This window comes from Artibeus jamaicensis, unplaced genomic scaffold (genome assembly GCF_021234435.1).
Source record: "Artibeus jamaicensis isolate MK-2021 breed Jamaican fruit bat unplaced genomic scaffold, CSHL_Jam_final contig_851, whole genome shotgun sequence".
Lineage (NCBI taxonomy): Eukaryota > Metazoa > Chordata > Mammalia > Chiroptera > Phyllostomidae > Artibeus > Artibeus jamaicensis.
The window spans coordinates 9,949,669-10,082,322 of NW_026521986.1; the positions used below are offsets into that span (position 1 = coordinate 9,949,669).

General features: G+C 48.0%; 1 protein-coding gene and 1 pseudogene across 4 annotated transcripts; one reads left to right on the forward strand and one right to left on the reverse strand.

The window, feature by feature from the left end:
* Positions 1-15,638: 15,638 nt before the first annotated feature.
* Positions 15,639-108,153, forward strand: SUSD6 (sushi domain containing 6). Of its 4 annotated transcripts, none has more exons than XM_037127161.2 (7): positions 15,639-15,927; positions 58,617-58,817; positions 90,138-90,203; positions 98,235-98,432; positions 99,377-99,515; positions 101,806-102,233; positions 104,086-108,153. In XM_037127161.2, the coding sequence occupies exons 2-7, from the start codon at positions 58,697-58,699 to the stop codon at positions 104,109-104,111; spliced, it is 978 nt and encodes a 325-aa protein (XP_036983056.2). In that variant the 5' UTR covers positions 15,639-15,927; positions 58,617-58,696; the 3' UTR covers positions 104,112-108,153. The 4 variants fall into 4 exon arrangements, with proteins under 4 accessions (XP_036983056.2, XP_053529212.1, XP_053529213.1 ...); XM_053673236.1 differs by lacking the exon at positions 15,639-15,927 and adding an exon at positions 16,006-16,299; XM_053673238.1 differs by lacking the exon at positions 90,138-90,203 and having other exon boundaries at positions 15,641-15,927.
* LOC119036617 (uncharacterized) lies at positions 26,390-26,479 on the reverse strand (annotated as a pseudogene).
* Positions 108,154-132,654: the final 24,501 nt, after the last annotated feature.

Consider the following 132,654-nt stretch of genomic DNA (forward strand, 5'->3'; position numbering starts at 1 on the left):
CAGCTAGCATGTGGTGAGATGGGCATGGAAAACCATCTGAAGCTGTTCACCAGCACTGGCAAACTCCATCCATTTGTTCACTCCCTCATTCATTCACTCACTCACTCATTCATTCACTTACTCCCTCATTCATTCATTCCCTTATTCATTCACTTGCTCCCTTATTCACTCATTCATTCACTCCCTTATTCATCCATTTATTCACTCCTTCATTCATGCATTCCCATATTCATTCATTCACTCCCATATTCATTCATTCATTCACCCCTCATTCATTCATTCATTCATTCATTCAGTGGATAATTTAGTGAGGTCCTTCCACATTCCAGGCAATGTTTGAAGTAGGGCAGATGAGATCCTGCTCTTATGGAATTTACATCCTAGTGAAGGAGAAAACAAATTGAAAGGATAATTTAATGGGAGTGAAAATAATCCTTTAATTTTTAATAAAATTTTTTTATATTTCATTTTTATATTTTATTTCATTTTATTCTTATTTTTATAAAAAACAAAGTGGGATCATAACATCAGGCCATTTTTGCCTGAATGGTCAGGGGAGGTGGTTCTGAGGAAGTGACATCTGTGCAACCAGGAGTCACAGTGGGGGACTGAGGGGAGGCCCTTGGGCAGAAGTGGGCTTGGCACCCTTGAGAAACAGTGCTGGCCTTCAATGGACTCTAAGTGAGCCGCGATGCTAGACTGAGTTCGAGAGCTTCACTGGGATAGGTGTGAAGTCTCATACTCCGGCTGAGAATAGCAACTGCCCAAACAGGGACACGATGGACTCGCTTAAATTGGGCCCCAGGGGGAGAGAAGCCGAGTCTCAGTTGACCTGGTAGTTAACTTGATCTTTAGCTGCTCTGACAGAAGTCAGGTCGGGTGGAGAAGGGGAGGACGCCGTCCTCTCTGAGCAGGTCAGACCCCACCTGCGGGTTTGTGTGTGTCCTGGGCCCTGTGCTTTAAGACGTCAATAGAGGAATTAGATTGTTGCCCTAGGAGACCACCAGCCCAGCATGGTGAGCAGGACGGGTCAGAGAAGTCATTAGGGAAGGTCTTAGGCAGAGGAGATTGAGGGAGGCGTGCATGCTGTCTCCAGGAAAACCTAGGATCGATCGGAAGGAGTTTTAAGGAATCAGATTTTTTCCCCTGCTGATAAAATGAATATGTGCAGACATTTTTCTAAAGTAGAAAAAAGTCAAGAAGGAAAGTCAATCACTTTTAATCCTGTTAGCCAGAGGCAACCACCGATGACATTTGGCCATTTCTAAGTTGGGGGCTGCCTCTGGGAAGAGACACAGGAGGGGCAGTGCGCTTGCCTTCGGGAAGAACTGGTGGAAAACTGGTTTCACCTCTCACGTGGGTACACAGTGAATTTCATGCCATGTACATGTAAGGGAAAAGGGTAATTTTACATAAACAATGGTAAAGAGTAGGCTCCTTGGACTATGTAAGAAATAAATGGCTCTAGTCATTTGGACTGTTGTGAATATGTGACATGCAGTTTCTTTACAAATCAAGTTTATCCATGTGCAGGTAAAACACATTTATAAAACTTGCCTGAATCCTCTCCCTGGAGCAGGCCTCTGTGTTGTTTCAGGGGGGCTCCGGGCACTGTCAGAGCAAAAGACCCGCCCCCCCCCCCGCCCCACCCACAGCCTCTTTTTCTCCACACTTGCTCTGGAGTCAAAAATGCATATTCCGGTGTTGGCTCCACCGCTTACAGCTGCAGACTGTGAGTGAGTTACCTCACTCCCATAAGGAAGAAGAACCTTGCTTCTCCCTAAGTAAAATGAGGACACGGAGTCACGATGCCTTAGTCATAACTGGAAATCCCAGAAGTTCTAAAAACTGAGGGTTTTTTTCCCTTCTAAGGTTGGCAAAAAATTAGTTCTGACCTGAACTAATATAAAGTCACTTACAGTTTTATGTATTGCATGTAATGAGACAGTTCAAACATTTCACCACTGAACAGTGAACGTGTGAGCTACACAGTGCCTGCACCAGACCCCATGGGGTGTCACATGATATGCAACAGAAGCTCCATATCTCCTTCATCAAATCTGAGGAATTCCGACTTCCAAAACATATCTTGCCCAAAGTGAAGTGACACACTCTCTCTCTCCATATATATACATATACATATAATTAAAAGTAGTGTGGCAGAGATTGCTCATTGCTTACTTAATATCTGTTCTTACCATCTTGCTTTAATACAGAATCCAGATTGATTTTATTGGGACTAGAAATGTGCCCAGCTAAAATATTTCACTTCCTAGCAAATAAGGGTCACCAATAAGATGTAATTTGAAGTGGTTGGGTGGGGCTTCCAGGAAAGCACCCCATCCCCTTCTTACTGCTGGAATGTGGATGCTATGGCTGGAATAGTGGCAGCTATCTTAAGTCGGTTTAAGCCACAGTAGTTACATCTTTTTTAAAGATGTCACTGACTCAAGCAGTGGTCTAGTAAATTGCCTGAAGACTCAAAAGTGTCATAAAAGCCCGTAAGAGCACACAAAAAGATGTGGTACTCATGGAGATGTTCTGATGATGTTATAGAAATGCCCAACAGGAAGGAGTGAGCTGACATTCCCTCAGCTTCCATTAGAGCTTGAGTCCTTGCCATGGGAAAGAAGTGCTCAGGAGTCTTACTGGTGGTGCTCAGCTTTCTAACCAATAATGCCAGTCTCAGGGAGAGAGGGATAAGGCCTCTAGGGTGTGGGTATAAGAACCCAGGAGGGTCCTTGGCTCCCTGGAAAATGTGCAGAGAATGACCAGTCAGTGGTGATGGGCTTTCACCTAATCCTACAGGTCCTGAGAGAGCCAGTCCTATAAGGCTTGGGATGCGATGAGTTGTGGTGGTGGTGGTGGCGGGGCCGTGGTTAATGAGAGCCTTGGCTCTGAGGAATGCCAGGATAGACCAGACTAGACATCTGGAGAGCTAGAGTGAGAGGGCTGAGTCTGAGGCAGGCCACAGAACCGCATGTGGTGGGGGGACGCCTGGGAGATCCTAGGATGGTTTCCCAAAGCGAACATTTAGTGCTTCTAGAAAGGCTGCAGAGGACCCACTGGGAAAGGACAGGAGGGCTCTTGGGGACTGGAACTCGGGCAGAGGGGCCTGGAAGACTTGATGCAGAGACCGTGGACAACTGTGGCTCCTGAGTTAAATTGTTTGTTGCAAGTCACTGGATTCTTAATTAAGTATATTAGGTTTTCCCTGCAACATTGCTGTGACCTCCATCAAGTTACTAGTTGTGTTTTGGCCATCTGTGGCATCACTTGTCACAAAAGCCTTGTCCTCTTCTGAGGCATATCACAGAGCGATATTTTGAATAATCGGTAAAGCTGGGGAACCCAGGGAGCAGTGCTGTGGGAAGAGTGTCTGTTAATATGATCACAAAATATTTGAATGTTCCATAACCAGATGAAAAGGTGCATTTTTAGACACCCCTCTTCACTCCAAATTCCACAGTATGACACTAGCACTGACAACTATTTCTGCCTGAGGGTTGGCATCAAAACTGAATGTTAAATGTGTCAGTCACACCTGTACGCAGCCTCCAAGCGCTGGGTGGAAGGTCCGGAGCGGGAGCAAGTGTGTGCAGGCGCTCCTTTCTTCTCATCGCCGTGCCTCCTTCCTCCATCCCCAGTGCTTCCAGGCTCCGCGGAGATCAAAGCTGCTCCCTAGACCATACAAAGCCATTGCCGGAAAAGCCACATAAACGCAGCAGCTCTCTGCTGACTGGGGCTGGGAGTGGTGCCAAGGGCAGCGATTTGGGGAGGGAAACCTTCCAAATGCTCGATTAAGCCTCTGGAGCAGATGTTGCCTGTGAGTCACCAGCATTCAGGGCTCTGTGCAGGCAGCAGCCGTGGACTGGGATTTGGGTAGCTCACAAAACTGGCGAACAAAGACCTGCAGATGTAAAGGCCCAGGAAGGGTCAGCTGTCAGGAGTCCCTGGGGGAGCCCGCTCAGTGCCCAAGAGACTGGAATGGCAGTGAGCCATTTCAGATGAGAAGAAAGAATACAAGTGTCCCTGCAGACACCTCCCTGACACCTCCTCCACACAGTACTCAATGGATATTCTTCCCTCTCCCACCTTGACACTCAGCCTCCCCATTTTAAGAATAGAAACAACGTAATTCCTGAAACTTGCAAAGAAGCTAAGCTTTGAGAAAGGATAGAAATAATGTAGGCACCATATCTGCAAACCACATTTTTGCACGGAAGCCAGGGGCTCAGACAGAACTGGTCTTACTGCCTTCGAGAAGAGGTGATTTGAGGGACCAGACAGGTATGCTGGCTGGAGGACCTCTCCCTTCGTTGCTCTCTCCCAGGGACTCCTGTCCCTGCCGGGATGCAGAGCTGCCTGCCCCCAAGGACCTGTGCAGGGGACGCCTCTGTGTTGATTCTAAAATCAGTGCTGTGTTTACCATGGAGTTTTCTGGCTCCTGTTCCTGTATGCCTTCCAGCTGCGTACGAGAGACCCACAGATTCTTTACTGAGCCCATTTAATGCACTGCCTTTCACTACCCGGTGCAGGGCGGGCTTCCTGGCTGTGCCACCTGTGTAATTGATTGCACAGGGTTTGGCAATCAGAAAGACCCTGCCTCAGTTTCAGGCTCTTGTTCTGTCATCATCTTGAAATTCTTAATAATTTTAATTTTGAGCCCTGGCTGGTGTGGCTCAGTGGATTGAGCACTGGCCTGTGAACCAAAGCCTTGCCAGTTCAATTCCCAGTCAGGGTATGTACCTATCATACGTCCGGTAGGGGATGCATGAGAGGTAAGTAACCACACATTGATGTTTCTCTCCCTCTCTTTCTCCCTCCTTTCCCATCTCTCTAAAAATAAATAAATAAAATCTTTAAAAAATAATTTTAATTTTTAAATAGATAAGTGTTTTCTAAGTGGAAGTCAATGGATCCATGGGACACACATGAGATAAGACATCTGGCGACAGCACCTGCAGGGCAGGTGGCAGGGACACAATACAGTGACCCAGTGGCCCTGCGCTACAGGCACTACAGGCTTCCCCCCACCACATGCGGTCCTGCGGCCTGTCTCTGGGGCAGCTGGGACTCTACCGGGCCCCACTGTGTCTGGGCCAGACCTGGGCCCCAATTGGTGGCAGCAGCAGCCACAGGAGCATGGAAAAGCTCTGCAGGAAGGGTGGGGGACCACCTGTGCCCCTGGAGCCCATCCTCGAAACGTCTGTACAGTAACCCCTGGACTGAGCTGCTGCACAGGAATTGCTGGCTGCAGGCAGTAAGCTTTGTCAGTAATTATTACAACATAAAAGCATGTAAATAGACACCGCAGGAGAGCATATTAGGGAATTATTCGAATTCTCCAAGGTGGCTTGGCCTGTGTGGCTCAGTTGGTTCAGTGTCATCCCGCAAACCGAAAGGTCACTGGTTCCATTCCCGGTCAGGGCACATGCCTGGCCTGCAGTTTGGTCCCTGAGAGGGCGTGTATGGAAGGCAGACAATCAATGTTTATCTCCCTCTCTTTCTTCCTCCATTCTCCTGTCTCTCAAATAAAAAATACAAGTAAAATTTTAAAAATGTTTAGAATCTTCAGTTTTAAAAACCACTGCGAAATTGCAAAGCAAATATTTACAGGCTTAGAAAGAGAAATTAGATTTGAAGCTCACTGCATTCAATGGAAAAGAACACTATATTCATATGAAGCATTGGATAAACCAATTAACAAGCAAAACAACTTCAAAATTATTTTTTCTTATAATTGAAGATACAAGGAAATAACGTGTGAATAGGTACTTGAAATTATACTCAAACGATGAAAGAAAGCACTTTTCTTTTGTATGATTCTCCACAAGGGGGTGCCAGAGGAAACATTAAAGGTCTATTGCGTAAACTCACATTTAAAATCAAATTCGGACTTTTGTGTGGAACTGGCGTGTATGAAGACTTAACTCCGCTGAGCTAGATTGTTCCACGAGACTCGACAGGTCTAAATGCACGAAAATTCGTATGTGAAGTAACTGGTCAGAAATATGTTCCAGCATTGGTGGTCACAGCCCGTCAAATAGCTTTAGTAACAGTTGTATCAGCAAAAAAACTCTTGAAAAAATTATTATTATTACTATTTTTTACAGTATTCTTTCCTTAAAGATTTTATTTACTTTTAGAGAAAGGGGAAGGGAGGGAAACCTGGATGTGAGAGAGAAACATTGATTGGTTGCCTCTTGTTCCCGCCCAAACTGGGGACTGAACCTGCAACCCAGGTATGTGCCCTGATCAGGAATTCTACTGGTGACCCTTTGCTTTGCTGGATGGTGCCCAACCAACTGAGCCACACTGGTCAGAGCCAAAATTTAAAATTATTGAAAATCATTTGCAATCTTGTATTTGCCAAAGAGCAGCTAACATCATTCTCAATTATACTGATTGAAAATAAAGTTGCTAAATATATAATTTTTTAAAATTATAAATTGTGATGACTTAATAAATGAATTTGCAGAAAAGCAAGCCAGAAAATTTTTATGATCAGTCAAGATCTAACATTAACAAAGTATTAACTATATCCATTTATAAAATATGACATCAAAATACTTTTTTACAATTTGCGAGTTTTTGTTACTCATGTATCACTATTACCCTTATAACCTTTTAAAGTAATAAAATATTTCTAAAGGCAAAAGCTTTGTCTTCTAGGACCTTGAGCGGTCCTTTTTGCTACTCCTTGAACAAGGGATTTTTATTCTGCACTGGGCCCCACAAATGATGTGCTCCGATCTGCCTCAGTTCCTTGAAGGCTCTCGAGATTCTAGCAAAGCCCAGGGACATATAAACTCACACTTTGAGTTCCTCTAGACGCCACAGCAGTGGTTCTCAACTAGGGTAATTTTGTCCTTCCTCCAGGAGACATGTGGCAGTATCTGTAGACATTGTTTGTTATCACAGCTGGGGGGCTGCTATTGGCACCCAGTGGGGAGAGGCCGAGACGTCCGACAGTGTACAATAGGGAATTATCTGGTTCAAAATACCAATAGTGCCGCAGTTGAAAAACGATGAGTTAGTCTCCGATTGTGGTTTTGGGCTAGCAGAGCAGCACCCCTGGTGTGAAATGCAAACTCTCATCTCCAGCCCAAACCCTCTAAATCAGGGTCTGCATTTCAATGACCTCCAGGTGATTCACACGGACATAAAAGTTCGAGGAGCGCTGAGCTAGATTTGAGTCTCTAATGGTATATTTCAGACACATGGGAGGGAGTCCTTCTCTGAGTCTTCAGTCATGCACACCATACAGGGACCCCAAGAACCACACCATTCCTGCCGCTTTTCTCAAGCTTCTCATTCATCTCCCAAACCTCCCCTGTCTCCAAACCACTCCCGACACCGCCTCCCTACCCCACCTTTGCCATGTGACAGGCAGGCCCAGTTGCAGGAACACTGTGAGTTGTCTCTGGTTTTGAACTTGTGAAGTAAGTATGCAGAGAAAAGACATCAGGCGGGTCTTGGGCCTGGAAATGTCAAAGCCCTGGTCTGGCTCCCAGCTGGTCCCAGGCTTCCCTCTGTTGTCCTGGGCCTGAGGACTCTGCACTGTGCCTCCACATATCAGGGCCTGATCCTCTGACATGCCACTGTGTTTGGAGCACAGCCTTTGAGGATGCTCTTTCTTCCCAGTGACCCTTCCCACTTTAGCTGCCTCTGGCTGAGCCTTCAGGACTTACTTTTCTGTCCTGTTGGAAGCTTTCAGTTCTCTTCAAGGCCCCCATGACTAACAGCAGACAGATCTGCGGCAGTGGCTGCAAATTCCAGGAGGGAAAGCAGATGAGGGTTGGGTGGGAGCTCTGGCAAATGCAGGGGTCCTGACCCTATAAACAAGTGCAGGCCCAGTGTTTACAAAGCTTTGGATTTTTATTTTTTATTTTTTGGCTTCATGTCTAATTTTTATTGTGAAACGTAAAGCTTTTTGTGAATTAAAGTACAGTTGACATACAATATTATATTAGTCTCAGGTATAGAAATAGTGAGATTTCGAGTTTATATACCTTAGAAAGTGATCACCATAAAAAGTCCACTATCCATCTGGCACTGTACAAAGTTATTGTGATAGCATTAAAACCCGCTCTGTGTCCTTTACATCCCCGTGACTTATTTATAAGTTTGTAGCTCCTAGTCCCCTTAACCATCTTGCCCATACTGCCACTGCCCAACCTTCTGGCAGTTATCCATTTTTCTGTGTCTGTGGGTTGGTTTGTTTTGTGTGTTCATTTCTTTAATTTTTTAGATTCCACGCCTAAGTTAAATGGCATAGTATTTGTCTTTTTCTTACTTAATTTCACTTAGCATAATTTGCTCTAGATCTATCCATGTTGTTGCAGGTGGCAAGAGCTATTTCTTTTTCATGGCTGTGTACTATTCCAGTGTGTGCGTTTGCATGCACACATCCAATTCTTTATCCATTCATCTCCTGATGAACACCTAGGTTGCTTCAGTAACTTGGCTATTGTAAATAATGCTGCAGTGAACATAGAGGTGCATATATCTTTTTGAATTGTTTCATTTTTTTCAGATAAGCCCCCCAAAGTGGAATTGCTGGGTCCTTCTTCGACTCTTGTTGTATAGCCTTTGTTTTAAAGTCTCTTTGTCTGATACAAGTATTGCTATCCCAGCTTCTCTCTTTTTTCATTTCTATTTTCACAAAATATCTTTTTTTATCCCTTTATTTTCCATCTCCATGTGTCTTTCAATCTGGAGTTTTATGTAGGCAGTATACTTAGGGTCTTTTTTTTTTTTTTAAATCCATTGGGTCACCCGATGTTTTTTTAATGTAACACTTAGTCAACTTCCATTTAAAGTGATTATTGATAGGTGTGTGCTTATTGCCATTTTAATTGTTTTTATACTAGATTTATAAAGGGTTGGTCTACTATCTTTACTATGTTTGCCTTTACCAATGAGATATTTTTTCACATATTTTCTTATTTCTAGTTTTGGCATTTTCTTTTCCACTTAAATAATTCCCTTTAACATTTCTCGTAATGCTGGTTTAGTGGTGATGAACTCCTTAAACTTCTGCTTGTCTGAGAAAATCTTGATCTCTCCTTCAGTGCTGAAGGATAACATTGCTGGGTAGAATTTCTTGGTTGTACTTCTTTTTTCTTCCATCGTATCAAATATATCATGGCACTCCCTTCTGGCCTGTTTCTGTTGAAAAGTCAGCTGATTGTCTGCTGGGCATACCCTAGTATGTAACTAGTTGTTTTTCTCTTTCTTCAAGAGCTGCTTTTAAGATGCTCTCTTTAACTTTTAACAACTTAATTATAACGTGTCTTCGTGTGGGTCTCTTTGGGTTCATCTTGTGTTGGGACTCTCTATGCTTCCTGGACTTGGATGTCTGTTTCCTTTGCCAAGTTAGGAAAGTTTTCAGCCATTATTTCTTCAATAGGTTTTCCATCCCTTTCTCTCTCTTTTCTCCTTGTGAGACCCCCTAGGATTCTAATGTTAGCATGCTTGATTCTGTATCAAAGGTCCCTTATGCTATCTTCATTCTTTTTAGCTCTTTTATGTTTTTGATCTTCCAGTTGGGTGACTTCCACTATCCTGCTTTCCCAATGGCTGATCCGTTCTTCTGTGTCATTGATTTGCTGTTGATTTCCTCCAGTGTGTTTTTCATTTCAGCTGCTATATTCTTCAATTCTGATAGGTCCTTTTTAAAGAATTTTTATGTCTTTGTTCAAGATGTTGAAGTTCTTGCTGAGCTTATTCATTTGCCTGGAGAATTCAATGAGCACCTTTATGACTGTTACTTTGAACTGTTCATCTAGTAGACAGCTTGCCTCAGTTTCCTTTAGTTCTTCTTTTGGGGGTTTGTCCTGTTTCTTGTTTGTTTGTTTTGAACATACTCTTTTCTATCTTCACTTTGCCTATTTGTTTCTATGTATTGTGTTAGGTAGGTAAGCGAAATCTCTTGGTCTTGAAAAAGTGGCCTTATTTTCCTGTGGGGCCCTTACTTGTAAGATGTCCCCCTTGTCACCAGAGCCAGGTGCTCTAGTGGGTGGACTAGTGCATCCTCCTGTTGTGGCTGGGCCACTATTTCTGTGGACACACTAGCAGGCAAGGCTGGTCTCTGGCCTGCTGGCTGTGAGGCCCGGCCACAACTGTTGCAGGATCACTGGTGGGCAAGGCAAGCCTTCGATGTGGCTGGCTGCAAAACCTGCCCCCGCTGTTGCAGACACAGTGCTGTCTGCTGATGCTGAGTGATGCTACCCACTGGGTGTGGCAGGGCAGGAGGTGCTTTGGAGGGGTACTACTGTGCGTAGGTCCTCAGGGAAATGCCAGGATGGGGTGAAGAGTGTTAGCAAAGTTAATGGACAGTGTCAGATATGGTGCCTGCTAGTGTCAGACCAGCTAGGTTAAAGAAAGGGGGAAAATGGTGCCCACTAGCCCCTGACACAGAGCAAGTTCCAACAGATCCTTGTCCCCCCAGCACACACCCTAAATTTAGTCAGTGTATCACCTTCACATTTGACCTGGGTGCTATTCAAACTGCTACCTCTGTGCCAGAACTCAGAAAGAGCACAACCCAGTTTCTCCACAGCCCTTCAGCTCTCCCAGACGTAAGCCTCTCTGGCTTTCAAAGCCAATATTATGAGAGCTCCACTTCCTGGTTCAAGTCAGTCAGGCTGGGGCTCAGACCCTTGGTTCCTCGGAGACAACCTCCAGGGCTGTGACAACCCTCCCACTGGTGAGTCAGTGCATGAGGAGTGGAGAGTAGGGGAGGTCCTGACCGGGCTTAGTCTCTACCCCTGCTACCCATTTCAATGTGGCTTTTACTTGATGTTTGCAGTTGTGGGGAATCTGTTCTGCTAGTCTTCAGGTGGTTCTCAGAGATAGTTGTTTGATATGTAGTGGTAGTTTTGGTGTCATTGACAGGAGATGAGCTCAGGATCTTCCTACTCCACCATCTGAACTTGAAGCTAAGAGCCTTGCTCTTGAATGCCAATTCAGCTTGTGAGTGAAGAGTTGTTCCCTGTGGTTGGTGCACTGCCCCTGCAAGAAAGGTGCCTCCAGACGGGATCACCCAAGTCACTGCCCTGACTCCTGTGCGTGGGCCTTGCTTCCGCCAAAGCTTTGGATTTTTAAAGAGAAGCAGAAAGCATGGGTTTTTTAACATGAAATTCTGCTTTTCAAATACTGGCAGGTAAATAGAAAATTAAAACAAACCAACCACAAGGGAGACTGAACCGCTGTGCAGATAGGGCTTCATATTCGTAGCTGCTGGGCTGGGTGAACGCATCATGTGGTATTGTCATTATCTGTGGATGTCTCTGTCTTCCCACTCAGCCTGGTGGCAACTTGAGGGTGGGGCCTAGGACAGAGCAGTCCTCAGCACATACCTCGTGAATGAATAAGTGAATGAGTGAATGAATGAGTTTATGATGCTACTACTTGTAAACTGTGGTTAACCAGTGGGTTTAAAGCCATGGTTTGTAATTGGCAGTGTCATCCTGTAGGGGTTGTTTGGACATTTGTAGGGGTGTTTTTGGTTGGTGATTGAAGGTACCCTTGGCATTTAGTGGGGGGGGGGTCAGGGTGAATAAAAATATCATCAAGCATCTATTTTGTGCTCATTGTGTTCCAAGTACTTAATTGAAATTAACTCATTTAATCTCTTTTTAAATTTTTTTCATTAATTGATTTTAGAGAGAGAGAGGAAGGGGGAGAGAGAGAAAGAAACACTGATTTGTTGTTCCACTTATTTATGCACTTCATTGGTTGATTTTTGAATGCGCCCTGACTGAGACTGAACTGGAAACCTTGGTGTATGAGGATGCCGTTCTAACCAACAAAGCTACCCAGCCAGGGCCATTAAATCCTTACAACAGCCTTATAAGGTAGATATTGCCATCATTCCCATTTCAGAGAAAGTGTTGTTGGGGTTGGGGGACGGTGCTATGGATGGAACAGCCCCACACGGCAAGGAACCGTCCTGTGATCTTGTGTTTCGCAGACTCCTGGGTGCCCTACTGGCTATTTACATAGAGGAAAAAACCCGTTGGTGGTGATCAGAAATACAACTATCATGTAAACTGCAGGAAGAGTGTGCTTTATTTTTCAGCACTTTTCCAAGAGCTCACCGTTTCAGAAAGAACACACAATAGATGGCAATGTTGCTCAGGGCATCTGAGGCATGACGGTCTCGCATGTACAGCTCTCTGCACTTATAGTTAGGGATTCTAAGTGCAGGCACTGGGTGGATTAACTTTTTCAAAGTAAACTCTTTACTGAATAACTACATACTTCAGAAAAGTGAGTCATGCCCTGGTCTGTGTGGCTCAGTTGGTTGGAGCCTCATCCTATGACCGGAAGATTGTGGCTTCTCTCACATCGAGGTCTCTCTCTCCCCCTTCCTCTTTCTCTAAAAAGCAATGAAAAAACATCCTCGGGTGAGGATAAAAAAATATTTTAGTGAGTCATAAGTATTGACCTCTATGAACTTCTGCAAAGTGAACACACCCCTGTGTAACCAGCACCCAGATCAAGGAACAGAACATTCTCAGCACTGGCCAGTCCCCTGATGTTCCCTTCTAGTCACAGTTCCCCCGAGAGGTGACTGCCACCCTTACTACCACTTCTTACATCACGTTACATCAACACCTTACATTAACTCTGCCTATGTGCTTGAATTTTACAGACATGGAATCACGTAGTATGTGTGTGTTTGTTTCTTGGTCCGGCTTCTTTCAGTCAGGATTATATAGTGAGATTCATCCATGTCATTGTGTGAACTGGCTGTGTCCTTGGACAAAGGGCAGGAGGAGAAGCAGGTAATCAGGCTGGAGGGGCACCTAGGCAGTTATAAAGACACAGTAGGTAGACACTCTTCTTTGTTACCGTGGCTTAGCCTTGAGAGTAAAATGGAGCTCATGCTTTTACTCAGCCTACCTGATCTGTGTCAGCAATAGACACGCCATCAAAACCTTGTCAGGACTTCAGAAAAAGCAGCAGGGGCTGGATTGCCTTCTTACACGCACATGCTGACTGGGCACCGTCTAGTGTACATCTTCCAGGGCTGGGCTCAGAATTGGGGTGCGCAGGGAATTGCCGTTGCTGCTCTGGTCAGCCCTACTCTGAGCTCTGATCTCTGAGTTCTGCAAAGCCCCCTCAGACCAGTGGCCAGTGGGGACAGGGCAGTCAAGCCTGGCTCCTCTCGTAGGCTCCTGACATGTCAGAGGAGGGATGCCCCAGGTGATGGCTCAGGCCACATATTCAGACAACTGCCTGAGCCCAGGCTCTTCCTCCCCAGCAGTGGGAACCGCCCCTCAGCTGTGCTGGCCCAGCCCTGCTGGTCCACTTGTCTTGGACTCTGACTTTCTGAGGTAACATGGCTTGAATACTCCCACCTCCCCCGGGGACAAGCAGGTTTACTCATTTACTTCCTTGGGACTTTGGAGGTTGCCCAAGGAATCTGGAATCAAAACAAGGGAAACTTCAATGCTAACTCCTGTCTGAGGTCAGACAAGCCAGTCATCTGCTTGGTGCCTCAACTTCCTTATAGGTAAAATTGGGGAATAATAATGTCTTATTTTATGGGGATGTTGTGCAGATAAAATGAGCTGGTGTGCAAGAAAGCACCTTTTAAAAGATCAAGCGATATGTGAAGACAATTTAGATCATTATTTGCTACTTTTATTGGAGGGAGGAGGGACAATATATTTATTTGAAAAAAATGTGACTTTTGGAACAAACAAGAATAAATTCTGGTTTTGCAAAAACATACATGCCATGCAGCTTTTGATGTCATAAAAGTCTCTCTGAGCCTGTGTCTTCATGTGTAAAATGGTGTCAATGATACTTAAGTTGGAGGATTGTTGTCAAAATAAGTTGTGAATAATAGAGTGAAGAAATAAAATGGAGTCACTACAGTCACTCTGCTAAGAATGCAGAACTGATTCTTCTCAAGAATGTACTTTTATCATAAGAACTCTTAGTTTGCCCTGCCCGGGCGGCTCTGTTGGTTGGAGCATGATCCCATACACAAAAAGTTTGTGGGTTCGATCCCCTGTTGGGGTGCGTATGGGAGGCAGCCAATGGATGTTTCTCTCTCACATCAAAGTTTCTCTCTCTCCCATCCCCTCTTCCTAAAATTGATACACATATCCTTTGGTGAAGATTAAAAAAGAAAAGAACTCTTAGCTTTTCTTTTGTCTTTGGAACACTCTGGATATGGCCTAATTGTGTTTCAGGTTTACAAACCCTAAGACTTTTGAATAAATACTTCTCATTTATTTCTAGCAGAAGCCTACAGACTCTTTCCGAGTTCGTTTGATAGTGGTTGCATGTATAAAAGTCCCTACCCAGTACCTGGCACACAGTAGGTACTTAATAATAGGTGCTGTCATCATTCCTGTTGTTAAAACTAATAATGATAGCAACAGAGGTACAATATACTAATTCTGAACCTTTTCTCTCCTTCACTTTCAGGGGGCCAAGCTCCTCTTTCCTGGCCTCTAAGTGGTACAGGCACAAGCTACTAGATAGACTCCTGGGAGAAAGAAGGAATATGGTGTCCTCTTATACACCACGTCAATGACCAACTTATCCCAATTTGCCCAGGACTGCCGTGGTTTCAGCACTGGAAGTCCTAGTCCCTTGAACTCCCTTAGTCCCAGGCAAACTGGGATGATTGGCTTCTCCACAAATTGTGGGTCTAAGTGCAGACTCTGGCACTGATTACCAAGTAGGAAGGTGTCAACATTGACTGAGCACCTGTGAGACAGGCACTGTTCAAGGCCCTGGGGCACAAAGATTTAAAAAAAAAATCACAATCATCACCATCAAGGAGCCACAAAGCCCTGTAAATCTATCAGGGGAAGAAATCTCCTAGGATCATGGTGCGTTCACCCATAACTGATGTAGCCACAGTGCACAAACTACTCACACAGCAGGTGCTGGAAAATAGCCGCGGGAGGCAAGACTCTGGATGGGAAATAAAGTTAGGAGCGGGATTCTAGCTAGGCCTCTGCCTGTCTTAGCTCTTAACTTCAGTTTTCTCAACCTTGAGATTCGTCGTGTGCTTTTAGTGTGCTGAGGAATCACTTCGGAATGTTCATTAAAACAGATTCCCAAATCTGGCCCTAGGTTTATGTAATCAAAAGGGGTTGGAGGTGAGACCCCCAAATCTGCAACTTTACACCCATCCCTTCCGAGCAATTTTGACGTTTGCAGTCTATGTGCCAGACTTTGGGAAGTACTGCTTAAATAATGATCTGCCTCAGCAGTAAGTCTGGCAGGTGATTTAAAAGTAAGGCAACAAGCAAGAAAGTACCTTGTGAGTCTGAGAGCAGACAATTCTTTGCAAATGATAGTAATCCAAGTAATCCAAATAATGTTCCCCCAAATTAGTAATAATAGTGAAAGAATTGGAGGACACACTGCAATTGCTTCAGACCGAGCCTATACCACCCAGTCCACTCCAGCGCAGTCGATGTGACTGTCTCTTTAAGGCCCTCCCATCACCCCAACCTTGCTCACCTTTTCCCGGGCCGGCCGCGCCTGCGTGCTGGCAGCTGTTGAACGTCGGAGCCTCCCAGAGGGGCGGGAAGGCGGTGCTTATGGCGTGCGCGCCTGGCCCCGCCCCTACCCATTTCCTCCCCCCGCCCTCCCGCCCCGGTTTTGCCCCCGCCCGCACGGTACAGCTGGGCCAGTGACGCGGGAGCTGCTGCTGCCGCCGCCGCCGCACTGTTCCTTTCTCTCCAGCCGGCGACAGCTTCGCGCCCTGCCTCGCGTCTTCTCCTCCCGCAACTCGGTCGAGCTCCAGCCGGACAAGGGCACGCGGGGCACGCGGGGTCTCGCCTACACTCGAGAGCTGCAGCCGCGCGCAGGCAGTGGAGCAGATCCCGGCGCCTTGGAAGCTGCGAGCGCCCCCCTGCAGGAGGTCCCTGCACCGTTCCTCTGGTAAGTTGTCACCGTGGCCGGGGAGCGGCGGGGTCCGGCATTGTATCACTGGTGCTTCCAGTCTGCTGTCAGCGGCCCGGGGTTGGCGCGCACCGCCTGGGAGGGCCTCTGGGGAGCCCGGGCCCGCCGCCCGGCGTCAGCTGCTCTGCGCTGTCTCGCTGTCACCCGGCGTGGGCCGGTCGGGCCCGGTGCCCGGAGAGCGGCCGGGGAGACTGCCGAGGCCGCGAGGAGGACCGGATGACCGGTTTGCGGCCGGGAGCGTAGTGGCCGGGATCGGGGCACGCTGCCCTGGCCTCGCCCGCCGTGCGGGGTCGCGCTCGCTGCCTGGGAGTTCAGGGTGGAGACCACAGTTGGCGGGTCGCCGAGAAGGAGGTAGGCTGAGGCCCTCTTTCTTTTATCACTATTATTTCCCCCGCCAGCAGACTAAACCTGCGGGTCCCGCGCGTGGGCAGGTTTTGTTTAGCGACGGTGGATTTCCTGAGCAAACCTTGTAGTTCGTGTGCGTGAGCCTCGGAGCTTTCTGCAGCCCCCGCGTCCCGTCTGGTCTTTAATCTCAAAAACTTCTTTTATTATCCCGGCTGAGACTCACCGAAACCATTTCCTGTTTACAAATGCAGACTTTCTTTTTTTACTCCTGCTTTTTAGAGACTCCAAATATTAGTGTAGGTCTAACCCTCCTGTAGGATTGTGGCTGTGGGGCTGCTGAACGAGGAAAAAGTTACCTGTGTGGAGGTGAGGGGGAGGTGGTTTGGGGGACCGTAAGACCCAGTAGAAAAGAGGCGTCAAAGTCAGGTCTGTGGACTAATGCTGTTGTTCCTATAGAATGTTCTCTTGGTGACAGGAGGCTCATTGGGCTTTGTTGCTCTTGCTAACTAGGCTTGCGTGTGCTTTTTACTAAGGTGCACACACAATTAAACCGTAGGTATTTAATCCATTTTTAGATCTACAGAGGTGGGAAATGGGTCTTTCCATCCTTCACAGTATAGTTCATTTCTTGATCTTTTCATTCCTCTGGTTTCAAATGTGTGTATGAATGATGTACACACACACACACACACACACACACACACACACACACTTTTTCTGTTTTGGGAATTCCACACCCAAATTGTCACCATCTAGTGGAGGCTAGTAGAGACATGTGCTTGGCGTGGAGTTCTGAATTTTATGGGCTTTGCATTTTTAGCTGGATGCGTAGTCAACCAGAAGTAAGACTTCCAGGGTTTGGGAGGGAGTGTCTACTTCCACCCCAGAAAAGGTGGTATTTAATAAAGCAACAATAATAGCAGTAATAGGTGAAAGTTCTTGAGGACTTACTGTGTATCAAGTCTTGTGCCAAGGACTTTACTTTTTTATTTCATTTAATCAACAATTTTTTGGTAGATATTGTTATTCCCATTTTTTTAAAAAATTGAGACCAAAGCCAAACAAACAACTTGCCCAAGGTCACAGAGATAGTTGGTGGTGGAGCCCACACTGTTAACTACTATGTTCTACTGTTTGTAGTTTGCTTATCTTTTGGGAAAAGTGGAGTCATGCAGGGGTGTCCAACCCACCGCCCATGAGCTGCATGAGGCTCAGGAGGGCTATGAATGAGGCCCAACACAAAATTGTAAATTTAGTTGAAACATTATGACATTTTTTTGTGATTACATGTCTCAGTATGTTTAATGTGTGGCCCAAGACAACCCTTCTTCTTCCATTGTGGCCCAGAGATGCCAAAAGGTTGGACACCCTTGCAAATCTAGAGTCTTTTCAAAAGCACTACTGAGCACCCTTACCTCTGCCTTCAAGATACACATTTCTGTGTGTTTGCACAACATTCATTTGTTCATTAATTCATTCTTTTTTTTTTTAAACATTTTAGTCTTTTTATTTATTTATTTATTTATTTTCGAGAGAGGGGAAGGGAAGGAGAAAGAATGGGAGAGAAATATCAATGTATGGTTGCCTCTCATGCGTCCTCTGTGGGGAACTGGCCTGCAACCCAGGCATGTGCCCTGACTGGGAATCGAACCGCGATACTCTGGTTCGCAGGCCCGCGCTCAATCCACTGAGCTACGCCAGCCAGGGCCCATTAATTCATTCTTTAAAAAATTTTTTTAATTTAACTTTTTTAGAGAGGGGGGAAGGAAAAAGGTAGAGAAACATCGATGTGAGAAACATCAGTTGGTTGCCTTCCATATGTGCCTGTAGCTGGGAGGACCTGGGACTGAACCCGCAACCCAGACATATGCTCTGACTGGGAATCAAACCCTTGACCTTTCAGTTTGCAGGACCTACGCCCAAACAGCTGAGCAACTGAGCCACACAGGCTGGGGCTCATTCTTTCTTTCATTCAGTACTCACAGATATTTATGTGATACAGAATGTATGTCAGGCACTGTGGTAGGTATTGGGGATACTGGATAAATAAGACAGAGTCCAGCCATGCCCTGGTAGAGTCCACAATATTTAAGTCAGTTTTGTTTCTGTTTATGTTGTTAATTATTATTGTTGGCCATTTGCTGCTTAAGGAACTTTAGCCCAGTGAATTAACTAGAGGCCTGGTAGGTAGGACTTCCTGTCTGCACAGCCACTTTTTGAATACTGTAGCAGAAATGGCATGTGAAACAAATCCTCACCTACAGCTGGCTAGATGGCGGCAGGTCCCCAGGTGCTCAGAGTAGGGCCTTACTGCCACCTCTGCTCTTCAGTGTTTGAATCCTGAGAGCAAACTCACTGTCAAATGGGAGTTCAGCTTATTTGCAGAGGTGTGCCTTTCCCAAGTCCAGAACTTGGGTTGACAGAAGAGGAGGGGTAGAATAAGGTGTGAAGGGCACAGGCTGGAAGATTGAAGAGACCTCAGCACTTTGGTTTCCTGGCAGGTCTCCATCTCGTGGTGATGAAACGTGCACTCTTATGTAATGGTGCATCTCCTGGCAGGGGTTTCCTTCTTTTCTGTTGCTGGGGCGGCAATTCCTGCAGCTGTCTTTCCCCTCCACACACATATATGGCTTCTTAAACGTAAGAACTTATTTCAGGTTTATCGCTACTACACACCATTTCACTCTCTCCATGCTTTTCTGTCCTCCAGATAAAAACTTGCCATATGTTTTAGATCTTTCCTTGTGCTCTTTTTCCATATTCTTAGCTCTTCTGACAACCAAGTGTCTACTGGTGTCTGTGGTCTCAGAGAATTACAGTATCTTCAAAAAAAAAATGACTGGACCATGTAATCTTCCTAATTTCCTTACCCAAACAAGTGAACTGGGGAGAACATCTTTAGCAGAGCCCCTTGCAGGTAGAGAAGGAAGGTCAGAGAGCACCTGTGCTTGTCTTTTTCTCTCTAGTTCCCTACGTACCAAGGGACCATTCACGGAGAGATGGCAGCAGAGTTACAATGCCCTCTTATAGGTCTGAAATGCCTACTTGGAAGCCTGAATTTCAGCAGCTCTATTGGTCCAGGTTGTGTAATTGCCGTGCATGAAGCATTTGACTGAGCTCCCGAACTGACAAGTGATCTGCAGTTGAAGCTGACAGGCAGCATTCATTTTCCCTATTCGATCTGCCTGGGCAGTAGGGAGGTCTTGTTTGGGGGGTATTCCATCAAGCACTAGGAGAAAGATGAGAAGGAACAAATAATAGAAGAAGCCAAGTGCCTTTTTTTTAAACTTTGAAAGCAAATATTTCTTTGGTACAGACTTGAATGGTGAGGGTTAAGATACTTGGATTAAGGGTAAGCATTGGGACAAATGCATATGTGATAATAGAGACTCTTTCCCCCAGTTTCTCCTCAAGATGGCTTTGGTCTAGGAGTCACCTACATATCCCACTGTAGTGAGATTTCATTTAATAGAATGTTTTTTTTTTTTAAATTAGTATTCTTAAGTTAGGTTGCCACGTTGCAGGGAACTGGGAAACTAGAGCAGTGAGAAATGATGCCTGTCACTAGGAGGGCTGTTTTCTTGTGGGTGGGAGTGAAGGATGTTGTCTGAGGTTGGGACTGGGGGATTTGCGATGTGGATTCGAAGCTGCTAACAGCTGTGAATCTGAGACCAGTGAAACAGTTTCAGGGCATCATTGGGGCAACTGTCTTTGAGCATCAGGGTTGTTCACTCCTACCCTGGGTCGGGTTCAAGGCAGCAAGAGCCTTTGCTCCCTAGGATGGTGGTAACTTTGTGTCTCTGTAAACATCTTTATCTGCAAAAGGAGAGGTGCTGGGGAAAGAGTTACCTCTTACGAGCCTTAAGTTTTTTGCACAGAGCCTGTGAGGCACCTGTGGATGTTTCCTTTTTCTTGTGTTAATACGTTTCTGTGATGGTGTCCTTTTTCCTTCCCTTTTAGCCCTTTGGCCTGGAAGCCAGCAGGGTTCCTCTGTTTGTTCGGTCTTCCTCTGGTTCCTAACCTGAATGTGGAAGTCTCCACTCTGCTGGTAGACCTTGTGGTGGCACCAGGCTGATTTGCTTCAGCCAGGAAAGGCCACCTGTCAGGGCTGGGGGACAGTTGAGTCCTTGTGAAGGTATTGGTATATCAACAGCAGAAAATGCAATGGCAGCGGAAACTAAATGAGTTTCACAGAGCCTGGTGTTGCCTGTGATGTATTCTCTCACCCTGGCTCTTAATCTCAAAAGAGGAAAATAGCTACCCTTGAAATCTGAAGGCTGCATGCCAAGAATTAGAAACAGGATATTATTGAAGCATTTTTCTCAAGCAGAAGCAGATGTACTTCCCTGTTACTGTCTCCAGCGTTAGCAGAGCCTTAAAATTACCTGATAGGGACGTGCCCTTCAATGTACCACCACCTCCCACACACATATACCAGTGTTGTACTTTTTTTTGGCAGGGCCTGTTTCCTTGATTTGAGGAAAGTTAGCCTGGGGTTCCTGATGACAGTAATAAGTTCTCAGTGTGTTTGCAGATGGTAGAGCTGGTGACTGGCAATTCTTTATTACTCAGAAGAGGATCTTCTGTGGTGAGGAGTGAAATGACTCAGGGTTCTTTTCTCCGGTAGTTGGAGATGGGACACAAAACCTCGTGAGAAGAGACACAAGCAGGGGCTCCTGCCCAGTCCTCCCTTTCTTACCATCCTTCCTCAGGAGAGGGGACGTCCAGTCTTTTCAGGTCCAGCCTCCTGCCAGAAGTGCCTTGCCTTCACCCGTAGAACTTGAAGATCTGAGCGTGGAATTGCTCAGTGTGTAGACTGTCCTTGTTCAAATTTTGGCTTCACAGGGTCTTGGCTTCCGACAAAGCCAGTAAAGCGAAACTGGCTTCTGGGAATGGGATAGCAGTGTTTATCCCACTTTCCCTGCTTTGGGCTGCTCTGAGTTGATCTCAGTGCACGGAGTGTGTGGAGGTTAAAAAGGGAACTTGAAAAAAGAGAACAAAGTGGTTTTGCTTATTTTGCATTTTAAATTGTAGCTAGACAAACTGTGAAGAAAGACTGAGGGGGATTTAAAAAAATCAGTACTCGGAGACAGTTGTACAGAAAGCTTGGTAAATAAAGGAGAAAAAGGCTCCCTGCTTCTACCATTTTACCACAAACATCATTTCCATGTATCCCCTTTTTTGTTTTAATTGGTAATACGATTATCCCAAAAACATTTTTAAAAAATTTTATTTATTTATTTTTAGAGAAAGGGGAAGGGAGGTAGAAAGAGAGGGGGAGAAACGTCAGTGTGTGGTTGCATCTCACACGTCCGCTATGGGGGACCTGGCATACAACCTGGGCATGTGCCCTCACTGGGAATAGAACCAGTGACCTTTTGGTTTGCAGGCCTGTGCTGAAGCCACTGATCTACACCAACCAGGGCCTGTAAACATTTTTCTTATCATGGCATATAACCTTTTGTAGTTAATTTTTAATGGCTTTGTAATATTCCATCAAATCATCTTTGGTTTAAATATCATCTCTTATACATCAAGATTATTTCTAAGTTTGCTCAAGGAGATTTTTTTCAGAGGGATGATTTTATTTTGTTTAATTAAAAAAACAGCTTTAAAGACTATACTTTCAGGGATTATTTTTATGGTTTATTAAAAAACAGCTTTATTGAGATAATTTATTATAAAATTCACCCATTTAAATTATACAAGTCAATGGATTTTAGTATATTTACAGAATTGTATAACCAGCATCACAATCTAACTTTAGAACATTTTCATCACCCCGGAAAGAAACCCCATTAGTAGTTTCTCCCTATACCTCTACGATGCTCCCAGCCCGTGGCCACCACTAACTAATCTATTCTCTTTATGGTTTTCCTGTTTGGACATTTCACATAAACAGAATCATACAGTATGTGGTCATTAGTAACTGACCTCTTTCACTTAGCACAGTGTTGTTGCAGTTTACCTATATTGTGGCAGAGTGGTATTCATCGCACTTTTTTGCTGAATAGTCTGTTTCATAGATATCCCACCTTTCGTTTATTCATCAGCTGATGGACATTTTGGTTATTTGTGTTTCCGTTATCAGGACTGCTGTTGCTATGAACATCCATACATGAAGTTTTTGTGGTGGGCATATATTTCCATTTCTCAGGGAGATATTTTAAGAGCTCTGTTCATATTTCGGTTTTGGAGTTACCATTATACTTGGTCATGTTGTTTGCTCGGGGAAGAACAGGGTTCTAGCAAAAACTCTTGGGGATAATGCCCTGAATTAAGAAAAGATGTCTCTCTCTCTCTCTCTCTCTCTCTCTTTCACACACACACACACACACACACAGAATCTTGCGTTCACGAAGTTTGAACTCTCCCGTAGCATTGTTTCCAAATCTTTGGCCCAGAACTTCAAACACTAGTGTGAGTCGACAGGTGCAGTAGTGCCTGGATTCAGTGCATGTGCACTGCTATTTTTTCTTTTAAATTTTAAAGAGCATTTTCAGCATGAAGCTTCAGTTCTAAATCCCATCATGTGCTTTACGGAGAGAATTTTACTGTGAACCCCACAGAGCCTTCCTTATCAAGTGTAATTTATGGTTCTCAGAAGCATGTCCTTTCCGTATGAAAAATCCCACGCCAGGGTTAGTGCACCTGCTCCAAGGCTTCTGCTCGGCTGGGGAGTGGAATGCTTACTGGACAGAGCGCCAGCCGTCCAGGGAGCGGGGAGGGCTCTTTGCTGGGGGACCTCAGTTGCACCAGAGGTTAAAAATACAGACCATGCGAGACACAAAGAGGAACAGATGGTGCTGCTGGGAGTGTCATTTCCTCTACAGGATCTGCCCTTGGATGGTTTTACATCATACCAGCCAAGTTGCTAAAATAGTCCAGTAGCTGGTCTTGCTTTCTCTGCTCCTAGATCAAGTGTGCATATGCTGGCCACCTACTTTTTTTTATTTTAATAGAGAATAAACTTTGCCCTGACCTGTGTGGCTCAGTTGGTTGGGAGTTGTCCTGCAAAGCAAAAGGTCACTGGTTCTGTTCCCAGTTAGGGCACACACCTGGGTTGCTGGTTCAGTCCTGGTTTAGGTGGGTAAGAGAGGCAACCAATCGATATTTCTCTCACTCTCTCTTCTTCCCTTCTCCTCTCTCTAAAAATAAGTAAAATCTTTAAAAAAAATAGAGAGTAAACTTTACGCTTGCTGTTTTTTTTTTAATTCTCACCCAAGGACATGCCTATTAATTTTACAGAGAGAGAAGGGAGGGAGAGGGCGAGAGAGAAATACCGATTAGTTGCTTCCTGTACACACTCTGACTGCGGATTGAACCCTCAGCCTTTTGGTGTACATGATGATACTCAACCATCTGAAGCACCCAGCCAGGGCAGGCCACCTTATTTTTTAGTAGAGGGTCAAGATGGTTCCACCCCAGAGAGATTTGTGGGACACAGGGCACATGCTCTTTGTCCAGCAAACTGAGCAGAAAGCAGGAACTTGAATTATTTTCTCCTACACCTGTATTAGGTTTCTGTACCTGGAGCCAAGTCCAAGGATCAGTCCTTCCAGAAAGTAAAGTAGTCGTGTGTGTGTGTGTGTGTGTGTGTGTGTGTGTAAATGTAAATGTGTGTGGATGCAGCCATAACTTTCCTGCCATAATTCATTGCCAAGAGTTTTGGATTTGGAGTAGGCTCTACCTGTTAATGCAGATTCTATTCCCAAGTCCTAGGAGTCTCAAAAGACTGAGTGAACTGACACAAGACTCTCCCCCGAAGATCCGAATTTGTGACTCTAGTATCCAGATGTTACTACTAAACTCCCCGCACAGCAGAGAGACTTTGTAGGCTCATGAGAGGCTGGAGTTGGAAGGATGGGACTTTGAAATCATCTCATTCTGCCTGCTCACTTTGCAGAACAGAAAAATGGAAAGTGTGTTCTCGGAGCTGACTTCCCCGTGTGGTGACAGGGTCAGGGGAGAAGCCAGGGCTCTGGATTCCTGGTCTAGTGTTCTTTCTACCCAAGTGAGTGCAGCTTCTCTTCTCTGGGCCTGTCCCAGGAAAGGGGACTGGGAGCAAAGCAGAGTGTGTGATTCATATTGTTAGGAACAAATTCGGGCCCCTCCTGTGGTTGTGGTTTTGCGTCTAATAGTGAAATTATTGATACAAAGGGGAGCGAGTCTTTAAGGGTAGAACTGTTCTTAAAATGGGCTCTGCTGTCTCTGTGCTGTGCTTCTTTGCAGTTTGAAAACCACACCTGCCTCCAGACCAATTTGTGTCCTCTGAGTCATTTTCCCCTTTGGGTGCCCCTTGCCCAGCCGTGACAGTGGCAGGAACTGGTGTCATCCTAGGGGTAGTAGAACTGCCCAGTGACTGGGAACATGCTGTCTGGCAGGGCGGATGCTCCCTGCCTCCCACCACAGTAGCAGACCAGAACCCTTCGTGGCTGTGGTTCTTATTTCCTTAGGTTTATTTTATGTGGGATCAGCTACCCATCCAAATGCAGTGTGAACAGCCATCTCTAACTGTGTCTCTGACCAGCCAGGAAGGAAATACGCTGCCTTTCCCTATTCGGAAAACCACTAAGCACTTTCATGTTCACTGGGTGCTGTTCTTTCAGCCTTTCATTGGGTGTCTTGGCATGCCCGAGACACTTCTGGAGGAGTAAGAAATGGTATGCTGGCTGGTCCACACCTCGATCAGTCCTTGATTCCCTCCCACCTCCAGGTAGAAACTCCGCCAGGGGAAGGCATCTCCCTCCTCGGCTCAGTCCTGTGGGGATTGTGCTTGTTACACAGCAGTATGACAAGAAAAACAGGCTCTGGGTTTCATAAGAGTTCATTGGTCCGTCTTTTCCCCCCTTCCTTGCACCTTGGAGTCATAATAATTTGTGAGTTGATAATCTTGTTGGCTCGTGACATCAGGCCTGTGGGAGGTGGGTACATGATTGCTGCAGAAACCAAAGGGAAGTGAATCTAATCACTCGTTAGGCAGGTGTTTAGTGAATACCTGTGCTCAGTGCTCGGTGTACATTGATGCTCGCCCTCATGGAGTTAACAATGTGGAGGAATAACCGCGGGTTATTTAATTTGAGAGTAGTGTTGGAGGAATCTGTTGTGTGCAGTCAATTTCCAGCGTGACCACTCTTGAAAAAGTCATTCTGACTTTTTCAGTGCCATCTGTGCCCCAAACCAGTAATCACCCTGAAAGGGAGGAGGGCTTGAAAAATATTCTTGGAGAATTGCTCTTGGTGTCCTGAGCAAGAAAGCAGATTGCTTTTCATTGCAGAGTGGGCTAGGTCTAGGAGTTTGGCTTGGTGCGAGGATTCCTGTTTTTTGGCTTTACTTAACCAATCAACTTTTATGTGGGAATGAAAACTTTTTTTTTCTTAAATTAAGACAGAAAAGTAGGTTTGGACTCACAGTGAGAAATTAGGAGAAGAAAAATAGGATCAATGGCATGAACTCCTTCGGGAATCATTTTTCTCCCATCTCCCCCACGCCTCAATTTTGGATATAAAGGCTGATTTATGATGTCCCTTTTCCTGATACATCTGTGGCTGTGTAATCTGCTGGAGGCAGTCAAGGACCTGATACAATACTGGCAAAAATAAGGCTCCCGATAAACGCACACGCCCATAGATAGATGTTACCTGTGTCTGTAGTCAGCTCAGTGTAGGCCCAGGTTCCAGGCTGAGACGGCAAGTCCCCTGAGGCTCAGACTGTCTCATCTGCTTCCTTGTTCAGCTTCCGGACTAATTTGTGAACTGATAAGTGATTGACCCAGGTGTAGAGGATTAAAGTAAAAAGTGAGGGAGCAAGATGATTTTGAGGACGTTTGCCTTGATGAGGAAGAATCAAAGAACAGTATTAATGAAAATCTGAAAAGAGACGTTTGGAAGGAGGCCTGGTTTGAGTGAAAGACGCATATAAACTAGGTGATAAAATGCTGTTATTTAACATTCACCAAGTTCACTGTGACTGGTGCCAGGAAAAGAAGGCAGCTCAGGAACCATGGAGGTGGAGGAGAGAGGGAGCATTGGAGGCTGTTTGGGAGCTTTCAGCAAGGGCAGTCAAAAACAAACCACAGGACCCCTTAAGAATTTCTCTTCATGATGTCATAACAAGGTTTGTGGGAGGCCCATGTCACACAAGAACGTGAACACCCAGTCATCACACCTGTGAACTACAAAAGCATCTAAGAACTCTGATCCAAGATCAGAGGACCCTTCCTGGTTTTCAGGTGCAGGTCTTTGTTTCCGGGACTGTGCCCTTTGAGATGCCTCAGGAGGTGTTAGTCACGACCTAAATTCAGTGTGCACATGTGTGTCTTAGTTTGGCCTTATCTACATAGATATGTAAATATATACATTTAGCATCCACTGTGAATTAGTTACGGGCAACAGAGTAATTAACCCAGTCTTGTTTCTGATTGTTCTCCAGCATCAAGCTCTTTCCTCTTTCGGGGGTGGTTCTATTACTTCTGCAATTACAAAATGTAGTTGTGTGTGTCATTTCCTTTGAAGGTCTGCGTATGCTTTTGAAAAATCACATCTTTGAAAGAAAGGCTGTTCTCTACAAATGCTGACTGCTTTTCTTGGGATATATGTGAGCAAAAGCAGAATAAACAGATTTCAGAACCTTTGGTGTTAGTAAAATTTTCTGTGAATAGCAACAAGGTAGGTATTTTTCAAGCAGTACCTCTGAACACGTTTAGTAATTGAACGAATGTTTATTGAATGCACTTTCCCATAAAGTCACCACCCACCCTCACAGGGGTTCTTTGCAGCACACAATCCAACAAATTTTTCAAATCATTCTCCAGTGTGTTGGTAAGTCTCTCTCACCCTCATAGGTTTGCAGCTCCTTAAGGATGGAAAGGGCTGGTTTAAGTTTCCTCTGCAGTCTGAGTATCCATATTAATAGCAGTAAAGATTTTTTCATTTTACAAAGCGCTTTCACACAAGGTGTCATACAATAGTGTGCGGAAGGTTTTCGTCCTGTTTTGTAAGTGGGAAAGCAAAGGCCTTTGGTGACCAGTAGATAGATACTCAGCAGCCACAGCCTATGCAAATAGTGACGCTGAGTCGGTTGGGGCTCAGGCTGGGTCAAACACTGGTGTCCCATTCAGGGAAATGGGAAACCCCCTGGAACCGAAGATGGATAAATTTTAACTTGCTCATGAAAAGCAGTGTGACAACCCCTTTCCTGTTCCCCCACCCCCACTAAGCATAGGCGCTCCCAGGGTGAGTGTGGCCGTGTGCTTTTCTGTACCCATGGGACAAAATGTGCACCCGATTGGAAAAGGGCAGCTTTCAACTCCTCTGGAAGAAGCATCTCCATGTAGTCTGGGGGGCTTTGATTTTTATTTTTTTGGAGGAAGGAGAGGCTATACAGACAAAACCCTGGTCTCCAGAAATCCATGCAGTTTTGGGGTTAGTAAAGGGTCCAGCTGGGGTGTGCCGGAGCCGAAATTCTGAGTTCCTTGGGTTCTAAGGGCCCTGTGATGGGGATTTGGAGCAGCTCTGCAAACTTACTCTGTTGTTGCAGTCTTCTTTCTGTTTTTCTGCAGGCGTGTTCTGGCTCCCGGGAGCAACAGTGTGTCCAGTGACTCCTTGAGATGCGCCCCCGACCCTCATGCTGTTTCCAAAGGGGATTGTCTTGTCTTGGGAACTCATGAGGGTTCCTGAAGGAGTGGCCTCCCCTTTTTTTTTGCTGCCCTGTCCTGTAGGCGAGGTTTGATCTCTTCCCCATTGCCTTGGTCTGGTTTTCCTAGGCAGGGGATAAGCCTGTGCGGACAGTGAGGAGGTGAGAGGTGAAGGGCCTGCCTCGCCTGGGACGGCTCAGATTTGTGGACCCATAAAGCAGTTCTCATGTTGCTGGGACAGGGTGTGCTTGGCCAGCTCCGTCTCTTTTTCCGTTTCGTTGGGAAAGTGGAGGAGTAAGGCTGGCTGCGGGCCAGGCAGAGTTTCCCCTTTTCCTCTGTTGAATGAAAATGGCCGACTGACTTAAGGAGTGGGGACTGAGTGGGAGGCGGTGGAGACTCGCCGGCTCTGGGATCAGACGGACCCTGCTTTTGGTGTCGGCTCAGCCACTTACAGTTTGGTTGTAAAGTGGAGATGGTAATGTCAGCATTACCTCTCTCTAGAAGGGCAGCTACCCAGGTATTAATGATTATGCCTGGGTAAGGGAATTCCAGGGCGAGGAAGGGTAACAGGAAACTTTAACTTCTCAAACTTTTTTTTGTGTCATGTGAATTTTCCACTGTTATGTCTAACTTAATTAAAGTACATTTCAAAGTAGTCCCTCCTGGGATTATTGTGAAAACTGAATAAAATGGGGGTATTTAAAACACTAGGTACAGTACCTGACAACCAAAAGATACTCAAATGGCAGTTTATTTGGGAAGAGTGGTATTAATTAGTCAGCCCTTGCTCTTGTAGTGCTAGGTTGTGTGTCTGGTTTGTGTGGCCTTTGGTAAAACCTCTTTGTTAAGACCCAGCTTCTTTACCTGGCAATTGGGGATAACAGTATGGGGGAGACGTGGAAAGCAGTTACCCTGGTATCTGGCACATAGTAATTGCTCAGTAAGTACGAACTGTTATCAGCACTGACCAGGGCCACAGATGTAAAAGGCACTGCTAATCTGGACAGAGGAGATTGGGGAGGGTCACCTTGGTGGGGCTGAGTGAGGTAGAGAGGCCAGCTTAGGACCTGGTCCTTTCTCTGCTTCCCAAGACAGATGGATCGCAGCCAGAAGGACGAAAGGGGGGACTTATTTCCTCTATCCATCCTTCTGACTTGGCAGGCAGTAGACTCCTCACCACTGCCCTCGTAAGTTCAGGAGTCTCGACTCCTTCAGGTCTGGTCTCTATTAAGCTGCTGCTGTAGTCTACACTGACACCGTATCAGCTCTGGTCCTGGAAGGGCTGCAGGAGGATGGGCTCACTTCCCTGAGGCAGGGTGTCTCTCCACACCACTTTGGTACTGCCCGTAATGTCCCCCCTGGCCCCTAACAATCCACCTGTTGGCAGGATTCAATGGTTGCGTTGAAGCCAGACGTGGTGGGACCTAGGTTTTGATACTTGCTGTGGGGTCCTGTTCTCTGTATTCACATTTTGAGAGAAAAACCCCTGAGTGATTTCTGCCCAATACTGTTTGCAGAGAGAGTGAGAGACTCCTGTCTCCACACCGGAGACTCCGTGGGGCCAGAGCTGATTGTGCCCCCAGTGTCTCACCGTGGGATTGTACAGTACGCTTCTCACCTTTGTCCTTTGGGTTCTCTCTGAATCAGACTTCGCCACATTTGCCTTGCGCCCTTCTTCCCAGGGGCCATGAAATACTCACCAGTTGGTAAACAACGTAGGCAGTGCAGTGTCGGAAGTTGTGCCAATCTAAAGTTTGCCGAGTGGACTGAACGAGGAGTGTGCAGTTTTTCAGACTCTCGTACTTGATCCTTTTTGTTTCAAATACACTTTTTCCAAATTTGCTGTTAGCGGTGGCCGGCAAACATTTAGTCCATGCTTCCTTGGACTCTGTGCTGGCTGTAGGTATTGAGTTCACATTTCACAATTCCCCATCAGTCTCTAAGAATGTGAGGGGCCTGCTGTTGAGGCACTCCCTTGTGATACTTAATACCAACCCAGTCACTGTACCTCTGGGTAAGTCAGCTGTGACTCCCAGCCTGGTTTCTTTTCCTTACTTATGGCATCAAAATGCTTCCTGGTAGCTTGGCAAAAGTAAGATTCCTGGGGAACCATAATGACCTTGTGGAAAGGACCCTCTTCCCCTTAACTAATTGCAAAGTAAGACTCCTCAGTAGAGAGGCCACTCTCCCAGCTGCTTTATAAAAACCTCTCGAAGACACAGGCTGCTCAGGCCATTTACCATGTTTCTGTAGTAACCTATCTGGGTTTCGAAGATAGACTTGCTTAAATTCATTCTGGTTATAAGGGTGGTTGCCTGGAGGTTTTAGAGGAGATACTGATAAAAGAACCAAGCCCTGGGTTTATTTTGGGCCTGATCATGAATTCGCAGGAGCATCTTCAGGGCACGGGGGAGAGGGGTGGCACACTGTCGTGGAGCTGTCACCCGGGAGGCCGCCTTTCGGGGCCGTCTCGCAGGCAGTGCCTGGCCTGTGTGAAGTCCTGCCCGGGCCTTATAAGGAAAGAACCAGACGGCGTGTCTAGTAACACTGGCAAATGTTCTTGTTGTCAGAATTAATTTAAACATTTTTACATGTAAATGTAGAATCTTTCTTTTGGGATTCTAGTGCTCCCTTTGCCTTTTCTCATCTCTTGCTTCTGGCCAGAAGGGACTCTCAACTCTGTGTCTTCCCATCCCCTCTGGTTGCTTTCCTACCCCAATGGGCCATTTGTGGTGGGCAGAGGGAAGGTGACCAGTCCTTTCTTCAGTGTAATTTGAAAGTTGCTGATGCGACCATCTGTCCAGAATGTACCTTCTAAACAAGTAACATTAGTGACAAAAATATTCATCTTCCCAGTTATTCCTGTGGATTAAGACATTTGGATGTAGCAGGTATGATAACCTAGAAAGAGGAACTGTATCAGGGTCACAGAGCCCAGAAAGGGAAAAAGAAAACCCTGTGGGGAGTGGGACAAGGCGGGAGTGTCTCGGGCACGTGCAGTGCCAGGCACTGGTCTGGGTGCTGTCCGAGGCGGGCTTGTCTTCACTGCACAGATCAGAACTCCAAGCTGGGAAAGGTAAGTGCTGCAATTTACTGGACTGGAGTGAAAAACCAAGGTTGGAGTGATTCTGTAGCCTGTGTTTTTTTTCAGAGCAGATAAAATATATGAGGATAAGGCAATTGGGGTAAAGAGTGAGGCGGTGAGGGAGACAGAAAACAAACGCCTGGAGGGAGGAGGGCGGGGCCGGGTTGGAGCGGCAGTGCTTGGGCAGAGGGGCGCTTGGGGGTGGATGGTCCCGGCTGCAGGGTGTGGAAGGGAGAGGGTTGTTAACAAAAATAAACTAAACTGGGAAAAAAAGGTTGGAGAGGGGTACACCAGGGGTATGACGGCAGCTCTTCCCTGGAGGAAGCTCTGCGGGGGTTTGTTTGTGGCCTGGAGGACCAGATAGTCTCTGTATTTAGGCAGGTGGCAGCTGGGCCCTGCAGAAAGCCTTTTAATCCCTGGTATTTATAGACTGGCCTGTACTCCATTGAAAGGCAGCTCCCACTTCAGTTAGCAAAGGCTGCATTATCCTCCTTTGAGACACCGCATTCATAGATCCTCATGTGGCCCAGCCGGAGAGGCCGGGTAATGCCGTTACATTATTGTGACTCCCTGCTGCCTGCCTCAGGTTGTGGAGGGACAGTCCGCTCTGAGTTACCCGCTGCTGCCGGTGTTCCCTTCCGTGTCAGGGGTGAGTTTCGGTCAGCACTGGGAAAGGTAGCCTCTTGTGTCTGTGTTCAAGGGAACCAGGAATTTCCTAGAATGGTGAGTCTGATTTCCTCCCAGTTCCTTGCCCCTACACACAGTGCAGTTCAACACTGATTTACTGACATGAGCTAGTCTGTGTGTGGGGGGATGGGATACAGAGATGGCTAAGGCAGGCCGCCGACCCAGTGAGAGGAGAGGGATGCTAAGTAAACAGCTCCAGTGGTCGGGCTGGTTCCTTTTTCTAACAGCAAGAAGTGTTCATAAACTCTCCGTCTTGTCTAATGTAAATGGTTATGGTAAGGAATGATTGCAGTAATAATAATGGGTTGAAGACTGCTTTGAAAAATATGAAGCTCTAGATTTATGCAAAACTTAATATTACAAGGTACACTCATAATAAAAGATAATACGTATTGAGTGCTTTCTGTGTGCTAGACACTGTTTTGAATGCTTTATGTGAATTAGTTTACTTAATCTCCACAGCAGTTTTGAAGTATAATGGGTTGCTTACATTACACTCATTTTACAGTTGTGAAAAATGTTGCCAAAAAAGGATAAGGAACACCTTTGTAGGCTGCACAGCTGGGAAGTAGCAGGGCCAGGCAGTCTGAACTCCTGCTGACACCATGTGGCCTCTGCAAAGAGGGCGAGGAAATCCGAGAATGGAGGAGGGATTCCACCTCAAGGAGAGGCAGCAGCCAGGACTTACCTTCAGAGGCCAGAAAGGAGCAGGGAAAGGTCAGGCTGGTACTTAAGAAAGCGTCAGTGTTTCTGCACAACTTAATTAAATTACCGAAACTGTTCCCAAACTTGACGCCATCTTTCTCGGGCAGTAATGCAACTGAAATGGGCAACTGAAGCCCAGGAGGAAGCACAGAGTTGGTGAACTCACGTATGTGTGTGTCAGACACTGACTGACTCTGACTGAAACAGAGGCAAGATTTTTACAGCAGGTACTTCTTTATTTAATTTACAAACCAGTACAAAGATCCCAGGCAATGCACTTTGTGTTGGGACTTTTAAAGAACACACATTAAGAAAAAGTAACTCTTCCTCTCTCAGACTGTTGCTGTTGAAGTTTCTGGTAAGGATATCTGCAGTGGACCGTTATTATGCAGTGTATTCATCTTTGGCACTTACTTTTCAGAGAAATCAAGCTCACCTTTTGAGACAGCTTCTAGCCAGGTCAGTGTGGAATATTAGGGGTGGAGGAGGCAGTCTCTATCTCTGCTGCATATCGGAAGGTAAAGAGAGCTCTGGGAGTTAAAGTCTCTGAATGTCTATTTCACCACGCTCCATTCTGTCAACAGCTTTTTCAGCCTGTGGTTCCCTCTGACCAAAAGTGATTATCTGTCTCATTAGCAGTTCAGGGGAATTAGCCATCAGCCTTTAATGACCTAGTTCCCAAATTTTGCAGCGGCTTTAGAAGTTTCTTAGAATACGCCAAAGCAGTGTTTCTGAAGTGTGCTTTAGAATCCCCACATCCCCTGCCTTGGGAATCAGCTTGCTTGTAGATGGAACTGTGGTGTGCAAACACACTCCTGGGTGCTCTGGTTCTGATACACAGCTGGGGAGCCACGCCCAGGGCCGCCTGCAGAGGGTGTGGAACTGCCAGGAGCCGTGTGAACACTATTCAAAGCTTCTGGTTTCTTTTTATAATGTATGGGAATTTTGCCTCCTGTTCCATAATATATCCAGGGTAGTTTTAACATTTAAAATGAATGATGGTGCTGTGACTGGTGTGGTTCAGTTGGTTGAGTGTTGAGACAAACCTTCACCCACAAGGTGAAGGTCACCGATTGATTTCCTGGTCAGGGCAAGGCACGGGTTGCAGGTCTGATCCTTGCTCAGGGCATTGTGTGAGAGGCAGTCACTTTCAGTTTGTCTCACATCAGTGTCTCTCTCCCTCTCTTTCTCCCTCCCTTCCCCTCTCTCTAAAAATAAATAAGTAAATTTTTTTTTAAAGTCTCTAAGCACTTACCAAATTTCAAAAATGAATGAATGAATTACATTGACATGGAATAAATTTGAACCTCTCCCAAGTTTGCATGCTTAGGTGTCAAACAGCTTAATTTGTCATCCTGGCCTCAGGAATGGCTGTGTGACCTTGGACAAATTTAACCTTTCTGCCTTGCCTAAAACAGAGATAGTAAGAGTACCTACCATTCAAGGTTGTGGTGAGGATTAAATCAGATATTAGAATGAAAATGCTTAAACCCAGGCACAATGATCAAGTAGTCAGTGGCCAGTGGATAATGATGCTATTGCTATTATTATCCTGAGGTTTCATGAGCATAACCACCTGCTGTAGAATTGAGTCCTGCAGGATGACCAAACATCCCAGTCCCCACAGACACAAGTTTATAAAGAAAAAACAACAACAAAAAACCGTTGCCATCCATAGGAAGCCTCAGCAGAGCACTGGCAGAATGCTTTCCGTAACAGACGATCTCAGTCACGTTCTAGCTTCAGTTCTCTGAGGACCCCGTGTGAAGGCTATGGCGGGACTGTTCTCAGGCAGTCAGAATCTGTCACAGGTGGGCGGGAAGTGCTTGTTTAGAAAATGTCAGATACTCCAAGTCGTTCTAACCAACTGCTTGTTTTTCATTCAATCTGCACTGCCCCCGCCCCCCATTCTTGTTCAGTGGTTAGGAAAGAGGGCTCATGGCCCTCTCCCTTTCTAAAGATACACATCTCACACTCGATTCCCTTCCAGAGATCACCACTGTTCTGCCCGTTCTTTTGCTGCTCCAGTCTGGGGTGGTCAGGGGTGCCAGAGTGGCCCACAGGTGTTACAGCCAAGGGCCATGTTTCTGGGAGCCAGTCCAGCCCTCTAGTGGCTTATAACTTTAGGCAGCCCACTCTGAGACACGCACTCAGCAACACCTTTGTCCCCGGTGGCCTCTCCCCTTCAGAACAGTTAGTGTGGAAAGCCAACTGCTGATTTTCAGAGATGCTGCGGACTCAAGCATTGGGCCTGGTTTATGCAGATTCTGCCTTCCTGGTTTTGTACTCACTTTGAAAAAAGCCAGTGAGGGACCTTGGGCCTCTTTTCCGCTCTAGGGGTATTGGCTCAGGGTTGGTGCTTTTCGATCTCATCCCTCACTAAATGCAGCTGGGAAGGCTCTTCTAGGAAGAAGGCTCAATCTGTAAGGAGAACAGTGACTCAAGGCTTTTTAAAAAAATCCTTTTTGAGTTTATTCTTGTGTTAAGGCTTTTTAAATGTAATGCTTCCTCCTTTTCTCTTCTTCCCAGAAGAAGAGCTGCCAGTAAAACTTGAGGACTGTTGAGACGTATTTATCTCCATTGCGATGGACAAAGGAATTGTCAGCTCTTCTGTGTAAATACCCTTTACCCCTTGCAGATGAGAATTACAGGAAATCACAACTAGCACAGAAAACCTTGGGCAGCTGGGAAGGATGGAGTGTGTAAACCCCATTTCCAGAAACAGGCAGAATGGCCAGGCCGAATGACCTGAGCATTTGCTGGTGAGGGAGCCAAAGCGCGGCTTGAAGATAATGTCACCATCTGGGAACTGGAACCCGAGTCTACCTGTTCTCTGACTTTTATGTCATCATCGCTGAGCCCTCCTTTCCAGTCATTAAGCAGCACCTGCCAATTCCTTCTTTGGTGGGTTTCACCACCCTGGTCAGACCTCATCGTCCGGTCTGGCCTCCCAGGCTGCTTCAGTCTCTCCTGCCAGGTGCATCTCCCGTGAACATGGGTTCTTGTCCCAGGTGAGACTAGGTAAGAGAATGAAGAAGCCTGTGTGTGTGGGAGGTAGCACTACCAGCTCTTCCTGTGGTGGCGGGGCCCTGAGGGTGAGGACCATGTATTCCAGTGCCTCTCACGTAGTCGGCCTTCAGTTGATGATTGTTGAATTGGATCAGGTTGAGTTTCCTGCTTGAGAATTTTCGTCGGCTCCCCACGATGTACTGAATCGGCTCAATTCCTCTGCCTGATTTTTCATGATACACACTGGCCTTACTGAAAGCATTCAGTTGAGCACTTATTTAGTACTTTGTGGTAGGGAAATAGTACTAGGGAAACAGTAAGAATTGTCACTTGCCCTGAAGGATCTCAAGAGGAATTTTTTTCCTGTTCTTCCCTTATTCTTGTCCTATTACCTCTTTCTTATTCAGCCCTTAAAACTGTCAGGTCACATCTCCCTTTCTTCTTTTTTAGGGCCCTCTCTGATCGTCTTGGTTCTGATATCTTTCTTTTTTTCCCCCTTCATTATTTTGTCCATACTCACAAGTAGCTGCTTGTTCTTTCTTATTTTCTAATTATTCTTACCTCACAGTTTAGCATTTTACTGCGCCCACACGGGATACTGAACTAGATACTCCTTCCTTATTGTTGCCTTGATCGTTTGCTGCCTGGGTGTGCAGCCCCCCAGCTCCATTGACAGTTCCTGGTGAGCTGCGGCCCAGGCCTTCTGTGCATCTTGTGAGCTGTCTGTAGAGACTGTCAGGAAATGGTGATGTGTGGGGTAGACAAAGGAACCCTTGGAGGTGGAAGGTGATCTGACACATGCTCTGGAGTGTGGATCCTAGCAGGGTTTGACGGCCCGAAGCAAGGCGGAGGCTGGGGGCTGGAAGACCATGCAGGAGTTTTAAAACTATGGAAACTAGGACCTGAGAGAACATGGAAAGGACAGAAAGGGTTGGGCTTGTCTCCCAAGAGTTCATTCTAAGGCTCTCTTAGAACTCTGGTGGGAAATGTGTGCATCCCAGAAGTTTGCCAGGGTCCTTGGGGAATTGTGGGAAGGCCAGATGCCTGTGTCCTAGATTCTCCCACAAGGAGGGAGTGAAAGGTCCCTGGCTGTGGGGAAGCTTGTGGCTGAAGGGAACAATAGTTAAGGGGCAACAGTGAGTAGACCTGTCAAGACTGAGAATTTGGTTTATTTGTAAGAACAGTATTTGTATAGATTCCTCTAGGGAGTGTGAGGATTTGGATGTATTCTGCAGATAGAAACATTTTCTTCACTTTGTCACTGATGAGGCTTATAGGCTTATATTGCATTTTATTTTGAATGATTGACTCTTGCGTGAAATTAAAAGCAGTGGCTAACTTTTCTGACTTGGCAGATGTTTAAGCATTATGCTGACTGCCCCTCACCCGCCACCCCAATCTCCTTTTTCTTTTTCAGACTCACCTAGTGCTATGAAACAGGTTAGTGACATCTGGGGTCCGGAACCAGTTTCAGTCAACCAAATTCTTTGTAATTCCGTTTAAATCCATGGGGTACATGTAAACTTACTGGAATTCTAGGTAGGAAGTATGATTGCAAAGGCAAAGCCATTTAATTGTAGCTTGTAGGAAAATAAAACCAGCTTGCATTTTCTTTTCACACAGACATTCTCTGAAACACCTCCTTAGCTTTTATTTTTGGCAACTAGGTATTGGGATGGCATCCTCCTTACTGGTGCTGGAGGGATATAGTAAACCAGAGGGTGATTTCCTAGAGTCCTGAGCCTTTGAAAAATGCTGTTCATTTTGGAAAACAATAAGTGCAGAAGCCAGACTGCCTGCCGCAGATTTGCACCCTCTTCCCATTCTCTTCTCAGCCAGGAAATACTGTGGCCTCACCTGCCTAGAACATGATGGATTAAGTTTGTGTTAATGTCTGTAGCAGTTTGGGAATGAAGTTTAGCCCTTTAAGGATGATGATGATGATGATTATGATAATATTGACATAAGAAAATGTCTGTAGAGCATTTTTATGTGTTTATTTGAGGCAAACTGATGACATATGCCGGGAAGCAAAATCTCAGTTGATTGAGAAACTACTCCTGAGGATGGCAGTTTTGCTTACTATTATACATTAGAATCAAAGGAGGAGATGTAAGGAGAGTTACGTGAAATTCACTGGTGGTCAGTTAGAGGTGGGAGAAAGGAGGGGTGGGGGAACTCTCTAGGATTGTTTAAAAGGCAAAACGGAGAAACACGTGGTTTTACATTGGTGGGGCCAGGATAGTTAATAATGAACATTTACAGCACATAGAGATGGTATTCGGGGAACAAGATAACAATGAAGGATTCTGTGGTCTCTTGTTCTGGTGCCAGCAGTTGTGCTTTCCAGGGGTAGGGAAAGAAAATTACTCTGCTGTTTTAAAGGTATGTTATCCTAGATGTGTAAGAACAATGGACAGCCCTCACTTTACGTAAATATTAGCCTTTGCTAAGCCTGGTAAGTGACTGCCTGCTATGACTTGCCTAAAGTTAGGGATCTGTGTGGTTACTTTACATCTCTGAGTTGGTCAGGCTGCCATGGGACCCTGCTTATTAGCCTGTCAGGTTTCTTGTGTAGCTCCCTTTTCGTTTGCAGTAATACTAGACACTCAGTAGCAGGTACATTGAGTTGTGAGCTACTCACAACTTGAGTTGAGAGTTTCTAAGACTCCCAGGGAGAAACTCACTTTACGTGGAAGGTCTTAATGTTGAGGAGAGGAGGAAACAGCCATGGAGTATAGAGAAGTCATTGGCCCAAAGATTACACTTTAGAGAAATACTTTGAGTGAAGTTGTGTGCTTTTTATTTGTAATGGGGTGTGTTGCTTCTTTTGAGAAGGCTTTTTACAGTAGTATAATGGTTCCCCTGGAACTCAAAGCAGGATTTGGTTTTGATTCCCTCCTGTATTTACAGCTGGCTTTTCCCCTAGGGAAGCATTCATCTATTTTAAAAAGCAGTGAGAGAAGACAAGTTTTCTCCAGCAGTGAGGTCTGGAAGTCAGACCCGCATTTGCCTTTCAGGAGGACAAGTTCTAAAGGGTTGTTTGGGTGAGAAAGAAGGAAGTCTGGCCACAGTGACACCCCCACATACACACCCTCCACACAGAGGTTCCTTTAGGCAGATGTGAAGGCGTTTAGGACAGAGGGTGCCCATTATGGCCCCATTGTTGTGCTAGACCTAACATTGCTTTTTAGTTGGTTTTTCTGGCAGGTCGCTCTCTTGCCCTGAGTGTCCATGGGTTGGTGTTGACCCTGAGGCCAGGACCAGCCTGTGGTGATTGCACTTGAGCGTGGGGTCGGAGGCAGCATCTGAGAACACTTAGGGCAGGAAGATTTCTGATCATTAGGATGTTTTCATCGTACCAGTGCTGCAAGGCCTTGGAGGTTCACCAGGCATCTGGATGAGGTTAGTGAATGGGCTTAACCCTAATGCTCCTTAGCCTCTTTCCACACCCTTTTAACCTGCTAGTTGGTTGTCGATGTGCATTTTTGTTTTGTTATGAGTAGGGGAGGAATTCTGCTTTGCAGTTGAGTAACTGTGCCTTCTATTCAGAGTTTACAGAGGCTACACTGGAAAAGCTAGTGAGCACTTTCTTCCCTTTTGTGCACACTCTGATCTAGAGGAGATGGCAGGATGTCCGGGGGATATGGAGGTGACGGTAAGGGCAGCTGTGCCCTGAAGCTCCAGTGGCTCGGCCCCCTGGCTAATGCTCCATCCCCTGAGGCTGGGCCAGCAGGGAGGCCTGCAGTTTCCCTGAAATGACCGCTTCTCCCAGCTAGGTTAGTGTGAGCAGCCAGGGAAGGGGAGGGGGAGTGCTTCCCAGGGAAGAGGGTGGAGGACTCTTAATTAAGCCCGCCTGGTTTGGCAGTGGTGGTTCAGACTCACCTCCTGTTTCTGCGTTGGCTGATAGTTCCCTTCAGTTCTCAGAATAACCCTTCTTCGTTTCCAAGGGGGAATGATTATTGCTAAAACAACCACTCCACCCCCGAACTTCACTCTACCTTGAATATTACTACATGTGCCTTTTGCCTCCTTTCCAGAAAAAGCAGGTAGCCACTCTTGATTTTTTGTGAGTGGCTCCTGCCTCATTGGAGTTCCTGGGGACTCATGCTGCTGGACTTTCTCATCCAGCAGGGTCTGGACGGGAGCCACACCTTGGGCGCTCAGAAGGGCTGGAGCACAACAGAGAACAGTGCTGGGCTGACTCTGTCTGAGAGGGCTCAGTGCTCAATTTCTTTCTTTTTTTTTTTAAACATTTTATTTACTTTTAGAGAGAGGGGAAGGGAGGGAGAAATAGAAGGAGAGAAGCATCAATGTGTGGTTGCCTCTCACGTGCCCCCTACTAGGGACCTGGCCTGCAACCCAGGCCTCTGCCCTGACTGGGAATCAGACCAGGGACCGTTTGGTTTGCAGGCTGGTGCTCAATCCACTGAGCCACACCAGCCAGGGCTCAGTGGTCAGTTTCTGACTGGGAGATATTTGAGTGAGCTTTGCTTATGAAAGAGTTAGGAGAACTAAGTTCTGGTTCAGTTATTAACAAGTGCTGTGTCCCTGGGCAGGTCATGGTCCATCTCTGGGTCTCAGTTCCACCATTAAAATGGAAGAATTGGACTCCACAAGACAGACCTATGAGTCTGCTCCTGGTAAGGGTAACCAGAAGCAGCACAGGATGGGACAGAACTTGCAGTTCCTAGTTCTCTGTTGCCTCCAGGATTTTGTGTGTGCTCTTTCCTCTCCTTGGAATATGTCTCATCCCCTCTTTACCCACCTCTTTCTGCTTTGCCTGGCAAACACCTTCCTAAAGTCAGTGTCAGCTTAGACTGCCATCCGCATTGGTAGGAGCGCTCCTCCTTTGTGCCGCCACATTGTCCCGTGCTCAGTACTTCCCCCTGTATTACTGTCTGTTTCCTTGTTTCTCTTGACCTTGTTGTGAGCTTCCAGAGGGCGGAGACTGTCTGCTCTCACCACTGGATCCCCAGTTGGATGGTGCGGTTTCTAGAATGTGGTAGGTGTTGAATGATTATGTGACCCTTCCTAAGCCAAACATCCCGTCCACTTCGGGAGCTGTTCTGGGTCTTCCCCTGTCCCCAGGTCACCAAGGCCCTTTTTCTTGTAAGCTGTGGGTGCTGGAGAACCTTGGACAATGCTGAGAATTGTTTTGGAGGTTCTTGCTGTGGCAAAGCATTAGGTGATATTGCCACTTACCCTAGGTGCTCTTTCAAGGTGTAGCTTCCAGCTGGGGTGGCCCTAGACTTTGTCCTGTGTCTCCCCATCTCCAGCCCTGGGGGAGGGTCAGACAGGCCAGCTGCTTAGAGCTGGACCATCTGTTGCTTGTGACAGCGGTGGGGTGAGAGGTGAGCAGCAGCCTGATCTTCACTGCCCTAGCAACGGGGCAGAGCCCAGCCTCCCTGGTTGCCATGTTCCGTCTTCTGTTCCAGGGCTCGGTTATGCTGCTCTTCATCGAGGTCTTGCCTTCGTTCCAGCTGCTGCCCCACACCACTCTGCCAGGAGAACCCTTGCTGCCGTCCTGTTTACTTCTGAGTGTGTGCTTTGCCCTTTAGCCCGTGTGCCCAAGAATCTTTATGTAATGTAAGACAGAGCAGCAATAAACAAAACAACTTGAGAACTGAAACTTTGGACCCCTGTTGGTCTCTCACCAGATGCAAAGGATGAGGCTCTTTCCACTGGCGTTTGTATGTTATGGTTCACCACCCCCCTTTTCAGTCCTTCCTCTTGGGGAATCTGAATGGTGGGGTGGGCCACATTACTCACAAGAAAAGCTCTAATTTTTCTTGTGCTTCCAGTCTTGCCACTTTCTGGCCTTGTGTGGACATAGGACAGAGGCAAGGAGAAAGTGACCCATCCCCTTTACTCTTGATGTCTCTGGGTTTGCAGGTACTGGACTTACGTGTTTGTGGAAGCAGAGGGGGTGGTACAATTGCAAGGAGGTGGGATCAGGGGGGAATGCGGACAGAATCTTAAGGTCATCTTTCTCAAGTGAACAGGTGACAAAGCAGGGAATAGAAGGATAGCAAACCCTGAACTAGGACTTTTGAAACTTTTAAGCGTGTGAGTCACCTGGGCAATCTTATTAAAATGTGTACTCTGATTCAGCAGATGGGGATGAAGGGCGAGACTCAGCATTTGTAATAAGCGCCAAGATGGCGTTGGCGCTGCTGTTCCGTAGCCCATACCCACAGGTGGGATAGCAAGGACGTAGCTTTCCTCCTCCTCTTACACCCATTAAAAAGACTGGCCTGGGTTAGGGAGGAGGGAGGCCTGTTAGGACGTCCATATTTTAAACCCGAGAGCCTGGGCTGGGCTTTCTGCCAGTGTTCACAGGGCTCTTTCCTGGGTCCCTTGTGCCTGATCCTGGCTACTTTGGACTCCCTTTTGGCCCAGTTGGGTTTCCACAGTATAAGAACCTCTGTCCTTAAGAAGGCAGATGTGCACACAAGATGACTGAGTCCTTCCCCTTTCTCTTTGGCTCACTGTAAGTAGATGAGGCCGAAGGAAGCACTACAAGTAGACTTTGGAGCTGGAAGAACTCTTAAATCATCTTTCCCAACCCCTCTATTTTACTGAGGAGGAAATGGGCCCCCAAAGTTTTGTGACATGTCCAGAATCAAATAGGTAGCAGCAGAGCCGGGATAAAAGCCTGACCCCCTGAGCGTCTCCCTCCGAGCTTACGACAACTGGACAATCCAAGTGTTGAGTCCTGACCAGTGTGCCACAGTTGCCTGAGCATCATCCCAGAAAGCGAGAGGTCACCGGTTCGATTCCTGGCCCCAGTTGGGGTGCTTAGGAGAGGCAACCAATTGATGCTTCTCTCTCACATCAGTGTTTCCCTCTCTTTCTCTCTCCCTTCTCTTCTGTCTAAAAATAAATAAGTGACAGCTTTTTAAAAAATGTTGTTTTGACAACTGGAGTAGGACGAGAAGCTTTCCAGTGCTGTGATGGAGTTGCACCACAGGCCTCTGCTGGTGTCTCCTGCTGCGGCGCGCACTCACCCGGGCCAGGGCGCTCAGCGGCAGCACTGTTGAGGTTCGGGGCCAGAGCATCCTTCATCATGGGGGGTTGTCCCGTGTGCTGCAGGGTGTTTAGCAGCATCCCTGGCCTCTACCCACCAGATGTCAGAAGCCGCCCCTCCCCCAAACAAGTTATGACATTCAAAAATACCTGGAGATGTTGCCAAGTATCTTGTAAAGGGGTGGAAAACTGCTCCCAGTTGAGAACCACTAGTTAGGCAACAAGTTACTTGGGGAGGAGGGTCCCTCTTGGGCACTTACTCTGTTTTTTTTTTTTTTTTTTTTTAGTGTGCTTTGGTCTTAGGGTTACAAAGAAAGCATAAAACAGGTGGGGCTCCATCCTTCCTGGGTTCTTACAGTTTAGTGAGGAGACCAGACTAACCAGTGCGGGGAGCAGATAAATGGCCGTCTTCCCGTTCTCTCCAGGATGCGGAGCGCCAAGCTGGACTCTGAAGAATGGGGTGCCAGCCCAGGACACTTAATGAGGAGGAGACTTTGCTGCCCTGGACTAGATTGCATAGCTAAGAATCGAGCAACTCTGATTCACATTTTCAGTTATTCTTACCTCTTTCTCAAGGAGCATCTGTTCATTCTGAAAACATTTTATCTGAACTCGTAAAGGTCAGCCAGGTGCATTCAACCAATAGGTGTGTACACTTGAAGAGAAGGCAGCCTACTTAAATCTGGTGCTGGGAAGGCTAACTCATTCCTTAGTAAGATTTGCTTTTCATTTCTAACTTGAGTTTCTTCCGCTTGGGGACGAATCCTCTAGCAGATCCTCTGTCTCCTTTCCAGTGTGTGAGCGATATTGCCATAGGACTGCATAAGAGCTACAGTGTGTAACGCTTGAGCATGGGAAACGTGGGTCAGGGTCCCTTTTCTGGGCCTGAGGAAGGGCCTTTACCCCACTGTACTTCCTCGTGGGCTATGGCGCTTACATGTGTTTTTAAGGTCACTGGGACTGCCCTCCACCCCAGACTTTCCTGAAAAAATAATATTCCGGAGCACAAAAAGGATTAGTGACGGGAACTTTATAGTTCTTGTCAATTTTACCTTAACCAGAGTCAGACGGATTTTTCTCAGCACTTTACACACGATACTCTGTTGCTCCCTGGGTTGCATTGTTTCTGATAATGAACTTGCTATGCTTTTGTGGGAGGTTCCATTGTGTAATGGTTAGCACTCTGGACTCTGAACTTGCTATACTTTTATGTTCCTCCGAATACAATGTGTCTCACCTTATCCCTTACCCTAACCTGCCATGGCTGCTTTTAAGATTTTTTTTTATTACTAGTTTTCAGCTTTTGATTATGGTGTGCCTGTGTTTTGTTTTTGTGCATTTTTTCTCCTCGGGGTTTGATGAGCTTGGATCTGTGGCTTTATAGCTTTTTGTCAAATTTGGAAACTTTTCAGCTATTATTTCTTACAATATTTCTTTTGCCGATGCCATGTCCATTGTACATATGTTAGGCTGCTTGATATTGTCCTACTGCTGACTGATGCTCTGTGTTTATCATTTGGGGTTGTGTCTGTTGCTATGTTTTTATTAAGTTTTCTTTGGCAGCATCTGATCTGTTAGTCCCATTTCGTGTATTTTTTCATTTTATAATAGATATTTCTATCTTTCTCTCTCGAAGGTCAGTTTGGATCTTCACGTCTTTCGTTTCTTTCCTCATCATGTGCTTTCCTCTTTCTTGAGCACATGAAGGATAAGGATGTCTGTGGTAGGGATTTTAATGTCCTTATTCACTAATTCTATCACTTGTGTCATTTTTAGGTTTGTTTCCATTGTTTGATTATTCTTCCAGTATGGTCTGGCTTTTTTTTTTTTTTTTCCTATTTGCATGCCTCTTAGTTTTTTATTTGAAGCTAGACACAGTGAGTGTTATGTTGCTGGGTGCTAGAACTTTTTGTACTCCTCTAAATAAATTTTGAACTTTGTCCTCAGAAGTTGTTCCAATTATTTGGAATTGGTTTGATTCTTTCAAGGCTTGCTCTCCAGTTTTGTGAGGACGGGTCCAGAACAGCCTTTAACCTACGGCTGGGATGGTTCTACTACCGAGGCTGACTCCTTCTGGAGATTTCATCGACGTCCTAGTAGGAGTTTTTTCCACTTTGGCTGGTGGGAACACGGACTGTTTCTGGCTCTCTATGAGCCCCGGGGGTTATGCCACCCACTTCTTTCAGTTGGTTCTTTCTCCACCCTGCCGGTTTCCTGGCATGAGCACAGATCAGTACTCAACTGAAGATTCAAGAGGATCCCTCTGCAGATCTGGAGTTTTTTCACTTTGCAGCTCCCTCCCTCCCTCCTGTAGTTACTTAGCCCTGCAAATTCTAGCCACTGTGGCTGCCCTAAGTTTCCAGCGTTCTATTCAAATCAGTGAGATTGTTGGACTCATTTAGGTTTCTTCTCCCTACTGCGGGGCCTGGAAAGTCCTCGGGGAGTCAGCTGGAGCCCTAGTAGGGCACACTCCATTTCTTTTCTCTTTTCCCAGGATCTTTTCCCTGTGCTGCCTGTGGTTGAATGTCTGAAAACCATCAGTTTATATATTATACCTAGCTTCTAGTTGTTTAAGGAAAGAGTAAATCTAGTCTCTGTTATTCCATCATGACTGGCAGTAAAAGATCCTCAGACCAATTTTTAACCTTGGATGTCTTTTTCCTCTTCTGTTCTCTTGTTGAAAATGGAGACATTGAGACAGATTTTATTGAGAATTCAGCCAAGTTCAGGACATATCAATTTGCCAAACATTTATTGAATACCTGCTGTGTCCAAAAGAGTAGTGTGGTTTAGCCCTGGCTGGTGTGGCTCAGAGGATTGAGTGCTGGCCTGCAAACCAAAGGGTTACTGGTTCGATTCCCAGTCAGGCACTTGCCCGGGTCGTGGACCAGGTCCCTGGTAGGGGGTGCGTGAGAGGCAACCACACATCAATGTATCTCTTCCTCTCTTTCTTCCTCCCTTCCCCCTCTCTAAAAATAATAAATAGAAAATCTTTTAAAAAGCCCCAACAGCGTGGTTCAGTATCGTGGTGTGTGTGGCAGGTAACTTTGCCTTTACTCTGATGCCGTGCTTTTAGCAGAAGGCTGTCATCCTGGCATGAACAGGCACATACGCACACTTTGAGCCTCCCTCCTGTACCTCCTGACCATGGTCCCACTTAACTTGGGCAACCAATTGAACTAATAGTCACAACTGATGAGCAAAGAGCAGATGCTCAGCTGCCTTTGCATGAATTAGGCCCAAACAGCCCTGTGGGGAAGGGAAGGAGCATCAACGCTCTGCGTGCAGCGACTCGTCCATCTTGCCTGGTCTTGCTCTGTGCCGGATACTGTATTAAACTCTCTGTGTGTGACACGGACACCTCACAATTCCACGGGATAGGTGCTGATACCCCAATTTTGTATGTGACACCTGGGAACTGACTGTACGAAGCGAGAGGCGGAATCAGGATTGAATTCTCTTTGGTGTGACTCTGAAATCCACCCTGGTCGATCCTGTTGTTAACTGTTTCGTTTTTCTCTTCTGGACTCAGCTTGTTTGGCTGTATATCATCCAAAGGCCTTTTCTACTTCATATTGAAGTTACTTGTGTATGTGTCTTATCTCTCCAAATTGACTGTAAACTCTTTTTTTAAAAAGATTTTATTTATTTATTTTTCGGGAGAGGGGAAGGGAAGGGAAAATAGAGGGAGAGAAACATCAGTCGGCCACCTCTCACATGCCCCCAACCCAGGCATGTGCCCTGTCCAGGAATCTAGTCAGTGACCTTTTGGTTTTCAGGCTGATGCCCAACCAGCTGAGCCACACAGGCCAGGGCTGACTGTAAACTCTTTAAAGGCATGTGTTTTCCCCCTTCTTTGTACCTTTCATAGAATCTAATATATGTAGGTGCTCAATATATGTGTTGAATGAAGTCAGTAAGTTCCTCAAGAAAGAGACATATTAGGAATGAGTCCAGATACCTTGTCTGAAGGGAAATACCAGATTCTCTCATTAATTTATGATGTTTCTTTCTCATTTGCTATGTTTATTGTAATCCCTCTTAACATCTACCTGGACTTTATAGAGTATTTCATTTGGTACCGCTTCCTGAACTTTGAGTAATTTAAGATTACTTTTGGAGTCTCTATTTGGAGATTTAAAGGAATATCCCCCATGAAGTAATCCAACTCCTTTCTTCCAGGTCCTGATTTAGAGCCTCACACGGCGAGAGCTGGAAGTAAGATTGAAGCTAGAACTGGAGTACGTGGGCTTTGGTGGAGGGACTCTGTGCAGTTGCAGGGCTATGTGAGGAAGGGCGCAAGTGGGCAGCTGGGGCGGGCCATCGATCAAAGAGGAAGGAATAGTGGGCAAGTTCCTGCTTCTCATTTTTGCTTGGGGCCTCACAGTGCAGTCTTGACAGTTTAAAGGAAGTTTGGGTAATTTATGAGGAAGAAGACAGGAAGAATCATGGTTTGGTTATAAATTAGGAGGCTTCTTGGAACTTACACAAGATGGAGAACATTTGGAGCCAAAGACAGTACCCTGTTTGGCCTAAGTGCATACCTCATTGGGGCTGTTAATCTTCAGTAGATGGAGTTGAGGAACATGTTCCTAGACTCCTAAAGCTGAATGAACCTCGGGAGAAAATACTCAGGTGACATTAGAACAGGACGGAGGGAAACGGCAGAAACCGGGACCATATTTACGGAGACTCTTAAGGCCTGAGAGTTACTAGGAAAAGGTCAGTTCTCTGGCCCGCCTCCAGGTTGACTGTTTCTTCTCACTCATAAAGTCCACAAAACAGGTACCAATTTCAGGGGAGGGGGACAGGGTGGGGAGCGATTTTTGCTGTTGAACACTCAGGGAGCAGGCAACTCTTTAATATCCATGCCCCAGCTTCTCCCTAGCTTTGGCCAACCATAGCTTTTGGGAGTGTCATTTTAGAGGGACTGTCCCTGGGTGTCTCTGAGCTATCTAAACAGTTCAGGAAGCCTTAACTGAAGTCCTTGGGTTAACTGAGAAGGCAACAACTTACAAGATACAAATTCCCTCTAGCCCATCATCCAGTCTTTCTTCTCCCTTCTTTTCCAACTCCCGTCCCTCCACCCAACAGCCTTGCCCTTAATTGTGTCTACCTTCTCACTTTGAATTCATGGTAAAGTCAAGGTGATCTGCCCTTTGCACTCTAATAAAACTGCACTTGATGAGGTCACTAGTCATCCCCTGGTGGCTGGGTCCAATGGGCAATTTTTAGTCTTCCATCTTACTGGACCATTGCTGCATCTGCCATGCATCTCTGTATCTTTTCCTTGACATCTGTGATGCACCTGATTTCTTTGTACCCAACATACCTCTTTAAAAAGTTAGTATGCTCCCAAGGATTCCTTCCTTGATTTCCCCTCCCCTCCCCTCCCTCAACTCTCTTACCTGGGTGAGCTCTTCTTTTTTGCATGGTTTCAACCATCACTTATAGGCCTATAGCGCTGTGGCTGTATGCCAAGTTCATAGTTCTCTGCAAAGTTTCATGCTCATTTCTGATTTGCCTGCCAGACCTTTCTACCTGAATATCCTTCAAGCACCTACAATTTAACATATCCAAGAATAATTTGAACTACATTTATTCATTCATTCTTCAGCAAAATCTGCTTGTCCACTTGTGTTTTCTCCCGCGGTAGCTTTTATAATTCACCCCATCACTTAGGCCAGAAACCTAGGTGTCGTCTTTATTGTTCTCTCATATTCTATCCTGTTAGTTTTTGGCATCTTCTGTGTTTGGCATATCATGGACACTGAATGAATGAATAAGAGAAAATGTAATCGCATCTGAATTTAATTACAGTTTAGCACTTTGGCCTTGATAAAGCTGAAGACCTCTGGTTACAGGCTAACTTTTGGGAAAGGTGTTTGATTTTTGGCTACATTCACATTAAGTGAAAGGCAGTTTTTGTTTGAAACAGGAGTACTCTGTGAAGGATTAGTCATTATTAGAAACAGGTGGATTGGCCACTGCGCTGTCTTTTAGGGCTTCTCTCGGGGCCTGCTGGCAGTTAGGTCGATGTTGGGGAAGTCAGAATGCGCTGGCCCCGGAGGGCGTGGTCCTCGGTGCTCGTAGGAGTGAGAGGCAGCGTGTTGTGGGTGAACTTGCCACATGCTGTATGCTTCTTGCAAGAACAGGTTAAGACCTTTCTATTGGGGAGGGAAATTTGTCCCTTTTTACTTACTGTACATTTTCTAATTGTATTCTGCTATTTTCCCAAACACTGAGGGTGTTTGTAGCTGTCATGCTTTGCCAAGTTCCTCTCCTTTCCTTTCCATCCAGCCCCCTAAAGAAAAGAAAGAAAAGAAGGAGAGAAAATGGCTTACAGAATTACAGGATTTGGGGGCCAGAGAAGTTCTTCAAGTAGCAGGCATCTAGCTCAACCATTAAATTTTCAAATGATGATGATAATAATAGTGATAGATGGTGATACCTATAATACCTGCTATCAGTTTTGGCGACTCATTAAGTGCTGGGTACTGTGCCAAGTGCGTTACATGCATTTCCCCATATAATTCTTACACTAGCTCGATGAGGTATCTATTATTAGTGTTATTTTAGAAGCCCAGAAAGATTGGATAACTGCATTGGCCTTGAGAGTATGCTGAAGCAGCTATTGTGCAGAGAGATGAAACATCTTACTTGCTCAAGGTCAAGTTTGCTAGTTAGAGGCAGACATGCATAGAATCCAAATCTCCTGACTTTGAACTCTGAGCATATATTTTTGTTTTGACATGAGGACTCATTCTCTCTGGTCATTTTTGTCTTATTTCTTACTCAGCCTTTTTTAATTTCAGTGAAATGGAATGAAATAGAGGAAAGGGTGGTTTAGAGTTGGGGTTTTTGGTGAGGTTTTAAAGTTTATTTTTAAATAGGCAGCCTTCCCAGACAGACTGGGAATGTAGCAGAAGGCCTGAGAACCAGGAAGTGACACAGACCTGTTTATACCATCCCACTCGGAGGCCTTGGAAGGCAATCCACGGAGATGGTACAAGGTAAACATAAGTGTGTCAGCCCGTGCTCTTAGGTTCACTGTTTCTGGCCTGGAGGAGGTATTTCCTGCATAGCTATGAATACTTTGAAACCCAACATCTAGGACTTAAACATCCTCTTGAGTAAACATATATGTACGCGTATATACAGATACTTATTTCTTGTTACCAGACAGCAGCGGTCCGTGGGTCATGGCAGACAGACCTATCACTTTTTCCCTCCCTCGCTCTCTCTTTCTCCTTACGTCTCCCTCTCTCTTACTCTCTCCCTCACCCCTCGCTTTCTCTCCCTGCCATCATTTTGTGAGTTATTCTTCCATTTCCTTTTATTTGTTTGCAGTTAGCACTATACATGCAAAACTGTCCAGCTCAAAGCTTTCTCTTCCACTTTCCCTCGACTGCCAATCAGTTATTTGTTCCCATCTCCTCTTTGTTCTCATAGCACTTTTTTTTATTGGGTCCTAGTAACAATTTCACAATGTTGTACAGATAAACATGTAATTCCTCTCACGTAGATTGTGAATTCCTTGACAGTGACAACCGTGCCCCACTTCATCTGTGCTCACCCAAGCCTTGCACTGAAGATAGCCAGTAAATATTTGCTAAATTGTAGTATTGGCCCTGCAAACACAGAGCCCTAAGAAGTCAGATCTAGCAAATCAGCTTCCCAGGCTTTATTTGCCAAGGGGGTACTGAAGCCTGCTCCACTCAGTTGTAATGGGGACCAATCAGAGTGGTCCGGCAACACATGAATGTGTCTCTGGGGTCTACAGACTAGTTCTAGCAGCTTCTGCCAAGCATCTGTTTTGCCACCTGGCTAAAACTTTAGGATTTGTACCCTTTTACCCTCCTCTTTTATATCTGCTGCTAGTTTGCACTCTGGTATTGTCTACATGAATTAATGTCTTTTGGATTTTTTTTCTCCTTTCAGAGAACAAGTAAATGTTGAGCACTTTGGGGCACAGAAAGAGGCAGAATCGGTGGTCTCTTCAGGAATTTACTGCCTGCAGTAAAGGCAGCATACAGCAGTTAAGTTACTGCGAGTGGGCCCTGGGCAGGGGCATGATTGGTTGTCCCATTCGGGGTCCGGATAGTTCTGCTTAAAGGTTCAGAAAAGCCTTCATGTTTGTGGCCCGAATTCATCAGTTTTCCCAGAAGAGAGGCAACCAAGCTTGACATATATTTGGAAACAAAAGAGCAGAGAGCCTTTTGCAATAAGAAGGCAGGAGGAAAGGCTACTAGGCCCCTTAGATTCAATTTATCTGTAAAATGGAGGCAGTAGCATCTGTTTAATGAGGTCACAAGTCTGTGTGTGTGTGCATGTGTGTGTGTGTGTGTGTGACATGAGTAAGCTCCATGCCCTCGTCCTTCCCTTCAACATATTCGAGGCAGAAAACCTCCTAGGTCCCCTTAGACACAAATATTACTTGAGTATAGTCAGGTACACAATTATGTAATTGGGAGGGGACAGGATTGCTAAATTCTTTAAAAATATTTTTACAATGTCACGGTAGAGAACCTTGGTGATTCACTTGTTTGACCTGTCGGCTTTTCTTTTGTCTAAAGTAACTTGGTGTTTTGTGCCTGGAGTCAGGGCCTGTATTTCCAGCCCAGCTAAACAGGGCCTTCCAGGCCTTCCAGGGGTCTAGTGGGGGCTCCTTCACAGGCCGTTAGAGCAGGAAGGGCCTTCGCCAGAACTGATTTGAGAGCCCGCTGTTCCTGATGCTGTCCTGAATCCTTCATGTTTACCCCATTTCCACTCTGCAACAACTCAGTGTGGTGGGTATTGTTTACCCAGTTTATATATAGATGGGAACTGAAATTGGCTTGCCCTAGACCACTGAACTAATAATTCCAAGCAGAACAGATATTCCGGCCCAGTCCGGCAGCATCTTTCCCCAATCACAGCCTCCCTGAGCCATGTTTAGTTAACTGTTTCATTTTACTGATAAGGAAACAGGCATGGGGGGGGAGTGATTTGACCTGGTTCAGCCCATCGTGGTTGATGAAGCTGGGCCGAGAGAGGTGGTTTCCTGCCTTCAGAAGGTCGGAAATTTACAGCCCGAGCCGAGTTCCTGCTCGTAGACTCTGTCTTCTCTGCTGTTTTCTCTCCTGCCCTAAGTCTGTCTCGTTTTGTTCTCTTCTGTCCTCTCCTGCATCTTTTCTCTCTCTCTCTCTGGCCACCGCAGCTCCGCGGTGATCCTTTGTGTGTGAGGGTCGGGATTTTTGTTAGATGTTTGTTATTTTTGGAAAGTACTTTAGGAACACTGTGTACAGATGGCCTGTACGAATGTGCTGTTGGATTGATTAAACTCCGGATGGGAAAGTGGAGTCTCCTTCGTTTGCTGCAGTGCAGAGAGATATAGATGCTAGGGTAGGTCTGGGAAGACGGAAATGCTGGGGGAAAGGATAGCTCGCACAGAACAAAGAGGCTGGATTTCACATTTCTTCATTCCAGTCAGAACTTTTATTACCTTCTGTTTCCAGAGGAAATACTCCTGGGCCCCTGCTCTTCCCTAGAACACATTCCAGATTTCTTAGAACTGAAAGGGCGTGTAGGGACCACCCAGGCCCATCCCTGAGGACCAGGGAGAGTGAGGCTGTTTCACCGTGCACCGGTGGAGCTTGGGCTCAGGGCTGCCTCCCACATTCAGGTCCATGCTGCTGTCATCCTGCTGTTAGGCCGTGGGGGAGAGATGTTGGAGACTGTTACAGAGAGGGGTTGGGGATGGGGCGGTGCTGTGTGTCTGCTGGTATTCCTGCTGTTCGCAGCCTGAGGGTAGGTGAAAGCATGACAACCAGAGGATGTGGTAAGCAGTTTTGGGGGAGCAAGACAAGGATACAAGAAAAATCAGAGCAATTTAAAGAAACCCTCTAAGCCCTGGCTGGTGTAGCTCGGTGGACTGAGCGCAGGCCTGCAAACCAAAGCATCGCCAGTTGGATTCCCAGTCAGGGCACATGCCTGGGTTGCAGGCCGTATCCCCAGTAGGGGGTGTGCTAGAGGCAACTGTATTGAGGTTTCACTCCCTCTCTATCTCTCTCCCTTCCCCATCTCTCTAAAATAAATAAAATAAAATAAAATAAAATAAAATAAAATAAAATACCCCTCTAACACCTGCCCGACAGTGACTCAGGTGGCCTATGAGGAAAGCCAAGGGTTATTTTTATGATTTGTAGGAAGTGAAATTAAAAAAATTTTTATTGACAGAAAAAGGAAGAGAGAGAAACATCAATCTGTTGTTCCATTTATTAATGCATTCATTGGTTTTTTTCTTACATGTTCCCTGACTAGGGATTGAACCTGAAACCTGGGTGTGGGGAGGATGTTCTAACCAACTGAGCTACCCAGCCAGGGCCGTAGGAAGTGCGTTTTAACAAGACTTTGATATTTGTGTCTTCTGGGCTTTGGAACCGGATATGAAACGGAAATGGATGAGGGAACATACTGTGCTCAATGATCTTGAAGCCCCTCGGGAGACCCTGCGCCTGGTGAAGTGCTCAGACACCGCGGGCGCAAAAGAAAGGGCAAGACAGAGAGGCCGGCAAGACTGGGAGGAGCCATTTACCCACGGGGGGGATATCAGCTGGAGACATCTGGAAGTAACTTAACTTTGTCATTTGGGGGAAGAGTGGGAGGCATTAAGATTTGATCAGCATTTAGACATCTTTGGCTGCTGTGGTTCAGCCACCTCAGGGTGGGCGGTATTGAAGAGGGGAGACGCGGAAGGGAAACAAAGGGGAGGGGAGGGCGCACCTCCCTAGCACGTTAGTCGCTCTCGCACCACTCTGCTCCGGGGGACTTGGCTTCACAGTTAGGACTTCTTATCCTTACACTCCGAAAAGTAATTAGCTCATTAAATTCTGTTCACACTTCTCGAACACAAACTGTCTCCCCCCAGCACATGGCAGTGTCAGGGTCGAGGAAGATGACTAATCAGGGTATTAATATTAAGCTTTCCCGTTCTAGACACTCCACCACCATCGTTCCTTTTCTGGACTCATTTGAGGCAAGAAAAGGGTTTATATTGGTTTGACTGATCCGATCCCCTCTCCTAACTAGTGGGGAAATGGGCAAGCTTCAGGAAATCGTTTATCCTGAAAATCACCTGTGAACTAGGCTGACCTCACAGAACTGTAGATAAGCCCTCCTAGGACCCGGGAGCCAGCCTTGACATACGGACCCTCATGCCCCCCAGAGGAGAGCTCCCTAGAGTGCGACCCAGACCTGTTCCTCCAGCAGGACTGTGGCCTTCTCTGCAGGGTAGACCCCCAGTGCAACCAGCCACGTGGCCTGAGGAGATCTGGGCCCCGGGGTGTCCAGGGGACTGGTGTCCTTGTTCTTTCATGGCTGGCCCCACCTATTGCTGCTGCCTCCTTTTGAAGGTGACTTCCAGGGCACCTTTAATCTTAGGAGTCTCTCTGGTTAACCTGGAAGCATCTATGGCAACAGCAAGCAAGCAGACCGTGGGAATAGTGTTCCAGGTTGACCTTAACACCATAAACCCCCCATACTTGTCATCACTTTTATGATAGAAGTTTCCCAGATAGCCTCCTGCCATCATTGCTTCGGGGCTCAGCCTACATGTAGAAAGACCCAAGTCTTTCCAGTGTATAGAGTTCCTCATACTGTGTCTCTTTGAGCCTCACTGGAGACTAGTGAGATATTCAAAGCAACCAACACCCCAACTTACAGATGAGGAAAAGGGCAGAGAGGAGGTCAGTGGCTTCCCCAAGATTCGAGCCATGGCTTCAGGGCAGTGTTCTTTCCCTTGGAGGGTCGTTGTGGACAGGATCTGATGGATCATGACATCACATTCACCCTGGCACATCACCCAGCTTTTGGTGTTGTGGCTCTACAGAGGTGGGAAGGGCCAGACCCTGCCCTTGAGGGGCTGACGGGGTAGCTCGTGGGGTCTCCCTTTACCATATTCTATCGAGGCAGCTGCACTCATCCCAAGAAAGAAAATAAGGGTGAACACAGATTTGCCGTGACTCCTCACTCCATGTTTCGGAGGGGAGAGCCGGCTGCTGGAGGAAGAGATAGCTTACCCAAAGAGAAGTTTGGAAAGAATTCTGTGGCTGAGAGAAACTTTAGAGCCTTTTAGATGTGGAAATGGCAGCCAGAGCGTCCTGACCAGCCCTGTGGCTGGTGGCAGGGGTGGGGCTTACTGTCCGTCGCCCCAGGCTGGCTCCCCTCTTCTCACCTGTCAGTGTGGGTGGCATGTGCCTTGTAAGACTGGGCCGGTTTCGAACATAGAGCTTAGTTCCTGGTTCCTCTTTAATCTTAATGTTTTCCTTTTTTTTAAAAACTGTGGTAAATACACACAGAATTGACCATCCTAACCATGTTTCAGTGTGCACACAATTCAGTAGTAGTAAGCAGGGTTGTTGCGATCGTCCCTGCTGTTCACCTTCATGATTCTCATCTGGCCAAACTGGAGCTCTGTTCCCGTTAAACAACGTAGCTTCCTATTCCACCCTCCTGATGCCCTGATTCTACTTTCTGTCTCTACTCAATCATATTTTTTTTAAATTAGGGGAAGTAGTCACTAGCACACTAAAGGAACACTGAAGTGAAAGGTATTCTTTTTTTTCCAAAGTTTTTGCCCATGTGTTTCTCTAGGGATAATTTGTTCTAATGTGTTTTTCTTTTGACTTGGTCTAAAGCCACAATTCAAGGACAGGCCTCCTGCCTTCCTCCCTCTGTCTCTCCCTTCCTTCCTGTGTTCAAAGCAGAGCCTTTCTTAGAGTTATTAGATGTGTAGTGTGACCCTTTCTCCACAGTAGCTGGATTCTCGTGTTGTGGGCGACACCCCGGGGTGGTGGGGATTCACTGTTCTCTGTGTTATTTCCGAAGCGCTGACCCTTGGCCAGAGTTGCATGTACATGCTCCACTGACTGCCCTCCCAGTTCATCTTTTTCCTGTGCAAAGCCCCCGTTGTCCTCACTCCATTCATTCTGCACTCGGTCAGGTTTTAGGCTTCATGGTGGAATTGGTCCCTTGGCCGTAAGGGAGGAGCCAGCTGTTTCTTTAAAAACAAAACAAGAGTTCATGGGTGTACGTCTTCTCCCCAGTTCTGCACTGGCTCCTCTAGGTGCTGCCACAGCAGGTGGCCCTGCCAGGCGGTCACTGTTCCCTCAGGGCTGCCAACAGTGGGTCATCGAGAAGGACACCTGCCTGTGCCACGTCACAGCACGTGCACAGCAAGTACGTCCATAGTGAGTGGGTGCGGGAGAACAGGGCTGGCTGCGCCGGAGGTGGGCGTGGCCTGAAGTGCCAGAGAAGAATTCTTCCAGAAGGCGGCCCTGCGTGCACCCTGAGAGTGACTGTGTTCCTGTCGGAGGGGACAGTCGGGCTTCTCCGAGTGTCAGTTGTTGAGGAAGGAAGCAGGTGGTCAGTAGGGTGACCTTGCCCCGTTGACTGTTTTATATTTTATCTGTTTAAGTGGATAGTGCATGCGCAACACTCGAGGAGATTGAAAGGGAATACGCTCAGTGAAAAATTAGTTTTCTTCTCTTTTAACCACTCAGTTTCCTTTCCTGAAGGCAGTTATTAGCTACGGGTATCTTGTGCGTTATTTCAGAGAGATTTTCAATGCACATGGCGGGTGTGATGGGGGAGGGTGTCCTTTAAACATATATACACAAATGGTTTTCTTCACATACTAATTTTGGAAGTCATTCTACACCACTGCAGACCAAACTGCCCAGTTCTTTTTAAACCACTGCATAGTATTCACTGTATGAGTGTACGGCAGCGTATTTAATGAGCCTCCCTGCAATGAAGTGAACATCCTGCGTATACATATCACTGTGCACGTGAGATTTCTGAGGGCAGATTCTAGGAGCAGAATCGACAAGTTAGAGAATATGTGCGTTTTGACAGATATTATCAAAGAGCACTGCGTTAATTATAAATAATAACTTTAAGATTCTTTACCATGTAGCTTCTCCCTCTCCCCCAGTCCTCTAAAATCCCTGTCAGAATGAGCTTCCTAAATGAATTTGGTGTTGTCACTTTTCTGTCTCTAACCCTTGTAAGCTCTACGTGGTCTCAGGGTGTAGGTTAGACTCCTTAGCCAAGCCTCTGCCTCCATCCTCCGCCAGGGGGGCTGTGCTCCCATTGCTTTGATGCACTTGTATTTGGTATCTCCTTTTTCATTAGGCACGTCCTTCAGCAGTGACTCTAGCTGGCGTCACCTCCCCTGAGCAGTCTTTCCTGATGATTTCCGCTCCCACACTGAACTCCTGGGCACCACTCTGATCTGGCCTCGTCCATTCACTGCAGAAATATTTGCTGTGCACGTGCTGGAATGTGACACAAGCAGGTGTCATTGTCGATGATCCACTGGTTGTTGCCTCGAGGGAATGGTGACTGCTGGTGGTGTTGCCTGCAGTGGCTGCAAGTAAAACAGAGGCACCGAAGGGCCCAGTGCTGACTGGCTGGTGGCCCCGGGCACATCCTTCAGACCCTGGCTTGGTATCTGTCAAATGAGAAGGCGAAGCCTGATAACCTCCAAGCTCCCCCAGCTCAGATACTATTATTATTACAGTAGCAACAGCAGCCAGGGTTTACGGAGGACTTGTAAAGTTCAGGCTCTGTGTCAAGTACTTTGATCCTAATCCTTTAATCAACGCTGTAAAGATGCAGGGTTACTGTCTCCATTTGGCAGATGAGGAAACCAAGGCTGGAGAGTAATTTGGCCATAACAGAAGAAACATTTGGATTCTGGCATTCTGCCTCTGTGGCTCTTAGCCATGTAAATGTACACACATTCCACACATTCACACACACGTAGTTTTATGTACTGTTTTGGGTCACTCACAGACACCACCCCTAGACCTCTCCGGGGACCATCCTGTTGAACAACTGTAAAGGCTCAAGGTGGAGTCTGAGTAAGAGCCAGGAACAGAGGACTGTGGTCACAAATACTTGTGGGCAGTGGGTAAGGTCTCAGGGGCAGCTCTGTTCTTAAACCCCAGGCAGCTGCTTTTCCTCTGGACTGGGGCAGCACATTGCTGTTAGCAGTAACTTTTTATAAGGGGAGCGTGGGCCTGAGTCAGGGCTGCAGACGTGGATTAAAATCAGCTCTCAGTAATCTCTGACCGAGTCTCAGGGGTGTCCTTTACTGAGATTGCAGGTGGTAGGCTTCCCCGTCTGTTCACATAAGGTCTTTTTCATGGGGAAGGAGGTGTGTATGGAATTAAAATAAAAAAGGAAATGTAATCTTACTATTTGGAATACATGTTATAAACTAGAATAAATGAAATCAAATGAGATAAGTAAAATATAATAGGCCCATATCACAATGTATCTATCATCAAGCCAACTGCTTCCCTAAAGGCCTGGAGAAAAACTTCCTTAAAAGTCTTAACCCCTGATTTTTTTTTTTTACGCTGCCTGCTCTTCTGAAGTTTTTTTCTGAACTAGAGTGGGTGGTGAGGCTTATTAACAATTACAGCTGTCCTGCCACCACTCATCGGCAGGCCCAGTCAACCCATATGGCCTCTGGGGTCACCTGTGAGCTCTTAAGTCAGAGCCACATCCTCAGGGGCTAGTCTAGCCTTAGGCAGTTGAGCCTGCCAAGCTGGGGGCCCTTGGCTCTCACTGCCGCATTCCTTCTCTAGGCAGTGTATTCTCCCTTTCAGACACGCGTGTGTTCTCTCTCCCTCTCTCTCTCTCTTTCTCTCTCCTGGTTAAATTGAACTTACTCTGAGTACAAGCGGCAAATGCAAAGCCAGACTCTGGTGTAGCAGCTCTGTGTCAGCGGCTGCCTCTCTCCTCCTCACTGCTGCAGCCTCTGAGGCAGGCTGTCAGGCAGAGCCCGGCCATGTTGGAAAGCTTCGCGGTGTCCCGCTGATCTCCAGGAGAGCTGGTGAGCCGGTCCTTGTCTGGTGAGCTGTCTCCTTGTCCTGTCTCAAGGATCCGGCTCCTACATGCCTACACCCAGGCAGCTGTTTCAGGCCCTGGTATTTCCCCAGGAAGGAGTTGAAAAGCCACTTATGTGCTTGTGTCTTCCTCTGAAAGTAGGAAGTCGGTTGCTAGAATTCTTTCAACTCTGAGTGTGCTTATGGCTTCTTTACCGAAGTGCCTGCTTGTAACTAACACATGGGTAAAGTTTTCACTTCATTCATGCCTTTGTTTTTTGTTTGTTTTCTACAGGTGAATCTACCCCTGGCTGACTTTAGAATTCTTCTGGCTTTTAATTTTCTTCCTTTTAAAATAACTCGGACGGATAAAAGATGTGCCATGGCAGGATAGCACCAAAGAGCACCTCAGCGTCTGCCGCGGCCTCGGTGGGACATGGAGTGTTCCTTCCACTGGTGATCCTTAGCACCCTCCTTGGAGACGGGCTTGCCTCAGGTGAGTCCGGCCTGCTTTCTGTCTGTGGGAGGGAAGGGATACAGGACACAATAATACCCTCGTTGCCCCCAAAAGCTGGGATAGAGGGTTCTCTGTCCGTCAGGCAGTTACAGGGAGAGCCCAGTGGGGAGACCTTTGTGCTGCGGTGTAGCAGGAGACCAGTATTGCTGGTGCGCCACCAAGGGGCCTAGTGACCCGGATGGAAGACTCTTCTCTTGACGGTGTCATCACCCTGCTCCCTGCTGTTGTAATTATCAGGCAGGATGGAGGGGAGAGATTCAAAGTGCGATGTACAGGGGAGGGTGCCGGCTGTGGTGCCAGACTGCCAGGGTTCCTAACCCAGTCCTGCTGCTCGCTGCTGCTGGGACCCTGACCAAGACTTGAGTTATGTACTCCTCGGGTTCTTCAGCTGCAGAATGGCTAAATACCAGTGCCCGAGGTGGCTGTGAGATGGACTGAGATAGCACAGTAACACTCGCTGATTGTTAGCTCTTTTATCAGTCGGTTCTTGTCCTTCTGTTGTTTTTCTCAGAATGAGTAAAGAATGCAGGTGTTGTAAGTTAGTGAAGCAGCCCTGGTCGTTGACACCACAAACTTTGTGATCTTGGACAAGCCACTTACTCATTCTCATGTGACATTCTCTGTCACATGAAGGGGTTGGCCTGGATGACCTTTAAGGACGCATCTAGCGCCTTCAGTCTATACTTTCATGGTTCTAAGGACTTTCTGGTTGAAGATCGTAAGCCAGAGGAGCCCTACCTAACAGGGCTATAAACGCAGTAGTGAGCCTTTGATGTTTGTATGGTCTTTGCTGCCTTCAGCAGTGTTCTGAAGACCCTTCTAGGTTCTCTTCATGAGGTCCTCTAGACCTGGTACCCTTTTAGAAAGGGCATATTTGGCTGTGTATTGTAGGCCTCTTGGTGATGCTACAGAACCTGCCTCTGTATCTGCAAACACTGGTAGGGGTCTCAGTGATGATTGAGCCCATTAATAATGGTGCCCCTATCGGAGTTCCATAGATACACGTGTATGGCACTTTTCTTTGGCCAGTGTTCTCTAGAGTGGGATCTCAGCTAGATTTCAGAAGGGACTTTGTGGGAGGCAGATGTGATACAGTGTGGCTTTAAGAGTCTCCATAGCTCAGCACTCTCTCTTTCATTCCCTTTCTGTTAACTCCCACCACCCATTTATCCAACACATACAGAATAATGGTGCTGTCTCATTTAGTCTTACTTTTTTCTCCCAAATTGTTGGGAGAAACAATTACTGATTTGTTTTGTTCCATCATAGCTTTCCTGACCACCCACATACAGATTTCCTCTTCTGCCTCTCATTTACCTCATTCTGACACTTAACATAAACCTTTCCCATAAGCCTGAGACTTCGCTGGCTGTGAGGAGCCCCTGGCACAACCAATGGGGCCTCTGGTGGTTGGGATCCCACAGAGTGGACATCATGGTCATGTGAGATTTCAGAAGAATGGAAGGCCAGCCCACACCAATGTGCAACAAAAGTAAGCAGGGCCTACACTCACAGGCCACTCCAAAGCCAGAGGAGGCCTCTAGAGTGGCAGGTGCGGACCCGTAGGCTGCGGGGACCCTCTCTTGCTCACCACTGTTTCCCTGGAGCAGAAGTTGGCAAACTGGACCACGGGCCAGATCCTATCTGCTGTCTGTTTTTCTGCGGCCTGTGAGCTGAGAATGGTTTCTAATTCTTAAAAAATTGGAAAAAAATATTCTACAGTATATAAAAAAGAATAATAAGTAAAAAAAGAATAATATTCTACAGTATATAAAAATTGTATGAAACTCATATTCAATACCCATAATAAAAAGTTTTTTTTGGAAGATGGCAGAGTTCATTCACACACATACTGTCTATGCTGCTTCTGTGCTACAGTGGTAGAGTCGAGTTGTTGCGACGCAGGCCGCATGGCCCCCAAAGCCTCAAATACTTAGACTTTAAAATATTTTGCCCTTCATAGAATAGATTTGCCATTCTACCCTGGCCCGGAACAAACAGTGCTCAGCAAGTGGGCGTGTGAATGGAATGACGGCCAGCAGGAAGGAAGGAAGCTGGGACTGGTCTGGAGCGCCGACAGACCCGAGAGGCTGTGCACTTGCCCAGGGTCTCAGGGCCAGGGCCAGAACGTGGCCCAGTGCCTGGCGCGTTACCATGACCGTCCCCCTCCAAGACTCCATTGGGGAGGCTGTCTTGGCTTGTTCCCTGGCAGTATTAGGGTCTGCCTTCCGTGTCCGAGGTCTTCAGTTTCCTTGTCTTCACTAAGTCATCCCCTCCACCACACCCTCCTTTTTATGGGCCTCACCCCTGCCTCTTCCCATTTTCCAACTATCCACACCTTCCCAAGTTTCCATTTAAAGTCTGAAATCAATTATCAGGGACTGATGGTTGCAGCCTGGCTGGATAAAGGGATTATTATTCTACAGTGTGGAAAAATATGTCTACAGTGTGGGTTCAACCCGGGATGGGAAAGTTGGCTCTGTTGTTTTCACTCCCTCCCCCATCTGCAGAGAATCTTCCCTCTGCTGCTGTTCCCAGCCCTGTCTTTCTAATTCCCACAAAACATGTGTACTGGCACAGAGCAGGGTGCAGGCGGGGGAAGGAGTTGTGCCATTTCTTAGATCCAGCGCACCAAGTTGCTGCCAGTGTTTTTCCCTCTCTCTGGAGTGGTTTCTGGGGGAAGAAGGTGCCCGCTTCTTGGCCCGAAATCCAGAGCACACCTGTACGGCCCCGACGGCTGCGAGCAACATGCCACTCAAGCTTGCCAAGAACTGGTGTTCTCAGATGCTCCAAAGTCAGGGAACGGCAGTTTAGTTCAGGAAAGGTCTCGCCCTCCCCTTCCTGTTTCTTAGCTGCCCGTGAATGCCCAGTCCAGAGGCATTTTAAAATGGGGTGCCTGTGAAGTACACAGCCTTGCTATCCAGTGGTCTGTAGTAGACCCTGAGTATGTCTGTGTGTACATACATATTCATGCCTGTGAGGAGCCCACCGGACATCAGCAAAGTGGGCATATTCCGGGGTGCAGTTCATCTGCATACTCTCGAGTCATAAATACCCTAGGCTTGGTCATAGTTGCTTAGGTTTATAAGAAAAGACTCACTTATGAAGACACACATCAGAGTTCTGGAATAAAGTTATGTCATGTTTGAAGTTCAGTTTTCCATCCCGGGTTCTCTTGTTCTTAGTTCGGGATTTGTGACAAAGGAGAAGGTGTTAGGCGTTGGGTCTTGCTTCCCCCTAGGTCGTTCCTTTAGCAGAGATGAGAGAAATGACTGAAAGTTCCCTTTTTAGGTTGGCAAAAGGAAGCCTATCTATTCTTTACACCGGTCACACTGCGCAGGGGAAGATCAGAATTTAAAATGAGATCTGTGCTCATACTACCCAGCTTGCCTTTTGCTGGGGCTAGAGAGGAATTGGGGTCCCAGCCATGTAGCAGCCTCTCCCAGGTCTCACAGCTCCTTCCCTTCACCTGTGAGCTCAAGAAACTTGCAGTATGACCATAGGCAAATCACTTGACCTCTTTGTCTCTTCTGTAAAATGGAAACAAGATACTTGAGGATGCTAGTTCCGTGGTGCGTAGACTATGAAAAATGATTGGAAGGCACTTGACGTGTAGTATGTGTGGCGTAATGATAACAATCCTAAATAACAACAGTGGAGATGGTATGTGACCCACTGTTGAGTCATGCTGGGCAGGAGACTTTATGCAAATGACGTCATACACTGTCTTTAGAAAACAAAACTGAAGGTGCAGAGTCGTTTTTTGGGTTGGGGATCAGGTGTGAAATATGATCTGTGAAGAAGGATTGATTACTTCGGAGTCTCCTTTGTCTTCTGTGTTTGCATAGTCCAGGGTCTCAACCCAGCTGGCTTGCTGACTCACATAAAAGCCTTTTGATTTTCATTCTTCGCCTCCTTCCTTAGGCATATTTATTGAAAAAATTTAGAATTTTAATTTTTTAAAATCCTCACCTGAGGATACGATACGTTTGTTGATTTTTAGAAAGAAAAGGAGGACGGAAGGGGGCGATGGGATGGGGCAGAGAGAGAAACATCACTGTGAGAGAGAAACATTGATCAGTTGCCTCCCATATGTGCCCAACCAGGGATCGAACCTGCAGTCTTTTTGGTGTATGGGATGATGCTCCAGCCGACGGAGCCACGCGGCCAGGGCTGAAACTCAGTATTTTATTAGTGTTTGATTTTTTTTTTTTTGCCTTAAAATGCTGCTGTGCCACTTCAGGCCATGTTAAACACCACACAAGAATGTAAAGCAAATTTAAAATAGCAGGGAAAGCAGCAATCTGTATTCCTACATAGCAGAGAGAAAGCCAGGCACTTGAGGTTCATTGAAGATGGAAAATACGGAGAACTGTGTTCTCGGCAGGGAGATGATGTGGCTGTGGCTGTGGCCTTTAACACTGCCACCGCAGAAAGATGCGGACAGGTGGCCCTGGCTCACCTCCCCCTCTCGGAGGGACCTGGAGTCAGGTACTGTACACTGAACTGAGAGGAGAGGACAGGTAGGAAACGGATGCATTCGGAACATTATTTGTTTCTCAGGCTCTGTGTTATCATCCCGTTTAAAGTTCTCAGAGGACATTTGAGGTAAGTGGTCTTGTATCTATTTTACAAATGAGAAACAGAGGCACAGAGAGGTTAGATAACTTGCTCAGAGACCAGCAATGCTGGTCGGCATTTGGCCCAGTCCATCTGACTCTGTTGCCCGTGTCTGCTGAGAACCACATTACCTGTGCTAAGGCACAGGCTTCTGGGAGACCCATTCCTTGTGTTGCTCTACTGGAGCGCTCAGATCAACCTTTAGGAGATTGTTTTGAAAAAGGAAGAAAAACACCATCAGTTTTCTCTCCCAGAAAAAGGATGCAGGAGGTACCAGGTTTCGCTCTGGTGGTTTCTGTCCTCATTTACAATGGCACTTGATTGTTTGGTTCTTGGTTTAGGCAAAGGATTTGTCAGGGCAGCTCTGTTCTGGGGAAGGAATCGATAGGGACTGCAGCAACTTGTTTGCTAAATGAGGATGTAGTTCCCAAAACATACTCGGAGCATCTTCCGCTCAGCTGTAAACACTGCTGACGAAGTGAGTAATCTCTCCATGGTGTAATTACCTGTGACTATAAAAAGACTGGAGGGCTGTGGAAGGAGGCTGGGCAGGTCATTATAGGGCTTGTTACATTCTGGCGTCATGAAAAGACATTGAGAAATTACCTTCTGCAGGCTAATTGTTGTGCCATGTTTAGGACAGTGCAGGCACATGGTCCAAATCTTGCACTCTAACTTGTGAACAAAAGGAACCAGGAGTCCACCAGATTGAACACCCAAGTGGTCTTGATTAGGTTAAAGCTATTCTAACGAGAATTCTGTTAAACAGAGATTCGATCTGCCAGACAGAGGTGCCCCACTATCCTTGGCTAACTTTAGAGCTTGGAGGTTATCCTTACTTGCCCAACTCTTTTCTGCAAAAGAGAGCCACAGAGTGCTAATAAAAAAAACGAGGGTTAGCACTTAGTGTTTAATTACTTCTAGGTAGGTTTGCACTTGAACTCTTTTCACCATCTTTTAACCCCTGGAAGATTCCTTTCCTCCTCATCACTCAGAAGCGTGAGCCTGCAGAAAGTTTGAGCAGCCCTCCCAGTTGAGGTGGCTTGGGCTGCCGTGGCTGGCTGCCTGGACTGTGGCCAGATCAGGGGTGACCTTGACCCACCTAGTGTTTAGCTTTGAGGCCTAGAGGGACAGAAGCATTTAGAGACGACGGGTCTGCAGTGCGGTGTGAGTGAGAGGGGTGCAGGCTGCTGACTTCTCTAAGCCCCATTCACCGGCCTCCCCTTAAGCAAACCTAAAGTACAAAATGAGAATTCGCTGGAAGATGAGGGTGAGATTATAACTACTGAAAACCCTAGGGTTCCCCCTGACCCGTGTGGCTCAGCTGGTTGTCATTCTGCAAAGCAAAAGGTTTACTTCCTGGACAGAGCACGTGCCTGAGTTGCGGGTTCTCTCCCTGGTCAAGGTGCATATAGAAGGCAGCCAATCGATGTTTCTCTCCTTCTCTTTCTTCCTCCTTTCCACTCTCTTTAGAAATAAATAAATAAAATTTTAAAAAGAAATAAACCTCTGGGGTTTCTTTTCTTTTTTTTAAAATTTATCTTTAGAAGGTCAGGGAAGGAAGAAGGGAGAGAAATATCAATGTGTGGTTGCTTCTCGTGCGCCCCATGCTGGGAACTGGCCTGCAGCCCAGGCATGTGCCCTGACTGGGAATCGAACCACCATCCTTTGGTTCGCATGCCGGTGCTCAATCCACTGAGCTATACCAGCCAGGGCTGGGATTTCTTCGCATAGCTGTCTCTTGTCAGGTAGGGTAGGATTCAATTCATAAGTGCCTTAAAATGGTAAATGCCACCTGTAGCTCTCATGGAGCCACTGAGGTCACTAGTACAGCTCAGTATAATATCTCTGTCATTATGCCCCAATGTCATTATGCCCCAACCCCACCCCTTGGTTTTTTGAGTGGCTGTGTAGTCTCATGAAAAGCATGGCCTCTGGAGTCACAGTGCCCATGTTTGAATGCTGCCTCCACTCCTAGCTGCCTGTGCCACCGTGGGTGAGTTTCCTGACCTCACTATTGATGTTTCCCTAGAATAGGAGTGATAACAATGCCTACTTCATAAGATTGTTTCAAGGATTGAATAAGATGGTATATGGAAAGCACTTAAGGACAGTGCCTGGCATACATAGAGGTAATTCCCAGGTTGGAAGATCAGATTCTAGCACCAATTGGTACAGCTTGTGCTTCTGACACCATAGCTAATTATTGGGCTGGCCAGAATGTCTGCTATGTTTTGCTGGAAAACAAAAGAGACATTTTTCATTTTCACCAATAACTTTATTGATTTGGGTATTTTGAGAATGTCAACTACCTCCTGCTATTGGCTTTTAGTGGGTAGAGTCCAGGGGTGCTGCTAAACATCTTCCAGTGCATAAGACAGCCCCACAGCAAAGAATTATTTGGCCAAAATATCAATATACCAGGAAACTTCACAAACCACATTTGACACGTTCAGTTACTCACAGCACCTCACCATACACTGCACAAATCTTTTTGTGTGTTTCAGCTGCGTTTTCACCTTTCTTGAAATAACAAAGCATGATACGCCAAAATATTACATATCTTCTTTCATCTTCAGTGTTAACATGACTGTACAAAAATTCTCCAACTTTGGTAAGTTTTCTTTGAATGATGCTGATGTGACAGCTGTCACAATACAACCTAACCAAGTTGTTTTGAATGAAGTTAAAGGTACCTAAGCACTGCCAGAGCCATTGTATAGGAAGAACATCATGGGCTTTTGGGCCAGTTCAGACAGACTCAGGGTTAGAAAGTTCCTTATTTTTTTCTGTATCCTTTGAGTTTCTCAGCTTTGAGTCAGGACATCCTGCAGACTGCACGAGTTATTCATAATTCACATTTTTAATTCTCAAATGCCATATCGGGGCATTCCACACACGAAGACGAGTGGAAAACAGCTATAATGCCCCTTTGCACTGCTGGGGCTTGGGGCTCAGCTGAGTAGCCGCACCGCAAGCTGTTCCCTTCAGTGAGGCTGTCTTGTCGGCATTTCAGAGCCCGCGTTCCTCAAAGCTGCTATTTGTTAGGGACTTTTCGAGTCATTCTTGAAACCTTATCAATTTGAGAATGCCAAGCATCTGCTTTTTTACAGACGTATTTTATTTCGTTAGCACCAAGATATGATTGAAGGATTACATTTCAGAAGATTCCTAAACACATCTGGGAGAATACAACATCAGAATTAAAAAATAAGAGCCCCCTTGTCTTCCCTCCCTTTGGTCGTCCTTTGCCTCCTCTTACTTTTCTTCGCTCTATTTGACATTACTCCCTCTTGTAAGAGCCTTTCCCACCTGGATTCATTTGCTTCCCCAGAGATGGGCATTTCTCCCTTGTTTAACTTCTTTGAGTTTTAAGCTTTGCCAGTAGCCAGATCTTTTAAAGCACTATTGTTTAATCCTTCAAAATTCTGGAGGTAGTGAAGAAAAGATAAACAGATGCCTCTTAATACTTTTCTTCATTGCAAAGCTTTTTAAAAAAAATTCACCAGACTATTTTAGGCATTTCAAGCCAGGAGGGGAAATGTGTTTCAGGAAGTTATGGCCAAGCACAAACAGGGTTATGAAATAATCCTGCTGGAGCCTGTGTTATCGTGAGTAAACAATACTTTATGAAATACAAAGGGTCTGATGTGATCAGAGCTTCACGTGTAGCGGACACATGTCTCCTTGGGAAAGGGCAGGACCTGTGTGTTTATTGTCACTGGCTTTGAGTTCTGACAGCTTGGCCTCGTTGGCTCGGGAGTGGTGGGTGGCCCAGGAGAATGTTGCTGGGATTGCCACAGGCCAGATGAGGATGAAGCGGGCACGTGGAGCTGCCTGGCGGTGCTGACTGAGCACCGATGTTAACACAGGGAGGTGGGGGATGGGTGAGGGAGAGGCCTTGGATGCTTCTGCTTCCCAGTGGATCTCAATTCCTTGGAGACCAGATTACAGAGGACCCTGTGGGGTCTTGAGCCAGTGCAGCCCCACTAAGGCTCCTGATAACTGTGTGTGTCTGCTCAGAATTGCTGATGAATGGCCTGTGAATTTAGCCAGTGACTTCAGTAGGGCTGTGTAAATCCCTTCTGTACACCCCTCATATAATAGACACCTTCAGTCTTTGATATTCGAGGTCGTTTCTTATATACACATGTCTCTCAGTATTGGTTCTTGTTCTGTGTTCTTAGTTTTGTCAGTGTTGGCACATGAGGTCCTTGAGAGCAGGGACACAGTTTTTAATACTTTGCTGTAACTAGGCCAGTGATTGATCATCCCAGGTGGACCCAACAAACACGTCCTGGAGAAGATGCTGGGGAGGGGTCACTCCAGGCAGGATCCAGGCAGGATTGTCATAGCCCACCTGTATGTGAGGAGGAGGAGGAGGAGGACTGGTCCGCCGCCCTGGCACAGCAGCCACCAGTGGGGCCTTCCCACTGATTTACGGTTCCCTGTAAGAGTCTGGGAAGTGAAAGTGTCTCTACGTTTCAGGGGATGCATGTGGTTGGGGCTCTTCTGAGGGGGAAGAAGTGGAACTGGGCAGGCTTCCCAGAAGAGTTTACTGTGGAGTGTCCTAACTTTCCACCTGGATAAAGAGCTTTGAACCCGGTGGAGGTCCCCTTCAGAGATGAGGAGGGAGGAAAAGTAGACCTTTTTTAGCCATGGGGAGTAAAGGTCATGTGGACGAATGCCTGTAAAAGCCGCGCTGGCTCTAGAACACGCCTCACCGTTGGAGAGGGCCCGGGGAGGGCAGCTGGGAGGGGTTGGCCTCCCTTTCTCACCCAGTTCCCTCTAGCTGAGTCCCTAAAGTCCAGGCTAGGGGGACTCCTTTTTCCCCTTTTCCTGGACATAAGCATCCTCCAACCTGTGTTACTCTGTTCTTCCTGTGGCTGGACTCCTGCCTCCCCCCTCCTGCCCAAACTTCTTTTCATCCCTTAAAGTCCAGTTCAAAGTCCCATCCTCTGTGACACACCATCCATCCCTATACCCCTAGAATCAGCAGGGTCTGAAGGAAGGAGAGTAGGCTGCGTGTGTGTGTGTGTGTTTAAAAACAATTTTTTAAAAATCCTCACCTGAGGATATGTCCATTGATTTTAGAGAGAGGGGGTGGTGGGGGGCGGGGGGAGAAACATTGATCGGTGGCCTCCCACATGCGCCCCAATCTGGGATCAAACCTGCAACCTTTGGCGTATAGGGCGACGCTTCAGCCGGCTGAGCCAGGGCTATGTCTATTTTTCGAATGGAATTAGCAGGAGCTCCTGGTCTCAGGTCTTCGTTTTGGGAGGATGTTAGACAGGTTTCCAATGAACAGGATTCTGCTTCCCAGAGTCCTGACTATCTTTAATTTGAAGGGACTGGACAGCTTTGGGGAACCCGAGGCTTCTGGGGATTGCGGCTTTGGGGGACTTGAAGCCTTTGTTCTGCAGATCGTGATACACACACCCCACAGGCTTGTCCCGATGACCACTGAGGGCTGCAGTGGGAGAGACTGGGTTTGGTGTTTTCGTGAACGGCACTAACTCTTTTAGCCAGTAGGTGCTGCCACAGGGGGCAGGTAGGGCAGCAGGAGGCATGTAATGCCCTGGAGGGCGTTCGGGGCCCAGGTACCAGGCTGGATCCTGAAGGAAGTTATCCCATGTAGTGTGGTCCTCACGGTCAGCCTGTGAGAGGAGGGCGGCGGAGCCAGGAACAGCACTCTGCAGCAGGAAGAATACGGGGCTGTTGGTTTAGTGCCCTGGTTTATTCACAATTACTTGTTGACGCCTGCTGAGGGCCGAGTCTGTACCAGCCACAGTTCTGTGTGAGACATGCGGTAATCAGGGAAGGCGCTGCCTCGTACTAGAATGCACACAGATCGGGGTACCTGACTCAGACTGGGAAGGTCACGGAAGACTCCTCTGCGGGAGAGAAGCATGCGTCGACACCTGAGGGCAAGGAGGGGCTCAGGAGTTGGGGAGACCGGACGGCATAGTAAGGGTGGGAGTGCAGCCTCTCGGGCCAGACAGGCTGGTTAGGATCCCAGTTCTGCCACTAATGTGTTGTGTAATTTTGAGTGCCTTTCTCACAGGTGATGTCCCTTGGTTTTTATGTGTGTGAAAATGAGTAACACATGCTTAGCATACAGGGTCGTGGTGGTGTCACCATTGTTACTGTGTGGCAGCTTGCTGGTGGCGGGTATGGCCTGGCCAGCACGCTGGGGCAGTCTGGGGGGAGGAGAGTGGGGAGTTCCATGTGTCTGTCCTGCTCATCTTGACACTCCCCTTCTTCGAAGTTGAGAAGCTGGCGTTTCATAAGAGAAAAATAAATAAAATGTAGCTTTAGCTTAAGGTGTCAAAGATTTGGGTGGAACATCACCCAGAGCACAGTTTGAGGGAAGCACCCAGAGGGTGAGGTGCTGATGGTGGACGCAGATGTCTTCTTGAGTTGACAGAGTCACGGGGGGGGGGGGGGGGGAGGAGGAAAAAGGAAGAGGAGGAGGAGGAAGAGGAGGGACAAGCTCTCTGGGCTGTGTGCTGGAGATCACAGGGTTAAAGAAAAAATAAACACCAGTTAATGGATTAAGGGTTGAATGAGTCTAAACACGGAAATAGAGGGCTGGAGGAGGGTGTCGATTTTGGTACAGGTTGTGAAGACTCTGGTTAAGAAGAATGGCAGTCGGGCTCCTGTGTGCCCAGGAAACAGGAAGTAATTGGTTAGTGAGGCCACCCTTCCGCCTGCCTGAGGCTGTGGAGGGAGGGCACTGGGGAAGGCCCCCCATCCTCCACCTCAGCCCAGCAGGCCCGAGCAAGGCGTTTCCGACACGGACTCCTAATTTCAGCTAGTCTGATGCACCGCACAGGGTCCCATGTGGGTCTTAGATGGAGTCATAAATTCCAGAGGGTGCCCAGAGGCTGTGGGCGGTTCCGAACCGCCTGGGAAGGAGGGAGAGTGGAGAAGCTGCTGGCATCTGGGCTTGCAGACGTGTTCCAGCGCTCTTCTCTTTGGATCAGGCCATGGTAACTGGAGACAGTGGGGTGAGGACTGTCTGTGATTTGACGTGGTCAGGGGTGCAAAGAGCTGTTGTGCCTTCCAGCAGAGAGGTGTCTCAGGTTTCTTTAGAGTGGCTTTCAGCAAAGGAACCCATTCTCCATGCTGTTGTTCTCGGCACCTTGTTGGCAGGCAGTTTAGAGGCCTCGCAGCTCCTCTCCCTGGCGTTCAGAAACTCTGTTGCCAGCAGTGGCAGACCCTGGCCTCGCAAGGGAAAGTAAGATTGTGACTAATAGGATTAAGTGAGGTATTGTATGTAAAATTGCTGGGTCAACAATAAAGCCTATTTCAATGGAAGGGATTATTATAATGCTCTATTTTTTAAGTTGGCACCTCTTTTCTGAATTGCTTAAAACCCTGAGTTAACACTAACTGGTTAATCCCTTCATCCATCCCTGGGTGGGATCAAGCTGAAGTTTCCAACAGAGCTCCAAATCTTGGTTTTGAAGCCCAGATCTATGGAGTCTAAATCTAAAACTTGGACCTCTGAATATGATAATGCCTCATTTCTGGGAATAGAGAAAGGAGAGGGAGGATTATTAAAATTATGTTATCTTACAGACAACTGGTCTTCTCAGACAAGGGTGTCATATAATTTTGAAAGACCTAGAAATCTGACATTTGTTTTCCACCAAGAAGCCACAGGGTCCCTCTTGGGAATGAGGACCTGGTATAAGCTGGAGAAGCAGAGGGCTAACAGAGCAGTTTTGTGGCAAAGAACAGGGAAGCAGAAAGAGGGCTGGCAGGGTTCTTAATTCTGTTCTGTTTAGGTTGTGGTTGGTGGTACCTGTGGTGCCAGATTCTGTGCCCCAGTGCCAGCTTCCTGGTACACACCTGTAGAAACCTACCTGCCACTCCGATGTGCCACAGAGAATGCTAGGAAGACCCAGAGAAGGTGCTTGTTCTATTCTGCACCGCCCGTGGTGAAGCCCCGTGAAGGCGGGTTCAGGAGCCCCCCTGAGGGCCTGCCTGGCCCAGGACAGTCTTTCTGCAGAAGCAGCACTGTGTCCTACCTTGAGCAGGATGGCATCTGGGAAGGTTGGCCTCATGTCCGTCCTCCAGTCAGGGGGAGGCCTAGGCCTGTTGGCCCACCTTTGTTTCTCTAAGGCCTGGTGAAGAGAGGTTCTGCTTTCTTCACAGTACCAGGTGAGGCGCATCAGGACCTTTCTCCCCTAGCCCATGCTTTCCTGCCTCTGGTTGAGGCTTAAAAGTTAGTCTGCATTCTTGCACAAGTTCTTGAACCCTAGAAGCAGGAGAAAGATGTGCTGAGTTGGGACATTCCTTCCTCTCGTGGCAGCTCAGTGGGCTCCTAGGTTTGAGATTCCAGAGGTCATTCAGGTGGGCCAGTTAATACTCCCATACTTGTGAGAGAACAACAGGCTGAACCTTCTAGGTTAAGTGTTCCATTGGGACTCACATTTGTGCATCAGAATCCCCTGAAGGGCCCAGATTTCTGGGCACCAACTCTAGTTTCTGATTCAGCAGGTCTGGGATAAGGACTGAGAACTTGCATTTCTGCAGAGGGTGATCTGGAGACCCCGCTCTGAGAACTGCTAGTTTGGGAACTTCGGGTGAGCAAGCCCATCTTACCCTTTTCAGAGCAAGTTTTGATAGGATGGAGACAGAGAAACGGAGCGGCTTTAAGTCCACTGGAGAGAGGGGTGGTTCGGAAGTAGAATGCTCAGGTGGACCAGCCTAATGTGAAAACTGGGGAAAGGTTAAATGGTTAAGGAGGACGCTGACAGGTCTCTTTCTTACCTTCTCTGGGCTGGTTCTTGGCCTTGCCAGTTATCCTCCAGTCGGGAGGCAGACTGGTGAGTCCCCCTCGCTGGGTCATTCCTCGCTGGGCGTCTATCTCCTCCCTCCACTTCTTATTCTGCCCTCTTATACAGCAGTGAATTCTGAAAGTCTGCATGTTAGGAAGTCTTCCCACAGCTTGGGGTCATGGTATGAAGAGGGGGGCCTTGAGCTGGGGTCCTGGGCATCAGCTCCAGCACCACGTCTGATGAGCAGTAACTGCAGGCCCCTCACTTTGCTCAAGGCTGAAGGGAGGGTTGGACTAGCTGTCCATGTCCCTCTGAGCTGGGCTACCCTGGATTCCTCTGATTACTTCCTCCCCCAGGGTCAGGAGCTTTGCTTGCTTATTACTTGAGTTTTTATTTTTTATGTGTGTGAGAACTTCTGTCGATAAGCTCTACTGAATCAGAATCCCATTCAGAGATGGGCTTCCTGGAAGTGAAACTAGAGAAAAGTTTGGGCATTGAGTTACTTTGCTTTGTAGAGAGTCTCTGGCCTCTGCAGTTATGCTGCTTCCTTAAAGCCTGTGTCCAGAGAGGAATGACTCGGCGTTTTCCTTGGGTCCCGATCCCTGTACTCCAGGTCTTCTCATCGGACTGGAAGGTTTAGCAGGCCGGCTGATCAGTGCTAGAGCCCAGGGTGCTGGGGATCGTCAGTGCGCATTTTTCACAGCCTGGCACTGTGCTGCGGCAGGCCCGTGTCAGTATTTGCTGGGCGGATAGGAAAGAAGGTTGTACCCATGTGCCTCTTCTCCTTTCCTTGGCTCCTCACCCCTTCTTCTCCACTTGGTGTGATTGTCCTGCTTTGCCTTCCTCTCCTCCGTCTCCTCTGCCTTGCATCCTGCCTCCCTCTCCTTTCACTGTATTCACTCCAGCTCCTCTGCACTCCGGCAGAGCTGGCCTTCCACGCTTGTACGTTGAGGGTATTGAGGGTTGGGGTGTGCCTGTGGAGATCACAAAGGATCCTACCCACACCTTTTCCTTTTCTCTCCCCGGTGCACTTTTTCTAGGCTGTGACTCAGAACATTTGCACCGTCCCGGGGGAGTTCGCTCTTCTTGAGTTAGAAGTTGACCTGTTTTCAGCCTTTATTTCCTGCCGTGGGTCTTGGCAGGCGGAAGGACACCAGCACACGCTGCCACAGAACCATAGCTCAGCCTCCGTCTGAAGGGGCACAAGGAAGGTTCCCCACAGCGTTGGCTGATGGTCACTTAGCCCCTCTGATCCTGTCTGGGCAGCCAGCTTTTAGGCAGCTCAAGCACTAAGTAACCTCAGGTCTTTGTTGAAACGGTGAAAGATCGGGTCGATTTAATTTATTTTAAGTGAAATCACCAGCCTTTTGATGAGTCCCTTAATTTCCTCCCTTCTGAACACCCTCCCGTTAGTAGTAATGGGAAGTCTTGATTCTGTTTTTCATTTTACCCCACTGCCCTGCTTTAATCTGAGGCAGCTGGGTGCTTAATGCACTTCGCCTTTCCATTCACTAGGAGAGAGGTTTGAAGAGGATTTTAATGACTGCCTCTGACAGTACTCCCAGAAGCTAAGACTGTTGCTGTGCTTAGGTTTCCACTCATGTGGGGGCCTCAGTCTTACTCACCTTGCCCCTGTAAAACTCTGCTTGCTTAGTTCTCGGTGCACAGATGGAAACGATCCCCAGGAATGCTCTCCTGTCCCAGGCAGTGTCTGCAAGTTTCTCAGCACTCCACATTGTGTGTACAGGCACTGTACACACAATGTGCCAGGCACTGTTCTAGTTACTGAGTGTTTCCCTGGCACCTCCTCCCTGCCCTGGTGAAAGCACAGAGGCCTAAGGAGATGAGGTTCCAGCAGGGTGGTGGCTACCCACAGACCTTGGGAACGGCCGTCTCGGAGGCTTGCTTTTTCTGTGTTTTTATGGTTGCAATGCCTATTTCTGTACTTTCCCTTTCTTGGCTCTAAAGAGGGAAAAATAATAGGAACCACCTCTGAGATCAGAGAAGTGATAGGTAGTAATAGCCATAACAGCTCACCACTACCGGCCGTTGACAAGATGTAAAACACTTTCTTGTATGTTTTCACATTGGTGTCTTCACAATAAACTTACTACAGCCATTAAAGGATAAAGCTGGGGCTTGAATCCCAGTCCTTCCATTGCAAATACAGTATTTTTTGTACTTACGTTTTGTGTGTGTGTTTAACACTAACTTCCCCATGCCATGGTCTTTAGCATTATTTCAACCACTTAAGTGTTAAAAAGCTGTTCCATGCACACTGGGCCGTCTGCCAGGAACCGAGGGCCTCCCAGTCTGATTGGGGAACAGATAGGACGGAGTACATCTTTGTTCCACTTGAGTGATTCAGGGACTGAATGCTGTTAGAAAGAAGAGAATTAACCTGACATCATCCAGGAAGGCTTCCAGAAGAGCTGAGACTTACACTGGGCCTGGTGGGAAGGCAGGGTCCAAACCAGGGGAGAGCTGGGGAGGGGAGCTGGCTCGGCATCTGGCTGCCTGAGACTCTGGGGTGCAGAGAAGGTAGTTAGGTTTGGCTCCTGCGTCAGATGCTTCCTGTGGGATGATGCTTTTCCAGCTCGACTGTGCTTTTAAAATTAGATATCCACACCCCATGCCCACAAAGAATTATTCATACGGTCTGGGGTGCAGCCCGGCAATCTACATTCTTTTAAAAGGTTATTAAATAATATGTAACAGCCTCTCAGCCCTTCACTTCTTCCCCCTGAAAAGAAACCAGGTGCACAGGTTTCATTTGTTCCCTTCTAGAGGCAAAAGCTGTTGCCGCCATAGTTCTGTGGCAGGCGGTGAGAGTAGCCTGCACGTTGAGAAACACTGTACCACCCTACGGGGGTACTGGTACTGTTCATGTTGCAGGGAGCTCTAGGGACTGGGAGCCCAGGTTTTGGTATCATAGAAGTCCCACTCCTGAGGACTAAATGTTTAGGATAAACTGAGGAGGAATGGGAGGAGTGGATATTAACTAATGCAAGGTTAGTTGGCTCAGACAGCACCTGGGTCGTTCTGGCTGCTACCTTGACCTGAGAGCAGGTGGTGGAGCATCGAGGCTGAGCACCTGTAAAACGAAGTCCCTACTCAGAGTTACTGCACCTTCCTCTGACTGTTCAGTGGTTTTTTTTTTTTTTTTTTCAGATATTGTTTGGTAGTTTAGCTTTCAAAGGAGGGATCCGGGGTCAGTCAGTGGGTGGGTGGAAACGGGTCTGGGATTCAGGATCATATACACTGAGAGCCCTGGAAAAGGTACACCCCTAGGGTTTGGCAGTCTCGGTGAAAATGACGATTTCTGTCTGTACTTTGAGACCAAATGGGACCCAGAGTGGTTGTGAAGATTAGAAAAGTTACCAAATGACATGTGTTAGGTTTGGGTTGTTATAAAATACCAATATAGTGAAAAGATTGAACACTTAGACATGCAGTAATGTTCCAGGTAATAGCCACTTTATTTTTGAATTCTCAACAAGTTTACTTATTTTATCTACACATTATTTTTATTTTTCCCCATTCCCTCACCCCTCCCCTTTGGCAACCATCAGTTTGATCTCTGTATCTATGGGTCTGTTTCTATTTTGTTTTGTTTGTTCATTTGTTTTGTTTTTTTTTAGATTCCACATACGAGATCATATGGTGTTTGTCTTTGTCTGATTTAGTTCACTTAGCATAATACCCTCTAGGTTCATCCATGCTGTTGCAAGTGGAAAAACGCATTCTTAATTACTGCTGAATAATACTGTGTGTGTCTCACATCTTCTTTACCATTTCCTCTGTTGATGGGTGTCTGGGCTGCTTCCATAGCTTCACTGTTACTAGGAATGCCGCAGTGAGTGTAGAGGGCACATATCTTTTCCAATTAGTATCGTATTTTTGTTTTCTTCAGACAGATACCCAGAAGTGGGATTGCTGGGTTATATGGCAGCTCTATTTTTAATTTTTTGAGGTATCTCCATGCTGTTTCTATAGTGGCTAAACTAATTTCAATCCTACCAACAGTGTGCAAGGGTTCATTCCCTTTTCTTCACATTCTTGCCAACTTACTTGTTGATTTATTGATGAAAACCACTCTGACAGGTGTGAGGTGTTATGTCATTGTGGTTTTAATTTGCATTTCCCCAATGATTAGTGATGCTGAATCTTTTCATGTGTCTGTTGGCCATCTGTATATCTGTCCTCTTGGGAGAAATGTCTGTTCAGGTCCCCTGCCCATTTCTTCCCCTTTCTTTTTATTGTTGACACTGATGCAGATGTCCCCATTTCCCCTGCTTTGCCTGTCTCTGCCCCTCCCCCTCCCCTCTGGCCATCCCCACACCATTGTCTGTGTCTACGAGTTACGCATATGTGTTCTTTTACTAATCCCTCCGCCTCTTTTCACCCAGCCCCCCGCCCCCCTCCCCTTTGACAGCTGTCAGTCTGTTCCACGCACCCATGCCTCTGTTTCTGTTTTGTTTGTCAGTTGATTTTGTTCATTGGATTCTTTTTTTTGGTGTTAAGGTGGCCAGTTTAAATCTATTACCCTATTTTCAATTTTTCAAAGAAAATGTTCACACATTAAAATGTATGGTTAATGTCATAGGTAGGTGTTTGCCACTTAGATTTAAAGTCGTGGCATGTTTGTGACAGGGCTTTTCCAACCAGCGTCCTTAGTTGATGTGTATTCTTCCGGCCATGCTTCTGTGTTTTTGCATGTACATGTGCATTTACACGCACAGGTTTTGTATTCCCAAACATGAACTCCTAAGTAGGACAGAGTGTTGTTTTATATATTTTAAAATGTGCGTGATCTTCTATGGCCTCCTTTTGTTCACGCAACATTGTTTTTGAGTTTAGCCATGTCGACAGGTTTGTGTTACCTGCAGTGTAGCGTTCCGTTGTGTTAACATACCAGAAAGTGTGTGACTCTTCTCTCGCTGATGGATGTGTAGGTGACTTCAGTTTTTCACTGTTAGGGATGGTACTGTGAGGAACTCCAGTCCTTGTGCATGTGTCCCAAGCATGTACACGAGATTCCTCTGACGTGTACATCTAGCAGTGGAGTCGCTAGATTATTGGAAGTGCCCCACTTCAACTCTACATGTTGCCAAATGGCGCTCCAAACCAGCTGTATTGGTTCACACCACTAGTGACGGATGACAAATTTCTAAGTTCTCTACATGCTCCGCAACAGCTGATCTCGTTATGATTTTTGCAACTTTGATAGACATAAAATGGAATCCTAATGTGGCTTTAATTTTGTATTTCCTTGATTATCTTCTCCCAGTTTGTAGATCATTTTAACTCTCTGTATGGCAGTGGTTCTCCAGGGTCAGATCCTCTCAGGAGATTGACATGGTTGGAACTGTTTTTGTATCATTACTAAGATGCTGTTTGCCTTTCTGCACTCATTCTTTTACAGATGTATAGGGGGTGTTTCCAGAGGCTACATGGCATGTGTCGACATGTTCACTCTGATATTTATTGTTCTTAGAGAGAGGGGCAGGGAGGGAGAAAGAGAGGGAGAGAAACATTGATGTATGGTTGCCTCTCACACGCCCCCTACTGGGGACCTGGCCTGCAACCCAGGCTTGTGCACTGACTGGGAATCAAACCAACGACCCTTTAGTTTGCAGGCCAGCACTCAATCCACTGAGCCACACCAGCTGGAGCTATTGTTCTTATTTTTAAAATGAATTCACAAGTAAAAACTTTTTAGTTTTATTTTCAACAATGGCATATATTGATAGGTGTAACACACAGGCAACTCTTTGGAGGTCCTCAGTCACTTTCAGCTGTGTGAAGGGACCTGTGTGAACAAAGTTTGAGGACCATTGCTGCTTTACAGTGTCAACTTTATTAATATTTTTTATGGAGTGTGTTTTATTTGACTTAAGAACTTTCCAAATTTCATAAAGATAAGCTCTTACATTTTCTTTGAGAGGTTTTGGAATGTATTTTTTGTGGGTGGCATCTGCCATTTCCCAGATCTTTTGGCCACTAGGAATAGTTTTAAAATTTTTATACCATCTCAAAAATATTTATATAGCCTGAATAGAGCATTTCCATATCTATCCTTATAATAGAAATTTTTTTTTGGAGGAGGGGAAGGATGTGTGAGAGGATGGGGAGGCTGGGCAGGGATTTCTGTTACCTCCTGCAGACCCCTTTGGTTCAGGGGAGTCTTCTGGCATTTAGCAGAATACAGCAGCCTCTCCTTGAAATGGTGTACACTCTCATTTGGATCTTGAGTTCATTAGTTCCTTGCAGCTTGCTGTCTAGAGGGCCAGAACTCACCGGGGACGGGGATTCTGGAAGCACATCCCCTTTCCAAAGCCCCAGCTTCCACGGGACACCTGAGCGTCTGTTAGCGTAAAAGCACCAGAGCTCTTCTTCCCCGTTGTGGTAGGTGGTGGCAGCGGGTGGGCACGCAGCCAGCAGGTTCACTCCAGTAGGGGGTGTAAGTGGTGTCCCCTCCAGGAAAAAACTAACACCGCCGATGCCAAGGCCTCACATCTCTCACCAGGCTCTTTGGTTTGTCTCCAGTGTCTTGCCCACCTTCCTCCACTCCAATCTGTCTTCTGCCCTGCTGTCACAGTAACTCGGAGTCTCAGACACTAAGCACCGTGCCTCTCTCTTTAAAAGAAACAAACTCGGGCCTCTCTCTCTGTAAGGCTTATATTAGGGTCTGTCCTCTTCAGCCACGTGATCCTCATCTGTGCTTCCAGCTTACTCTCCCACCGCCTCCCTGTTCTGTGCTCTGTCCTGGAACTTGACCAGGAATTTTATCGTTCTCATAATGTATCATGGAATGTGCCTCAGTGCCTCACTTACTTATGCTGTTCGCTCCATCTCAAATGTTTTCCATTTATCTTTTGGAGGGGAGCCTGTTTGCCTCTCAGACCTCACAAAACTCAGTAAGTATGGATACTGAGAGGATGGTTCCTTTTTTGTCCTGGTCTCCTCAGGGCCTCAGCCTTTCCGAGTAAAATGAAAACTCAGAGTTAATTTTCATTAGTCTTTGTGTCACTTGGGGCTTTGTTAGGGGACAGCTGTTGTGGTGCCTCCCTCCCTTCCCCACCAGGTCCTTCTGCATGAATTCTATTTATAGGATTGGTCCCTGTCATTCTGCAGCCCCATTCTTTTAGTAACTGCAAGAGAAGGGGATGTCTTTTTTGTGGTGAGGAGCTGACGTAGACATCTGATGGATTGTCTTCAAGTCTAGCCTGCAGGGAGGGAATGCACTGCACAAATGGATGGAAACACTAGTCCTCACTGCCCTGACCACCGCTGCAGTTAACGCTCACTTGGAAAGATAGTAAGTTGGCATTTATTTTGAACTGATTGGCATACTTAAAAACTGTTTCATGACTTGCACGTGTGAGTTAATGCTGCCAGCAGGCAGACCCTGCTCGGGGTAGGAGTTCTGGGTGGTGCTGCTGTCCCCAGTTAGCCACACCCAGCCTCCTGCCGCCCCTTCAGCAGCCTAAAAAAAAATAAAATTTCGCGAACCCCTGAAATCTGTTCGAGATGGAAATTAGGTAGATTCACTTTTATTTTCTGAAAGAGCTTTATAGCAGAAGTTCACATGCACAGGGGTACAGAGGAAAGGGGCTCCTTCTGCTCGAAAGACAGATGGCCTGCAGTGAAGGCTGCAGGGGGGAACCGGGAGAGGAAGCCTCCGCAGGGGGAAGCAGGCCAGAGACTGTAAGGTTGCAGGAACCTTCTCACATCAGTATTGCATCTGAAAAAGTTGGCTTTAGTCACAGCTTGTTTATGGCCCTTTCATTAGTTCTTGTGCATGGGCACTAGGTAGGAGGGAAAAATCCAACAACAAAAGGGGAAGAGTTACTCCTGGGCTCAGGTTGCTGACGAGGGTGAAGGTGGGGTTTGATCTGCTCCACTCTGCCTTCTAGTCCGTGCAGGCAGGTCAGGTGGTTATGAATTCTCAGGTTCAGGGGGAATCTCAGGCTTGTGCCAAAGAAGCGAGGCCTGAACACTCCACAAATGCCGTTACTAGTTTACGCTAGGTCTTCATACCGACACGAACCTGAGAGCTTTCCTTCGTGAGTGATCCTTTTCTTTGTTCTTTCTTGAAGAGTGCTGCTAATGTTGTAATGTTTGATTAGTAGTAGTTTTAAAAGTGAAACATGAGTAGTAGTTGGATAAACATCGCAGATAAAGCAAAAGCAATCTCCCCTAGTTTGCCCATGCCCCCTCCCCTGAAACCCAGGCCCTCATGAGAAAACAATCAAATGTATGAAATACAAAATTAGCCCTCCCAATTTTTAAAAAAGTGTTAGCGCAGAAGGAGTTTACCATGCACCAAAGGAGTCACTGCGGTTTTTAAGTAGCATGTGTTCCTGTGTATATAGAAGGATTGTATTTGCACCCAACTTTTTAGGGTCACATCGGCTGTTTAAGGGGTGTGTAAGGGAATGAGAAGGTGGGGGAGCTCCCGCCAGCACCTTGGGAAGCATTAGGTTGGTCCTTCACCTCTGAAAACTGGGCTGAGTTCTCCATCTGGTCATAAGCCTTTGCCTCCTTTGTTCACCCTGCACCTCTCGTCTCTCCCGTGCCCTGCACAACAGGCTCCTTTGCCAAGGATGAAGAGCCTGGATGTCAAATCTTTTCTTTTGGTCCTGGCAGGGAAACTGTTTTATTGGTTTTCCAAGAAGCCTTTTTGCACTTGGGGAATTTTTTTCTTGCCTCTTATGGGAAATTGTTTCATCGTTTCCCGAAAATATACTGTTATGTCTTGTTTAAACAGGGTGCCCTTGAGGAGCTTTGGAGCCGAGGGGTGTGGAGGTGTTGTGAAATCCTTTGTCTGCTGCTTTGATGCAAGCAGGAATGCTGGCTGTCTGCAGGCAGAAGCCTCAGAGTTTGCCAGGACTGGGTCAGTGAGTGGAAGGCTAGGAGAAGAGCCTCCATGGGATGCAAAAGCTGGGTCTTTTTCAGCATCTAGTCAGTCCATGTTGTAAGACACAGTTTCCATCAGATATTTGTCCAGTGCCTTAACTGTGCCCAGGCCGATGCAGGTGGCTTCTCTGCCCTTTGGAGATGCTCGGGGTTCCCTGGGGAGGCAGGACCAACTCACATGTGCCAATAGTGGACAGATATGTACCTGTGTGCTTGATCCTGTAGCCATGGCTGCTTCAGTTCAGAGGAAGGAAATTTTTATAGAAGGAACACTAAGATCAGGCTATCATGGCTTGCACTAAGGGTTGGATTTGAGTCAACAGAGGAAAAACTGGAGGATTTTGAAGAAAGGGGAGGAGGAGTTGAGAAGAGCCAGGAAGCTGATCTGAGGCCATGATCATGGGTGCATGAGGCCAGTGGGGGGAGCCTAGTGGGATTTGATGTTGCGGAAATGAAAGAAGGCAAATGGTGGAGAGCCTTGCACATCCAGGAGACACATTTTAAGACTTGTAGAAAGACATTAGCAGCTTTTTAAATATTCTGACAAGAGAGCATCAGGAGGAAACAACGTATTTGGGGGGAACACTAGCCTACCAAAGCAAATTGGAGTGGCCTCTAGGTGGGCAGTAGGAGGGAGCCCCACTTCATCCACAGTTCTTGGAGGGAAGTTGTGGTGTTAGGTGCTGGGTGGAGGAGTGGTCCAGTGGAAGGCTTTTCCTGTCTGACGTGAGCATGGTCCCGCGCACGTGTGGCCCGTGGTCCCCAGCAGCTCCCCCTGGCCGGGCGCATCAACTCAGGACATAAGGTTGTTGCTGACTGAGGAGACTAGCTGTCGGGTGCCACCCTCGGTAAAGCTTCGGTCCAGCCCTTGTCAGTGTGGAGGCGACATCCCATGGCGGCCCTGGCGGGTCCAGGCCTCCAGCTGGCCATTTTAGAATGTTGTTGGCCAGGGGCTATCACTTAGGCCCAGGTGACACCAGTCACCTCATGCTTAATCAGCAGTGAAAGATGCTGTTTCCAAAACCCCTGCCAGTGCTGAGTACTGCCACCTCCCTGGGTTACCTGCTTAACGATTTTAAAGAAGGAATTTGGGTAACTTTGGGTTATTAGTAAAATTAAAGAGGACCAGTCAGAAAGTGCTCTTCTTAATGGAGTGTGTCTCTCTGGTAGTTGCTCTTAGTGAAAGATGGAAACTGGGAAAATGAATTTTTGCTGAGATTGTCAGTGGAGACAAACAAGTACCAACTTGTTGTTTTGACCGTAGTGTCTGCTAATTTCCAGGAGAAGGAGAGAGAGGGAAACGATGGTCCCGGGAGGTACTGCCCAGGTTCTTCAATCGGAAAATTAACCCATTTCAGTACCGGTTGCTGTGCCTGAGCCGGGCCGCCACCCAGCTGACCCACCCCCAGCTCCCTGGCACAGACCCATGGCATGGCCGGCACAAACTGTGTCTGCAGCCCCGCTGCGAGCAGTTCCTCTTTGGGGATCATCGCAGCCTGTTGCCAGGCCAGGGTGTGAGCCAGGCAGAGGCTTCACTGCCAGCGGTAGCTCCCTCCACTGAGGGGTTTGGGCCCTTGTGCACGAGAGGTGCTAGGGAGGAACACTGAGCTTGGAACTTGGAGTCTTCAGCCTGTGCCCCGTGTCATTGCCTTTAAAAACCAGTGCTCTATTTCCCTTTTGGTGAAAGCTGTGAGGCCCCTGGTACTCGGTTCTGGATGGCTGGTGGATAAGCTACCGCAACCGTTCTGAGTAATCATTTTGTTACAGTTGAGTAACAGGGTAGTTCCTTAAAGAAGGCATGGGTTTCAGTGGCCCTGCCGCATTTGCAGAAGGCCCAGTGGTCTTTACTTTCGTTGTTCTCTGTCTCTTTGAGAGATGAGGCTAGCTGGGAAGATTGAGGGGATTGGTGAGGGGAGAAAGCAGCAGGCCCAGAGTTCAGGATTAGTTGCTCTGCAACTTCTGTGTCATTTGGGGTGTACGGTTTCATTTAGTTTTGCAGAAAGGCTGCAAATAGTACAAATGAACTAACTCTGGAGCATGTTACCTACTTGCACAGTCTGTCAGGCGCACTGATTGCTTCCCATAGGCCAAGTTGCTCCCAGTTGGGGAAGGAGTGATTGTTTTACTAACATTATTCTGCTGTGAGGTCTGGCTGGAGGCATCTGCAAGGACCCTAAGAATTCCTGATTGCATGTGTGACAGGCCTTTTCCATCAACAAAGCACAGAGGCTGGGAAAACCCAGGATGAGCTGTCAGACTGAGTAACAGGCCTATGGCAGGTGCTGACTAGTGTGACTTCCCTCAGTGCAGTGCAAACCTCTGAGCCCTGGACGCAGTCCTGGCTTCTTTGTTCAATGCAGGTGTGTCCTGGCTTCTTTGTTCAATGCAGGTGTGTGTTTGTTGCTGTGTGCCAGGGGCCATTGGTTCTGGATATGTTCTTCATTTGTATGCAGGCCTACTTAAATATATTTTTTCTAGGCTCACTAAAATGATTCTGGGCCTTTGGAATTAGGGAAGTGAGGAGGCAAGAAATCCAAACTTGATAGTTTGCAAGGTGGTTCTGAAGCAATGCTGAGTAGTTGGCTTTTAAACATTTGTCTTAGGAACAACCTGTACTCTGGCATGTTGTAAATTGACATCCCAGTTGCCTTTGTGTAATGGATTTGGACTTCAGCACAGCAGCTGAGAAACCCTTTTGAGCAGCCTTGAGGTGTGGCTTCCTGCCAGCCTGCGGCACACCCTGAGCAGCATTGCCTGCTCCGTCTGTGGGGCCGTGCATGTGGGAGCAGTAAGCCGAGTTTGTGGACCTTTATTTTGCAGGGATGAGCTGAACATGGAAGAATGACATCGCTGACGGTAGTTGCAAGAAGGGGAGGTTTTCTAAAGTTGATAGAACTGTGGAAAAGATTCCGAAATTCAGCGAGCATGTCAGAAGTGGGGAGTCGTTAGTGCCAGTGGAACGCTTGCCGACTGTAAGCCTTGCTCAGTTGTGAAGATGAAAAAGCAAACTAAAGAATAATGTATAAAATGCTCAAATTATATTGCCCAAGATTGAATCTAAAAGGCAGAGTATAATTAGGCATTTTACAATCTTGTTTGGCTTTCTGACTTTCTTATAATATATAAACCTATTGTTTGACTTTGGGAGGCCTTTTCAGGGAAATGGGGGCACTACCAGTAACCGGGTTCTAGTGTGACTAAGAGTTGTGCAAAAACAAAACCCTCTTTGTAAGTGTGCAAGGCCCGACCGAGACCGAGAGCCTGTGCTTGGGCGCGCCGTCCATGTTGACCCACGCTCTTGATGTCTTCATGCCTCCCCTGCACTGTACTCACTCACACGGTGATTTTTTGTCACCCTTTTTTCCATTTAGATACATTTAAGTTATGATTTTAGCTGTCAAACATTGTTAGCCTTCTCTATCTGGTAAAGCCCCGCATTTTGGGGGGTAAGAGAAAAACGACCAGCAACAAGTAACCTCCTAGACTGTAAACTTTGCACGCTCTTCAGTCTCAGTCCCTCACTTCCTGGGCACAGAGTTTGTTGTGTGTGTGCTTTAAGCAACTAAGTTTCTAAGGACAAAACAAACAAAAAAACCCCAGCATCCCCACACCAGGGTACCATTATAATAGAGAAAAAGACTCTTTAATTAGAGCAGTGTTGCAGGCTTCCTCCATGCCTGGCTGGCCAAGGCATGGAGTTGATAAGCATACAGTGTCTTTCATACTTGCCATTACAACATGTTAATTAAGAGAATTCAGCTGTGGCACCAGCTGGGGATGTCTGGCTTTGTGAGAGATTGCAATTAGACGCTTTATTTTCTGTTTTCTTCTTCCCCTTTCAACTTTGGTGGAATGCCTTTGAGTGGGTTTTTAGTCTCAGCAGTATAAATACTTTAATGTGCCTAATGATGTAATCATGCACTTCTACTCCTCTGTGTACATACATACCATTTTATGGATTTTTATCCTCTTTTCTAGTACATGAAACATCCAACTTGCTTTTTGGTTGGTATGGTGGAGCCAGACTCCATTCTTCGGGCAGGAAGAAGAGGAAGACCAGAGGTGGTTAGTGATTTTCCACTGGTTGTGTTCTGACCCTTCGCCCAGAACACTCCACACTGCTGCCCCGCACACGCCTTGGGGGATAAAGGGCAAAGTCTTTTATCTCTCAAATAATTAGCATCTCAATAGTTTCCTAGCACAATCAAGGTAATTTAAATAAAATAGGACTTTGTAATGCTGTATCTTCCATTAATTTGCAAGTGCAGTCTTTCAAAGTGGGTAGTGTTATTTTCCCCAGCCCCTGTGTTCCAAGCAGGCATCGGGCCGGACGGAGCCTGGGCGCGAGAACTCATGCACTCGGGCACAATGGAGCCCATTGATTTCTGGCATTCGGCGTGGCGCAGCGGTCCTGTGACCCCAGCTGTTCGAGTCAGGACCTGGGAGCAGCTGCTTTTTGAGATCCAGTCCTCCCAGGATAGGCCGTCTGCTGCCCTGGGAGGGAGCCCTGGGAGGAGAAACTGACCACGAGATATCTTTGTATCACTCTCCTCTGCTCCAGTCCGTACGGTTCTTTCTTGGCCCCCTTCGCCCAGGCAAACTTTAGAAACACGATGAAAACTCACAGTTTTCCCCTCTGTCCTGCCCATGCCACCGCACCAGCATACCCAGCTCCACTGAAAAATAGTTTTAAGAGTAGGCAGGCAGATTTATATGTTTGGTTTCTTTGGCTGGATTAGTACTATAGGGCAGACTTTCATTTTATTATTAGCAGTATATGACTTTGCATTTTAGGACTGGAAAGGTCCGTAAAATCTCGTTTTATGGAAGAAGAGCCCAAGGTTTTCATTCTCTGGATTTGTGTCCAGGGCCCTCCTTGTTCTGGTGCAGCCCGATTTTCGGAGTTTCTAGCGCTCTCCGGGCAGACCTGGAGCCGTTTGCTGGTTTCCGCACACATGCCACTCTCCTTCCTTCTCCGCTGTCACTCCTCCCCTCGTCTCCTCCGGGCACGTTCTTCCCACTCTCCTGTGTCACAGGCACAACCCCGGAGTCCCCGTCCTTTACATGGCACAGCCCTACTTCGCCGCAAAGTCCGACACATTAGCGTACAGCTGGGTGCTCGGTAGACACTTGTTAACGTTAATCAAAAAGGTCCTATGAGGACAGTGAACCTGAGGGAAAGAATCAGCACATGTACATATTTTCTACCCTCTCCTAGGTGAAAGTTATGAAACCCACTCTTTAAAAGACAAAGGATTAAAAGGTGTTTTCTGTTTACCCGTGTGACATCTGGACATAGTTTTCTGCTGATACAGGAATGGGTGAGGCTGCAACAGGCCACGTCTTACCAGGAATCTCCGACAGGTCGTAAGTGGTTCGCCAGAGTCAGGAGTCCAAAGATAAAGAGAGAAGAGGGGAAGCCATGGGCCTGGGTGTGACAAATAAAGCAGGGTTGAGACTCTACCCCTGCCTCTGTCCAGATCAAGGGTCGAGCTTCACTAACACACCTGCCTTGAGGCCACTCTGTTTATGATCAAGGAGTCACAACAATATGCTAGAGCCAGACTGATAAAGACTCAGGCTAGACTCAAAGGCCAGCAAGCCCCAGCCATGTGGGAAAGCACCTTGGGAGCCAGGTGCCCTGCCTTGGACCTCGCAGCAGGTTTATTTGGATTCCTGTAGTTTTCTTTGTTTTAAAAATTTTTAAATTGATTATGCTGTTACATTTGTTCTATTCCCCCTTTCATTCCCCTCCACCATACCCCCCATCCCCACCATTACCCCCCTTTAGTTTATGACCATGTGTCTCAAGTCCTTTAGATTCTATATTTCCCATGCTATTCTTGCCCCCCATCTATTTTCTATCTACTGTCTATGCTACTTATTTTCTGTACCTTCTCCCCCCTTCTCCTCCTCCCACTCCCCTGTTGCTAACCCTCCTTGAGATCTTCATTTCTATGTTTCCACTCCTGATCTAGCTGTCCTTTTAGTTTGCTTTCATTTTAGGTGTGGTTGTTAATAACTGTGAGTTTGTTGTCCTTTCACTGTTCATGTTTCTGTAACTTCTTTTTCTTAGATAAGTCCCTTTAACATTTCATATAATAAGGGCTTGGTGATGATGAACTCCTTGAATTCCTGTAGTTTTCCAAGTTCCTTAAAGAAGCTTCACTGAGGCTGTCTCAGAAAACTACGTGGGAGGAATGCACTGGAGGAGAGAGGGTCTTTCTCGCTGTCTGAGAGGAGGAACGGGATCTGCCACACGTACTCGGCGGCACGCAGCCCCTCTGCTGACCGTCCTTACCCCGTCCGGTCCAGATCTTTAGGGAGACCCAAATGCTTGGACATAGGGGAGTATAAAAAACAGAAAAAAATGAAAACGCTGGGTAGTTTAGACTCCTCTCTGCGCCTGATCAACTGGTGGTAGTGCAGAGTGGTAAGTTCCCCTCTGGGAGCTTCAGAGGAAGCTAAGAAGGCATGACAAGCTGCTTTTCCTGTGGTGGCTATACGGGGAGGGGCGGTTTGAGATGGGTGCTGTGAAGAAGGGAACCGCCCCCTGCCCCACGATAGAGGAGGAGGAATGTCCAGATCAGTGACCTTTGTAACTTTCAACTCCATGTACTCATGCTCACTCATCAGTGTTCCTTATCCTGGTCGGTGTCAGAGGTTGTAAAGGCAAGACCCTTAGCTCTGGCAGCCTCATTCCAACCCTCTCCTCTCAGAACCCCCACCTTTGCTTTTCCCTTTTATATTTCCTGGTCCCTTTCTCACGGGTCAGCTCTCGTACAAGCCCCCACAGAAGGCACAGGGCTCACTTCATGGCATGCCTCAGCCTCGAGGTCTGGTCACCACACCTGCTCTGTCACACAGAGAGCCAGTCACATCCCTTTCTTCAGGAAATTCCACTTAGACCTTTACCCCTCTGTAACTGGCAAGTGTTTTTCAAACCACTATGGTGTGTTGCTGGTTTTAGGCCATCACCAGCAGATGTGTGCCACTGTTCATAACTGGAGTTTGCTGATTACTTCCTGTCACTGTTCGCGGCTGTGTAGACCCAGGTGCGTGGTCTGGCCTGCTGAGCACCTGGCAGAAGCGAAGTGCTGCCTCAGTTACTGTCTGGTGGTATGTGGCAGAGGCTGTTTATTTTGGGCAACCCTGTGTGTGCCGGGCAGCTGGCTGGCAGAAAGGCAGCCCTTTGCAGAAGTCTCGGTCTCACCCCCTCTGTGTCGAGTGGCGACCTTCCTCGCACATAACCCTCTTGGAAGACTTGTGTTCTCTGCTGAAAACGCTCCTATACCTTTCTCACTTGCAGCTTTGGTATTTATGATGCTTAAATAGCTCCATTGTTTGTGGTGCTCAGAAGGAAACTGTCTGTCGTGCCTTCCTCCCTCCACCCAAATTCTCTAGAAAAATGTGGCCCCATTTGAGATACGAGCCAAATCCTCCAGGCTCGAGTCACCTCACCCGTCCACATTCTTCTCCACACGGGATCACTGTAGCTTTTGTCCAGATACACCTCGCCCCATGTTACACTTCTGTAGGTCTTGGGCTAGATTTTTTCAGTGGCATCTGTAATCAGAAGGGGCTTTTTCTCTGTGTGCTCTGCTCTGCAAACTCCAATAGAAGGACAAGCCAGAGTTTGAATTTAGACTCTCAATACTTAGTAGCCCTGTAACCTCAGGCCATTACTAAATTTTTCAAAGCCTCTGTTTCTTCATCTGAGGAAATTATAGCACCTTCCTCACAGGGCAGGAAAAATAAATAGGATGGCAGCTTTAAAGTGCTCAGTATAGCCTTGCCTTACGTGGCTCAGTTGGTTGGGTGTTATTCCGCCAAGGGAAAGATCACCAGTTCTATTCCTGGTCAGGACACATGCCTGGGTTGCGGGTTCGGTCCCTGGTCCGGGCACATGAGGAAGGCAACTGGTCAGTGTTTCTCTCTCAATTGATGTTTATCTCTCTCTCTTTCTCCCTTTCTTCCCCTCTCTCTAGAAATAAATAAATGAAATCTTAAAAAAATAAAAATAAAAAATATAGAAAGTGCTCAGTGTAGTGCCTGGTAATGTGTTAACTCTCTTCCTCAATTTTACCCTGTTGAATATCAGACATCTTTAAATTTATTTTAAATTTAAATTTGTGTTTATTGAAGGCCTACTATGTGTTCTTGGCACTGAACTTGGCATTAAGAGTTAAAATTAGATTGAGGAGTTGAAATGACTAAGAGTCCTAACCTGTTTTGAACTCCAAGGCAGATTCCTAAATTATCACTCGTTCACCAGTTACCCTCCTGAGGTTCAACAGTGCCTTAAGCAAATACTTGGAACCTTCTTTCAGAGGACCAGCCTGCATCCTCTTGAATGTGGGAATTCCAAGGGGAAAAGCAAATATAAGTACAGCTCAGTCCCATGATAGGGTAAAGGAAGAGAAACCAGAAAGCAGCAGTAGCTGATAAGGAAGTAAGTAGACATGCGTTGCTTTCTTGTAACCCTTTAACTAGCACCCTGAAGGGGGGTGTAGTAATGTTTGTTAATGCGCATGGAACAGCCTGGCTCCCCCGCTCTGCTGTCGCCCCAGCATCCTAGGAATGAGAGTGGGGGACAGCTGTGTGCTCTGCTCTGTCGATCACTGCACTGGGTGGGTGGCTTTAGACACTGAATGACCCAGGCCTAGCGTGGACGGATGAAGGAAAGTGGTCCCCCTGCCCACCCTTCTTTTAGCAGTTATATAGTAGAGGGGCTGGGAGGGGTGCAGCTCCAGCTGGAAACCTGCTCCCCTGAGTTCCTGGGCTGTGAGAACTCACGGAGATGGGAGGGTAACAGGCCATTTGTCAGCCAAGAGCAGCCCAGTCTGTGCTGCTGGGAAGGGAAGTAAGGAAAGGGGCTGGCATGTTACTGAGCTGCAGCAAGGGGAGAGCAAAGCACAATTTCCCAGAGTGCTTATCTTGCTTTCTTCTCTGCCTCTTTCCTCTCCAGATACCCAGAAATTTCGGAAACAGTCTTTTTTCTTTTCTTTGCCCTTCCCCATTCCACAAACTAGAGGTAAGGGTTTAGTTTGCTGTGTGAACATAAATGCACAAAAGCCATCAGTGCTTGGTATGTGCCAGGCAAGATGCAGACGTTTTCAGGGGTAGTTTTCTCTGTCCTTGCAGAGACCTCATAGGGGTGGGTATGGGCTGTTGAAGAGTAAGGCTCGGAAGAGTTCAGGCAGTCAACAGGGTTGCAGAGCAGCCCCCTGGTCAAACCCAGATTCATCCGCCTGACACCCAGGACCATGCTCTGACCCCTACCCCCCCACCCCACAGCCCTGTCCTGGGGGCCTCTTTGCTGTTATCTGTTCTTGACACTTAAATCAGAAACTACGTGACCCTTTACTGTTGGAAACAAGACAGTGCCTTGAAATGTGGGCAGAATTTTGCAAGATCAGTAGTTTTCTACAAGCATCTACTCTCTGTACATTCTGTGCCATGAACTAGAGATACAGAAATGAGCAGAACAAATGCTTGCCCTGCACTGTGGGTGGGTGGGTAGGGTTGTAGAGGGGTGGGGGAAGGGCTGGCCTATGAGAAAGTAATTGCAGAGACAGCGTGGCAATAGTTTGTAGAGGGGAGTGAAGGAGATGTTAAGAGCACACAGAGGAATAATAATAAAGTTGCAGACCCAACACCGGGTACTTCGCCTGCACAAGTATGATTGATCTGCACAGCAACCCTGTGAGGGAGACACCTTTCGTGTCTCCATTTTGCAGATGAGGGAACTGAGGGGTAGGAAGACCTACCCAAGCCCACACTGTGGGTAACTGTCAGAGCAGAACACGCCTGGGTGCTCCCATTTTCGGCCCATGCAGGTAAGCGGTACCTGGTGCACTTAATTCTCTCTGGCGATTCTCTTTGGACTGGCTTGGGTTTCTCGGCATAGGACAGGGCTGAAGCTTGACAGATGGGCATGGTTCCAGCTGACCGCATGTGCTTTGAGGTCAGGGTTTCCAGGTTGCAGAGAGAAACAGCATGTCTTCTTTCAGAATGACTAAGGACTTTGGTGGCAGCTTCCAGGTGACAGGAGTTTTCCTGTTTGGGCCAGGGTCCAATAAAGAAAATGTTCCTTCTTGTTGGCTCTGAAGGTGCTGACTGGCATTTCTCCCTCCTGTGAAGTGGAGGGACCTAAAGTAAGGTGGATGGGCTCTGAGGCCAGACACACCTGTGAGCTGCAGGGCTTGGGCTGGGCCTGTCTTAGGCAAGTGATGGAGGCGGAGGAGGCTGCAGCAGGCAGCCTAAACCAGGGCGGTTTCTCCCTCTGTTTTCCCACTCCTGCCCCAGGGCCACACTCTGGGGAAGACTGGCCCTCCCCCAGCATGTGGGAAGTTCTCATGAGAAAAGGGATCCTGGCTGGACAATGGGCTTCCTGTCTGACTGCTGGGAAGTTGTGTTGTGGAGAAGAGGAAGGTTGCAAATGGCATGAGAAATCGTCTCTTCCCTCTCCTTGCGGCCGGTTTTACAGTTTCGACTATTTGATTGGGCGCCAGGGAGGCAGAAAGCCAGGGAGAGCTGTGATCTGAAGAGCCCTTGGCTACCTGTTGAGAAATGGAGCTCCTCCTGCCCGTTTCCTTGCTCCCACCTGCCCTGACCGATGCAGCAGCTTCTGCACAGGCAGGATGTTCGCCTTCAGCCTCTCATCCTGTGCTCAATTCAGAAATCACAGTGGCTGTAGACTCATCGATGGTGCAGCCAGCTGAGACACCCGCCCCACTTCAGACAGATTTGCAAATGTCAGAAGAGATCGCCAAGGTCCTCTGGTCCAGTGCCTTCATGTACTGAAACTGAGGCCCAGAGTGGCTCGTGTCTATAGGCAGTACCCAGAGTGTCGCTGCCACTGGGCTCCCCTCACCTGTAGCTCCCTTTCCTGGGTGTGGGAATGGGAGGAGGAGCTGGACTCAGAAATTCTTTGTTCCGACCCACTGCTGCTGTGACCATGAACAAGTACTGCCCCCTGCTGAGCAACCAGGAGCAAGTTTCTTCACCTCTCAGTTTGCTCACCTGTCTAATGTATGCTTTTTATTGGGTTTTTGTGAAGCTTTAACAATGACTTATACATGGGAAGTGCTTAGGCTACTGCTTAGTGTGTGGTAGGTGGCTGATAAATATGTTATTACTGAGATTTAAAGAAGGCTTCAGAAGAAACCTTTTGACTAATCGGATGGGACTATATCCATCACAACCCCCCCCCCCCACTCCTGTTTGCTTGTGCCTGGCATACTTAGTTCCAGCTTTCTTGAGAATCACCTCCCTGTTGAACTAGCCTGTTCGCAGTGTATAACATGACTTTCCCTTTCACATACACGGTTGCCAGATGTTCCAAACGCCTAGAGGGTGAGCCCCTCAGTGGAGCCTGGATCAGTGCCCTGCCCAGCCAGCCCAGGAGCCCGCGTGCCTGTGGAACACAGCCTCCTCCTTTACAAATGTGTGGTGGGGCAAATTGCTCAACTCAGCCGAGACCCCCTGTTCTTATTTGTAAAATGAGGAAAATACAGTACCTGCTGCCTGTACAGAGAGAGTTCCTGGCCCATTAATGCACTGTTTATGGTCATTATCTTCCTTGTCCTACGTCCTGCCCCCCTGCCAACCCCTACATGTGCTCATTGGAACACCGTTTTTCTCAATTTTCACCTCGCTTTTTTTCTGGCTGTCTTCTCTCCCAACACACCATTTAGGGCTAGAAGTAGAAATTGGACCTTCGTATATCAAGAAAAGGTTTTGAGAACAAGCACACAGCGGTGCTTTTTAAAACGAGAAGGGACCCTCAGTGCTCATTGGGCTCTCTGTCCACACCCACTGGTGGACTCCATGCCCTGGGTGCGGCCCCGAGCCCTCCCCACGTTTTCCGGTCCCAGACTCGTCCTGTGACTCCCGGACGCACTCCCTCCTGCCCCGAGTGCCTGTGCCGTTCGGTGCAGTGGCCGCTAGCTCCGTGTGGCTTCTGAGGACCTGAAATGCGGCTACTCTGACTTGAGATGTGCTGTAACTGTAAAGACCTACTAAAAAATGCATATAAGTTATCTCATTAATAAATGTTTATGTCAATTGCACATTGAGATGTAACCAGTAATTTTTCATATATATATTGGCTTAAATAAAATACATTATTAAAATAAATCTTACCTGTTTTCTTTTACTTTTTTAAGTGATTTTTTAAAAGATTTTCTATTTATTTTTAGAGGGGAAGGGCAGGAGAGATAGAGAGAAATATCAATGTATGGTTGCCTCTCATGCGTCCCCTGCCGGGAACTGGCCTGCAACCCAGGCATGTGCCCTGACTGGGAATCGAACTGCAATCCTTTGGTTTGCAGGCCCACACTCAATCCACTGAGCTACACCAACCAGGGCTCTTTTACGTTTTTAATGTGACTACTAGAAACTTTAAAATGACCTGTGTGGTCACATTGTATTTCTGCTGGACAGTGCTGACTTAGATGCGTGGGGTCCATCTATTACTTCCTGCCCTTGGTACTTTCACTCTGTTCCCTGTCTATGCCCAGAGCCCTCCCCTTCCTCTGGTTGCAGGCAGGGCTTCGGTGAATGAGGCGTCTGCCCAGAAGGTCACCCAGGCTGATAGAAAAGCTCATCTTTGAACATTTCCTTCTTCGACGTGCGTTGCAGTTTGCTGTGAGCGTGTCTGTGTCCTCTGAGATCGTAAGCTTTCTGAGGGCGTAGTCCCGTCACATTCCGTTCCATGGCCCTCCTAGGGCATCTGGTGTGGGGAGGCCTGCTTTACTCTCGGTGGGATTACAGCCAAATAGGGACATTTACGGCACTGCCTCAACTCTGTCCCTGGTGACGACAACTGCCATGTGGGTAGCTGGGCTTGGGGAACCTCTGTCTTCTCCCCTAAATTCCTGGGGAAACTTCCTCCAGCCACTTTCCCCAGCACCCAGTCTGTGCCCAGGTGAGTTCTGCCGCACTGACTTTGTCGAAAACGATGCTGTTTCAAACCTGTGAGTGAACACTGACACAGCGTCTCACACCCTCGGTCACTGTGTGCAGGAGTGGTGTGTGCTCTTCATACCTGTTGTCAGCCACAAACCTCTTGGCCTGAGACCTTTAAAAATGTGCAAGGTATTTACATGTCTGCTTCCCTCCCTCAAGCTGAGCTTCACATGCCCTGCTCCCCACACTGGTTTTGAAGGGACTCGAGTATTTGTTCAGTTTGTTAAACCAAACATTGTGACCCCCTGGTCTTTCCTGGAGCTCGTTTTGATAGGCTTTTTATGCAATCTTATGAAAATTTGTTCTGTTTTAATTTGCTTCCACCTCCTAAAAAGCTTATCTACATAACAACAAGTGCAAAAAATATTTGAAGGGCAGATTGGGAGGGTTCTTGTCGGTTTCTGCTGAGGGTCTGAGGCTGCAGGGACGACCCGGGATGGAAGGATCAGTCCCATTTTGCTTCTCCGCCGTCCGCACCCTCACCAGCTGGACGGATGGTCTGTCTGAATGACTGCCGTGTGCCAGGCGTGCTGCCGGCCCCTGCGAAGTTACGTCACTGCTTCCTGTGCTCGCTGGAGGCCCAAGTGGTTGTAAGAGATAATGGGAAACAGAGAAGGAAGCTGAGGAGAATTGATTTTTTTCCCTGAAAATTTCTATCTTCTGGCTTTCTCCCTCTCTCTTACAAGTCAGGCAGCTTTGCCAAATCAGATGAGTTCATTGTCTTCTTGGGGTTAAGAACAGAGCTTGAAACTCCCTCTGCGGACCTGGGGTTGTCAGACAATGAGCCTGATGCTCAGATTAAGTCAGCCTCTTGCCCAAAACAGTAGCTTCAGGAAGCCACTGGATAATTTATTTGCTGTCCCTGACCTTCTCTTTCCTGTTAACCCCAGGCACCTCGGAGAGGGTCCTCGCCAACCCCTGCCCTTTGCCAGGACCCTCCCACTGTGCTCTTTGCTCAAGGAGGCCATTTTTTTTCTTATGTTCTTGATGTCATAAATGCTTTTTTCCCTTGAGTCCTCCTTATTTCTTTCTTTGGACAGGTGGAGGGGTGGGTGGCCTCTTTGTGATGCTGAAGCTCATATTCTGTAGTTTGTTTCCTTTGTATGACCTTCACAGGTCAACGTACAAGATTTCTGTACAGTGTATTTTACCATATCAGGGTAGTGATACTGCCAACGTACCGTGAAGGCTCTCTCGCCCTCTGGCCCATCTTCTGTCAGGGCCCTCCAGCCACCTTCTCCGGAGGCTGCAGAGGCCCCCTTATGCTGGGCTGCACCTCGGCTTTCCTAAGTCGGTGCATTTGCCTCAGACTGCCGCCTCCTCTCCTAAGGGATTGGAGCCCCATTTGAGATGCTGCTTCTGTGGGGGCCTTTCCTCGTCTCTCCCGCACCAGACGTGCTCTCCTGCTTTGAGCTCCCTCTCCCATGGCACCAGTGACATTCTTTGACGTGTCGTAGAGCAACTCTGTGTAGGATGTCTTTGGAGGAATACAGAAGCTGGTTACAGGGTCTTTGGAGAGAGGAACCGAGGGACTAGGGACCAGGAGAAGGGCTTCCTTTGGACTGAACACTCATCTTGGTTTTTTAATTTTATTCCATGTATATATGCTTCCTGTGGTTTTTTCCCTATAGAGTATTATCTGCATAGCAAAGATCCAGTCTGTAAATATTGGAGAATGTTTTTGTAACTTCAGAGTAGGGAAGTGTCCTTAAGTAAGACACAAAATCAGGCGCCATAAAGAAAATTACTTTCAAAGTATACGTGTGTGCTTATTTGTCTACCCTGTTTGGGTACCAGTACCCAGAGTGTTCTTATCTTTTTCAGAGCATGGGGCAGTGACCCCTACACAGTAATTAATAAATATTAGTTGAAATGAACTTGAATTGCCAGTCACTTCCTTGTAGATTTCACTTATGAGTGCTAGGTGACCTTCAGGGTCTCGCTCAAAGATTCTGTGAAGATGCGGATTTTAAGGGCAGAAATTCCCAGCGAAGCAGGAGTGGCTTTAGAATCAGCAGCTCCTCCCCCAAGGGCATCTTACCCAGCACAAGGGACCGTGCATGGGTCCTGCCCACTTTCAGGAGCTGTCCTGGGGTGCTCGGCATTAATTACGTGGAGGAAATGAATCAGTTAGACACAGCTGAAGGAGAGTGGGAGGGATTTGTGGTGGGCTTGTTGCCTGAACAAAGGAGGGCCAGCGGAGAGGGTGAAGCAGTGTGCTGAGGTTTCTTTGGAAATTCAGCTGGCCAGCTCTTTGATGAGCTACTTGGCCAAAGTATAAAGAGGCACCAGAAGGAGTGCTTGCGTCTGTCTCCCTCCTGTCCATGACTCTGGGCGAGGCGGGTGGCTTGGGAGCAGTCTGGAGGAGGGTCGTCCTGAGAGGGGACCGAGGAGACTCGTGTGGGCTCGTCTGCTGGTTTCAGAGAAGCTGCCCGGCTGCCTGCTCCCGATCCCTGCGGCACCCACCCAGCTTTGTACCGTTAACAGCTCTTTAAAAACAGAGTTTGTCCTCATCTTGGTGACAAGCAGCTTGAGGACATGGAGCTGCCTTCTCCTTTTAGACTTAGATCCACCCCCGAGCCTGGCTGACAGCCAGCTCGCTCGCTTAGTAGTGATTTGTAGGTGGAAGTGGCGTGAGGTGAGAGGCTGCTGGGGCTCCCTCCTCTGAGTGAGAGTGGAGGGTGGGCCTCTGAGTGAGAGACCACCTTACTGGGGACCACAGACTCCAGATCTGTTAGAGGCGGTGGAAAAAAGCAACCCACCGTTCCAGTTCTCATACCAAGGTCCTTGTGGTATTTAGAATAGGGGCAGGTCCTTGTCTGGACGCAACTCTTGGAAAGGTAAAGTTGGTGGATGCCTGGCCATCTTGCCAGCAGGCCTTCTCGACCCCAGCTTAGTCTTTCAAACAGTGATCCAGGTGCCCACACTGTGCCTCTCCTGTCTTGGCTCAGTGCCCCTTTCATTCACGTCCTGATGACTTCAGTTCTGCTGTGTCTGTCCGGGGTCCGAAGGGCAGGCTGTGGAGTCAAAGGCCGGCCTTCTCCCCCCTGGGGCTGCTTCCAGCTCCTCTGGCTGATCCTTACTGCAGCTCAGCCACCCTGGGGTTCCCACCCCCGGTGCTTAGGCACCGCTGGCCATCTCCCTAACTGACCTGTCTGGATGATGCACTAGATACACTTGGTAAAGGCCCACTCAGCTCATGGGGTAGAAGCAGTGCCTGCTGGGAAAAAGAGCACAGGTTTTAGAGCCAGAAGACTTACTTGACTCTGCTCCCAGGTCTGCCATTTAGTCTGCTTTCCCCCTGGCTAAGAGTCGTTGAACTCTTGTGGGCCTCAGTGTCCTCACCCTCAAAAGGCGGTGGTCATGGTCACTACCTCGTGGAGTTGTCAAAATGAATTAATAGGATGGGAGGTGACAGCGCTTTTATTTTTCTTTAAATATTTTATTGGATTTATTGGGGTTGCATTAGTTAATTTATGTAAGAGTCAAGTATACAGTTCTGTAATACATCATCTGTGTGTTGTGTTGTGGACAGTGCTTTTAAAACCAGGCAGTCCTACCTCGGCGAAGAGGTGGGATTTACTGTGGGCTGGGACCGGGGAGGCCAGTGACCGTTAGTCAGGGAGTGGGAGACGCCCCCAGGAGAGCCGTCAGAAATCCCCTCTGCGGCCAAGAAGGGAGTCCTTTCTGGTGTTGATGCTGAAACCACGGCTGACATTCCCCCAGGCAGGGTTGGGGTATTCTGTCAGCTTCCACAGACTCGTGCGTCTCAGTAGGGTTCTTGAAACCGTAGTATGCGCCAGATCTCTGTGAGTTCAGGACTTGGTCAGAGTCTGTGTTCAGTCGTGGGTGGTTACAGACAGTGAGCAGGGGGAGGGGAATTGGCCAGCAGCCGAGTCTCCACTGTTGCCAGTGCACATCCCTCTGTGGCAGCCTGCATGTCCGCGCTCGGGCCAGCAGCCTTCCCGAGGGACTGGCTCTGTGCTCCGCCTGTGTTCCTTGCCGAGGCCTTTAGCACTGTCTTCTGCGTCCCCGCGGAGACTCCCGCGGAAAACCTCACCACCGTGCCATCGCTCTCTCTGTGTCTTTGCAGTGTGTTCCCTGCCCCCGGAGCCAGAGAATGGCGGCTACGTCTGCCACCCCCGGCCCTGCAGAGACCCCCTCAACTCTGGCAGTGTCATCGAGTACCTCTGTGCCGAAGGCTACGTGTTAAAGGGCGATTACAAGTACCTGACGTGTAAGAATGGCGAGTGGAGACCAGCCATGGAGATCAGCTGCCATCTGAACGAGGGTCAGTCGGGAAGATGAGAACAGGGTTCTGTTTCCTTCCGACTCAAGGGGGATGGTGCTCGCTTCCCCTGAACGTTCATGGTGTGGGGCAGTGTAGGCCCTTGGGGCCCTGCAGCCTCCCTTCATCTGGGATTCTGGTCTCTGTGAGAGACACCCAGGGTTGCTGGTGCCGTCCCGTGTGGTTCGGCCGAGCCACTGAGGGGCTCAGTAGCTTCACCGAGGCATCTGTTCACTACATAAGGTCCCTTTGTTGCTCATGATCTCTCGTTTGCCCAGCCACGTACTGGCGACCTTTGACCGTGTTCTGGCAACACAGGAGCACAGTGCTGACACCTTCTGTAGCGTTTCTTTTATATTATTTTTTTCTCGAATGGTAATAGGCTGTTTTGTTATGGAGCTGCAGTCCAGCTGGACAGAAGACCTCCCCCTCCCACCTCCTGTCGTGCACGACAGGAGAATCCAGCTGCCCGCAGGAAAGTGTGTGTCACGCAGCCGTCATTGTGCTTCGCACCTGGGCCCCGAGGCCGTCACAGCCAAAGAAGGGTGGAGGACTGGCCTGAATGTTACCACTAAAGCTATAGGATCTTAGAATGGGGGTTATTACAGCCCAGTTCTTATAAATTTTCCTGTCAGGTGGGGAGAAGATGTCCACCTTAAAACGGTGGACTGGTGTGTCCATCCAACAGTTGGTGTCCACCAGCTGGCTTCTGGAGGGCAGGGCCGGAAGTGGTTCATGAAGCAAGGGGTCAGGTGGTGGTCAGAGGCCCGCAGCGAAGGGGCGTTAGATTCCAGAGCGGGGTCGGGAAACGGCCCGTGCCCTTCTGTGTGGAAACTGCTCTGTGCCGTTACTCCTAAAAGGACCCTGGCTGTGGCGTGTCCTTGCATGGTAGGGGCCCCTGATAACATCAGCTGTGGGACTCTTCTGACAATGGCTTGTTTCTGTAGAGAAAGACACCAAGACGTCACTCGGGTCCCCCACGCTGTCCATAGTGGCTTCCACCGCCAGCTCCGTGGCACTCATTCTCCTCCTTGTGGTGCTGTTTGTGCTGCTGCAGCCCAAGCTGAAGTCTTTCCATCACAGCAGGTGAGCCCAGGCTGGCAGACCTCTCTGCGGGGACCGGCCTTCAACTGGCAGAGGGTCGCTGGTGTGTCCACCCGCCTCTGCTGGGGTGGGTGCCAGGGAAGGGAGGTGTCACAATATATGTCATGTGGCTCAAGACAGTTCTTCTTCCAGTGGGGCCCACAGACACTGAAAGGTTGGGTACCCCTGCTCTAGATGGTGACAGAGCTGAGTTCTGAACTCATACCTGTCCAACTCCAAAGTCATGTCCTTTTCCCCACGTCAATGGTTCTCAAAGTGTGGCTCTCGCGGCATCAGTATCACCTGGGAACTTGTGGGAACGCACATTTCTAGGTCCCGCCCCAGACCAACTGCGTAGAAACACTCGGTCGAGGCCCAGTGATGGTCCCACGGTCCCTCCAGGTGATTCTGAGGCCGGCTCGTATTCCCGGGCCTCTGCCATGTGTACCTGGTCTCCAGTCCTGGCTGTGTGCATAGAGGCACCCTCTGGGGTTGAAAACAAGTTCCAGCACCCGGGCCTGCGTCCCTGGCCGTCCTGGTTTATTTGGTTTGGAGTGAGAACCCGGCACTCGTGTTTTTATGAAGATCTCCCGTTGGCTGTAAGGCTCAGCGGGACTTGCAGCTGGCGCACTAGGCCGTGTGCTGGAAACAGAGGACGCGGTTTCCTGGCCCGACTTTCTTCTGGTTGAGTGCGGCAGCCACAACTCGCCCCAGACTGGGCGGCGTGGCTGGGGAGGGGTTGGCACGTGGCGGGGCGTCGCCCCAGTGGGTCCCTGAGGCTGGACCTCTCTGCCCGCTGCCCAGGCCTCCGCAGCAGCGCACTCCTGCTCTCAGGGCCGGTTTCTGTTGACTTGGAGCCTTCCTCGCTCCCTGTGGTCACTCCCAGGCAGGAGGCTGCACCACGTTAGACAGAGCGCTCTCGTGGGGAATTTACAGACAAGCACGGGCTCAGTTTAATCTCTGTGCACTGTGTGTGGTTTTTCTTTTTCTTTTCTTTAGTTGGAGCAGCTACTTTGAAGGTTGTTAAGCAGTAAGTAGAATAAAGAGGATTTGGAAGAGAGCATTTACTCGAAGGAATCAGCTATTTCCACATAAAATCAAGCTGATTTGTTTGGTATTTTATTCACATTAGGGAGTTTTCCCTCTTGTAGTTAACTAGTAAGTCTGTTAAAAGTAACTGGCTGATTTTGCCTGACTTGGTGTAATGATACTGTAGCTGTATAGGTGACAAGGTTTTTGGAAGGTATGCATTCAGTGTCTTCAACTTACTTTCAGAATGGTTCAGGTAACAAAAAAAGGCTGTGTGTATAACAGGGGATCTCCAGAAAGGAGTCAGCCTGAATAAATCTCGTAAACACAGTGCTGAGTAAAAGAAGCCAGGCACACATGCAAACTTGCTGTGCACCCATTCACATGAAGAGCAGGAACGCAGAACCAAGTGCTGGTATGGGAGGACTCCCGGGTGGGCATTCCAGCTGTTAAAATAAAAGGTGAAGGAGTGCTTCGCATGGAAATTAGGATTCCGTTACTTACGGCAAGGAAGTGGGAGTCCATGGGGCCAGGTACCAGGGGCGGGGCGGCAGTGTTCTCTTTCTCGACCGAGGCAGGGGTTGTACAATGTTACCCTGGGAATAAACCAGGGAGTAACACATTTTTCTATGTGTTCTTTTCTGTATTTGTGTTATGATTCACAAATTTAAAAATAATAATAAAAGGCAAGCAAAGTGGCTGAGTCAGAAGAACAAAATTCTTTTGAGTGCGTCGTCCCATTTCCAGAGCATGTGCTGCTTTTCCCTCTCCTTTTAAATGAGAGCTTCATGGAGACACACTTTACAGATCACCCCGTGCACGCACTTGAGGATGTAGCAGTGGTTTTAGTGTATCCACAGGTGTGTGCAGTCATCATGTTCTCGCTTCCGGTTCTAGCTGTGGTTTTATCTCTGGGCCTCTCGGTTCCTGGTTCGGACCAGAGAGCTAGGTGCCGGTCTACCCAGAGGTTAAGAACTCAGTTTCTGGGAGCAGGTGAACTGGATCTGAATCCCTGCGTCCTCCCTTACCAGCTGTGTGACTGTGAGCAGTTAGTGAACCTCTCTGAGCCTCATTTGCATTTTTGGTACATTGCCATCTGAAAGGGCTCAGGTGAGGACTCGGTGTGACAAAACATGTGAAGCACTCAGTGCTGTGTCTGACGTACAGTGAGTGCTCCGAAGTGGTTGGTGCTATTAGTGTTGCAGTGTTTCTTTGTCTCTGGTGTATTCTAATTCTCCTTTGTCTTTTCCTCCTTTTGATGCAGGCGTGACCAGGGCGTGTCTGGGGACCAGGTCTCCATCGTGGTGGATGGAGTCCAAGTGGCGCTGCCGTCCTATGAGGAGGCCGTGTATGGCAGTTCCGGTCACTGTGTGCCGCCCGCCGACCCCAGAGTGCAGATCGTGCTGTCCGAAGGGTCTGGGCCCGGCGGGTGGAACGGGCCAAGGGAGCAGCAGCTGCAGGACCAGGGCGCCTGCTCCTCCGCGGGTGGAGAGGAGGAGGCCCCGGGCCAGTCTGGACTGTGCGAAGCCTGGGGCTCCCGGGGCTCAGAGACTGTGATAGTGCATCAGGCAACCACCTCTTCCTGGGTGGCCGGCTCAGGGGGCAGCCAGCTGGCACACAAAGAAGCCCCAGATTCAGAGAACAGTGACATACAAAGCCTTTTATCCCTCACGTCAGAGGACTACACAGATGGTAGGTGTGCCGTGCTGATCGTGAATTACTGAGGCTCTGGGGCCTCACCGGGAGTGAGGAAGGATGTGAGCCTCTCTAATAATTGGTGTGATGGGGCAAAGAAAGATAACACCCGGGTATTCATCTGCACAACAGGCTTTCACCCTCAGCTCCAGGTAGCTCTTCGGGCTTTGTATAGGGAGACTTGCACTGTGGTCTGGGAATTTTGATAGTTGGGAGTCTCCAAAACTTATGCCCACAGGGCTGTGCCAAATCAAAGGGGAGACAGCTGGGTGGAGACGAGGGTCTGTCCTCTTGTTATAAATCCTCGTTTTCCTAAAAGAACAGGAATGACCAGGAAGTACGTGGGGGTCATTGCTTTCCTGTAGCACTCAGCCGCTTCGTCTTAAATGGGCGTATGCCGGGGCCTGTGCTAGCTGGCTTTCTTATGCTACCTCAGGTACCCCTCACAGGGATCCTGAGGAGTAGCTATTGTTACTGTCCTCGTTTTGCAGAGGAAACTGAGGCTCAGGAGGGTAAGCCGCTGCTCCGTTGGTAACTGGTTGGGAGCTGGTTCTGCAGCCCGTGTGTGCAACCCCTCGGTGCCACGCTACCTCCCAGGTGACTCCAGGTCCTTGTGGCACACCCACCCCAGGGCGAAATCGAGACCTCCTGACACCTCTGCCTTTGCTGGGGCCTGGGGACTTGAACGTTGGGGTTGACTCTGTCACTTAAAAAAAATCTTCACAGAAACCCCAGTGTCCTCAGGACGCAGGCAGAAACCTAGAGGTTCCCCTTTTGACAGGGAGGAACCTCGCACTTGCAAAGCTCCTCCCTCCCCGCCCCCCAGAGAACACTTCGTGCGTCTGGGAAATCCTGGGCCGTGTGCGTCTAAGGTTCAGCACATCTGAGAGAAAAGAAGTTGGAAATTCCTGAATGCAGCTTGTGTTTATGGAGTTTCCCGATTATCTGCAACATGCCTGCCTTTTCTCGGCAGCCTATGGAGCTAGGAAAGGCCACTAAATAGAGGGCCCGGATTTAAAGGAAGCCATCGACTCCATGGGCCCCTCGCACACACACACATGCTGTGTATTCACACACACCGATGGGCGTCCAGGTGTAACCTCGGCCCTCACCCTTCCTGCAGAGTGAAGACGATGCCTGCTTTTTTCCTTCTCCTCCTTGCCGCCCCACTACCTTGCTTCGTTCCATGTGCCCAGTGATCATTTTTGAGAGCCCATCTTGTGCCCAGATTAGTTTCCAGGGGTAAACAAAGAAGCATAAAGCTCTCTCTGCCTGCCTGCACTGTTGGCCAGTTGGGAAGGTGGGGCGTATACTTGAGAAGCAGTGGAACCAGGAATCGCAGGGTCCGTGTCAGAGCGAGGGGTTCGGAAACCAAGCACATGGGTCACAGAGCCCGTTGCAGGCCCTGCCTTCACTGTGTGAGACTGACTGCGCTGTAGGGAGCCAGGGCCCTGAGGCCCGGTCTAACCCTGCCGCCAGCGCCGAGAGGGAGGGAGGAGGGTGTGTTCACTGTCACACAGCCAGAGGGTGGCTTCAGGAGGAGGTGGGATGTAAGCAGGGCTCAGGACTCTCCTAGGGTGAGACTAAGGAAAGAAAGAGAGGCAACCAGATCAGCAGTTAAGGCAGAGGAGGCTTCAAGTTGGTAGGACCAGAAGGTGTTTGAGTATCGGACTGAACACGCTGCCCAGCGGGAGAGATAAGCAAAAAGGGCCTAATAGAGAGGCAGGGGATTTAGACCCCCTCCAAGTGTATAAGTAGTGCATTTTATTTCTTTAAACTAAGGGCTGCGTGGGGACCCCTGCAGTGGGACCAGGTGCAGTAACGACTGTGCGTCCTTCTCTCCCTGCAGATATCCCACTGTTGAAGGAAGCATGAGGTTTGCCGCCGGCCTCTCCTCTCTGCCATGGTCCGCTCTGCCCTCCCGCCCTCCCTGTGGGTTTGAGCACCCTGTACGCCAGCCACCCGACCTGGATGTGTGAGCTGTCTCCTGCGGATCTGTGGATCTCTGAGGGCCCGCAGGCCCACTTCGCTCGAAACTCAAGGAAGATTCTCGCCACCTGCCTGCTGGACAGCTGGAGGAGCGGGCTCTTTGCCTGGCCCAGCCTTCCCGTTTGTGTCGGGGACATAATTGAATGTGCTGGACTGAACCTTTCCTTCCCCTGAACCTCTGGGTCCCCTCCAGCCAGCTGTTTGGCGGCAGCCTCCACCAGCCCACGTGGGCCAGGGAGCCGCTGTGTTTACTTGTGCCTTCCCCCGGCCCCATCCGGTTCCCCTTCACGCAGGCCTGTTGCTGTCCTCCGCGCCTTCGGGCTGCACTGCTGCCCCTGCCCCACAAAGGCCTGGGCCTGGGTCCAGTGTCCGCTGAGGGCTGGCACCGCTGCCCTTGCCAGGAGAAGATCGCAGAGTGAGCACCGGGGAGACAAGAATGGCTCCCATCGGAGGGAGAGTGTGGGTCCCTCCACTGTGTGTGCAGTCGTCATGTTCTCGCCCAGCCCGTGCTCGACACTAGTGGCGCGTTTCCGTGACCAGGAATGGAGGACGTGGGAGGTCCTGCCAAAGCTGTCCCAGTACCCTGCTGTCTAGCTCAGAGGTGCCACCTCCTGGCCCTGCTGAATAGAGTTTCCAGGAATCATCCAGAAGATCCCCAGGGAGGGCAGGAAGGTGGCTGATAATGATTGTCTTACTAATATGCAAGTTCTTGCCTCTTACTTAAGCATCGGCCTCTCTGGCCTCTGGTTTTTTTTCCCCTGGAGTATAAGGGGAAGTTGCATGCTGCCTCCTGTGTTTTGTCCTGGGCAGCTCCTGTGTCCCTGCTGCCCCCAAAGGCCCGAGGTGAACCATCCCTGGACGGGAGAGGCCGTGGGGCTGTGGATTGCCCACCTGGTCATTGGCAGGCAGGGCAGACTGCCCCATTCTGGGCTCGCGGTGACGAGGGAAACCTGAGAGGCACAGACTGAGTCCCCAGACAGCTGCAGGCAGCTCAGCCCGGTTCTGAGGGTCCCCCTCACCGCAGTCACGTGCCTTAGTAACTGTCCCCAGGAAGTGTCCTGCTGCTTGCCGCACTGCTGCTCTTCCTGCTTCTGCCTCCCTTGCTGTCCCCTCCTCCTGTGCACAGCGGACAAACTGCTCCCCGGTCTTCTCTGGCACCTGGGGGAGAGGCTGAGAGACAGTCCTCACACACCCTCGCCTGGCTGGTCGCAGTGGGTGGAGGGTTGCAAAGCAGCCTGGCACCGGGCCCCAGTGTTGGAGGAGCGGGCTGGGTGCCCCAGATGCTCCTGCCGGCTGTCTCTGCCTCGGTCGCGTCTGCAGTGCTGACCAGGCCAGGGTGGCAGAGCCCCAGCAGGCTGCTTCCATCTTCAAAAGATGTGACTGTAAGTAAGGCTTGTTTCTGAAACATGGGGGCTAGGACATTTCAAAGCTGACTCTGCCCTGCACTTCTGTGCCTCCCCTATGTCTCTCTGTTTGGGGGGTAAGAGTAATAAAGGGCCCAGTGTATTTTCAATACCCAGCTGAACTGGGCAGCTCCGGGAGTGGGTGGCCTGGAAGATCAGGGGAAGGGCCTGTGCTCAGCCTCCCGGCCCCGCTCACACTCGCACTTTACTGCCTTTTCTTTCCTGGCCACCTGCTGCCCCTTGTCTTCCTTTCTCTCAGGGTAGGGGCAGCACCTGCTGGGCTTGGTGGCCACTCCCTCCTCTCCCCTCGCCCCGCTAAGGAGCCCAGAGTCCAGGTCCGAGTGGTTAGGTATGGAACAGGTTGTTGAGGCTGCCAGAAATAGAAGGCAGAAGCCTTTGAGAGAGATGAAATGTACCAAGGAACTGTCCTTGGCCTGCTAAGAGGCCATTTCCAGAGAGTGCCTGCCAGCAGTCGCTGGCTCTGGGCCCATCTGGAGGGTGGGTCCTGAATGACCCAGCTGCCTCGCTGTGCGTGGGCTCTCCTTCCCCACAGGGGCTCCCTCGTCCTCCAAAAAGAAAGCAGAGCAACTGGTGTGGGGTCCCTTGTTTCACTGCAGAGCCTGCAGCTTTTATTTCCAACCATCCAAACCCTGAGTTCTAACCTAGAATTTTTTCTTTTAATGAAAGATCTTGCCTCTTTGTAATATTACTCTGGGCTTTTCTCCTCCCTAAGAGATTGCACTTTTTGTTGTTTTGGGTTTATTCAGCCACATAGGTTACCAGCTTGGGCCTTGGGGAGGTGAAAAGCCCTTCTGGAGCCTTCTTCCCAGTGGCCACTGTTAACGCCATCCCAGGGATCACAAACCCAGACTTGTTTGCCTGGTAGGAAAGGAAGGAGGGTGAACGGGAGCCCCTGGAGTCCTCCCCTCCCTCCCTCTCCCCACCCACTATTCACTGACTTGGATGAGGCCCCTGTGGAGGCCCAGGCCTGTGGGTGAGGGACCAGGCCTCACCCCTGCCGACATCCAAGACGGCTGTTAGTCCTCTTCCCCGAAGCAGTTTCTTAGCATCAGCCCTGCTGTTTCAGGGGCTCCTGGGCTTTGTCCCTTGCCAAGGATTAGAGACATTACAGCTGCCTTAAGGTGGGGCCCAGCTGAGAGAGCTGACGGTGGCAGTGGCAGGCTGTTAGAGGAGCCTGGAGCAGACAGGAAAGCTGTCCCTCACCTGGCTTTTCTGGGCTCCCCTTGAGGGGGGGCCAGCAGGGGGCTTGCCCCGGAGGATGGTCAGCACCAAAGGACTTTTTTTTAACGGAATTATTTTGCACATGTGAGCTGATTCAATGCAGGTTGTATATCCTGGCAACTTGAAGTTACATTCAGTGACTTACGAGGGCCAGTACACGGTGAAAATCATTTAAAATCCCCATCCTTTTCAATGCCTTAGTTTTGCAAGTAGGCTCTATGATTTGCCATTTCCGAATTTTGCGTGCCGTGTTCCCCTTTCACCCGGTGTGAACTGTGAGATGGGCTGAGTCCTGGCCACTCCGTGAGTGCTTTTGGTTTTTTAATAAGGCATTTCAGTATGTGTTCTACTAACCCATTTGCGAACAGAACTGGAACTAATGTTATCTTCCCCATTCATCTTGTCCCACCCCCCCCAAAAGTTCTGTGGAGAAGCCGACACAGACAGGCGCGCCCTTCCTGCCTCAGTGGTGGCGGCGGCGGCGGCACGGGGACCAGCAGCACTCAGCCCTTGCTTCCCAGTCCCAGCTGAGCTCTCAGCCCGCTTGCTTTGCACATAGCAGTGTCACTCCCATTCCCAGGTTACATCCTTAGATCAGGAGTGGATATGCAGCACGCATTTCTACACCCTTGCTCTTTTTCCTCTTTAAAGAGAATAGACCCAGAAGGGAAGTGGTATGCAGGCTTTCCAGCTGAACTCCAGATGTGCTTGCTGGGAGCGTCCCTCACGGGGCCTGTGTGGGGGGGGGGGGTGGGCTCCTGCTCTCAGCACAGGAGAGTCCTCACCACGCTCAGCGAAGGGCTCAGAGAGGGTTTTGCTTGGTGGGCTCAGCGTTGCTGGGAAACGCCTCCTAATATCCAGTTGAAAACTTGGTAGAATTATGAGTGAAAACCCCAACGTGGAACCATGTGCCAGGCAGCAGAGCTCTTTGGAGAGGGTGCAGGGGCAAAGCACTTGGATTGCCACGCAGGGAGGAGAGATGGGTGCAGGTTGCGGGGCCGCCCACCGCACCCTGCCCTGGCTTATCACCACTATGGACTTCTTTGCAGAATGGTACTCACGTAATGGTTTCAAGCAACACATGCGTCGTTGACTCTGTGCAGGATGTCACTCAATCAGTTTGGGTTTGCTTTATTTTATATATATATATATTTTTTGGTATCCTGTACATGGCAGTGGGTGTGAAGATAGTATTTTAATATTTGTACAAAGTTTAATTTAATTTTAATTGTTCTATGTATATAACTGCATTTCTAAATAATAATTAAAAAAAGTTCTTATGAGGCAGTTGTGAGATGTGATCCTTTCATAGTTTTTACAGAAACCCAGACGAAAAGAGCACATGCGGGTCGGCACTCATGAAGGGGCGGAGCTCACGCTCCGGGCGAGGGGACCCTGGCAACGGAAGGGGGTGGGACGGGGGGTGGCCCGTGCTTCAAGGAAGAGAGGCCACAAATGTGAGTGGAAATGGATTTCTTTAAAAATGCCCCCAGTGAGCCAGCCACGGCTCTGGAGCTGGGACTGAGCCGCGAGCAGGACCATGGGAGCTGCGCGTGGACTGCTGCCGTGTGGGAAGGCAGACAGGCAGCCGTGGCCGTGCCGGCCGTGGTCCGGGAGGGTCGGAGTGCGCAGTCGCAAAGCCCCTTGCAGACTCTATGGCATTTCAGCAGAGAGGTGAAGGGCCAGTACAGCGGGGCCACAGGGAGGACACTATGGTGCGGGTGCGAAGGCCTCGGGTGGCCAGTGTGAGAAACCAGGAGCAGTCGGAGTGCTGCCGCAGCTATGAGCTACTGGGAAGCGCCTTAGCAGTTTTAAGTAGCCGATTGGCTTACTAAGCTCTGCATTTGGGGGCTGTGGGGGGGAGCTCTCTCCATCTCTGAGGAAGAGAATTTAGGGGGATAAAGCATACTGTGCCTGGGGACTGTAAGAAATGGTCGGCCTGGTGGAGAAGGACAACAGACTGCGCAGCTGGTGAACATCAACGGCCTCTGAGGTGGAGAAGTGGGGGGCCAGTCTGGCGGGGGGCAGAGGGGACGATTGTTGGAGGTCAGAAGATGAAGAGGCAGAGGACGTGGAGGTGAAGAGGTCACTGCCAGGTAGGGGAGGGTGACAGGATGGGGCAGTCATAGCAGGCGCCGAAGGTGTGGGCAGAGGGATGAACAGGGCGCTTTGGGATAGAAAACACCGGGCCATGCGAAACCGGCTCTGGGAGCAGTGGCCAGGGTGTGCTTCTCTAACACACTGTGCGGGGTGGGAGAACTTTTTAGCCTGGATACTGCTGGACCACAGGAGGGTCCACACAGACGTGCGTTGCCATCAGTAAGTTGCAAGGAGGGTAAAGGAAGAACATTTCACCAACTCTTAAATGGTGATAATAGCTGATCCTTCAAAGACAATACACCATACCCGGCGGGGCTAAAGCACTTAGTGCGGAACCCACGCAGCAACCCTAGGAGCAGGGCCATTACCCGGTACTGCAGCCGTCAGCCCCGGGCCACTCCTAACGAGACTTAGGCAGAAGGCAGGTGCTAACTCGCTCAAGGTGGAACAGATTTAACTCAAACCCAGGTAGTTCTGCTGAAGAGACTCCCCCCTCTGCCCCTTTCCTGCCCCCAGCAGACCCTGCCTGCCTCCCGAGGCCCTCACCGCCTCCCTCCTGCCTTTCAGAGTCTGAGCAACAGCTTCAGGTAGAAATGGCAGAGACGTATCCTGTCAGGTAAGGAATTCTGCAAAGGGGAGACATCCCAACTCGGGGTCAGCACGGGGGCTGTTGCCCTGCTCTCGAGGCAGGTGGTGGGTGGGACGTAGATGACCAAACCCACCCAAGCTGCAGAGCTGCTCGGGGAAGGGCTGTCTCTGAAGTGGTTACCTCGGGCTGGGAAAGGTGGATGGGAGGAGAGAGGAGGAACGTCCTGCCCTCTGCTGAGCCCTCGCCTCCCGGCTTGGGCAGTTCAGACCCCTAGACAGCAACAAAAGTAGTAACCACCTCTCGGGGTCTTCCTCAGACTACCGAACAGCACCTTTAAATGTACCAGGGTAATACATTGTTATTTCAATAGAAAGAAAATTCAAATCACCCACAATACCAGCTCCTACTGTCCATGCTGTCCTTGTTTTCTGTGCCTGTGTGTATTTTCCTCTTCACAAGGACCACTTTTTAATAGTGTTTTGGTTTCTAAACTTCACGGTCTATTATAATCTCATGAGACGTCACTGTAGTGGCTGCAATATGTTCTATTGCACTAGTTTTTGGACTTATAAGTTGCCATTTTTTAAATTCTTAAGACCAATGGTCTGGTAGCATTTTAAGTTATTTTCTTAGGATCAATGACTGGAAATGAAATTGCTGGATCAAAAGAAACACACATTTTAGGGCCTTTTGATATACCTCAAATTGCCCACAATGAAAGTTATTCCAAATTACATTCGCATTGGCAAGGTTCATGTTCCCACAATCTCACCAGCATTGGCAATTATCAACTTAAAAAATATACCATCTGGGGCCCTGGCTGGGCGGCTCAGTTGGTTGGAGCATTGTCCCCTGCACCAAAGGTTCGTGGGTTTGATCCCTGGTCGGGGTGCGTGCCGGGGGCAGCTGACCACTGTTTTTCTGTCAGATCGCTGTTTCTCCCTCCCGCTCTAAAATTAGTACATATATCCTCGGGTAAGGATTTTTTTAAAATGCCAGTAGAAAGAAAAAGATACTGTTTTGATTCACAGTCGTCTTATTTTTAAAATATGTTTGCGTACTCTTTGTAACAAAGACGTGTTGAAAACTGCCAGGGCGGTTGGTGATGTGGGCCATGGAAGAAGTCCCAGTGAAGTGCGGACAGCAAAGTTTCTTATTTTTCCTTTCCCAAGGGAGGGAAAGGGCTCGGAGCGGAAAACCACCCGGCACTGAGGGGTGAGGGCCGTGAGTCTCGTCGGGCAGTGGGGCGGCTGGGGAGCAGGCAGGCTCTTTCGGCTGGGCTGCAGTGTGTTTCCATGTTACCTCCGGGCACAGGGCCTGGAGCCTCTGAGCCTGCAGGGCGCTTCCAGCAGTTTTCTAGCCCTGAGGATAGAGGCTCGTGAAACAATGGGGTCCAGCCAGCTTTGGGAAAGAGGGCCCGAGAAAGTGGCTGGTGCCCCATTAAAAACTGTCCACGTCTGATGTCCAAGATGTCCTTGTTTGAAAGGACAAGTCAAAACTGTGCTTTCCCCTCTCAAACTGGAACCTAAAATGTATAAAATACACGGATTATTTAATTTACAAGGGGAATCACAGTTCTGACTTTTCCATACATAACAAATTTCAACGAAAACTCCTGAGGCAAGGGGTTAATCTGAACCTGGGCCAAGAAATTCCGCATTCCCAGGACACGCCTGGGCGCCTCTGCCCAGCTACTGGCTGGGGGGGCATTGTGGTCATTACAGGGCTCAGGGACCGTCCCCTCCCACACCAGGAGGGGAACAGCTGTCTGACATTTCATATTTCCCATGACACCCAGTGTCCTTAGAAAAGGAAATTTCACAACATCGGAATGTCCTGAGCGGCCTGTCCGGGGCAGCTTGAACTGTCTCCGAGATTAGGGTGGGAAATGATTCTCAGCTTGGCAGGGCATCACAGGAGGTTGGGCAAGCGTGGACTTCCCCAGTGCAGCCTCACTGGGGAAGCAAGCAGCCTGGAGCACCGCTGGCAAACGCAGCCTGTTTGCAGGTTAAGCCTGTTGGCCGAGGCTAGACATCTGTATGTGTGTGTGTGTGTGTGTGTGTGTGTGTGTGTGTGTGTGTGAAGGAAGGCTCAACCCATCGCACCCAGCATGAGGGCTGCTGCGGCTTCTAGGTGATCCCTTGAGTCGCTTTAAGCACCTGGGCTCCGAAGAGGTGCGGGAACTCTTGGTTCTTTAGCCTTCCTGTGGGATGACCCTTCCCACTCCTGCTGCAGTCATTTCTTCACTCATTCACTTGCTAATTCATTCAACAAGAATTGTTTTTTAAGCATTTACTTTGCACAAAGCCTGGTACTAGGTCCGGGTGCTGCAGTGTATAAGACTCAGTGTTTGCCCTCGAAGAGCTTGCAGACGAGTGTGGGAGAGGGAGCATTAACCACCACCTGACACTTAAGGCAGAATTTAGAAAGACAAAGTTCTCGTGAAGCACCAGCATGAACTGGAGGTGGGTGAGCAAGGAGCTGTGGGGTGGGAAGTGTGAAGAAGAGAACTTTTTTTAGGCTATAGAGAACCGCGGGAACAAAAGCACCAGCATGTAAAACTATGCATCATACGCAACTGCCTTTTTTGCAGGTCAGTGAAAAAGGTCCCGGATGGGCAATGTCAACCTCATACACGATTGTTTTAAGATCTGCAAAAATAGAAATGCCTTTCTTCTCTGGGTCGCCTAAACTTTTAAGTATTTTAATCACAAGAAAGAAATTTCAGGAGACCCAAAGACAAGGGTCCAGGGACTTCCTGTCCCAGCATCTATTTCCTGCAAAGCAGAGCACAGAGCACAGCTGATGTGTTGGTGGTAGCCCACCAGCTCCTGTCCCCTGACACAGTTCCCCGAAAAGGGACAATTCCCCTGCTCTTCGGGACAGACAACGGAAGTGACGTCCAAGGCTTGCAACCCAGTTTCTCCCGGCAAGAGCCAGGCAGCATCCCAGCGCCGACAGGTCGTTCACTCATTGTTACTATTTTCCTTAGGGCAGCAGTTAAATCCAGCGGCAACACTCTCCCTGTCAAGTTTCTTCTCTGTTTTTCACGAGAACCATTAAAAAGTAGTAAAGCGATCTAGCAGTGATAGTAATACATGTTTAAACATCAGAAATAATGTTTTTCACTTATCACGTAGGCAAAAGAAAAAGCTTTAAAATATCTAGTGGGGGTGTAAAGTGGTGCATTCTCTATGGAGGGCAATTTGGCAACAGCCATCCAAGTACAACGCAGTTCCTCTTCCCTTCTCTCACCAGACAACTCCGTTGTAAAGCCCTGAAATGGGGGCTGAGCTTCAGACTCGGAAAGAAAACGGAACAAGCAGACGGACCCTGCAGGATCAGACGGGGAGTGCCGGGATTGGTGTGAACACATGATTTGCAATCCACATAAATGGGTGTAGAGACACACACACTCAGACATTCCGGAGCTCTTTGAAGAGGGCGTGGGGGCAGTGACACTTTAATAGCAGTGAGCACACAGAGAGTTCAGATCTTGGCTCTTAAATACTTCTTTCCACTAAAAGGAAGCTGGACTCTTGGGAGAAATGGCTGACTTCTAGAGCCGAGGCAGGAAGATTCCAAGAACAGCCAGGAATGTTTTGTCATGTCAGAAAGCAAGAAAGTGCTCAAAGAATGATGGGTTCTTGCCCCAAACACCCCCACTCGCAGGGGCTTTCCTGGCCAAATCAGGAAGAATTTGAGTGTGAAAACAATGATGATAATGGGTTCTCATTCATTGAATAAAATAAGAGACCATGAGTCCATATAGACAACATTACAGTGGAGAAGCCTGGTAGGCAGCGTTTTAATCAAGAGGGACAAATCAAAATCATGCACCGCCTGATAGAATGCAATGAGAGAACCCAGTATCACTTCCATGGTATTCCCACGGAAATGCAAACTAAGTCTAAACATAAAAAAAATGGCAACACCTGGGAGCAGGGAAGGGGAAGGTGACTAAATGGAAAAGGCTAAGGGGATGTAATGGAAAAAATACAATAAAGATTATACATTAAAAAGATAAAACAAATATTGCAATAAAGTGAGTCACATAAATGTTTGGTTTCCCAGTGCATTTAACAGTTGTATTTACACTATACAGTAGCCTATTAAGTGTGCAATAACATTGTGATTAAATAATGCATATACCTTAGTTTAAAATACTTTTTAAAAATATATTTTATTGATTATGCCATTACAGTTGTTCTATTCCCCCCCTTCATTCCCCTCCACCCTGCACACCCCTCCCCCACCATTCCTCCCCCCTTTAGTTTATGACCACATGTCTCAAGTTCTTTAGATTCTATATTTCCCCTACTATTCTTGCCCTCCCCCCTAATTATTTTCTACCTACCATCTATGCTACTTATTCTCTGTACCTTCTCCCCCTTCTCCTCCTCCCACTCCCCTGTTGCTAACCCTCCATGTGATCTTCATTTCTATGGTTCTGCTCCTGACCTAGCTGTCCTCTTAGTTTGCTTTTGTTTTAGGTGTGGTTGTTAATAACTGTGAGTTTGCTGTCCTTTCACTGTTCATCTTTTTTATCTTCTTTTTCTTAGGTAAGTCCCTTTAACATTTCATATAATAAGGGCTTGGTGATGATGAACTCCTTGAACTTGACCTTATCTGAGAAGCACTTTATCTGCCCTTCCATTCTAAATGAAAGCTTTGCTGGATAGAGCAATCTTGTTTGTAGGTCCTTGTTTTTCATGACTTGGAATACTTCTTTCCAGCCCCTTCTTGCCTGTAAGGTCTCTTTGGAGAAATCCACTGACAGTCTGATGGGAACTTCTTTGTAGGTGACTGTCCCCTTATCTCTTGCTGCTTCTAGGATTCTCTCCTTCATTTTACTCTTGGCTAATGTAATGATGATGTGCCTTGGTGTGTTCCTTCTTGGGTCCAACTTCTTTGGGACTCTCTGAGCTTCCTGGATTTCCTGGAAGTCTATTTCCTTTGCCATACTGGGGAAGTTCTCCTTTATTATTTGTTCAAATAAGTTTTCCACTGATGGCTGTTCCTCTTCCCCTTCTGGTACCCCTATAATTCAGATATTGGAGTATTTAAAGATGTCCCGGAGATTCCTAAGCCTCTCCTCATTTTTTAAAATTCTTGTTTCTTCATTCTTTTGTGTTTGGTCACTTTTTTCTTCCTTCTGGTCCACTCCCTTGATTTGAGTCCCAGTTTTCTTTTCATCACTATTGGTTTCCTGTGCATTTCCCTTCATTTCAATTAGTTTAGCCTTCATTCGTTCCTCTAATTAGTGACTAAAATCAACCAGTTCTGTGAGCATCCTGATCACCAGTGTTTTGAACTGTGCATCTGAAGGTTTGGCTACTTTTTCATCGCTTAGAGTTATGGGCTCTGGGGCTCTGAGTTCTTCTTGAGCCATGTTTTGGTCTGTTCACACATGTTATGTATGAGGGGGCGGAGCCTTAGGTATTCACCACGGCGGGGCCACCCAGGTCGCTGGGTTGTGATACTGTATGTGGGAGCAGGGTTGAAGTGGGGCAACAGCGGTCCGCTCTGCTGTTTCTTGCCGCTGGGGCTTGTGCAGTCTGTCTCACCGCTCGCTCCTTTGCCGGTTTATCTGTGTGCGAACGTGTGACCTCAGTCAGCCTGCCGCCTTGCGCCCTCAGTGTGTCCGCCCGTTGCTACCCCACACCTGGGATCCGCCCTTGGCTGCCTACGCACCTGGGTTGGGGGATCTTTCCTGCCCGACCCTGCTCCGCTGCTGGCTTCATCCCTCTTACTGATCTGGCTGAAGTGTTCCTTGTTGTCGGACTTCTGTATAGTTCAATTTTCTGTGTTTTGGCTGCATTTTTTGTTACTAAAACTTTGTTGTCTTTAAACTTGGTTGTGCAAGAAGGTACAGTGTTTCCACCTACGCCTCCATCTCGGCGGAAGTTTAGTTTAAAAGACTTTATTGCTAAAAAATGGTAAGTATCATCTGAGCCCTCAGAGAGAATCTTTTTGTGGTGGACGGTCTACCTTCTATTTGTAAAAAAATGAAATATCTGCAAAGTGCAAGAAAGTGAAGAGCAATCAAAAAGAAAAGAGAAGAAATGGCACAACCCAAACAGTACTATTTTACAAAAGAACTGGCCTGTAATCTTCAAAATGTCAAGGTCATGAAAGTCAAAGAAAGATTGAATTGTTTCAGACTGAAGGAGATTAATGAGACACAGGCGGAAATGCAAGGCAACATTCTGAACGGGATCCTTTTGTCTTGAAAGATGTTACTTGTTGCAACAATTGGCCAATTGGCGAAACTTGAATGGTGTGTGAGGACTGGATGGCAGAAATATATTCCTCCCTGTTAAAGCCTTGAGTTGTGGGTTATATTGTGGCTATGTGGGAGAACGTTCTTGTTTACAGGAAATACTGTTAAAGTATTTGGAGGGGACTGGGCAACGGACACTCAGAAGGCTCAGAAAACTTTCTGCAACTTTTGATTGTTCCTAAATAAAATTACTTACTTAAAAATACTACAATGCACCCATTGACCTAGAAATTCTGTCAGGAACCTTCTCTACAGATGCCCTTGCATATGTGAAATATCCTGTGTGTACAAGCCATTCGTTGCAATTGTCTAATACAGCCACAATTTGAAAATAACCTGAGTGATCGTGGAGGAGTGTGGGACTGAGGGACCAGGACCCAGGGAAGGCCCATCTCACTGGATCAGTGGGGAGAACCGGCACCTTTTTTGGGGAGTTGCATTTGGGGTGAAAAGAGAATCCTGGATGTCTACAGGCACATGTAGGGGAACTTGAAGATCCAAAGCACAGCCAGCCTGTGAGGGCAGAACCTGAGAGGCTGCAATCTGCCTCCTCTGCTTTCTTGCCCCAGAAACTTAAACTCTAAGGCTGCGAAGGGCCATCAGGGATTGTTTGCAGGACAGTTTGCAGGGGAGTGGATCCGATTTCCTGGCTCTGACAGAACAAAAGGCACTCCTCTGGGAAGCACTTAACGAACTTGATGTCTGATCCTTGTCTTGGATTTGGGAGTTCAGCTTATGGGTGAGACTCCCCACTATCAGCTCCTTTTGCCCTCCTCAGAAGCCCACGGAGCCCGATGGGCTGGCGCCATCTAGTGTCGGATGCGGGGAGGTTTTAGGCCAGGTGGATGGGATGGGCGGGGAAAGTTGAGATCGAGCCTGCAGTGGTTTGGGGCAGCTTCTGCCTCCCGGGTTGGGGCATGGTAGAAACGCGACCCGGGAGTTTATGAGCAATGAGTCTTGGACACTGAATTAGTTTCCTAGGGTTGCTGTAACAAACTACCACAAACTAGGTGGTTTAAAGCTACAGAAATGTATCCTCTCACAGTTCTGGACTCTAGAAACCCAAAATTAAGGTGTCGGTGGGTCTCTGAAGGCTCTAGGGGAGAATCTTTCTCTGCCTCTCCCACTGATGCAGACCCCGGCCAGCAGTGTCCACGTCATTATGGATGAAATTAGACATTCACACGAACTACCAAGTCCGGTGGAGGAAAAGGGACATCACGGCTTTTCTCTCAAGGGGAGCAAAAGCCGCAGCCCTTGCCTGGGCAGCCTTTATGGGGTTTCTGGGCACATTACGTGATGGTCCTCACTTACTATGCACAGGTTGCTTTGGGTGATTACCTTTTACAGAAAACAGAGGAGTCAGTGCCAATAATCACATCACAGAAGAGGGATATTTGCAAGTGAAAAGGGAAAAATGGTCGGACTGGTTACACTGGTCCTAGGAAGTTTTAGCATGGATTTTAGGAAGTTATTTTGCAGTAAATCTTTGCCACAAATCCGGGTGAGGAAGTTTTTAGCAAAAAAGCAAGACTCAAGGAGGCCTAGGCACATTGCAGGCCTGACTCCCCACGGGAGAACCTATCTGTGGGCGTGGGTCCTGTGCATCTCTGAGTGGGCGCTGGGCCCACGCCATGCAGAACATCCCACCTTCCAGTGGCTGCCAGTAATCCTTGCCATTTGTTGGCTTATAAGCATCGTTCCGATCTCTGCCTCCATCTCTACATGGCGGCCCTCCCTGTATGTCTGTGTCCAAATTCCCCTCTCTTTTGAGGACACTGGTCACCAGATTAAGATCTGGCCAATCCAGGATGACCACATCTTAACTCGATTACACCTGCAAAGACTGGATTCCAAATAAGGTCACATCACAGGTGCCGGGGGTCAGGACTTGTCTTTTGCAGGGATACCTTTCAACCCACAGTACCTTCCTTTCATCACCGCAGATGCTCCCCGAGCACCTGCAAAGTGGCTGGGCTGTGCTGGGGGCTGGGCCAGTGGAGCGGAGTCCACGGACACTGCTCTGTCCTTGAGGTTCTCACGTGTGGCTCTTTAGTCATTTCATCTCTGATGTGGCCTCCTGCTTCACCCTTGGTTCCTCAGCACCCAGCAGGGCTGGCCCAGAGACTCAGTATTTCACTGAAGCGGGAAAGAAGGACGAGGGAAGGGCAGGAGAGAGGAAATAAGGGTGCAGGAATGATGAGGGGGGAGATGATACAGGGTTTGGGGTGCAGAACCGTTGGCTGGAGACTTTGCAGAGCAAGTGACATTCGAGCTGGGTCTCACAGCAATGGGGGTTTGCCAGGCAGAAAGGGGAGGCCTTCTGGGCCAAGCTAAAAGTGTGAGTAGCAGTGGCCTAGAACCGTAAAGGGGGCTGTGATGCCAGGGGGGGAATTCACTGGGGTTTGGCAAGTGTGCGTGGGGGGGCACGCTGCTAAGTGGCATGGGCCTGGAGACTGGCTCTGATAAATGGCCCTGAGGGCCATTCTTATGGCTTTAAATGTTGTCCTTAGGTGGAGGGGTAACCTAGGAGAGTTTAATGCTGAAGGCGTCACAGTGACGGGGCACAGACGGTGCAGCAGACAGAGGCCAAGGCCAGAGGACCTCCTAGAAAAAATAAAACTCTCCAATCACAGAACATCCTCCACTTTCTGGTGGCACTTAGGATAAAATGTGCTGCCTTGAAACTTCCCCAAAATATTTAGCATGAGCCTGACTTCTACCACAAGCCCCTGGAAGCGTCTTTTCACCAAGGTGTGCAATCTGTCTTGTGGCAGCAAGTACCCAGGAACCCAATCTGCGTGACTGTAGCTGGGCCCCTCGTAGTCCTTGGCCATGGGCACCAACGTGGTGAAGAAACCGGCTTTTAATTCCTCGTTTGCTGAGTGTTGGTAACAATGAACCGGTGTTCGATTTCATCAAATACTTTTCTGCATCTATTGAGATGCTAACATACTTTTCTTTCACCACTTAATGTGATGTATTGGGCTGTTAGGTACTGATAGAATTTATTGCTATGGGACCATTCTTGTACCCTTGCTTAAACTCTGCTTGGTCATAATAAAGTATGCGGCCACGTGTGCTGTGTGTTTCAGAATCCACTGCTGCTTTTAACCTATGGGTTCATGTTCATAGGTGAAAATGGTCTATAATTTTCTTTTTTGTCCTTGTTTTCCATAAGAACTATGTGGATCCCATAAAACAAAATGTATAGCTCCCCTCTTTATTTGTCCAAAAGAGTTTGTAGAGTCTAGAGTTTATTAGTTTTTTAACAGTTGGATAAAACTGGCCCATACAACCATACATGCCTGGTGTCCTTTGGTGGGAGAGACTTTTGATTTCCAGTGAAACTTCCTGAATAATTATTGATTTAGTTAGATTTTTCATTGTATGGAGATGCTTTTGGTGATTTCCTATAAAGTTATCTATTTTAATGGTTTAATGCACTTGTATAAATATTCTGCCTTGATTTTTAAAATTGTATTATCTGTAACCATGTCCTCTTTTATACTTCTCAACTTCCCAAATCCTTCTCTTATGTGACTTTCTCTTTCTGCTTGGTCACTCCCACCAGAAGTTTGTCTGTTTCATTAGGTTTACTTGCCTGGGTCGGGTTTATTAACACGTAACATATATGTAGTGAAGTTCACCCTTTGTAGGGTTAGTGCTGACACACGCCATTGTGTAACCACCACCCCGGGCCAGCACACAGAACTGTTCCCGTCACCCCGGCCCCCAGTTCCTTTGGAGCCAGCCCTCCTCCAAACCAGCTGCGTATCACGTGTCTGTCTTTATGTTGTAGTTTGCTTTTTACAGAATGTCGTAAATGCAGAGTCTGGCAGAAGTAAGGCCTGCTTGAGTGTGGTTGGTAGGGTAATGATATGGGTGTAATGATGCATACTTTTAATTGGAATATTTCACCTCATATATCATATGGCGTACTTGAGTGTGATATTGTTATGTTAGAGAATTACATGCTTATGATTTTGTCATAAAAGATAATGTAATGAAGAGGGGCATTATTTGTGCTGGACCCTGTAGAGTCTTACATTATGTAGCTTTTGAGTCTGGCTTCTTTTACTTAGCATAATGCATTTGATTTTCATCCATGTTGTTCCGTGTATCAGGAAGCCATTTTTATTGCTAAATAGACTCTGTTGTGTGGATGTATCAATTTTTTAAAGATTTTATTTATTTTGAGAGATGTGGGAGAGATGTGGCATCAATCAGTTGCCTCTCAAATGCATCTCAGCTGGGGATGGAACTCAGGGCACATGCAACCCAGGCATGTGCCCTGACCAGGAATTGAACCTGTGATCTCTTGCTTTGCGGGATGGTGCCCAATCAACTAAACCACACAGGTCAGGGAAGATGTACCACTTGTTTACTCATTTACCAGTTGGGAGACATTCAGGGTATTTCCATTTTTGATTACTGATGTGGAGCATCTTTTCAGGTCCTTCTTTGTTTTTCATTTGTCTTTTTTTTGGTTTAAATGCCTGTTCATATCTTCTGTGCATTCAGCCTTAGCCAGCTGGGAATCCATAAGATGGTATTCCTATTTTCCTAGGCCACCAAAGTCTTTCTAAAACTTTTGAGGTTATTTCTACTCTCCTAAATATTTCAAAGACCTTTGCCTATCCTGAGATTTTGTTTAAAACTACTTTTGTTATAAATTTCCAAGTTTATTGCTTTGGTATCAAAGAATGTAGTCTGAATGGTGAGGATCTTTTCACATTTGTAGAGGTTAAACATTTCCTTGTGGCTTATCATATTCTTAATGTTGCCTACCTTAAAAAGAATGTGGATTCCATTTTTTTCAGGTACAGAGTGTTCTATATAGCTAATATCTCAGCCTTATTAATGATATTGCTCTGATCCTCAATATCTCTGTTTAACTATAGAGGAGTGTGGTAATATTTTAAACTACAATTGTTGACTTAACCAGCCCTCTCTGAATTTTTGTCCATTGTTGCTTGCCCTGGCTCAGACCCTCTCCCGCACTATCAGAAACACGCACCACATTGACTTGGCAAATGCATTCACCTCGTTTTATTTATTTTAAATACATTTTATTGATTATGCTATTACAGTTGTCCTGTTCCCCCTTCATTCCCCTCCACCCTGCACACCCCTCCCCCACCATTCCCCCCTTTAGTTTATGTCCATGTGTCTCAAGTTCTTTAGATTCTGTATTTCCCCTACTATTCTTGCCCTCCCCCCTATCTATTTTCTACCTACCATCTATGCTACTTATTCTCTGTACCTTCTCCCCCCTTCTCCTCCTCCCACTCCCCTGTTGCTAACCCTCCATGTGATCTTCATTTCTGTGGTTCTGCTCCTGATCAAGCTGTCCTTTTAGCTTACTTTTGTTTTAGATGTGGTTGTTAATAACTGTGAGTTTGCTGTCCTTTCACTGTTCATCTTTTTTATCTTCTTTTTCTTAGATAAGTCCCTTTAACATTTCATATAATAAGAGCTTGGTGATGATGAACTCCTTGAACTTGACCTTATCTGAGAAGCACTTTTTCTGTCCTTCCATTCTAAATGAAAGCTTTGCTGGATAGATCAATCTTGGATGTAGGTCTTTGGATTTCGTGACTTGGAATACTTCTTTCCAGCCCCTTCTTGCCTGTAAGGTCTCTTTGGAGAAATCCGCTGACAGTCTGATGGGGACTCCTTTGTAGGTGACTGTCCCCTTATCTCTTGCTGCTTCTAGGATTCTCTCCTTCATTTTACTCTTGGCTAATGTAATTATGATGTGCCTTGGTGTGTTCCTTCTTGGGTCCAACTTCTTTGGGACTCTCTGAGCTTCCTGGATTTCCTGGAAGTCTACTGCCTTTGCCATACTGGGGAAGTTCTCCTTTATTATTTGTTCAAATAAGTTTTCCACTGATGGCTGTTCCTCTTCCCCTTCTGGTACCCCTATAATTCAGATCTTGGAGCATTTAAAGATGTCCTGGAGGTTCCTAAGCCTCTCCTCATTTTTTAAAAAATTCTTGTTTCTTCATTCTTTTCTGTTTGGTCATTTTTTTTCTTCCTTCTGCTCCACTCCCTTGATTTGAGTCCCAGTTTTCTTTCCATCACTATTGGTTTCCTGTGCATTTCCCTTCATTTCAATGAGTTTAGTCTTCATTCGTTCCTCTAATTAGTGACTAAAATCAACCAGTTCTGTGAGCATCCTGATCACCAGTGTTTTGAACTATGCATCTGAAAGTTTGGCTATTTCTTGGTGGCTCAGAGTTATGGGCTCTGGGGCTCTGAGTTGTTCTTGAGCCATGTTTTGATCTGTTTGTGCCTGTTACGCATGAGGAGCAGAGCCTTAGATGTTCACCAGGGCGGGGCCACCGAAGTTGCTGGGTTGTCACACCGTATGTGGGGGGGGGGTCAGAGAGGGGTAACGGCGTTTGTTCTGCTCTCTCTCATATTTCTGTCCCCTCTGCCACGTCCCACAAGCAAACTGGACCCACTGGTGCCAGCTTCCAGGTGTGTGGGCCTGTGCACCCTCCAGGACCTCGTGAGTCTCTCCAACCCACAGAGAGGGTTGGAGAGACTCTCTGTGAGCCTGGGAGCCTCTCCTGGCAACTCGACCCCAAAAGTCTTTCCAACTGGTGCTTTCAGGCTCTAGTTCCTGTCGCTGGGGCCCTAACCTGAGCGATCTGTCTCACTGTTCGCTCCTTCACTTGGTTTATCTGTGCGCGAATGTGTGACCGCAGTCAGGCAGCCACCCGGCACCCTCACTGGGTCCGCCCGTTGCCACCCCACACCTGGGTTCCGCCAACCGCCACCCCTGGGTCGGTCAGGTTAATCTTTCCTGTCCAACCAGCTCTGCCGCTGACTCCGTCCCTCTTACCGGCCTAGCTGAACGGTTTGTTGTTGTCGGACTTCCATACAGTTCAGTTTGCTGCGTTTTTGTTACTAAAACTTTGTTGTCTTTAAACCTGGTTGTGCGAGGAGGCACAGTGTTTCCACCTATGCCTCCATCTTGGTCGGAAGTTTGCATTCACCTCATTTTAATGCTAAGCTCTGTTCTCACTTGTTCTATTTCGATAGTTTGTTGTTTAGGCACATGGTCCTCTTTCAAATTCAAATAAACACCCTGGTGAAGTTTAGAAATGGGGTTAGGTTCATAAAATGGTTGTCAGGCAATGAAAATGGATTTGGTAATGAAGAACAAATTCAGTTTCAGGACATTTGAAGAACTTCCTGACATATAGGACCTTAACGTCATTTCCACTGAGAGAGACTGCGTCAATGCAGCATGGCCACCAGGTGGCGCACTAAGCATACAGTTGGGAGTCATTTCCACTGGAAGAAGAGGGCTCCGTAAAAGACAATGTTAAGGAATGGGGGAATTTTCAATGAAAGACGAGAGGTCCATATCAAATAACTTATGTGTTTGTGTGTTCCAGGACCAGGAACTTATAATAAGAGGTGTGAGGTCTGGACTAGATTCTCTGAATTTTTCTCTCTTACAAAGGTAAATCCAGAGCAGTGAAGCGAATTGTTTGATCCATTTATTTTTTGTTCATTCATTCGTTTGTTCATTCACTCATCTGATATTTACTGGTTGTCACCATGGGCTTGCCCAGGTCATGATGCTAGACAGCAGCAGAGCTTAACTGCAGATCCAGATCCCCTAGAGAGGGAACGTGAAAACTTAGAATACTCCCAGGTTCTTTCTGTGTGCTGTTAGAAAGTGATTTTCACACTCATTTAAACATCAGTATGTCTAATGTTTTAGAAATCCGCAGCAGCTAAAACAAGGAAGGCACACTGTGGTGGATGTTCGGGGTGGGAGTGGTTGAGAGGGCAGCTGGAGACCCTCGGACCCTGCTCCCTCTTCAAGGAAGCAGCTGACAGGTGGTGCCTGAAGAGAGACAAACAATCAAATGTAACGAGTGACGTTTGATTGGTTCTGTGTTGGGAGGGAAGACAATTCTGGAAGCCGTTTTTTGGACAATTGCAGACATTTGAATATGGCCTGGGTTTGCGAAGGTGTTGATGTGTAAACATGCAGGAAAAGGTTCATATTCTTGTGTGTGACAGCGGCACTGTGGTTACATGGAAAAATGTCTTTGTTTGGGAGATACACGCTAAAGTGTTTGGGGTGAATGTCATGACTACGCAACTTACTTTCAAGCGGTTAAGCCAAACACGCATACACGCACACACACACCAATCGGTTAATAAAACTAGTGTGGCAGATTGTCAACAATTGTTGACTCTAAGTAGAAGGAACACGGATGTTCTTTGTACTGTTCTTTCAACTCTTCAGTGGGTGTTCCCCTTCAAATAATTCACGCACACTAAGTTGAGCCTGGTGTGCCCCGGGCGAGGTGGGTGGCCTGGGGTCTGGGCGGCACATTCCCCTCCTTGCTTTCCCACTAGGTTGCTGTATGACTTCGAGTCAGTCACTTCTCCTCGCTGGCACTTAAGTTCATCTGTAAAATGTGAGGATTTGGTTAGTTCAGCAATGTTCAAGACTCTAAAAAAGTTTTTAAAAATTATTATGTTATTTTGATTTTTAGAGAGAGGGGAAGGGATGGGAAAGATAGGGTTTCTCGATGCGAGAGAGAAACATCGATTGACTGTCTTCTGTGTGTACTCCAACTGGGGACTGAACTCGCAACCCAAGCCTTCCCTGATTGGAACCCATGACCTTTTGCTTTGGGGAATGACGCCAACCAGCTGAGCCACACTGGCAGGGGTCGGCTGGTTTCGCAATGCACTTCGCTGTAGGACGCATCTTACACGGGACTTGCGGTGTGCTCCGACAGCCAGATTCTCCTCTCATCCTCTCTTTTCCCCTCTTCTGTTCTAGCTCATTAAAAATAAAGTGACTTCAAGGCCCACAGTTTGGAGCCCTCTGGGCTAAAAGATCTGACATTCTGTGGGTCTGTCACCAAGGGTCCTGCGTTCACATCCCCCACCCCAGGCCAGTGGGGTCCTGGGGGAGGGGGAGACTTGTTCACCCCCAGAGCCCACAGGTCTGAAGGCAGATCTCCAGATGCTTTTAAACAAGCCCCCAAATACAAATTTTTAGGCTTTGTTGGCAGTGATAACTTTGGTCTTATACCAAAAATCACCAGTTTATTATTTTGGTTTCTAAATACTGTGCAAGTGAAAGATGAAAGAGAAAAACAAAACAAACAAACAAATAAGCCTGCAGGGTGGAGGCCGATCCTTTGTTTGCTGTCTGCTGGCCTGGGGGCCCCATAGCCAGCACAGGCTGTGGTTCAGTGCTGCTCAGGGGTTCTCTGCGACCACACACTCACAGGGCGGGGGTGGGCAAAGGATGCCTGAGGCAGGGGCAAGCCGAAAATGCTCCCTGGGGAAGCTTTTCCACCTATCTCCGTCACCAAGCATCCTCCGGACACCCGGGCTCGACCCTTGTCTGGTGGGTGTAGGGGCAGCCCCTCCCGGAGCGCCCAGCCGCAATGACAGCTGTGTGCCCTCAGCCTGAGCCAGAGGCAGGGCAGGCGAGCACCTGGGCACCTGCGGCTCCCCCAGGAGGGGCCCAGGTGGCTGCGCACGACAGCTGGCTCCCTCTCCACACCCTCCTCCTCCTGCCCTGCTCACCCTTCTAGAGGGAGGGCAGGCCCCCAGCGCTAAATCTCCTGATTGGTCTTCTGCTCCAGGCTGGCTACTTGTCTCCACTGAACTTGAGTGTTCATTAATCCTCAACACTGGGGAGAGGCGGCAGAAAACAAAAGCTGCAGTGTAAGAGCAAACTGGAACCTGTCTGTAAAAATATGAGTAGGGGAGTCCTGCCTGGGTGGCTTAGTTGGTTGGAGTGTTGTCGCATACACCAAAAGGTCGTGGGTTCGATCCCTGGTCAGGGCGGGAATGTATCTAGGTATGTACCTAGGTTGCAGGTTTGATTCCCAGTACAGGAGGCAACTGATCAACGTTTCTCTCTCACATTGATGTTTCTCTCCCTTTCTTTCTCAATCTCTAAAATTAATAAACATATCATTGGGTGAGGATTGAAACAAAGAAATCTGTCTAAGATGTTGGGGTATGTTTGGCAAAGTGGGGAAAAAAGTTCTAATACTGCCAACAGGGCGATCCCAATCTGGAATTTGACAGCGGAACCTGTGCACAGGAAGAAGGCCAGGAAGGAGGACGACATGGTAGTGGTGAATGTGGGGCCCGTTTTTGGTGACATTGGATTCTTCTTGCTTATCTCTTTGTTTACTTTTTCCCTGTGAGATGCAAATAGAGAAGTAAACAATTTGTTTAAAAACAATCAAAGCACTTTAAAAATATACATTTTTATTTGATAAGCCTGGTATTGTTGCATTTGAAAGCGGGAAGCAGCGCTGAGTGGGGCACACAGCGGCTGGGCGTCGTGGCTGGGAAAGCCAGTCCTAGGAAGGCAGGTCCTGGCGGGGGCGGGTTGTGCGGAGGAGAGGGCGGGGTGGAGTGCAGACGGGCTGTGCTGCAAGGGAAACCGGACACCCAGCAGCACCTGGGAGCACTGTGTGCATGGGTGTGAGTGTGTGTGTGGTGTGTGTGCTGGAGTGTGTGTGTAAGCGCCACTTGGGGCAGACCGCCTTGATCCAGGGCCGCAGGGTTGAAACAGCTGTTTGGACCTGGCTGGGCAGCTCAGTTGGTTGGAGCATCGTCCTGAACACCAAGAGGTTGCGGGTCCCATCCCCAATCAGGGCGCACAGCTAGGCTGCAGGTTCGATCCCTGGCCACAGCACATTCAGGAGGCAGTGGATCGATGTTTCCCTCTGACAACGATGTTTCTGTCTCTTTCTCCCTCTCCCTCCCCTTCCTCTCTCTATAAAACCAATAAAACATATCCTTGGGTGAGGATTTAAAAAAATAGGTAGTTGACTCGTGACGAAATTCGGCTCTTTTTCCCCAGGAGCCTTTAGGTAAATTGTACATGAAAAACAAAGCCAAGTGCAGACATGGGGCCCTGGTCCAGCAGAGCCAGCATCTGTAGTAAGGAAAACAGCAGTTGTGGATGGAAAGGGACCTTCTGGGGACGCTGGGGCTCCAGGGCCAGGAGCTCGGGATGCTTCCATGAGGAGCGCTCTGCTGAGGGCTGAGAGTCGAGTGAAACACGATCCAACCTTCAAGTGGCCACGGCCCCAAAGCAGAAGGAAAGGATCGGTGTTGCAGGAAATCTTAATGAAGAATGCTAACACTAAGACGAGTACTCGCTAATTAGAGCAGCTGCCACGTATCGGGATCTTATTGTGCACCAGGCACTTTGCGTGTATCACCGCACTTCACATGTGTTGTGTCTCAGAACTATAAAACCCGCTGGGGTTATTTCTTATCAGTGACAGGGCTGAGAAACCCTGCTTTCTACGATCAGAGGCTACGAGGAACTCTGCTACTGGAAGTCTTTTCCGTGAGAATGGACGGTCCTATTTTTTTTCTGAGGTTCTCTGAGCCACTCAGATCACTAGAACTGAGCCACCTGAATCACCAGCGATGGTGCAGAGCTGGGGATGAGGGGTTCAGGGTACAGCATTCCACACGTAGCTTAACTACGTAGTTAAGGAAACAGCTTCTGAGTTCACCTCCTGGCCCTGATGGCAGCCAGACTTGAACTTCTAACAGAACCTCAAACACTGTGTCTAAGAGGCTTGGGGAAGGCCATGCACCTCACTCCCTCTGAGTCCTTATTACTCTCTCACCGGTGACTGCCTCATTCTGCCAACCCTGTGCACCAGGGTTCCCAAATAATGCAGACTGTCCCTACTTCACGACGACACTGACAAGACAGGGATCTAGGGTGGCAGCTGGGTCCCTGGAAGTAGGATTATTGCCCAGACATCCCTGAGAAAGCCTTGGTGTGTCCCCCAGGGTTCGCAGACCCCAGGCCCTCACAGGCCGATGAGCCAGGCGGAGCGGCCGCTGCAGCTCCTGGGGGTGCTTTTCGAGACCCGTCTCAGCCTGTGCTGTCGGGCGCGCCAGCAGCCCTGTGGTGGGAGGCGGCTTCCCTGGCCTCGCCCTCCCTCTCCAGTGACACGTTCTTTTCTTAAACCTCTCCAAATATGATCTGAAGATTTTCTTCTGCACCCATCTAGTATTGATTTCTTTGTCAGGGTAGTAAAAGTTTGAGCTCTTTTGAGACAAAAGGCCAGAGTTCAAATGCTTCTTCATTGGGTGCCCTTTGGAAGTGACTGTCTAAGCCTCAGACTCTGCTGCTGCCAACTTGTTTGCTTCGAGGTCTAAGTGACACAATGCACATGGAGTTCCGAGCGCAAGGCCAGGAAGAGTAAGCACTCAGTAAACGTGAGCTGCTGTCATTGTTGGCCATTACCCCACATTCAGGTAACCTTTGAAACCTTCCCGGGGCAGGTCATGCACAAGAAAACTGCTCTGAGACTCAGCAGACGAACTGCCGGACAGAATCTCGAGGCCTGTTGCTGCCGTCTTGTTACTCTGCTCCTTGTCAGCCCCCTTCTCCTGGGGTAGGTTGAGTCAGAACAGCGGTTGCTGAGTCAGGGCTGTGGGCAGCCAGGGTCAGAGCTCTGGCTCTAAGCAGCATGCCCACAGGGTCTGAGTTCCTCAGCCAAACCTCAGTTTCACGTTCAGCACCCACTTTCCAAGGCACATGACTCAACTCTTTCCACCCCTCCATTCCATGCAGGAATTGGCCTTGGTCATGGAAAGAGCATATGAGCTTTGAATTCAGACAGGCTTGGGTTCGAATCCCTCATGGTCACTAATAGTTATTGAACTTGGGAACTAGACCTTTGGACCTCCATAAAAGAGCATTAGCAATACCCATCTTATGGTTATCGAGAAGGTCACATGAGATAAGCCTATGAAATCCCTTGCACAGTAGGTAATTATTGGGGTATCTTCCAATAAGTTGGACAGAATGAGGAAAACAGGCATGGCTCAGGCAGATAAGGTGGTTCCACAAGTCGCTGCCAGAACAGAGCCTCGTGGAGGAAGACAGAAAAGCTGGTCTAGCCAACTGCGGTAGGAAGGTGGTGGGTGGTTGTAAATTGGGTCCAGGGCACACTGGGCCATTTCAAAGTTGAGCTGCCATTTGCTCAACATTTGGGGTGTCAGCATAGTTTAAATGACCCTCTTAAACTTCATCCTCACCTGTGAGGTGGGTTCTGCAATGTCCATGTTTACACTGTGTCTCCTCATCTCCTCTGATTGGACCAAGACAGACACCTCGCCCAGACTGGGCGGATTAGGTTTTCCAGTCCAGGGCATTTGGAATTTCAGTGAAGAGGTTTCACTCACATTCTGGGGTCTCCTTTTGGATGGAGGAGATGAAAGCTGGGTGACGTGACAGAGAGGCATCTTCTTCGCTATGGATTGAGAGTCAGGGAAAGCCAGGCTCCAGCAAGGGGGAGAGCCAAGGAAATAAAAAGCAAAAACAAAGCAAGCAAACAAGAAGCAAAACAGAGAGGAGAAAGGGAGATCATATTCCTGAAGCACTGTGAAGACCAAACCATTCAAGGGATTTCTAAGACAGAACTGGAAAAGGGCCATATCTAACCCAGAGTCACCCCCCAATGCTTATTGTTCTCTACACCTACCCCGCCCCCAAGCTGTCAAGAACTGGGGACTGACCAATTACTGGGCTCTTTTCATCTCCAGTATCGAGAGGGAAGCCTTGAAAGTCTGAACTCCCCATACCAATTCATAACAGGGCCAATGTGCTGCGGTACACATCACCCAGAAAGAGGTGCCTCCAGATCAGCCCCAGTCCTGGAAATTATTCCTCCCCTGATACAGTAACTAGGGTCCGGGCACACAGGACTAGTCCAGTGAAGATCACTTGATTTCTTAGCTGCTAACAGGTCAGAGTACCCACAAGCAGGGCAAGTTGAGTCCAGGAGAAGTGGCCCACTCTTGGATAGACAGTTGTGGAAGGGAATGACAAGCCCTACCGTGTGCTTCTTCCTGATCATTGTGCCTCAAATTAACATCAACAAAGTCTTCTTTTTTAAGATCTTGGATATTGAGTATTGAATTCAAATGGCCATGGCTTAGGCTAAGGAGAACTGGAGTGAGGTATTCTGCTGCGGCAATTAGGTCGTCCTATTGAGCTTTGTACAGCTCTGATTGAATCCACGGTGAGACACTCCTAGGAATTCAGAGCCACAGAAACTTGGAGCCTGATGGGAGGCCAAAGGCCAACTTCCATGTTCTTTAAGTCGTGGTCTCGTTTCTCTTTGTCACAGGGATTTTTGTCCTTTCTGAATGGAGAGTACCTGTAGTACTCCTTATAGCCGAAACTTGCTGAGTGTCCCAGGCACTGGGTCAAACCCAGGACATGCATTGCCTCACTTCAACCTCACAATGCCCAGCACGTTAAGTACTGTTGTTGACCCATTTCTCACATGAGGAAACGGAGGCCTAGAAGGGTCCAGCACCCTGACTGCTGACCACAGGCCCTATATTTCAGTCTCTGATTCCAGCTCCTGCTTGCTTAGCTGGCAGGTTCAGCTACTGCCCCTGTGTGACCTGGCCTGTGGATGTCACTTGTAACACCCTAGATGCTTCGGTTCTAACTAGTAATCGCTTATGCTGAATCCATTTTCAGATTCTAGCTCACACCCTTGTAACACAGAGACAAAAATGTAGCTACAGTTTTCTACCTGTGATGAGAAATTTTCTCTCCTGGCTTAAAAACAGGCAATAATGGTTTTTGATTCCCCCTTTGGGTAACTCCTCTAACTTTGGAAAGAAAACCCTTTAGAAGCACAGTGTGAGAAAAGACATACTGGGTTCAGTGCAAGGACCCACCACTTCCAGCTGTGAGACTTAGAGCTTTGATTTCAACATGATCTTTTTTAAAAAAGGAGAATGTAGCCAGCCTTTAGCAGGTTGTATTAGGGCGGAATAGGTTAACTCATGCAAATCTCCCAGCACTGTGCTTGGCATGCAGTAAGAGAGAGATGAACGACAGCTTTTATTAAGGGGGATGTGGATGGTAAAGAGGCCACTGGATTTTGCATTTAGGTTGGTGATGAACGTTGAGAGAAGTTTTAGCAGAGAGGTGGGGCGAAAGGCTGGCGGAGATAAATGAGAGCTTGAGAAAGGGGCACCTTGGAGAGTGCAGTCCACCTGTGCTGATAAGAAACATGTTGGCTCAGGAAAGGTGAAATGGAGCCATTCGACAAGTGACGTATGTTAAGAGGAGGCTTTTATTTCTTTGAAAAGAGGGAAACAAAGGCTTGTTTGGCAGTTAAGGACTAAAAGGATCATTGACCCATTTCTCATATGAGGACATGGAGGCCTAGAAAGGTTCAGCACCACGAACAGTTAAGGATTGGAGCCTGATGGGTAGTGGAGAGGGTGGGACTTGAAATAGATAAAGAAAAAGAATTGATGGAGCAAGGTCTGGAATCTGGTGCATGAAGAACCAGAGCCTTGGAAAGAAATTGAACTTCGTTCTCTGAGATGGACCAGAAAGAGAAGATGAGTGAAGGGACAGAGAGCTGTGAAGGTGGAGGGCAGAGAGGCTGAGGTAATGGCGGCTCCATAACTTCTATTGTCTAGTGAGGCAGGGGCACTGGGGTCATTAGCCTCAAAGGTGACTCTGTTGTCTCCTCCTCGTCTTCTCGCAGCCTGTGTAGTTTTCTCCCACATTGTACCAGGGTTGGACCGTGTGATCTAGAGCACACGCAGAGGCTCGGGGCTGGATTGAGTCCTCCCGAACTGCAGTCTAACCCTTTGGGATGTGTCCCAGTGGAAATAGGGTCTTTATAGAGGCGATCAAGTTGAAAGGAGTTCATTAGGGTGGACCCTAATCCAATATGACCGGTGTCCTTATAAGAAGGGGAAATTTGAACACACATCCAAACAGAGACGTGTGCAGAGGGAAGAGGGTGACGACACTCAGGAGATGGTCGTGCGACTGCGGCGATGCAGCCACGACCCAGGAACACCGAGGACCGCTGGCAAACACGAACGGCTAGGAAGAGGCAAGGAAGGATCCCTACCTTCCTGCCCACGCCCCACCCAGCTGTCAGAGGGAGTGTGGCCCTGCGGACACTTCGGTTTGGGACTCCCAGCTTCCAGAACTATAAATACAAATATAAAAAAATATATGCATACATATATATATATAAATTATTATTTGTAAAGAGGAGGGAAGAAAGAGAGGAGAAAAACGTTGGTTGGTTGCCTCCTGTACGCACCTGACCAGGGACCAGTCCCAAAATCCAGACACGTGCCCTGACTGGGAATCAAACCAGTGACCCTTTGCTTTGTGGAACAAGACCCAACCAACAGAGCCACACAGGTCAGGGCTGTAACAAAGCATATTTCTGTTGTTTTAACTCACGTTGTGTTTGGCACTTTGTGATGGCAGCCCTAGGAAACGAATACACCGAGGTATGTAATTTCCAAGATCAGCTAGCTTCCGTCGTGGGTTCATGCACGCTCTCTGTCCTCTCTCAGGTCCCTCCCTCTTGGGACAGTCAGCTGCCATTTTGTGGGGACATTCAGGCACTCTAGGCAGAGACCCACTTGAAGAGCAACCGAACAGTCTCCAGCCAACAAGGAACTGAGGCCTGTCAATAGCCACACGAGTGAGCTTGAAGGACACCCCTCAGCTGAGACTTTAGATGAGACCGCAGCTTCAGCCAATGCCTCAACTGCAGCTTTACGAAGGGTCTAAGCCAGAACCATCCAGTCAAGCCACTCCTGAATCCCTAACTCCCAGAAACTGAGGCATCATAAATGTTTGTGGTTTTAAGCCACAGAATTTGGGGGTAATTTGTCACACAGTAATAAATAAGTGACACCTGCTAACAATGACGGAGAAATGGTCACTTGAAAAGAGGAGGAAAAGCATGGAGCGGC

What these genes read in the sequence shown, in the direction of transcription:
- SUSD6 (XM_037127161.2), top strand. Translation starts at nt 58,697, where the DNA reads ATGTGCCATGGCAGGATAGCACCAAAGAGCACCTCAGCGTCTGCCGCG. An exon ending in CCCCATTCCACAAACTAGAG is followed by an intron (nt 90,204 to 98,234) that starts GTAAGGGTTTAG and finishes GTGTCTTTGCAG; the next exon opens with TGTGTTCCCTGCCCCCGGAG. An exon ending in GTCAGAGGACTACACAGATG is followed by an intron (nt 102,234 to 104,085) that starts GTAGGTGTGCCG and finishes CTCTCCCTGCAG; the next exon opens with ATATCCCACTGTTGAAGGAA.